Raw genomic sequence first — 143,581 nt, 5'->3', positions numbered from 1 at the left:
CTCTGACGTGCCATACACACTTGGGGTGTGTCTACATTGCAATTTGACGCCCGTGGCTGGCCCGTACCAGCTGACTTGGAGGCTCCGGCTGCAGTGTAGACATTCAGGTTCGGGCTGGGGCCCGGGCTCTAGGACCCTGTGAGGTGGACGGGTCCCAGAGCTGCCTGAGCCCAGAAGTCTACACTGCAATTAAACAGTCTGCAGCCAGAGCCCCGTGAGCCCGTCAGCTGCTGCAGGTTTTTCATTGCAGCGTAGACATAGCCTGTGAGGCCACTGTTAACCCTTTGCTATGGAAATCCCCTCCTGCTTTGTTATTCTGAACCAGCTGGCGGAAGTGGATCCCAGGGCAATGCTTTTCCTTGGTGCAGAACCCTCCCCACCGAGCTCTTTTAACTCAAGCAACTGGCTTTGCTCTGGCCAATGGCACAGTCCTTCTCGCCTGCCCCTGCACAAACCAACCCACCGTTGTTGGGTGACTGGCTTTAAAATGAGTGGGAGGGGCCCTAGGGGGATTTCAAAGGAGAGAAAACACACGTTCACTCGCGACTGCCCCTGCTCTGCACTGTCTGTGACCAGGGGTCTTCACTAGGATGTGAAAAAAATGTTTCAGAAATGCTCCCGGCGGCCCAGCCAGCCACGCACGGGGCTTTGGCAGGCACAGCCTGGCACACAGCTGGCAGCAGAAGGGAGCACTGAGCAGCTGCAGTGTGTGTCTTGCCGGGTCTAGTGCTGGTGAAAGGTGGCAGCTGGGCCGTGGTGGTGAATGGAGTCCTCTGTTTATCTGCAGGGAAGCAGTAGGGCAAGGTTCCCATGCACCCTGCCATGCTAGCAGCCTCAGCCCTGACTGGGGTGGGGAGACTTCTTTTAAGGGACCCAGGAAGAGGTCAGTTTCCATGGCCAAGTCAGGGTGTGTATCTCCCCCTTGGTGGGCAGTGCCCACAGAGAGAGGAAATGTTGCTCTACCCACACCAGGAGAATTTCTCTCTGGGTTGGTCTGACAGTGTCTTCCCAGTTATCCCGAGAAAACCATCAGACATGTTTGAAGGAGCAGTGCTGGGAGACCTCAGCAAACCCTTGCGTTCCAGGTCATGGAGGCTGTGCTCTTTCTGGTACCCATTCCCTGAACGGAGTCAGGAAAATCCCTCCAAAAAAGAATGTGATTCTCTGACTTTGCAAGTTGTGGGGGCAGAGAATATACACTTGGACCCAGGGCTTTGCCAATGCTTGAGGTTGGGTGAGAAGCCGAGGGGATACCTGGAATTAGTGTATGGGTCTCATATGAGCACAAATGTCCTGTTGTACTTCAGAGACTGCTTCAACTTGCCAGGCAGCCTGTATTGCTTTCTGTAGTGTCTGGCAGGAGGCAGGATTGTAAGTTAACATTTCTGATGCTTCGGAATAGCCTCAGCTTCCCACGAGGAGAAACTCACGTCTATTTGAAAAACTGCAACAAGGAACTTTTTTTCTCTAGATTGTTCAATAGCTGTTAATGTCCCAATAGTTACTCTGGGTGACCCAGGGCAGTGGTTCTCAACCAGGGGTACACGTACCCCTGGGGGTACACAGAGGTCTTCCAGGGGGTACATCCACTCATCTAGAGATTTGCCTAGATTTGCAACAGGCTACAGAAAAAGCACTAGCGAAGTCAGTGCAAACTAAAATTTCACACAGACACTGACTTGTTTTATACTGCTTTATATGCTATACACTGAAATGTAAGTACAATGTTTATATTCCAACTGATTTATTTTATAATTATGGTAAAAATGAGAAAGTCAGCAATTTTTCGGTAACAGTGTGGCTGTGAGACTTGTGTGTTTTTATGTCTGATTTTGTAAGCAAGTAGTTTTTAAGTGAGGTGAAACTTGGGGGACAAATCAAACTCCTGAAAGGGGTACAGTAGTCTGGACAGGTTGAGAAACACTGACCCAGGCTACCCTCTGGTTCCCCTGTGTATGAAGCCCTATACTGGTGAACTGGACAGAAGCAAGGAACAGTTTAAATACCACCTGAGTAGTGGGTGGATGACTGTGGAGTAGCATTGCCAGGTTGAAGGCAGGTGGAGGTGCCTCGTGACAAGCCTGGGCTGCTGTGAGAAGTAAACTTCCTTGCATTAGACCTGCATGTTGTATATTGCACAGCAGTTGTGAAATCACACAGGAAAGTAACTGCCTATGGCTGGGAATGGAAGGCGCAGAGGCACTTTGAGAGCAAGTCCTACTGTTCATAGCAGAGCAGTTAGAGGAGGGAAGCTTGGAGTATGTATTGTGACGACAGGCCATAGTTTGTGTTTACTTAGGAAGGTCAAAGTGTATTTTTCCTGAATGAACTAATGGAACGGGATGAAATGCAGCCACCCGGGTAATGCTGCAGTAAATGTTTAGAGTGTTTTTTGGAACAGCTTGATTTGTGCTGTGAAAAACGCAGGGTTTGCTACTGATTAATCAGCAGGGCCCGTGCTTGATTTTTCTGAAACCGTGAAGACCTGTGGCAGTCCCATGGCTGCTCAGCCGCAGTCAAACCAGGCACTGGCAAAGCCTGCCTAGGTGCTTGACTAACCCATTTCTTTACTGGCACCCAGTCATTACAGAGAACTTGAAGACCATTCGGTCTGTTGCTTAAAATACTGTTGATGGTGTTAAAAACTTAGTTCTTTTCCCCGTCCTTAACTGCACTCGTGGTGTTAACAAATATTTGTGATGGAAAGTTCTGGAGTTGTTGAAGAATTGCTACAAAACCCTTTCAGTAGCTAAACGTTCTCTGCAAAATAGATACCAAAAGTGGGGGACCTTGGCCTGCACTGCTCAGAATAAGTGATTCCTGAGCTCAGCTGAATTAATTAGGGCTGCAATAGTAATATTATTATGCTCGCTCGCTATTCCACTATTGTTACGATTGTCTTTAAACCCAATGTCTACAACATCCGAAGGAAGATATTCTCTGTCCCTAGTGCCTACCAGGTACTGAGGTTTGGATGAGGGATAATTTCCAGAGATGTAACCCAGACAAGACTGAGGTAATGATTGGAGGTTATGGAAGTACCCCAGAGAACTGTTGGAGTTTATTCATCTCCCTGAATTGGGGGGGGACATGTCCAGTGTTTGCCCCTCCCAAGTTGTTACTGTCTGAAGGTCCTGTTGCCTCCCAGATACATTTTGAGACTTGTCGGTTAACCAGTTTGTAATCCATTCAGTGTGTGCCATGTCAATTTTGTACTGTTCTAGTTTTTTAATCAAGGTACCAAGTCAAATGCCTTATAGAACTCTAAGTATGTTACGTCACACCTTTCTCAGCCAACCTTGTAATCGCCTCAAAAAAAGATATTGGGTTCATTTGACACAGTCCACAAACCCATGCTGATGGGCATTAATTACATTACCCCCCTTTCATTCTTTGTTTAATCAAGTCCCATATCAGCTACTCCATTATCTTCTCTGGGATCAATGTCAGCCTGACAGACTTACAATTCCCTGGGCTGTCCCAATTCTTTTTTTTTTTTTTTAATTTGGCACAACATTAGCTTTCTTTGAGTTTTTCTGGAACGTACCATTATAGCCTTCTTTCGTGATTGTGGAAATATGGCTTTGGGGGAATCTAGTAAAGTGTTCTTAAACAATTCCTAATGATCAATAACATTTTTATGTTTAAATACTTTTTACCAACTGTTGCCTCGTGTGTGATGGTGGAGTCACTTGAGGAGGCAGCGGTAGTCTCGGGTTTAACTGAGGATGGCATCTTTAATCTCTTTTGGGGGCTTCCCAGGAGTCCTACAGTGAAGTGCAGGCTGCTTAGGGGATGAGGTAATTACCTTTGGGTGCCACTCTTGTCTAATAGTGACCCCATTGCCTGATATATTGGCAAACACCGCTACTTACGCAACTGAGGCCATGTCTACACTACAAATTTTGGTCAATGCAAATTATATCGCTGTAAAGCTGCCGCGGTTAGTCTATTGGTCGTGTGCATGCATACTTGGCTGCTTGTGTCAACGCTCTGCATCCTTCTCAGGAGTTCTTGTGTCGATGCAAAGTGCAATGCACCGCCGGTAGGTAGGTCAGTGTGCAGCTCACCATCATATGGCGCACACTGGCTTGTGGGAAATTTTCACAGTGCATGGTGGGGCAGAAATGAGTCATGCAAGAGTGACTGGGAGCATGGGGTCAAGTTCCATCATGCAACTTTCTCCAGTTCATAATGCCCAGTACCGGGTTTACAATGGCGCCGGGCCCACACTCAGAAGGGACCCTGGTGCCCGGACCGTGGCCCTGTCCCCCCAGTCCGCCTGCGCCCGGCCCCAAGGCCCAACTGCCATTCACTCCTCTCTGCCCCCTAACTTCCTGCTCGCTCCTCTCCAACCCCCCTCATGCAAGTGATGGTCAGAGCCTCAGGGGACGAGGCTGGGTGGAGGCTTGGGGTGGAGCGAGGGGCGGGGCCATGGTTTGGGCGCCAGGGCCCACAAAAGATTAATCCAGCCCTGATAATGCCATCTATATCCCATAAATTTTCACTTTTTTTTTTTTTAATCCCACAAGCATGCACGTTGCTGTCCGCCATCTCTGACAGAAGCATGGCACCCACAGCTCCGCACTATTGTCTTGAACATTGCAAACACAGGGTGAACAATCCGTCGGTATTTGCAGAGTCAGAGCGGCGGGGGGCATGACTGTTTCTTTGAGGACAGTTTGATGAGGGGCATAGCGAAAATCAAGGCACAGTTGTTGGTGCCGTTCACGGAGGAGATGCAGATGGCGGAGTGCCATTTCTGGGCCCAAAAAATGAGCACATCATAATGCAGGTTTGGGATGACTAGCAGCAGCTGCAGAACTTTCAAATGTGAAGGCCACATTCCTGAATCTGGTTGCCGAGGTTGCCCCCGCCCTCCGGTGAAGAGAAAACCAGAATGTGAGCTGCACTGACAGTGGAGAAGCGAGTGATGATCACACTGTCGAAACTTGCGACACCAGATTGCTTCCGATCACGGGCAGTCATTTGGAGTTGGACAATCCACAGTGGGGGACAGTTGTCATGCTAGTGTGTAGGGCCATTAATCATCTCCTGCTATGCAGGGCTGTGACTCTGGGCAATGTGCTTCGCAGCAGTGGGGTTCCCGAACTGCGTTGGGGCGAAGATGGCATGCACAGGCCTATTATGGCATCAGCCCATCAGATAGAAAGGGCTGTCTTTCTGCGGTTAAGCAAGTGTTCGTGGATCACCAGGAATGCTTCACTGATGTCCGTGTGGGCTGGTCAGGAAAGGTCCATAGCACTTGCATCTTTTGAGAACACAGGTCTTTTCAGAAAGCTGCACGCAGGGGGTTACCACTGGCGATATTGAAATGCCAGTAGTGATGCTAAGGGACCCCGCCTACCCTTTCAGGAGCGGATTGCAGAGTATCTTTGACAGTTTCATCAAGCTCTCGCAGGAGGAGACAAAGAACATCCCTCTGTACATAAACTGCTCTCCACCTAAACCAACAGGGGAATGAAAAGCAGGTAACTCTACCTCTTTTGGTGTACCGCAACTTCTCATACAAGTAAAACAATGAAAAGTCCGTATTTGTGTCCGGCTCACTTGGGATTGGGCTGAGTGTCACCTTTACTGAGAAACATGTAAGGAAAAAGGCCTGCACATGCTTACCCAGGATTCCTTCCCCTTTATGGGGCTGGTGGGACTGACTAGACCGGTGGAGTTTTGACAAGATCCTGGCATGGCTGGTCCTCTCCCCCTGCGTCCTCGCTGTTCATGGCAGAGTTCTGTGTCTTGGGCTTCTCAGAGGTCTCCATGGCGGTCTGCAGGGCGCTGGAGGGGTCTCTGCCAAATATGGCACGCAGCTCGCTGTGAAAGAGGCGGGTCTGTGGCTCAGCATCAAATTGATTGATGGCTTCTCTGGCTTTGTGGTATGTGTGGTGCGGTTCCTTTGATTTCATGTAGCACTGCTGTCAGACCCCTTCACCTGCATCCCCTGTGCAATCTGTTCATAGGTGTCCACATTTCTATGGCTGGTGTGTAGCTGTCCCTGCACAGCCTCTTCTCCCCACTGATCCAGGAGATCCAATATTTCCTGCGCACTCCAGGTGGGAGTGCACCTAGTGCATGGAGTTAGACTGGCTGGTCGGGCCATTGCACACAACACAGGGGAGCTGGGAGATGTGCTTGTCAAGCTGGGGGCAATCAAGAAAAGGCATTTCAAAAATATGCAGGAGTTTTAAAGAGGGGTAAGGCTTCCAGTCTCCATAACACCTGGGCAGTAGAGTTCGCAGTTGTGGCCAGAGTGGTCATTGTTGGGCATTGTGGGACAGTTGCTGGAGGACTGTTAGGGTGGACATAGGTCACTCGGTGTCTACACTCGTACTGTGTCTATCTCAGTAGGTTGACCATGGCCCCATGCTGTTGGAGGAGGTGGGGTGCTTACATTGGCCAGAGACAAATTTGAATGTATTTGTACAAATAGGCCTGGTCTATACTATGAGATTAGGTCAACGGAAGTTGCCTAAGTGCCATCAGTTGTGCCTGAAGGTACTAAAGAAAACCAGGCTGTGGCTGGATTAAAACCAGGCCTTGCAACTGTAAGATCCTTGGCTGCCGGGTCCTTGTGTCCTCTTGGCTCTGCACAGCGCTGAACTCAACAATCTTAATAGCTGACCCTAGGGAGAGAAGCCGCAGGAATGGATGGAAATTGCCAGGGCTGTATTTACTTTTCTCTGATCTTTCTGTGCCTCGCCCCCTCTCAGGAAGTGGCCACAGATAAGGGCCATGGGGACTGTCAGCTTTGAGCGTGTGAGCATGCATGTGGGTGTGTGCACATGCACATGTAAGTGTTACCTGTTCAGGTATCCATAGCCCCATCTCCATAGTATCTGGGCACCTCCCAAGTATTTAAAGACCGAAATGGTAATAACAACCTCTCCGTTCATTCCCAGCCTGACTGAGAATCAACTTGAATAGATTTCTGTGTGTGTGTGTGTGTGTGTGTGTGTGAGTGAGGTGAGTTGGTGTGTTGTGTGTTCATGCATGTGTGAAAGTGTTATTGGTCTGGGTGTGGGGAGGGGTTTGCAGTTGGGTCTCTGTGTGTTGGGGTTAGGGGGTGTGTGTGTGGTGGTGGTGTGTGTCTGGCTTTGTTCTGTGGGTGGTTGGTGGCTCAGTGTGTGAGAGAGTGAGTGCTTGATTGTGTGTCTCTGTGTGGTGTATGTGGATTGTGCGGTGTGTGTTTTGTGGAGGGGTTGCTGTGTGTGTGTGTGTGTGTTTCGTGTGTATACGAAAGAAGGGGGTTGATCTGTGAGCGTGAGGGGGAGCTGGAGGGGGTGGTATTTGGGAGAGAAGTGTTGTGTGGTGTTGCTATGGGGGGAGTTGGTACTGGTGTTGGGGGGCAGTTGGAGTTGATATCAGCTGGTGTATTTGGGGGGTTGTGTGTGTGTGTGTGTGTGTGTGTGTGTGTGTGTGTGTGTGTGTGTGTGTGTGTGTGTGTGTGGAGTTGTTGCAAAGACCTCCTGGTGGTGAAGAGAAGCTGCATTGCTGAGAGTCGCCTGGTGAGGCGAGGTCTCAGCCCTGGGGGCGTGGGTGCCGTAGTCTAGGGCTGGGTCCTGTGGTACATCTCCCTCCTGCACTCACCACCCTCCCCTGCTGGGTGACTGGTCCCAGTGGAGCACAGCTGCTGGGGCAGTGGTGGTCGTGGGGAGAGGTGAGATCTCTCAGGGAGCCAGCGCCAAGCCCATGGGGGCTTTGGATATCAGTGCAGAGAACGTGAACTGGGCTCTGTTCAGTGGGAAGCCAGTGCAGAGAGCAGAGCCCCATGCTGAGCTAACAGGCTGCTGCGTTGCGTTCTGCCTGGAGGTTTCCAGGGTGGGGGGCTTCATTGCTTGCTATAAGGCGTTGTTGGAATTGAGCCTGGAGGCCCCAGATGCATGGATCCACGTGACAGGCCTGCGCCAATGGGATGGGTCCGTTTTGGGCATTGTGGCCATTTGTGCATCCAGTGGCAGTGAAGGCTGAGGGCTGACCACTCTCAGGGCAGGTGCATGCTATAGAGTACCGTAGACAGGGCAAGTTCTTCCCAGCGTTTCCTGTTTCCCACCAGCCAGCCCCACAGCCTTGTTTGGCTCAGTCGTAGGCACACGCCCTTCATCCAGGGGCTGCGACATTGAAGGGTCATTGTCTGATTCCCTTAGCGCCGGAAGCCGGGGGCTGTTCTGATCTGGCCCATTTGTGTGCACGTTTGTACATTCCAAGGGTTTTCCTAAACTGTTCTTTATCGATAGCTGGTTTTGAAAGCTCTTCCCCACCTCCCAGTCAGCTAGACAATTATCTGAATGGCCTCCATTTTATCTGGTGAAAGACGGATTTTAAAAGCAGTTGAGCACTTCAGGCCTTTATGTCCTTCATTTCATCCTCTTCTGGCATTATCAGCTGGGCCAGAGGAGCTGCTCCTCCGGCCCAGCTGTGAACTCGGGTCTAGGTTGGACTTGGCGCTGGTGCATTAGCAATACTCCTGGGGGCATTCTGCGCCAAATAAATACAAATTCTGCACATCATATTTTAAAAAATTCTGCAAAATTTATTTGTCAAATAATACTACAAAATCACGAGAATTTGTGTGAGCTCTGGCACTGTGGCCCTACCCACATTTCCCCAAAGCTTTCATTAGAAATGCAGAGACCTTGGCTACGTCTTCACTACCCTGAATCGGCGGGTAGAAATCGATCTCTCGGGGATCGAATTATCGCGACAATCGATCCCCGAATCGACGCTTGTACTCCACCAGCGCAGGTAGGAGTAAGCGCCGTCGACGGGGAAGCCGCGGAGGTCGATTTGCCGCCGTCCTCACAGCGGGGTAAGTCGGCTCGGATACGCTATTCGCGTAGCTGAATTTGCGTATCTTAAATCGACCCCCCCGCCCCCCATAGTGAAGACGTAGCCCTTGACTAGTCTGGTCCCTAGAGTAGTGTGGAGCTGGCAGACTGAAGAGCCCTGAAATGCTGGGAATTTCAGAGTTTCACAATGGATTTAATTCCAGAGGAAGCCAAGGTGTCCGAGAGCTCAGTGTCAGTCCTTGTGGGGAGCTGATGGGCTCTATTGCTGCTGTTCACGTGCTTCTGGACCTCACTAGTGACTGCACCACACAGCAGTGGAGCCGGCTGGGGCACTGCTTGTGGGATGGGCCTTGAAGTGAGATGCTGCCACACACTGAAAGCTGAGAGCTATGGCGACGGGAGTCTGGGAAAGGGAGAGACAGTCACAGAAGGCAAATACATCTCCTCATACCCCTGCCTCCATGTCAGTGTAACTGACTCCAGCTCTGGCTGACATCCCGCCTGCAGCTCTGCACGTTTGTTCTTACAGAGTCTCTACATCACTTCCTAAAATGATGGACGTTTGCACAGAAACTGGAGCCCTTGAAAGCTGTACATAACCCTAACATGAAGATCCAGCCAGGTCCCGGCAAGCTGTCCTGTTGTCTGGGGTTAGGTGGGAGGAGAAATGGCTCTTAGTCGTGTAACCCCATTGGGGAGAAGAGCAATTGGGGTTTAACAAAACCACTGAAAATTGTGCAGGCCACCAAATTCCCCAGAGACAGCTCTGCTTTCGTGCTTTCCTAGAAGCTTCCTTTAACAAGCTGATTTCTCAAGCTAATTGCTTGCAGATGAGATCATAGTGTGTTTTGTAGGGAAAGAATCTACACTCAGGCTCGTGAGCCAGAAAGATTTAATATACAAATCACATGGCTGGTGTCCTCATGTTTGCAGTGTTGCTGTAGCCATGTTGGTCCCAGGATATTAGACAGAGAAGGTGGGTGAGGTAATAGTTTTTATTGGAACAATTTGTATTGGTGAAAGAGACCAACTTTTGAGCTACACAGAGCTGTTCCTCCAATCATGGAAAGGTAGGAACATCACAGCTAAATATAAGGTGGAACAGATTGTTTAGCAACAGTGGCTCTCAAACTTTTGTACTGGTGACCCCTTTCACATAGCAAGTCTCTGAGTGTGACCCCCCCCTTATAAATTAAAAACACTTTCAAATATATTTAACACCATTATAAATGCTGGAGGCAAAGTGGGGTTTGGGGTGGAGGCTGACAGCTTGCGACCCCCCATGTAATAACCTCGTGACCCCCTGAGGGGTCTCGACCCCCAGTTTGAGAACCCCGGTTTAGCACACATTGTTAGGGACCATTCAAGGTGAAGTGGCCAGTTAAGACCTCTGCAGTCAGCACAAAAATGGAGAGTGTTGTAATAAACCATAAATCCAGTATCTTTATTAAGACCATGACTTTTAGTGTCTAGCAAAGTTATGAATTTAAGCTCCTGGAGTCATCTTTTGCAAGTGTTGTGCAGGTTTCCTTTGAGGAGAAGTACTGAGAGGTCAGATATGGAGTGATCATTTTGTGAAATGTGTTCTCCCTCAGGTGGTAAGATGTTTTTGTCTTTTATAATTTTTCTGTGTGAGTTCATTCGAGAGCATAGTGATTGTCTGGTTTCATCCACATAGTTGATATTGGGGCAATTAGTGGATTGGATAAGGCAGAGGCGGGTAAACTTTTTGGCCTGAGGGTTTCGTAAATTGTATGAAGGGCCGGTTAAGGGAGAGGGTCATGCCCCGGCCCCCACCTCCTATCTGCCTGCCCCCCGGGACTCCTGCCCCTTCCAACCCCTCCCCATTCCCTGACGGCCCCTCTGGGACCTCTGCCCCATCCACACACCCCCGCTCCCTGTCCCCTGACTGCCCCCAGAACCTCTGTCCCTGACTGCCCCCTGCCGCCCCATCCAACCTCCCCCTCCTTCCTGACTGCCCCCCCGGGACCCCTGCCCCCATTCAACCCCCCGTTCCTCCCTCGACCACCCTGACCCCTATCCACACCCCCGCCCCCTGACCACCAACCCGAACTCCCCTGCCCTCCATCTAACCCCCCATGCTCCCTGCCCCCTTACCGCGCTGCTTGGAGCACCGGTGGCTGGCGGTGCTGGAGCTGGGCCACGCCACCACTGCCGCCACCACGTAGCGCAGGAGCTCACAGCCCCGCTTGCGCCGGCAGCGGAGCGAATGAGCTGAGGCTGCGGGGGAGGGGCCGGGGGCTAGCCTCCCGGGCCAGGAGCTTGGGGGCTGGGCAGGACGGTCCCGCGGGCCGTAGTTTGCCCACCTCTGGGATAAGGTATCCCACTGGATGAGGCATGTTGTGATTGGCTGCCTCATTCAACTCAAGAAGTTGAAAGGTGTGTAGAGAACAAGACAGGTGACTAGAGGGAGAAAAAAAATGGTTGGTTGTGGTTGAATGCTACTAGGATACTGTACCTGCAACAGGCTTCCTGCATGATGGTGGAGCGGTGACTTTAACCCAGATGTTTGAAGGTGCCATTAACTGTTTTCCTTCTATTTTGAGTGCCAAAATTGAGACAACTGGGGCCTCCCTTTCAGACACGCTGAGCACCGGTAACTGCAACTGAAGTCAGAGGCAGAGCGGTGGCTTCTCAGATTCACTAGCAGCCAGGCAGCGTGATCTGGAGGGACGAACACAGGGTTGGGAGTCAGGAGATTCTGAGCATTCAATTGGCTCTGCTGTTTAGCTTCAGGTAAATACCTTTGTATTCTTTGAGTAGATGCAGACGTGTGTGTGTGTGTGTGTGTGTGTGTGTGTGTGTGCCCAGCGTGCCGGAGCCGGAGAACCCTCAGAGGAGCAGTTCTCATGCCTTGTGGATGTGGCCCCTTCCCTGGCTATATGAGGTGGTGCTGCCCCGACCCCTCTCACTTCCTTCTCACCACCGATGCCTGGAGTCAGTCCTCTGTGTGCTTGTATTCTCACCACCTTGCATTTAGTCTTAGTCAGTTTTATTGTATATAGCTAGATAGGGTTAGTTAGTAGTTGTAGTTAGCATTAGTTGCTATGTAGCATTCCTAGTGATGCCTTCACTGGGGTTTAAACATTGCCCTTCTTGTGGAGGGGCGATCCCCGACAGCGACCCCCACATGCAGTGCTTGCTCTCTCTTGGTGAGACCCACTTTAAAGAGCACCGAAGAGGCGAAGAAGACGTTCTCTGTTGTCAGCACTGAGGAAGAGGTCTCATAAGACCAATCGAGACCACTCCAGGTCTCGGGCGAGTCCTCGACCTCTCCCAGGAAAAGCGTTGATTGGCATGGGACCGGCTCTGGGATGCGGGATGGCACGGGTACCTCTGACCCTTCCCCTGTACTAAGTGTAGCGAGGTCAGAAACCCCTTACTGTTGACTCCAGTTCCAGCCTCAGGGCATCCATTGAATCTGGTACCGACGAGGGCGATGCTGTTACTGACTATCCAATATGTCGAAGTACCAGGCTACGGCGGACCTGCTCTGTCTTTCGGTTCCATCCTTACCACTGGCTCTGGACTTTCTGAGGCTCGTGCCTTGAACAGCCCCTCCACTGGAGCATGCTGCTGAATCTTGTCCCTCAGCACCGCACCCCGACACTCCCTTCCCAGCAGTTGAGATGGAGCCGGTGCCAGAATTAGTATGTGGGATCTCTGTACCAGGACCCTCCTTGGCCCCACTACAATTGATGCCGCAGATGCTTCCATGGCGGCTTTCACCACCCTCAATGTTGGCGCACTCAGGTGCTCTGGTACCGCTGTTTGCACTGGGGCCAGCACTGTTTGTGTCACCGGCATGTTTGGTACCAACGGTATCACCTTGATCAGGAGCATTGATTCCTGCCTCGTTCTGGGTGATGGACGAATTGGATCACATGTTGGCTTCCTCGGAAATTACTCCGCCCATGTCTCCAAGGTATCGGGGTTCTTCTGCTTTCGAGTTGGGGTCATCGTCCTCCTGCTCCACGTCACCGGATGAGCTACAAGGGCCACCAATGGACCAGTATGGCTCCCAGGGTTGTCATGTGCCCCTTGGCTAGGACAGAGGTCTCTGGCCCAGTGCCTACTGGCCACCAATGTCCTACCCATATCAATGGCCTCCTTGGACTCAGCGGGACACTCCTCGCTCATGGAGATTCCACTCTCGTCCCGTTCAAAGGCAAGATCACCCACCAGATCGACCTGGGTGGCTGCGGATCAGCCACAAGCCAAGGCATCGGCGGTTTTTCTTCTTTGGCTCAGCCAAGAGCCACGTCATCATCTTCGGACAATGCCGTGCTGCGTGGTTCATCCTCCCTTCCATTCAAGAGAACTGTAAGGCCTACCTGAACCATTTACGCCATGTAGCTGCATCTCTCGGCATCCAGGCAGAGTTTTTCCAGGAGAACACCCACAGGCTGATGGACATTCTACAGCCCCACCATTCCAGGGAGAGTGGCTCTCCCAATTAATGATGCGCTCCTCAAGCCGGCAAGAGTTCTCTGGAGTACACTGGCCTCGGTACTGCCGGTGGCTAAGTGCATGGAGAAGTGCTACTTCGTTCCTCTGCAGGGATTAGAAGAGTTCTATTCCCATCCAATCTCTGATTCCATGGTTGTAACGACAGTGAACGACGGGGCCCAGCAGGGTAGGTTCAAGTCCAACCCCAAGGACAGAGACTCTAAGAGGTTAGACCACCTGGGCAGAAAGTTCTGTAACTCATTGTCCCTACAGATAAAGATTGCGAGTCAACAAGCTTTGCTGTCCAAGTATGATTTTCTGAATTGGTCAGCCAGGTCCAAATCCGTGGACAAGTTGCCCGAGGCCTTGTGTGAGGCATTTCGGTCGTTTGTCACAGACGGCTGCTTGGTGGCCAAAACATCCCTGCAGTCCACCCTTGATGCTGCAGACACCTTGGCCAGGCCGAGGGCCTCTGCGGTTACTCTGAGGAAGCTTCCGGACTGCAAAACTCTGGAATTGCTTTGGATGTCCAACAAACCAATGAGGACTTGCCCTTTGATGGCTGGACCTTGTTCTCAGACAAGACCAATGACACTTTGCATTCCTTAAGGATTCCAGGGCTATCCTGAGGTCCTTGGGGGAGTACACGCCGTCCATGCAGAGACACCACAATGGGGATCAGCAACAGTATCGCCCGCAGCACTCCTTTGTGCAGCCCTTCCCCCCCAAAGCAGCGGGACTGTCCCAGAAAGAGGGATGGATCTCATAAGAGGAAGCAGTCAGGCTTGGGGTTTGGCCAGTCCACACACCCTCCCGGCACCTACTAAGTGCCCATATTAACTCCTTGGTCCAGAACACTGTTCCAGTTGTTGCTCTGCCCTCTTTGTACCCCCATCCCTTTGGGGACAGGCTGGCCGGTTTTTATAATGCTTGGGGCTTGATTACCTAAGATAGCTGGGTCCTAGACACTATCAGATCAGGCTATGCCATCCAGTTCCTCTCCACGCCCCCTCCCCATCCTTCAGGGACCCCACTCATGAGACACTGCTCATTGACCAGGTCAGCTCTCCGCTGACGTTGGGAATGGTGGAGGAAGTTCTGCTGAAACACGGGCCCATGATTTCTACTCCTGGTACTTCCTGATACCAAAACCCCAGGGAGGGATGAGACCCATTCTCAACCTTTGCTCTCCAGGGGCGGGTTACCGTGTGGGCCCATGGGGCCCTGGCCAATTGGGGGATCCCGCACGATCACTGGAACTCCCTCCCTGTCCCCTGGTCCTCCTCTCCTTCCCCATGGGGCGTGCGTCCAGCCTGGCCAGGGGGCAGGGCCTCAGGGGGATTAAGACAGAGGAGCAGGGCATCCACGCAGGAGCTTTAGGGTGAGCATATTCCCACCTCCCTCCCAAAGCTGCCCCCCAACCCCTCTCCTTCCCCTCTCCTTCCCGCGCAGAGGTGCCCCCCCCCCGAGCCCCTCTCCATCCAGCATGGAGCTGCCCCCTCAGCCTCTCTCCTTCCCCTCTCCATCCCTCCCACATGGAGCTGCTCCCCCCAGCCCCTCTCCCTCCCGCGCGCAGCTGCTCCCCTCCCCTGAGTCCCTCTTCTTTTTCTTTATTAAACCCGTTGCAATAAGACAGGCAGTTCGAACTCATTTAAAACAATAAAAGCAGTAAAATAAAGTGCAGCACCTGTACACGGTTCCTTTGTTGTCTTCAATAAATAACTGGTTTTCCCCCAGAGCTATTTTTTTTAAAAAGACTTTTCTAGCCAGTCCAGTACATTATATGTTATCTAGGCTTTTCTCTGCTCCCTTCTCATCCTCACTCAGATTCCTTCCTTCCCTATTTGAATGGGCCTTCTAGACAGCCAAAATTCCCCCGCTCTTTTAAATATATATAACCAGTGCTCCTTTGATCCCTGTATTTGTAATCAGACCTTCCCTTCTAGGGCCCCCCCCCCCAAGCCTCTTTTTGGCAAAACTGGGCATTTGTCCCATTTGCTTTTGCCAACTGATGATAGACAAATGCCCAATTTTGCCAAAAAAGTCGGGACGTCTGGGGCAGGGCTTAAAAAGGGGACTATCCTGGCCAAAACAGGATGTATAGTCACCCTAGACTGTAATAAGAGCCACCCAGGGAGCCCGGGCAGCTGTGGGGAGCCCTGGACCCTCCACCTGCCCTGGGTGAGGAGCCGGGGTGCCCGAGAGCAGCCCCCGGCCTGTGTCCCTACCCCCCAGGGCGCGCTGTCCAGGACAGGGGGAGGGTCCAGGGCTCCCCACAAGGCTCCCTGGGCAGCTCTTACCACAGCTGGCTTCTGGCCAGGCCAGGAGGCAGGGCCATGGGGGGAAGGGGAGGAGCAGGGGGAGGGGCCCCGTGGTGTGTGTGTGTGTGTGGGCAATGTTCTGTGTGCCCATGACCCCAATAAATCTTAATCCACCTCTGTGTCTGCCTCAACAAATGTATCAAATACATGAGGTTCTGCATGGCCACTCTATCCGCTATCCTCCCCATGCTGTCTCAGAAGGACTGGTTCGCTGCTCTGGACCTTCAGGATGCCTACTTTCATGTGTGGTTCTACTGAGCCACAGGAAGTTTCTTCATTTCGTTGTAGGAGAATGCCACTTTCAGTACCCAGTTCTCTCATTTGGCCTCTCTTCTGCCCCCTGAGTTTTCACCATGGCTGTGGTTATCTCAGGAGGAAAGGAATCCACATTTTCCTGTACCTCGATGATTGGTTACTGAGGGGGCGCCTCCAGAGAGGAAGTCCTTGCCCACATCAATACCATGTTGCGTTTGCTTGACTGTCTGGGACTCATTTTAAACACCAGAAAGTCAGCCTTGGTTCCAACTCAAAAAATTGAGTTCACTGGGGCCCTGTTAGTTTCCACAAGGTCAAGAGAGTTCTTCCCAATCAACCACTTCCAGGCAATTCAACAGCTCTGCCTTGGTCTATAATTTCAGCCCTTCCCAACCGTCCGGGTGTGTCTGAGCCTGTTTGGACATGTCCGCTTGTACACAGGTGGTCCTGTTCACCAGGCCGCACCTTTGCCCTCTTCAGATGTGGCTCAGGATGGTCTAATGCCCTGCCCTACATTCCCTGAACAGATTGGTTCGCCTTTCTCCACTAGTCCTACGACTGGTCTACACGTGCTGGAGGATCAACCCTGCGGCGATCGATGCATTGGCGGTCTAGTGAAGACCCGCTTAATCGATAGCTCTCCCGTCGACTCCTGTACTTCACCGGCTCGAGAAGAGTCAGGAGAATTTGGTGCGTCTGGCTGGTTTCAGGGAGAGTACATATTTTTGTTAGCAGCTCAGTCATTTCACGCTTGAGCTTGCTTGGATGAAGCCCAGCTAGGCTTGACGGCTTTTGTTTTTTATGAATAATATTGCTCCCAAGGGCCCCTTTGTGCTAGGTACTGTATATACACATAGGAAGCCATGGTCCTTGTCCCAGAGAGTTTGCAAAGTGTCCGCTGACACGTACAGCTTGCTTTTTGCCTCAGGTTTCAAGTGTGGAGCTTTGTAAGTCTTGGCCCTCTCCGAACTAACACTGCTACCTCACAGAACATACCAGCAAGTAATTAAACTGGGCGGAGCTGCTTCCAAGATTTGGAAGCGTGGGCTTGTCCGAGGCTCAAGCAGCAAGTCTCTGGGAGGTTCTTTGGAAGGGCTCCCAGTGTGGATGACGCCTGCTTGACCTGGTTTGACTTCCCTTCTTGGAGCTTGGGTACTTTGCCCAATCCTGGCTGCAGGAATGCACAGCTCCAGTTGTTCTGTACCCAGAGCCTGAAATGGTGCTGCCCAGAGTTTCAGCCAGTGAAGAGATTTCAGTAAGATGATGCAGCAATAGGATTGCACTGTGTCGGCAGGCTATAGATTGGAGAGGCGGGGAAGGGGAGAGGACGGAGGGAGGGAGGGGCAGGCAAAGCAAACAATTTTGTTCTTCCCCAGGATCTCCCGGCTGGAATTTGAAAGGCCGCAGAATAGGGCGGGGCATCTTCCCCAACCAGATGGATTGATAGAGTGAAAACAGCCAGTCCCCTTGGATCTCTCATGTGAATATGCCACACCCATCGGCAGCAGAGGGCTGCTGAGGTCAGACGGCTGATACAGAGGCGTAGCCCGTGCCTCACACTGAACTTGTAGTTTTTCCTTTTCCTTGGAGGAGAATGTGGCCCAATCTTGTTGAATATCTCATTTGGAAATGGCCTTGGGGTTCAGTGAGGAGGCCAGGTCAGTGGCCAAACCAGCTAAGTTAAGTGCCACCATGCATCTGTATTGTGGCTGCTCAGTGACTGGCACATGGGTCGGCCAGGCTGCAGACCTGTTTTCTTCTAAAAGCTCTGCTGGGATGGACTTTCTGCAATGCCTAGTTATTTCCTCAGACAAAACTGGGTATTGCAACATTCCCTACAATGGCTGGGAGACCTCCCTGCTTAGCAAGGGCGACGACTGAAGTGCAAATGTGGACAGAAGCCAGCTGAGGACGCAGCTTAAACCCATATGGGGGGAGGGAGAGCTCAGTGGTTCGAGCATTGGCCTGCTAAACCCAGGGTTGTGAGTTCAATCCTTGAGGGGGCCACTTAGGGATCTGGGGCAAAAATCTGTCTGGGGATTAGTCCTGCTCTGAGCAGGGGGTTGGACAAGATGACCTCCTGAGGTCCCTTTCAACCTTGATATTCTATGATGTCATAGGCCTCCATAACCAAGGATTGACTTACTCCTTGGCAAGCTGGACCTCAATTCAGTGGTGAGGTCCCTGCATTTTGCAATGCTCTGATGTAGCAGAGGGGAAATTTTGAAATGGTGCCCGAGCTTCATTTAAATTAAAAAGCAGAGAGCTCTAATGAATGAACTATGATACCAACTAACCCAGTCAGTCCAGTCGCCCCTGTGCTGATTGTTGTGATTTTTCAGTTCACATTCGTGTCGCCACGTTTCCAGTTTTCAGTATGCCTCTGAGTGTTGTATGAACACAGAACTGCGTCAGATACAGTAACGTATCGGGGGAAGAGGTGGGTTTTCTGCTGGACGGTTAAAATCTCTTTCCCATCGTGCAGAAAGGCCTGTTTGGGCAGGATACCAAACAGCCAGCTGCATTCCACAATCCAGCAGGGATTCCCAAGAGCAGCGCCAGAGCCTCCACTTGCCTCGTTGTTTCCACGGCGGGGTCAGGACAGAGAGCTGAAGGGTTGTCTTGCTTGCATGGGCTGCTTGCTGGATATTTGAAGGCTCTGTTTCTTCTCAGGGAGTTGCAGCAATGTCACAGTTATTGTCCTCAGCCTCTCATGGACCTAAGTGCTGACTGCGCGTTTTCCATCTCAAAGCCAGGGTCCCCAGGGCTGTGTTTTGGAGGCTTCTCTGGCAGTTGCTGTACAAAAGCTCTTGTGGTGCTCTCCACTCGCGCTGGGACTCAGCTAGAGGCAGATCTGGCTGCTGGCTGCATTTCCTAGCCCCCTGCATTGGTCACTCGTCGTCGTTTCAGAAGTCTGCCCTTTCTCGTCTCCCAGAGTGCTGGGCGGTGCGTGTACCTCTGCAATGGGCTGAGCCGAACGCCTGTCCTTTCACAGTCCTCTCCTGCCTCGTGGGCTGCTTCAGCGTTGTACCCATCTTCCCGTGGCTCTCGGACACAGGCTCTAGTAAGAGAGGCTGAGTAGCTTTCGTTGGAACCAGATTTGGGCTGGGAGTGTCGAGCTGAAGTGATGCACAGCTACCCCGCTGGCACCCTTGGGAGTCCACAGGTCGCATTGAGGGGTAGAAGACGGAGCCTGAGGTCATACAAACAATTCAGACTTGCTGAAATGTCGGCTTCTATCTGTCTGCTCTTCATTCCCCTGCACTCTCTGCTCCAGCATGCGCTGACTTGGCACATTGTCAGATTCTATTCACAAGCTGCCGTGTGAAACAGACGCAGAGAGTGCCAGCAACCGGTGTGATAGCAGGGCTCCTCCTCCAGGTCTGCGCTGCGACTCCCACCCATCAGCGTATCTGCTGCTGGCTGCACTCGTGCCGAGAGACCATCCTGCTGAGGGTCATTCACACAAGGCAGCATTGTCACTGAATCAAGCCCTGCGGCCGCAGTGTGAACCCTGGGCATGGACAAACACACTCCAAGTGCAGGCCTATGAGGGTTAAAACATAGGCTCTCTCTGCCTGGCTTCAGAGCGGTCACTACTTCAGCAGCAAATTCGTTGCATGAAGCTGGCCTCTTGTGTATCCCCTCCTGCTGGGAACTGCATTTCCCTGGGGACATCCCATTGCAGAGAGGGAATGCATCCTGTAACCCTGACCTGGGGCAATAAGCATGCAGCATATGGGCTCACTGTTTTACAACCAACTGAGCCAGTTTAACAAAGCGCTGCTAAGTGCTGGTTGACTGTAAGAGGACTGCAGAGGCATGAGACTCCTGCTCCTACCCCAGCTCTGTCTAAAGTAGAGCAAAAGGACTCGGAAAGCTGCATGGGCGAGTTTGGAAAAGTCCTCTGCAGCATACGTGCTAGAGAGCTCTGCAGGCCATATGTCTCAGCGGTAGTTTCAGTCTCTCTCTCTCTCTCTCTCTCTCTGGGGTCCTAGGCTGGGTCACATGTCACTGTAGTACTGGCGTGTTCCCCACAAGTAAATATGATGACAACCATCTCTCTCCCTTCCCTGCCCCCAGGGGACAGGCTTAGATGCTCTGGCTTTTTCCTATAAATCCAGAAGTATGAGAATGAGGGTCTGGTGTGGGAAGGCTGCGCTGAGAGGTGGGGTTTGTATTTAGCTCTCAATGCAGCCAGATTGGCGATCTCTCCTGTATCTGCTGGCAGTGAGCATTCTGGGCTTAGTCTGGCTCCTGTCATGGTTCTGTTTCCTGGGTTCACAAGCCCCCTGTAACATGCTGCTGGGGTACCCAGAGCTGGGACTGTTGTGCTACCCCTGTGCCGCAGCAAGAGGGAACTTTGCTGGCAGTTAGACTGTGTGTCAGCTCCCTGCCACACTAGCCTGTCTGCCTCCCCAGCAAACTCCTCTAGGCCCTCCTGGCCCAGATCTCACCTAGCAGGTAACAGCCAGTTAACTCCTGTTTCTCTGCAGGGCACAGCCCGTACCACGGTGCAGTCACAGAAGATAGGAGCTTCGCTGCTCTGTTAGTCACTGCGCCACAGCTTATTAATGTACCTGGGTAAATACACCCTTCCCCTCAAGCCCAGCACTGACCTGGTTCATAGTAAAAGTGAAACAAGTTTATTAACCAAAGAGCCTGGTCAGGTGATACCAAGGAAAAGGGATAAAGGCAGAGACGGTTACAAGCACATACAAGTGACAATGCGCATCTCAATGTCTAAACCGTACCCCAGCAAGATCCAGTCTCTGTTCAGGATGGTTTCTGTCACCCCAGCCTCCTTTCCAGCTTTCCACAGGCCAGCCTGGCCAGGCCCCAACACAGCGATCGGATCGCTTGGTTTCTTTGTCTCCTGAGGTGAAAGATAAAAACGGAGTCTCCTGTGTCTCACTGGGGTGCAGGAGCCGTGTTAATTGTGTCTCTCGAGTTCAGTTGAGGATAATCCCCACTGGTTTAGCACCATGGCTTTGTGTCCTGCTAATCTGTAGATCGAGGGAAACCCACATTCCTTCGTCTAGGACAGACTCCTGTTTGTCTCCTTTACCTGGGCTCGGCTGTCTGGGGTCTTAAACATGCTCTAATAGCACATACCGAGGGAATTCATAATGCTGTATATAAGGTTAACACATGCTTTTTATAATGATATTAATAACCAGTGTGTCATTAGCTTTCGTATGATGCCTCACAAGGCAATTTTGTACAAATATTATTGCAGTAGTGTGTAGGGCAGGGATCGGCAACCTTTGGCACGCGGCTCTCCAGAGTAAGCACCCTGGCTAGCCGGGCCAGTTTGTTTATCTGCCGCGTCTGCAGGTTCAGCCGATCACGGCTCCCACTGGCCGCGGTTCGCCGCTCCAGGCCAATGGGGGCGGCGGGAAGCAGCGTTGGCCGAGGGATGTGCTGGCCGCTGCTTCCCGCCACCCCCATTGGCCTGGAGCGGCGAACCGCAGCCAGTGGGAGCCGTGATCAGCCGAACCTGCGGATGCGGCAGATAAAGAAACGGGCCTGGCCAGCCAGGGTGCTTACTCTGGAGAGCTGCGTGCCAAAGGTTGCCGATCCCTGGTGTAGGGTGTGAGTCCAGTGTGCCTAGGGTCCTCCCCTCCCCTGATGACTGTCATTGTCCCAGTGGAACTGGGCTGTAATGGGAGGTCATGCAGCGAGGGAGGGAGAGTTAGATTTCGGAGGTAGCTAGGGCTCGTGCTGATAAAGGCTCTGAGAATTGGCACAGTGATCTCAAACTCAACACCGTAACAGAGGGCGGGATCATTTCTTTATCGCACTTGGCAAGAGGGTAACTTTCTGAGCAGACAGTTAGCCAGGCCTTTCCACTAAGCTCTCTGGAGACCTGCTTTAGTTTTGTAATATTGTTGGATGCAATAGTGCCCCCATGATACTGTGCAAAGGCGACGATTCTCATACCGAGCCCAGAAGGAGGGGACTCTTTGTTGCTCTTGGATCACTGTCTGTCCGGGATCTGCAGCTGGGCAGTGAGTAGTGGCAGTATGCTTGGGGGACCAAATCAGGACTAGGGGAGAACATACGTTGACTTCCTATACCTAGTGGTGTTGCCTGCACAAAGGTAGTGTAGTTCTTGGAGCTGGAATCCACAAATGCAAAGCATATGGGAAACAGAGATGCTGTAGGAAGCTAAAACCCACTGGATACTGGACTTGTGGTGTCCCGTTTTTGATTATCATTCTGTTTTTTACCAAATTAACATGGCACACATTAAATGGATTAAACACTGGCTAAGTGACAGGGCTCAAAATGTAATTGCAGATGGGGAATCATTATCGAGTGGGTGTGGGGTCCTGCAGGGATCGGTTCTTGACTCTACGCTATTTAACATTTCTGTGAATGACCTTGAAACCAAAATCATCACTGTTAGTTTGCAGACGACACAAATTGGGGGAGTGGTAAATAATGAAAAGGACAGGTCACTGATTCAGAGTAATCTGGATCTCTTGTTTAAACTGGGAACAAGCTAACAATATGTGTTTTAGTACAGCTAAATATAAATATTTACCTCTGGGAACAAAGAATGCAGGCCAAACTTCTACTGGGAAGCAGTGCCTGAAAAAGATTTGAAGATTTTCAGAGGAACATGAACTCCCAATGTGACGCTGTGACCAAAAGGACTAATGTGATCCTGGGATGTATAAAGAGGGGAATCTTGAGTAGGAGCAGAGAGGTTATTTTACCTCTGTATTTGGCACTGGTGTGACCACTGCTGGAATAAATGTGTCCAGTTCTGGTGCCCACAATTGAAGAAGGATGTTGATAAATTGGAGAGAGTTCAGAGAAGAGTCACAGGAATGATGAAAGGATTAGAAAACCTGCCTTATGGTGATGCACTCAAAGAACTCAATCTATTTAGCTTAAGAAAGAGGCGGTTAAGGGCTGAGTTGATTACAGTTCGTAAGTACCTACACGGGGGGAAAAATATTTCATAATTGGCTCTTCCATCTAGCAAAGAAAGGTCTAACACAAGCCAGAGGCTGGAAGGTGAAGCTAGACCAATGCAGACTGGAAATCAGGCAATTTTTAAATCAAGACTGGATGGTTTTCTAAAAGCTCTGCTCTAAAATTGTTTGGGGGCAGTTCTCTGGCCTGTGTTATACAGGAGGTCAGACTCCATGAGCACAATGGTCCTATAAGGCCTTGAAAGCTCCCTCGGCTGGCCACTCACCAGGATGCTGTGTTTAGGTCCCACTGCGCTAGAACTGTGCGCTCTAGGCTTGCTTCCCTGGATCTCCGTAGGATTGGCCTCTCCAGCACCCTTCCTGGGTATAGACTCTCTCTGTTAGCCCTGCATGGAAATGGAGTGCTACAGTCCAGCTGCCCTTGGCCCCCAGAATTAGTGCTGACCCCCAGGCTTCACGGTGGCTAATGCACACCCATCCCAGAGCTCCACCTTCTGGGCCCTCTGGTTTTACCATTCACCTCTTCAGGGACACATGATAGCGAAGCCAATGGGAACGCAGGCTTTGTAAGGGTCTCTAAGCACAATTACTTTCTACTTATAAAGCACAACAAATATACAGATCTAGACAAAAATAATGAAAGCCTGCCTCAGTTTCCTCACCACTTTGGAGTGTTCTCTGGGCTTAAGGCAGAGTCCAGGATCCCCCTTCCCCATGCACACGGCTCTGTCTTCAAACCTGGAATCTCAGCCTTTGTCCTCTGGGTCATCTAGCTTCTAGCTTCCGTCTTCCCCAATTGGTCTTGCATTTAAACAAGACCCCTCTGCTATGAAAGCGTGCCCTTCCCCCCCAAGTTCCTGTGTGTCTGTGACTCCCCTGAGTCTACACATCCTACCATCAATACCTTGTTCCTTTGTTCTCCTTCTGGGGAAATTGTCCTGCTCCAAACCCCAGCCCTGCAGACAAACTTGGTCAAACTGATTTTGCACTTTGGGCAACAGCCTTAGCATTGTCATTAAGGTTAGTGACTCTCCAGTGTTAGTCCAGTGTCACCAACCTTTGGAATTTTAGTCCAAGATGGTGGTATAAGTACAGCTGGAAGGCAAAGAACAGCCTTACAATCAAAATGGGAGTTTGCAGCTTGATAAAGACATATACAGAGAGTTCATAATCTTAAAAACAACAAGGAGTCTGGTGGCACCTTAAAGACTAACAAATTTATTTGGGCATAAGCTTTCGTGGGTAAAAAACCCACTTCTTCAGATGCATGGAGTGAAAGTTACAGATGCAGGCATTATATACTGACACATGGAGAGAAGGGAGTTACCTCACAAGTGGAGAACCAGTGTTGACAGGGCCAATTCAATCAGGGTGGATGTAGTCCACTCCCAATAAGAGATGAGGAGGTGTCAATTCCAGGAGAGGCAAAGCTGCTTTTGTAATGAGCCAGCCACTCCCAGTCCCTATTCAAGCCCAAATTAATGGTGTTAAATTTGCAAATGAATTTTAGTTCTGTACTCCCTGATTCATAATCTTCGGCATTTGCACAGGTACATAATCAGGGAGCACTTCGGTGGGCTTGTGTATGCAAATATTTGATTTACATTGCATGTATTGTATTTGTGTGCATATGTTCAATGCATACAAGTAGTTGTGCACTCAACTGAAAATGAGGGGGCTGGCTATTTTGTGGGATAATACAAGCCAAGCCTGTACCTAAAAAGAGATCCCATCTTTAGTGCCCTTAGCAACATGATCTCAGTGTGACATACCGGGGCACAATCCAGACAGGTGAGTAGCTGTGTCACCCCTGCCCTGCGGTGCCCTTTACGGTGCCTTCTTTGCTGGAGGCTGTTTGTGAGCTACAGCAGCAAGTCACAACCAGCCAAGTCTGCATGTGCTGCAGCCAGCCAGCCAGCCTCACCTTGGGTCCTACCAGCCTTAAAGATTACCGCAGGGTGACCCCAACACACTCCCAGTCCCAGATTTCCCCCAGAAACGTGTGTCCTGTACTGCTCAGCCCTCTCCTTGACCATACAGATATATTAAGTCTGTATTCCTTTAAGGGAATAATATGCTATCTTATTATTTTAAATAGTTATCCAGACACTTTGGTGTGGTCTACATACACTACAGATCTATATCGGTATAAGTACATCGCTCAGGGATGTGAAACATCCATACCCCTGAGCAACGCAGTTATACCAACATAATCCCCCGTGTAGACAGTGCTATGTTCGCAGGAGAACTTCCCCCACCGACATAGCTGCTGCCTCCAGGGGAGGTGGATTAACTCTCTCCTGTCAGTTTAGAGCATCTTCATTAAAGCACTACAGCGGTGATGCAGCATTTTAAGTGTAGACCTGCCCTTCAACTTAAACACACTGGAGTTGATAAAACAATGAAACAAGTTTCTTAACTACAAAGAGAGAGCTTTTAAGTGAGTATAAGTCATGCAGCATAAAAGTCAGAAATGATTACAAGAAAAATAAAGATAAAACATTTACTAGTGCCTAACTTAACAATCTATATTAGATTCACGCAAAGTTTCTCACCATGTGCTTCCAGCAGTTTTACTGACCATACTTTTGATCAGGATCCCTCCCAACAGCTTCTTCCTTTTGTCTTTTGATGTGCAGAGAATGCAGTTGGCAGGGAGAGAGAGATGGTTCTCTTTGGGTGTTTGCCCCTTCTTTTTATAGTCCTGTCCTCCCTATGAGAAGCATTTCCAGCTGTGAGTAAGGTGACAAGCAGTCTGTGTGGAAGGAAACTCCATGCTGTTTCTTTGCTAAGATGTAGATTTTGGCCCTGGTCCCCTTTCCTGCCAAAGAATGATACCTGTTGATACCTGGCTGAGGTGTCAGTTTTTCCTTTGATCTGGAAAACATACTTTTAGTCAGGATCTCAGTTTATGTTTATAACATCACATATAACGCTGCTACGTGCGTTTTGCCATGATATTCTTGATCAGCAAATTATGAGTTTTTAAATGATACTTCACAAGACATACCTGGTACAAACATTATTACAGTAGTGTGTAGGGTGTGAACACAGGTATATTCTATCACACAGTATTTTAAAATCTGCTAAGGCCATTGTGGACTGGAAGCAGATCTGGATAGATAATTACTTACAAACAAACAACCTTACAAGATTGCATAAGTTGCAGAATCAAACACTCAAAATTTAGGAAATGCCAGAATTATGGTTGCCCATGCAAACTTAATTTGCTCCCTTGTGTGTATGCGTTATTACGATACAGTCTTTAATACACGATTACATACTGTTTTATGTTATACATACTGTTTTAGACAGTCTTTAATGCATGACTACATAGTACCTCTGCCTCAGTCAATGCACAGGATGGACGCTGCTCACTGAATGGATCGCTATTCAATATTTGTTTTAGTCTCATCTTTCAGTTTGTGGCCTCAAGTTATATTTACTGCAAACCACCTACGCTTTGCACTGAACGCATAATTATTAATTTCCTCAGGGGATTTACTAGGATGCTCGTCCCCTTAGTAAGGACAGTAAAAGGCACTTCTCCGATCACAGGGTGAGCCCACAGACTCCACTCTGCCCCCAAATTTTAAATTCCTATTCCAAAGCACAGAGGCATTAGTGTTTTTCAGATAAACAATTGTAAGAATTTGTAAACATTGGCAAAAAAATTATTTTTCACTAATCTCATTCTTGGAAATGGCTGAACTATTTTTGCTGACAAAAATCCAATCAGTCCGAGAGGGATGTCCAGCCTGGGAAATGTTCGTATAAATTTGTAAAGTTTGGCAAAGTTATAAGCACCTAAAATTGGGGCTTAAAAGTGTTGGGCAACCTTAACTATGGGCAACACTGCTAGCTCTGCCTAGAATACTCCTAAAAATAACTTCAACAGCTGAATAATCCAGTGCAGACTTCTTGATTGGGCAACTCCAATCAGCACTCCCAGGAGATGCATACGTTGAGCCATTACATCCGTGTTCGAGTCTGTATATGGGACTTAGATGGCCTGTTAATGAACCTTCGTGTGTTAATTGGCCCTGTCAACATTTCTGAAACCAAGTATGTTAATTAGTTTCAGAAAATATAAGAATGCCACCCAATGAGAGCTGGGCTGAGGTCAGGGAGACTGCTCTGTCTCCATTTGGAACCAGCCCCTGCTGCATTACTGCTGTCTGAGAAGAACCATACGGGGATTGTTGACATAATTTCTAGTCTTCCGAGGAGGTGATTTTACTGATCACATGAGCTGCTAGAAGGTCATTAGGAGGTCTCCCAAATACACAATTCAAAGAACCATGATGATAGATCAGAAATATGTCCCCTCGGAGTTGCAACACTGTGACTGAGGTTCTTTGGTTGTAATAATTTTGAGTGGGATTTGTTACAATATCTGCTTGGTCCAGTTCCACCAAGGAAAGATACTCCCTGCTTTCTTTCACCCACTGAAATTGGTTAGTCAGTGTTTGATAGGAAACACATTACATTTAACAAAGGCATCTTGCAGAGAAAACACCCCTGCGTTAATCAGGAAGGTACACCTCTACCTCGATATAACGCGACCCGATAGAACACGAATTCGGATATAACACGGTAAAGCAGCGCTCGGGGGGGCGGGGCTGCGCACTCCGGTGGATCAAAGCAAGTTCGCTATAATGCAGTTTCACCTATAACGCGGTAAGATTTTTTTGGCTCCCAAGGACAGCGTTATATTGAGGTAGAGGTGTAATGCTGTGTGTAGTTTGAGGTTGTGCCATTTTCTAGGTGTGCTTTTCCATCAGTACAATTCAGGGGTTTGCTCCTGCAAGATGGGATCATTACCCAGGGTGGCAATGGGAGCTGCTCCATGCCCTTGGCAAGTTGGATTCATACGCTTTTTTTGCAGCAGTTAGGGCAATATTTACTGGCACAGTCACAGACAGGAAATACAGAAACTCCTCACTTAAAGGCGTCCCGGTTAACGTTTCGTTGTTGCGTTGCTGATCAATTAGGGAACATGCTCGTTTAAAGTTGTGCAATGCTCCCTTCTAACGTCGTTTGGCAGCCGCCTGCTTTGTCCACTGCTTGCAGGAAGAGCAGCCCCTTGCAGCTAGCTGGTGGGGGCTTGGAACCAGGGTGGACTGGCAGCCCCCTATCAGCTCCCCGCTCCTCTAAGTTCCCTATGCGGCAGCTGCCTGCAGTTCAGCTGTGTCCCTCCCCTCCCCTCCCGCCATGTGCTGCTCCTGCCCTCTGCCTTGGAGCTGCTCCCCGAGACTCCTGCTTGCTGTGCCGGGGGGGAGGGAAGGAAGAGGGGGGCTAATGTCAGGGTGTCTCCCTCCCCCCTGCTCCTGCACCCCGCTTACCCCATCTTCCACAGAGCAGGGCTCAGGGCAGAGGGAGCTTGCAGCAGCTGCGATCTCAGCAAGCTGATCTAATTAACAAGGCAGTGTACTTAAGGGAAATGTGCATATCTCCCTCCATTCCTGCTGCCTTGCAGAGTGAGAGAGTTAACCCTTGAGGGCTCAGCCAATTGCTAGTTCATCATTTAGCAGTAAGGGAAATATCCCACCCTCTGACTCCTCCACCTCAACCAAGCTTCACAATCATCAGCACTGTGTACTGGTATTAAATTGTTTGTTTAAAACTTATACTGTGTGTGTGTGTGTGTGTGTGTGTATATATATATATATATAATTGTCTTTTGTCTGGTGAAAAAAATTGCCCTGGAACCTAACCCCCCTCCCCATTTACATTAATTCTTATGGGGAAATTGGATTCACTTAACATAGTTTCGCTTAAAGTCGCATTTTTCAGGAACAGAACTACAACTTTAAGCGAGGAGTTACTGTAGTCAAGACAACATGCTCCAACATCATTGGTGAAGCCATAGGCACAGTGCCACCTGGCACCGTTATCCTCTCATATTGTTATAATTGTTGGGTTTCTCTTGAGCTAGGATAAGCCCTTGTCCTCATGGGCGGTGTGTGACTGCTCCATTTGGGGAGGCTGTGTGCACCTGGACCATGGCCCCACCCCTGCTCTGCCTTCTCCCCTGGAAGCCCCACCCACACTCCACCCCTGGCCCCACTCAGCCCCCTCTCCAATGCCCTGCTGCATGCGCCTCTTCGCCCCAGCCCCCGCCCCCCCGCCGGCCGGCTGCTCACCGCTCACGCGTGTCTCTTCACCCCCTCCCGTGAGGCTCCCAGGCAGGCGGAGTGGGGCCGGAAAGAGGCAGAGCCTCAGGGGAAGAGGATGAGCGGGAGCAGGGCCTCCGGGTGGAGCGCGGGTGGGGCCACGGCTGAGCTACCCATCCTTTCAGTGGCAGCGCGCGCCAAACAGGCCGGCTTAGCCTCCCCTGGCCTCTTAGACCGGCTGCCTATGCTTGTCCTATTAGACTGGCAGAATTCGCATATAAAGTCCATTTTGAATGGTTGCGGTAAGAAAGGCCATGCTGGGTCTAAATTCCGTTAGAGCTGCATTACACACACACTAGCTGTTTTCACATTTGAGACCTAGTATAGCTCATGGGAATCCCCAACGGTCGTGGCCCGCCACATTTGTGCAGGTATTCAGCATTTACGAAGGGTCCTTATTCCGATCGCCAATCAGCATGCCCCCTGCTTGCCACCCATGGGCTGAAGGCTGAGAACAGGTCAGTTAGGGCAGGGGTTCTCAAACTGGGGGTGGGGACCCCTCAGGGGGTCGCGTGGTTATTACATGGGGGGTCCCGAGCTGTCAGCCTCCACCCCAAACCCTGCTTTGCCTCCAGCATTTATAATGGTGTTAAATATATAAAAAGTGTTTTTAGTTTATGAGGGGGGTCGCACTCAGAGACTTGCTGTGTGAAAGGGGTCACCAGGACAAAAGTTTGAGAACCACTGAGTTAGGGCTTTTCTTGTGGCCACGGCCTCCTGCGTGATGATTGCGGGCTGGGGGAAAGCAGCAGTCCCTCCCTTGGGGCCACCAGCAGTGTTTGAGCCTCGCCCCCTCTGAGACCCAAACACCGGAGGAGCAAGCAGCTACTGAGTTCCCCACCTTCCCGGGGGCGGGGGGTGGAGTCAGGCTTCAGCCCTGGGGTGGCAGGCGGCAGGCTGCAGCTGCAGGGCTTCAGTCTCCGTCTCCAGGCTCTGGGATCTGTCTCCGGGCTCTGTCCCCCAGATGCACAGCGGTGGGCTCCAGCTCCAGCTCCAACCCCTGGCCAGCTCCCCACCCCCCTGTCGCCCCGGCCTCTGCTGCCTCCTCCAGACCCCCTTCATTCTCCCCCTATGACCCCTGGCCCTGCTGCCTCTCTACCCACCTCACTATTCAGGGCTTAATTTGTACCCTGACATGCCAGGGCTGAGTAAGTCTGCTGTGAAAAGTGATATTTGTATGTTTGTTAATATCACTTTTCACAGCAGACTAAGGCTATGTCTACACTAGCACTTCTGTCGGTCGCGGTGTGAATAAAACACCCCCGAGTGACAAAAATGTCACATTCAGAAGCACTGGTGTGGACAGCGGTATGTTAGTGGGAGACGCTCTCCTGCCGACATAGCTACTACCGCTCATTGGGGGTGTGTGTGTAATTATGCCAGTTAGGAACTTTTTCTCCCAATTATGGGAGAGCTTCTCCCACCGGCATAAAGCTGCTCTACGGGAGACTTGACAGTGGTAAGGTCTGTACTGTAGACGTAGCCTTAGTAGCTAGCCAGGAGGCTGTGAAATGTGATATTAACATACACGTGTCACTTTTCACAGCAGCAGACTTACTAGCCAGCGAGTCTAAAAAAAAAAAGCAGAAGAAAAAACAACGAAAAAGACAAGAACGTGCAAAGCACCTTATTTGTGTTTCTAATCTGTTTAGGTCCAGTAAAGAATGGAAACAACTGTACATTTATTTTTATTATTGCCAAAAAACCCTACATAAATAAATTACAATGATTTGGACATGTATATGTGCAGATTTATTCGTTTTTTTGAACGTTAATTAAGTATTTTAGGAAAAATTGTCAAAGCGGCCACGACCTAGAGTTGGTGGCTGCACTCTGAGACCACCAAAAATGTGTTATGAGAACCCCTGCATTACAGCACGCCTTTAAAAAGCAAGAGGGGGAAAAAATCAATCCCAGTGCTGTCTGTGCTACATATTTCCACACAGATGCATGGCTAGGCCTGTGAGTTAAACAAGACGCTGCCAGTCGGTTCTGTGTTGCAATGCTAGAGTGCAGACTGGCTTGGCTTCTCCCTGGGACTACATGGGCCCTGTTTCCTGAGCAGGAGAGCTGCTATATGTTGTGGTTTTACTACATTGTATTCAAAGTTTGGCCTGTCTCCAGGCAGAGGCCGGGCCTCATGCCAGCCGAGCAGCCCTTAGGGAAGGCATTGGAGCAAGGAGTGGGGCCGATAGAGTGGGGGAGAGCAGAGGAATCCAAGAGGACAGATTTGCCTAGAAAACAGCTTTGTTTCCATCTGGTCTGTCTGAAGTTGCCATGGGAACAGCAGTGACAAAGGCAGGGTGTAGGGAGGAGCTCCTCAAGTTTGAACATATCGTGTTCTGGCGGAAAGCTGCAGCCCAGCTGGCTAAATGGAGTTAGAAATATTCAGAGTTCAGTGGTTCCCTCTGGTGAATAGATCCTGAGCTGGGCAGGTAGGGCCTTTTCCAGTTACTTGGCTCTGGAGTGTCAGTTAACTAGCTCGCTCTCCCTCTCTTCCCACCCCTCCTTGCCGCTTGACCCTTTGCGCTGCGTGTTTCGGTTGGTAGCTAAAATGCAGATGGCTCATATTTCACAATAAAGCTGTAACCGCCGGTCACATTTTTTGGAAGAAAGAGCTATTTTCACCAGCTTGTAACTCTGGGTGGTGAAAGTTTTCCTTATTGTGCTGGGGCATCCAGCTGGGCCCAAAGCACAATTCTCTCATGCTGGCACATGAGGATTTGGAGCTGCATGGAGCTGGGGCCCACTGGATTTGCACAGTCTCTTGCTTAGTGGAAACGTGAGGCTGGATGGCCCACATTCAGTGGGACATGCTTGTGCCTCAGCTATACTTAGACCTAGAATTTCCTGTGCCTTGTGGCAGATGAGGCACCCCATTTCCCCCCACAGCTGTCTATCCAGAGCAAGATGTTTGACTTCATTGTAAGCTGTTCCCATGATGGCAGCATTCTTTTCAATCATCCCGCAATAGGTCCTCTACGCCTTCTCTGCCTTCCAAGGGGAATCCAATCTAAGGTATGCTTCTGCCATGGGGTAGTCTGATGACATGGCCAAACCACTGTCGCTGTCTCTGTCCAATTATTGAGTCCACAGTCTGCTGCTCCATGTGATTGGTGCAGCACTTCCACATTGGTTACATGATCTCGCCAATGAATTCCCAAGATTCTTCTTAAACAACGCTGGCAGAATGCATGTAGCTTCCTGTTGTGCGTTTCCACGATCAGCCATATTTCGGAGGCATGCAGTAGTGCTGGAAGGATAATAGCGTTGTGCAATCTCATTTTAGTGTGTAGATCGGGGTAGGCAACCTATGGCACACGTGCTGAAGGCGGCACATGAGCTGATTTTCAGTGGCACTCACGCTGCCCGGGTCCGGGGGGCTCTGCATTTTAATTTAATTTTAAATGAAGCTTCTTAAACATTTAAAAAACCTTATTTACTTTAGTTACAACAATAGTTTAGTTATATATTATAGACTTATAGAAAGAGATCTTCTAAAAACATTAAAATGTATGACTGGCGTACGAAACCTTAAATTAGAGTGAATAAATGAAGACTCGGCACACCACTTCTGAAAGGTTGCTGACCGCTGGTGTAGATGTATCTTCTTACTCTTCCAGATGTTTGACAAATAGGACAATGATCTACTGGCTTTACCAATTCTGGCCTTCACTTCCTTAGTGAGCTGGCCATTAGCAGATATTGTACTTCCAAGATAGACAAAGTCATAAACTCTTCCGTACTCTTCTCCATCAATCACACCTCTGTCAGTGTTGACATTATTCTCTCCTGTTTCATAGATTCATAGATTCTAAGACTGGAAGGGACCTCGAGAGGTCATCGAGTCCAGTCCCCTGCCCTTATGGCAGGACCAAATACTGTCTAGACCATCCCTGATAGACATTTATCTAACCTACTCTTAAATATCTCCAGAGATGGAGATTCCACAACCTCCTTAGGCAATTTATTCCAGTGTTTAACCACCCTGACAGTTAGGAACTTTTTCCTAATGTCCAACCTAAACCTCCCTTGCTGCAGTTTAAGCCCATTGCTTCTTGTTCTATCCTTAGAGACTAAGGTGAACAAGTTTTCTCCCTCCTCCTTATGACACCCTTTTAGATACCTGAAAACTGCTATCATGTCCCCTCTGTCTTCTCTTTTCCAAACTAAACAAAACCAATTCTTTCAGCCTTCCTTCATAGGTCATGTTCTCAAGACCTTTAATCATTCTTGTTGCTCTTCTCTGGACCCTCTCCAATTTCTCCACATCTTTCTTGAAATGCGGTGCCCAGAACTGGACACAATACTCCAGTTGAGGCCTAACCTGCGCAGAGTAGAGCGGAAGAATGACTTCTCATGTCTTGCTCACAACACACCTGTTAATACATCCCAGAATCACATTTGCTTTTTTTACAACAGCATCACACTGTTGACTCATATTTAGCTTGTGGTCCACTATAACCCCTAGATCCCTTTCTGCCGTACTCCTTCCTAGACAGACTCTTCCCATTCTGTATGTGTGAAACTGATTTTTCCTTCCTAAGTGGAGCACTTTGCATTTGTCTTTGTTAAACTTCATCCTATTTACCTCAGACCATTTCTCCAATTTGTCCAGATCATTTTGAATTATGACCCTGTCCTCCAAAGCAGTTGCAATCCCTCCCAGTTTGGTATCATCTGCAAACTTAATAAGCGTACTTTCTATGCCAATATCTAAGTCGTTAATGAAGATATTGAACAGAGCCGGTCCCAAAACAGACCCCTGTGGAACCCCACTTGTTATGCCTTTCCAGCAGGATTGGGAACCAATAATAACAACTCTCTGAGTACGGTTATCTAGCCAGTTATGCACCCACCTTATAGTAGCCCCATCTAAGTTGTATTTGCCTAGTTTATCGATAAGAATATCATGCGAGACCGTATCAAATGCCTTACTAAAGTCTAGGTATACCACATCCACAGCTTCTCCCTTATCCACAAGACTCGTTATCCTATCAAAGAAAGCTATCAGATTGGTTTGACATGATTTGTTCTTTACAAATCCATGCTGGCTATTCCCTATCCCCTTACCACCTTCCAAGTGTTTGCAGATGATTTCCTTAATTACTTGCTCCATTATCTTCCCTGGCACAGAAGTTAAACTAACTGGTCTGTAGTTTCCTGGGTTGTTTTTATTTCCCTTTTTATAGATGGGCACTATATTTGCCCTTTTCCAGTCTTCTGGAATCTCTCCCGTCTCCCATGATTTTCCAAAGATAATAGCTAGAGGCTCCTCTATTAGCTCCTTGAGTATTCTAGGATGCATTTCATCAGGCCCTGGTGACTTGCAGGCATCTAATTTTTCTAAGTGATTTTTAACTTGTTCTTTTTTAATTTTATCTGCTAAACCTACCCCCTTCCCATTAGCATTCACTATGTTAGGCATTCCTTCAGACTTCTCGGTGAAGACCGAAACAAAGAAGACATTAGGCATCTCTGCCATTTCCAAGTTTCCTGTTACTGTTTCTCCCTCTTCACTGAGCAGTGGGCCTACCCTGTCTTTGGTCTTCCTCTTGCTTCTAATGTATTGATAAAAAGTCTTCTTGTTTCCCTTTATTCCTGTAGCTAGTTTGAGCTCATTTTGTGCCTTTGCTTTTCTAATCTTGCCCCTGCATTCCTGTGTTGTTTGCTTATATTCATCCTTTGTAATCTGTCCTAGTTTCCATTTTTATATGACTCCTTTTTATTTTTTAGATCATGCAAGACCTCATGGTTAAACCAAGGTGGTCTTTTGCCACATTTTCTATCTTTCCTAACCAGCGGAATAGCTTGCTTTTGGGCCCTTAATAGTGTCCCTTTGAAAAACTGCCAACTCTCCTCAGTTGTTTTTCCCCTCAGTCTTGATTCCCATGGGACCTTACCTATCAGCTCTCTGAGCTTACCAAAATCCACCTTCCTGAAATCCATTGTCTCTATTTTGCTGTTCTCCCTTCTACCTTTCCTTAGAATTTCAAACTCTGATTTCATGATCACTTTCACCCAAGCTGCCTTCTACTTTCAAATTCTCAATGAGTTCCTCCCTATTTCTTAAAATCAAGTCTAGAACAGCTTCCCCCCAGTAGCTTTTTCAACCTTCTGAAATAAAAAGTTGTCTGCAATGCAGTCCAAGAATTTGTTGGATAGTCTGTGCCCTGCTGTGTTATTTTCCTAACATATATTTGGATAGTTGAAGTCCCCCATCACCACCAAATCTTGGGCTTTGGATGATTTTGTTAGTTGTTTAAAAAAAGCCTAATCCACCTCTTCCATCTGGTTAGGTGGCCTGTAGTAGACTCCTAGCATGACATCACCTTTGTTTTTTACCCCTTTTAGCCTAACCCAGAGACTCTCAACACTTCCGTCTCCACCTCAGTCCAAGTGTGTACATTTTTAATATATAAGGCAACACCTCCTCCCTTTTTCCCCTGTCTATCCTTCCTGAGCAAGCTGTACCCATCCACACCAACATTCCAATCGTGTATTATCCCACCAAGTTTCAGTGATGCCAACAATGTCATAGTTGTATTTATTTATTAGCACTTCCAGTTCTTCCTGCTTATTACCCATACTTGGTCTTGGCCTTCTGTATACTGATACTGGCCAACCAGCAAATCCAGCCGAGATGATGATGATGGACAATCAAAGCCACAAGGAAGTTCTTAATCTGAAACAGGGTGTCTTCACAGCTAATGTTAAGGCATGAATTGGGTGTTGGAATGTTAGATCACTTTGGAGCCTAGATTATTGGAGAAGTGAAAATCTTTAGTCTAAGCATATTTGAACTGAGAGAGATGAGATGGATTGGATGAGGCAAATTATCGCCGGAAGGGGGACAAGGCAAATTATCGTTATTATTGAGCAAGGAAGCTGCTAAAGCCCTGAAGGAACAGGAACCGGTACATTCAAGAATACTGACTTCTCGCTTTGTGATGAACCCTGCAGAAATCATGGTTCTTTAGTGTTATTCGCCAACAGAGGATAATGATGGACAGGTCAAAACTGTTTCAAAGATTTCAGAATGTCCTTGGCAAGATTGGTAAATATAATATTGTTATCCTCTTGGGAGATCTAAATGCAGAGGTTGGTGATAATACTGGACATGAGCACATTATGGGCATACATGACATCCCAGGACAGACTGACAATGGAGAACATTTTATGGAACTCTGCAGCCTAATTTTTTGCATTGCGGGGTACACTATTTCCACACAAGGAAAGACAGACTGCCATGGAGATCAAATGATAGCTTCACTCAGAAACCACTTGATCATGTTGCCATTAGTTGGCCATTAGAAGATCACTGTTAGATGTAAGAGAGTATATGAATGCTGATGTCAGAAGTGACTACAATCTTGTTATTGGGACAATCTAAACTAAAGAAGGTAACACTACTCTAGGTGGAGGGTATGTACGAGACTAGAAAGTCAGTAGATCCAGCAGTGAATCGCCTTTGAGGAAGTAACTGAGGCTATAAACCAACTGAACAGTGGTAAAGCACCAGGCTATGATAGGATAGATGCTGAAATGTTAAAAGCTGGAGAGGAAGTGATGGTGAATTACATGAGCAGGTTGCACAGAATGGTTTGGGAAAAGGAGATCTGTCCTAAAGACTAGAGATTGTGTCATCTGTAAAATCCCTATAAACGGGGACCAACTTATTTGTGATAACTGGAGAGGGGTGACGCTCCTGTCTGTGTCTGTAACAAGTGTGATGTGTTATCACTTTGAATAGTATGAAAACTGCTGTTGAGAAAGTACGCAGGCAAGAACAGGTTGGATTTCGATCTGGTAGGTTATGGTCAGCCCAGAAATTCACCTTGAGAAGGCTTAGAATAACCAGCAGAACAGAAGAACAGGAGTACTTTTGAGTGGCCAGAGAGGTTGAAGTGTTCTCCTACTGGTTTTTGAGTTTTATGATTCCTGATGTCAGATTTGTGTCTGTTTATTCTTTTGCGTAGAGACTGTCCAGTAACAGACCTGAAGGTGGCAATTTTGCAACAGAAAGACTTCAAAAACAGACTCCAACGAGAAACTGCTGAGCTTGAATTGATTTGCAAATTAGATACCATTAACTCTGGCTTGAATAGAGACTGGGAATGGCTGAGTCATTACACTACTTGAATCTATTTCCTTATGATAACTATCCTTAACCTCTTGTCAACTGTCTGTAATTGACCATCTTGATTATCACTACAAAAGTTTTTTTCCTGCTGATAATAGGTCATCTTAATTAATTAGCCTCTTAGAGCTGGTATGGTATCTTCTCTGTATGTTCCATTCTATGCATCTGATGAAGTGGGCTGTAGCCCACGAAAACTTATGCTCAAATAAATTTGTTAGTCTCTAAGGTGCCACAAGTACTCCTGTTCTTTTTACGGATACAAACTAACATGGCTGCTACTCTGAAAGCAGAACAGAAGATAATTTTTTATTTTCTTGGTTTTCTGAAAGTATTCAGTAGTGTCCACAGAGAAGCTACTGGAAGATCCTCAGCTATGGATATGCCCCAAATACCCAAACGGTACAGCAACTAAGTTTCCAATCAATTGTGCTTGTCTTGGATGGTTCTGGAGAATTTCTAGGCCAGAAGTGAGTGTGATGTGTGAGAAATGGAGCTTGAGAAGAATCATTTGCACAGACAGTGTGGAGGAGCAGGAGAAATAGTCCCTCTCTCCAAACTGGCCTTGGAAAGTGAAGGCTGGTCCCCTCTGTGTGTTTGTGCATGTATCCTGCCTCTGCCCATTCACCACTTTTACCAGGAGATTCATACATCTATCTACTGTGCCTACTCACCTGCCTCCCCTTCACCTCAAGACGTTCCTAGTGCACCCCTCAAGTTGGTGTCTAGACACCAACCCTGCCTAGGGATCAAATTCATCAGTATAAAAATCAGAGGTGTAAGTGTGCAGAAAATTGTCATTAACAACACATTTTGTTAACCTAAACAATAGTTTTTGCCAGTAGCAACCCCTATTGTTAAGGTTATGACAGTTTCCCTTGTTAATCATGTTTTCATATGCTCTGAACTTTCTAAAATATTCCTGTTTTGCATTGAAATTCTCCAGGCCTCATCTTTGCTCAAAAGTTATTTATTTTTTATTAGGTTTCGGCTTGGCAAGCCAGTCAATTGACCACCTATTGTTTGACCTCCGTCAAATATTGTCATATATTCTAGCAAGCATGCCCTGTTTTGATTTGCATCATGATGCCATCTGTTAGCAAGCTTACTTAAATGTCTTGATCAGTCACTTTACCACATGTTAATGCCACCTCTTGGGAACAAGGTGAATTAATTGAAAGTTGAGCCTCTAAATCAGCTGGAATCTTCTAGAAAGAACACTGTATGTATGTATATCTTTATTAGTATATCAGGCCATCAGTGTACACGGCGGTTTGCAAAGCACATTAAACAAGTTCAAAGACACGGTCCTTGACATGTAGAGCTTACAAGCTAAACTGACTAGACAAACATACAAAAATTACCTCAGAAGAGAGGGAGGGAGGGAGAGGAGGATTCCCAGTCATTAAACCTCCTCCCCCGGCACAAAGAGACTAGATGCACATCTATGAGGCTGCTTGCAAAATTGGCTGCCGCATTTAAAAATGCTTTTTTTTTCTTTTATAGTTGCTAGGTGATTGTTTTATGTCTGTGTAATTTCATTTTTCTTTTCTTTTTGTAATTGTTCGGTTTTGACTAACATTCCCATGTAAATGCTAACCTAGCATCACTAACAGAGGTAGGAATAATTATTCTTTCATTTTTTAGAATTTAATTTCATTGGGTTTCACATTTTTCTGAGTAAAGTAACTCCATGAAGTAGCTTGTGTTTTATAAATTAGCCATAAGTATCTACGGCTAAGTCTATTGGAAACCAGAAAGTCTTTTGTTACTGTTCTAATAAGTTCGTGCTTTAAAATATTGGGCTATTTTTGACATTATTTGACAATATGTGACTGATAATTGATCATTTATTTTTGGACCCGTTAATGCCCAGCCCTAACTGGGAGTGTGCAACATTTCACCAGGAGCCAGGGCACCCTGAGCAGTGAGTGGCAGCCCAGGCTCTCTGCCCTGAGTATGTACCCGAGGGATCTGGATGGGTTTGTACTCAGGGCAGCTAGCCCATGTCGCTGCTGCTGCTGGCCATGCTACTGCAGCTACACAACTATTTTTAGTCGCTAGTCCGAGTCGAGCTAGCACAAGCTGGAATCACACCCCCAGCTTCAAGTGTAGCTGAAATCTCAGACACACACCGTTCAGTCTCTTAGCAAATCAACCCTATTCAATCACAGTCAGCAATTCCTACAGCCGATCCTTTAGAAAAAAAATCCAGTCTTGATTTAAAAATTGCCAGTGATAGAGAATCCACTACGTCCCTTGGTAAGTTGTTCCGATGGTTAATTATGTTCAGTGTTAAAAATATATGCCTCATTTCTACCCAGAAACCTGGGAAAACTAAATACCACCCATTGGGGTGCCTCTAGGAGCCAGTACTTCCCCACTCTCAAACACTGAGGCTATGTCTACACTCCAACGTAGTGCAGACACTTCCTATACTGTAGTGTAGACACTTCCTGGAGTGGGTTTTTCCATCAAAGTAGTTAATCCACCTCTCTAAGAAGTGGTAGATAGGTCTTCAGAAGAATTCTTCCATTGACTTAAGTATCAGAGGGGTAGCCGTGTTAGTCTGAATCTGTAAAAAGCAACAGAGGGTCCTGTGGCACCTTTAAGACTAACAATACTTCTGTTAGTCTTAAAGGTGCCACGGGACCCTCTGTTGCTTTTTCCATTGACTTAGCTGCACCTATAGTGGAGGCTAGGTTGAGATAAGTACGTCACTTGGGATGCAAACTTTTTCATAGCCCAGAGCAATGTAGTAAGGTTGATCTAATTTTTAGGTGTAGACTAGGCCTCTGGCTGTGTATAACAAAGAAAACTTTTATTAGGGGGAGTGGGAACACAGCATTAATTTGGGAAAACACCACAACAGTGATTCGAAAGTACGCAAACAATAAGTAAAACGCCGCACCCTCAATATCTTGGGCAGTGTCCTTTGCCTCAGCTTGCAGTGTGAAAGCACAATAGACAAGTGTCCCTTCAGTACACCACCTCCTGTTTCTCTCTGGTGCACCCCACTCATGGTTTGTTGTCCGAGGTCAGTGAAGTCCCAGAGTGCAAGGGTGCATTCAGGCAGGTTCACCTCCAGCCCCTGGGAGGAGGGTGGGGAGTGGGAGGGAGGGAGTGATACCTCCACTGCTGCCACTTGCCACCGTTGATTTTACTGGTGCTCTGCTGCATCCTCTGGTCCGGTCTGGTCCTACAGTGTCATAACCACCTAGCTCAGCTATTAACCGTCGTAGCTCACAGGGCACCGCTGCTGCGTCTCTCACCACACTGCCGTTATCCACGATGCCATGATCCGAGGTGCCACCACCTCGCCAGGTTCTCAGTCATTTCAGCTATAGTGATTTCTCTGGGTCTTAAACACTTCATCGCTGCCTCCGCTTCATTGTTTTCACCACAGCGCTGTCCACACCACCAGGGCTAAGGCTGAGCCCCCTAGACCTACTGATCACCAAGAAGAGACAAGACACTCAGTTGAAGCCACTGATCTGTCTTTAAACACTGGAGAGGGAGGGTCAAAGGGTATCTAGGTCTCTTACATAGCATCCTCAGTGCAGAGGAGGAACCCCTTCCCCGCCCCCTCTGACTTTCTCTTGAATTGCTGCCCCCACGTTTAGCGAGTGAGGTTATGTTATGGTGACCGCTCAACTAGGGCATATCAATTCTATCCTGCTGCCCTTTAGTCAAGCAGTAAGGATAACAAAATTTCGTTACCCCTGCATCCAAGACTTAAGTGCATTTTAATCCGAAACTTGGCAAAGCAGATGTGTCTGTTGGTCACCTGGGCGAAATAGATGTGTCTATGCAAATAAAGTCTGCTCATGAGGTCGTTTCCTCCAGTTCATCAATATATGGCAGCAGAAAGCTCATTCAGACCACTTGCTTACATTAGCAGATCAAGATAACTTGCATCCAAGAGTATTAAAAGAGCCAGCTGAAGAACTGGTGGGACCATTAATTTTGATTTTCGATAAGTCTTGGAGCACGGGGGAAGTTCCAGTAGAAGAAAGCTCATATTGTGCCAATTTTTAAAAAAGGTAAATGGGATGACTGGAATAATTGGATAGATTAAAAATTGGCTGATTGATACGTCTCAAAATTGAATTGTAAACATGGATTCATTATTGAGTGGGAGTGGTTCCATGGGGGTCCTTATGCTATTTAACATTTTTATCAGTGACCTGGAAGAAAACATAAACTCATCACTGATGAAGTTTGAAGATGACCCAAAAATTGGGGGAATGGTAAATAATGAATACAGACCAATCTGGATCACTTGGTAAACTGATCACAAGCAAACAATATGTGTTTTAATATGGCTAGATGAAAATGTTTTACCTTTAGGAATAAAGAGTGTAGCCCACACTTGTAGGATGAGGGACTCTGTCCTGGGAAGCAGTGATTCTGAAAAAGATTTGGGGATTGTGGTGGATAATCAGCTGAACATGAGCTAAGAGTGCGATGCTGTGGCCAAAAGAGCTCGCGCAATGCTGGGATGCATAAGCGGGGGACTCAAGTTGGAGTAGAGCAGTGGTTCCCAAACTTGTTCCGCCGCTTGTGCAGGGAAAGCCCCTGGCGGGCCGGGCCGGTTTGTGTACCTGCCGCGTCCGCAGGTTCAGCTGATCGCGGCTCCCAGTGGCCGCGGTTCACTGCTCCGGGTCAACGGGAGCTGCTGGAAGCGGCAGCCAGTACGTCCCTCGGCCCGCGCCGCTTCCCGCCGCCCCCATTGGCCTGGAGCAGCGAACCGCGGCCACTGGGAGCCGCGATCGGCCGAACCTGCGGACGCGGCAGGTAGACAAACCGGCCCGGCCCGCCAGGGGCTTTCCCTGCACAGGCGGCGGAACAAGTTTTGGAACCACTGGAGTAGAGAGATTATTTTGCCTCTGTATTTTGCACTGGTGTGTCCACTGCTTGAATGCTGTGTCCAGTTCTAGTGTTTTTATGTGTGATTTTAAGATAATAAATCTTCATATAATAAAACTGTGGTTAGTTGTGATGTTATGATATGTGGAGATGCCACTGATTTATGACAAGACTGAGTGATAGCTATGCAGATCATGAGGGTAGGCTACAAGTTATTTTGTTTTTATCATAGTGTATAATTTACGGGTGTAGATTTTGTTTTGGATAAATTCTGTACTTTTGTAGCTGTAATCTCAGACACATACTGTTCAGCCCCTGAACAAATCAACTTTATTCAATCACAGCCAGCAATTCCTATGGCAGATCCTTTTGAAAAAATCCAATCTTGATTTAAAAATTGCCAGTGGTAGAGAATACACTACATTCCTCAGTAAGTTGTTCCAATGATTAATTACTTTCAGTGTTAAAAATATATATGCCTTGTTTCCACCCAGAAACCAGGGGAAACTAAATAATCATGTTTGCATAGTATTATGTACTGGGACTTTGTAAACAAAGACAAGCACTGTACACTCTGCCTTGCTAAGCCCCTCTGTTATGTAGACTTGTTCTGGCGATGAAGAATTTTAGACAGTTATCACAGAGGTGCCTTTGCTATGTGTCATGAACTCTTATGACCCAAACCCTCACTCCTCAGAACTGATGCCCTGGGAAGCCTGAATGTCTCTCAGTGATATTAACTGTTCTTTACTTTTTGTTCCATGGCTATGTTGCTGTTGCCCTAGACAATAGTCTCATTTACTACATAATGTGAATTCTGATGAATTTACATGCTATGGAGTTTTTAATCCAAAGGGTTTCAAAATACAGGAGAGGCCCCCAGTCTGAAAAGTTGGAAAACAGCATTTGTTGATACACTGTCACATAACAGGTACTTAACTTTTCAGCCAAGAGTATATTCTACAGTACAAACATGCTAAGGATAATCATCTCACATACAGTTAAAAATTATTCAAGACAGAACAGAACTAGAAGACTACACTGGGTCATTTAAAAGGAAAATCCTAGTGCAACCTTAGCTCTGGAGCAGACTATATTAAACTTAGTGCTAGCCTGGAGCATTGAACTCCCGTCATGGACTAGCATTGTTTGGGAAAATGTGCTTTTGATTTAAGCAAGAGATTTGGATGCTGTATGCTGAGCAATCACAGGGATAGTTTCCCTCAGTCTCCAGCTGTTCACTGAGTCTTATGCATTCACGCATCACTAGTTACAGTAAGTGTGTTTGCCGGTTCAGGGAACTTTCAGGACCTAATTCTCTGCTGCCTAGTACATTTTGAGGCTACCTTAGCAGCCCCATGAATAATTGCTCTTTCCTCTTCTTTCACAAGTGCCTTTATGTCACAGAGGGATCTCTGGTCAGACAGGGGTGCTTCCAAGATCAGAAAATCATCATCATGCATTTAGTAAGGCTTTTGGTACTGTCTCACATGAACTTCTCATAAGCAAACTAGTGAATATAGCCTAGACGAACCTACTATAAAGTGGGTGCACAACTGGTTGGAAAACCATACTCAGAGAGTAGTTGTCTCTGAGTCAAGCTGGAAGGGCATATTGGGGGAGGGGGTTCTACAGGGAACTTTTCTGGATCTGCTTCTAAGCAATATCTCCATAAATGGTTTGGATAATGACGGAGAGAGTACACGTATACAATTTTTGACGATACCAGGCTGAGAGGGGTTACAAGCGGTTTGGAGGACAGGATTAAAATTCCAAATGATCTTGGCAAACTGGAGAAATGGTCTGAAATAAATAGGATGAAATTATATAAGGAGAAGTACAAATTACTACGCATAGGAGGGAATAATCAACTGCACAAGTACAAAACGAGAAGTGTCTGCCTGGGAAGGAGCACTGAAGAAAAGGATCTGGGGGTTATAATGGATCACAAACTAAATACGAGTCAATTGTGAAACACGGTTGCAAAAAAAACCCCGAACATCTTTCTGGAATGTATTACCCAGGAGTGTTGTAAGTAAGACATAAGAATTAATTCTTCCACTCCACTCAGCACTGGTACGGCCTCAACTGGAGTATTGTGTCCAGTTCTGGGCACCAGACTTTGGAAAAGATGTGGACAAATTGGAGAAAGTCCAGAGGAGAGCAACAAAAATGATTAAAGGTCTAGAAAACATGACCAATGAGGGAAGATTGAAAAAAACTGTTTTTTTTAGTGTGGAGAAAGGACTGAGGGGAGACATAACAACAGTCTACAAGTACATAAAAGGTAGTTATAAAGAGGAGGGTGATAAATTGTTCTCCATGTCCACTGAAGACAGGACAAGAAGCAATGGGCCTAAACTGCAGTAAGGGAAATTTAGGTTAGACATTAGGAAAAGCTTCATAACTGTCAGGGTGGTTAAGCACTGGAATAAATTGCCTAGAGAGGTTGTGGAATCTGTGTCATTGGATGTTTTTAAGAAAAGGTTAGACAAACACCTGTCAGGGTGTCCTGCCTCAGTGCTGGGGACAGGAGTAGATGTCCTACATTTCTATGATTCTATGACAGATGTTTCTTTGATAGCCTGAGATTTGTTGACTAACTGGAAAGGGATCCGGAAAGAGCGACAAGAATGATTCAGGGTCTGGAAATCTTGCCTTACAGTAAGGGACTTGAGAAACTCAATGTATTTAGTTTATCCAAGATAAGGTTAAGAGGTGACTTGATCATGGTCTGTAAGTATCTATATATGTATGTTGGGAAATATGTTGGGAAAATAACACAGCAGGGCACAGACTATCCAACAAATTCTTGGACTGCATTGCAGACAACTTTTTATTTCAGAAGGTTGAAAAAGCTACTAGGGGGGAAGCTGTTCTAGACTTGATTTTAACAAATAGGGAGGAACTCGTTGAGAATTTGAAAGTAGAAGGCAGCTTGGGTGAAAGTGATCATGAAATCATAGAGTTTGCAATTCTAAGGAAGGGTAGAAGGGAGAACAGCAAAATAGAGACAATGGATTTCAGGAAGGCGGATTTTGGTAAGCTCAGAGAGCTGATAGGTAAGGTCCCAGGGGAATCAAGACTGAGGGGAAAAACAACTGAGGAGAGTTGGCAGTTTTTCAAAGGGACACTATTAAGGGCCCAAAAGCAAGCTATTCCGCTGGTTAGGAAAGATAGAAAATGTGGCAAAAGACCACCTTGGCTTAACCACGAGATCTTGCATGATCTAAAAAATAAAAAGGAGTCATACAAAAAATGGAAACTAGGACAGATTACAAAGGATGAATATAGGCAAACAACACAGGAATGCAGGGGCAAGATTAGAAAGGCAAAGGCACAAAATGAGCTCAAACTAGCTACGGGAATAAAGGGGAACAAGAAGACTTTTTATCAATACATTAGAAGCAAGAGGAAGACCAAAGACAGGGTAGGCCCACTGCTTAGTGAAGAGGGAGAAACAGTAACAGGAAACTTGGAAATGGCAGAGATGCTTAATGACTTCTTTGTTTCGGTCTTCACCGAGAAGTCTGAAGGAATGCCTAACATAGTGAATGCTAATGGGAAGGGGGTAGGTTTAGCAGATAAAATAAAAAAAGAACAAGTTAAAAATCACTTAGAAAAGTTAGATGCCTGCAAGTCACCAGGGCCTGATGAAATGCATCCTAGAATATTCAAGGAGCTAATAGAGGAGGTATCTGAGCCTCTAGCTATTATCTTTGGAAAATCATGGGAGACGGGAGAGATTCCAGAAGACTGGAAAAGGGCAAATATAGTGCCCATCTATAAAAAGGGAAATAAAAACAACCCAGGAAACTACAGACCAGTTAGTTTAACTTCTGTGCCAGGGAAGATAATGGAGCAAGTAATTAAGGAAATCATCTGCAAACACTTGGAAGGTGGTAAGGTGATAGAGAACAGCCAGCATGGATTTGTAAAGAACAAATCATGTCAAACCAATCTGATAGCTTTCTTTGATAGGATAACGAGTCTTGTGGATAAGGGAGAAGCTGTGGATGTGGTATACCTGGACTTTAGTAAGGCATTTGATACAGTCTCGCATGATATTCTTATCGACAAACTAGGCAAATACAATTTAGATGGGGCTACCATAAGGTGGGTGCATAAGGTGGATTCACATTCATGAATCTATGAATCTATGAATCTACATGGGGAGGAGATTTCTGGTTGTAACAGGCTTTTCCATCTAACCGTACTCAGAGAGTTGTTATTAATGGTTCCCAATCCTGCTGGAAAGGCATAACGAGTGGGGTTCCGCAGGGGTCTGTTTTGGGACCGGCTCTGTTCAATATCTTCATTAACGACTTAGATATTGGCATAGAAAATACGCTTATTAAGTTTGCGGATGATACCAAACTGGGAGGGATTGCAACTGCTTTGGAGGACAGGGTCATAATTCAAAATGATCTGGACAAATTGGAGAAATGGTCTGAGTTAAACAGGATGAAGTTTAACAAAGACAAATGCAAAGTGCTCCACTTAGGAAGAAAAAATCAGTTTCACACATACAGAATGGGAAGAGACTGTCTAGGAAGGAGTACGGCAGAAAGGGATCTAGGGGTTATAGTGGACCACAAGCTAAATATGCGTCAACAGTGTGATGCTGTTGCAAAAAAAGCAAACATGATTCTGGGATGTATTAACAGGTGTGTTGTGAGCAAGACACGAGAAGTCATTCTTCCGCTCTACTCTGCTCTGGTTAGGCCTCAGCTGGAGTATTGTGTCCAGTTCTGGGCACCGCATTTCAAGAAAGATGTGGAGAAATTGGAGAGGGTCCAGAGAAGAGCAACAAGAATGATTAAAGGTCTTGAGAACATGACCTATGAAGGAAGGCTGAAAGAATTGGTTTTGTTTAGTTTGGAAAAGAGAAGACATGATAGCAGTTTTCAGGTATCTAAAAGGGTGTCATAAGGAGGAGGGAGAAAACTTGTTCACCTTAGCCTCTGAGGATAGAACAAGAAGCAATGGGCTTAAACTGCAGCAAGGGAGGTCTAGGTTGGACATTAGGAAAAAGTTCCTAACTGTCAGGGTGGTTAAACACTGGAATAAATTGCCTAGGGAGGTTGTGGAATCTCCATCTCTGGAGATATTTAAGAGTAGGTTAGATAAATGTCTATCAGGGATGGTCTAGACAGTATTTGGTCCTGCCATGCAGGCAGGGGACTGGACTCGATGACCTCTCGAGGTCCCTTCCAGTCCTAGAATCTATGAATCTATGAATCTACATGGGGAGGAGATTTCTGGTTGTAACAGGCTTTTCCATCTAGCAGCCAAAGCCAGAATAAGAGCCAATGACTGGAAGATGAAGGTAGACAAACTCAGACTGGAAGGGTATGTCTACACTACCCGCCGGATCGTCGGGTAGTGATCGATCTATCGGGGATTGATTTATCATGTCTAGTGTAGACACGATAAAATCGATCCCCGAGCCCTCTCCCGTCGACTCCGGTACGCCACCACCGCGAGAGGCGCAAGTGGAGTCGACGGGAGCAGCAGCGGTCGACTCAGCGCCGTGAAGCCGCCGCGGTAAGTAGACCTAAATACGTCGACTTCAGCTACGCTATTCTCGTAGCTGACGTTGCGTATCTTAGGTCGATCCCCGCCCCCAGTGTATACCAGAGCGAAGTAAACTGCCAATGTTTAGCAAGGAGGGTTATTAACATTTGGAACAACTTACCTAGGAGTGTGCTGGATTCTCCATCAACTGGAGTCTTTAAGTCAAGACTATATGTATCTTTCTAAACAATACGCTCTAGCTCACCCCAAGTTACTGGGCTGGATGCAGGAATCCCTGGGTAAGCTTCTCTGGCCTGTGTTATGCAGGTCGGACTAGTCCCTTCCAGCCTCAACATCCATGAAAGTATGAACCTATAATGATAAATACTGAAATATACCAGAGAAACAGGGGCAGCAGCTCTGACTGTACAAATCTAAAATAAAAGCTAATGATAGGCAGCATCTTTCCCACCCAGGCAGCTCCAGCCAGTGTGCTCATCACAATACACCATGTTCACCTTGCCCAGGGGCAGAGAGCAGGGGCTCCAGGGTGTGTGCGTGTGTGTGTGTGTGTGTGTGTGCAGTGGTGCTGGAACACTTTTAATAGTGGGGGTGCTGAAAGCCAGCCCCCTAACCCCTGTCTGCCACCTCCTCCCTTGAGCTGGGGCCGGGAGCAGGGCTGTGTCTCCGGGACGGGGGGACCTAGACAGGGGCAAGGGGGCCAAGGCTGGGGCCACAGCTGGGGGTGGGCATGGGGCCAGGAGCAGAGGCGCGAGCCGACAATCGGGACCCCAGGCGGGCCAGCAGCCGGGACCCCACGTAAAACCTGGGGGTGCTGCAGCACCCCCTGCACCCTTAGTTCCCGCACCTTTGTGTATGTGCATGTTTGCTGCCATGATGCCCCCGGGGGGACGATGGTGCGGGTGCAGCTCCCATCTCCGCAGGTGCAGCTCCACATGCAGGACAAGCCATGACGGGGAGCAGATAAACTCTAGAGCCCCTTGGCCACAGGCCACAGCACTAGGGTAATAGATGGGAAGACACCCAGCATCCCATCTCCAGAAAGGTGCCACCGCCTGTGGCTTGTTGCTCACTTGGGGGTGGGGCGATGTAGAGAGCTGGGATCAGCACAGTGCCTGTTAATCTGGGACAGCCCTGCAGCTAGCCCCACACCCACCAGTCCCCGCCGGAGCTATGGCTGCCTATGTGCTTCTCCGAGTTGCCTGTAGAACTGCATCCTGGAACACAGCATTGCTCTTTATATCCTCAAGATGCCTACAGGTCCTGCGGGTGCATGGGTCCTGTTTGGGACACACAAGCCATTGGACACAGAGAACCCATCCGAAAATAGTTACCCCAGTACATCCCTGAATGTGCCGTGCTCATTTACATATGCTAATGAGTAATTACCATATATTGTAATACTAGTAGTTTGAGCTGCTCAAGGTCATTACTCAAATGAAGTCGTTTGGAGTGTATATGTGTGTTCCCTCACTGAAGGGCAGGGGCCCCTTGGTGCCATCCGTGCCAGCATGCTCTGCTCCCCCAGGAATCTCCATTCCAGCCCAGAGCCAATGCTGCATTTAGCCCGAACTCACTCCCCAGCCTCGTCCTGGCAGCAGCTAAAACCGAGGCGCGTTAATAGCTGTAGGCAGAGTCCCGCACATCTGAACGGCAGGGGCTTCTGTTCTGTAGGCAAGAGGATACTGGCGAGGTATGGTGTGGCCAAGGGCTTTCCTCCCTAGGTCCTGTGTCCAGGGTTGAGGAGCAACTGGTTGTTCCTTGATCTTCCTCCTGATCTGAATTTCTCATGCAGCCTCTTTCACTGTCTCCAGGAGGCTGCCCGGCCCCACAGGCACTGGAGCTCTCCCAGTATGCCAGCGTTACCACCACAGGCTCATCTCTCTGAAAAGGCTCAGTGCATGTTCAGTGGGACGCCGGTCGCAGGCACCAACGGGGTAGGCGGGGTCAGGCCTGCTGTATAGGCAGGGTTTGTGCAGCGATAATTATGGCAGTTAGGGGTGGGAGTTTTTACTGAAATAGCCAGTGCTCACCTTGTGGGGACACCATTAGACCAGTATAAAGGTGCATTATAGCCACAGAGCTTATTCCCCTTCCTGCCCAGGAATAACTAGACCAGTATAAAGCACCGTCATACCAGTATAAGTGCATCCCCGCTGGCGGGGGTGTATCACTGTGGAATAGCTAAAGTGGCACCGCTTTGTGTGTAGGGCGGGGCTAAGAGTAAGGTTAAGATTTTGTCACGGTTATTTTTAGTAAAAGTCACCAACGGGTCACGGGCAATAAACAAAAATTCACAGAAGCCGTGACCCGTCGGTGACTTTTACTAAAAATAACTGTGACGAAATGGATAGAGGGGTGGTCCAGCTCCCACCGCTGCTGCGGCTCTGGGGTCCCCCAGGGGCTTGTGGCGGCTCAGAGATCTGGGGTTCCACTGCCAACCCCAGGGGCTGGGAGCTTCGGGGTCCCCCGGCTGCAGCTCAGCGCTCTGGGGCCAGGGGCTGGGAGCTGCGGGGTCCCCTGGCTGCAGCTCGGAGCTCTGGGGCTGGGAGCTGCGTGGGCCGCAGTCATAGAGGTCTCTGGAAGTCATGGATTCCATGATTTCTGTGACATAATCTTAGCCTTAGCTAAGAGTAAACATGCTCCTTCCCCCTCTCTGGATGGTGCTAAGATCATTGTGTCCGCTGCATAAGAAATACATATCCTGAGTTCTAGCTGTCTCCTTGTGGTGTACCTGCCTCCCTAGCAGTGAGTGAGTCATCAGCGTGCCAGCAGGCAAAAGGGGCTTGGAGAATCCCCTCTCCCTTTTTATGTGCAATGGACTGAAATGAGCTAGAATACGCTGCTGCTCTTGCTGTGTGCCTGCCACACCAGTGTCTGCAGCACTTCTTGTGCAGACATTCCTAACAGAATGGGGGTGAGAACAGAGTGGTCCCCTCTTCACAGCATCCCGTCCTTCCTGCGAGGAACTCTGCCACGTTGATGGGCTGTGCCTGTGGATGTCTTGCTCTTCTGTTGGCTCCTCGCAGAGTGCCAGGATGTTGTGTCCAGCTGCATCCCGGCTATAGGCCATGTTGCTCTTTCTGAAAATCCTGAGCCCAAATCCCACCCCAGAGGGTTCTGCTCCGTGCCTTATCAGCACCCCTGCAACTCCACAGCCCTCTGAAAATGACTATCAAATTCAATGTGCCTCTCTTGGCCCTTCAAAAACCCTGCCTGGTTGGCTTTATTACTGTTCCTGCTCTGCTCTGCCTTGCTTGACACCCTGTCGCTGTCCCAGAACGTATCTCTGTGATCTCATTGTCCCTGCTCCAATTCTTCTGTCATTTCGGTCCCTATCACTGACTTCCCAAAGGGCTGTGTGTCTGGCCTGAGTGAGCCGTAGCAGTTATCAGCTTTCCTCAGCGCCTGATAATCCCCAGCCCTTGTCTCTTTTCTGTGCTGGCAGCCTGGTTCGTGTTGGTAAGGGTGGAGCCCTGATCGTAGGGTGCGTGTGCACCTCGCTCAGCCACAAGGCAAGATGTCCTTTCAGTGTGTTGCTCAGTGAAGCCAGTAAAAAGACTTCCATTGGCTTTGGATCAGGCTGTCTTTTAGCTGAGGCTTGAGCTCCAGAAACAGTTTTCTCGGTTGTTCTGTTATAATTCTTCTTCCAGACAATAATAGTGCAATGATGCTTGCTTGGTGGAAGTGCAGTAACTGGCTTGCAGATAGACAGATCTAAAGTGTGGTCCTGGGCACGTTTGCTGGAATAGTGGCCCGTTCTTGCAGCACATCCCTGCTGTGCAGAATCCCACTGTTTATTATTGATCACTCTACAAAGGCAACCCTGTGGGAAGACAGCTGTATTCCAGTCTGTCCTGTGCATCTTCAGCAAACTGCCAGCTATGTTTCAAAGGCAGAATCGTGGTCAAAAGCAATGATGTCAAACAGGAAGAAAGAGACAGGAGTTTTACCATAAAACAAGAATTAGAATCAGAAAAATCCTTGTTTGACTTGTAAGCTGAGCAAAACTGACTTGAAAGTGGAGCTGGGTAGAACATTTTCAACAAATTGTGTTTTCATTGCAATATGCTGTTTCATCGAAGCCAAAATGTTTAGGCCGGGAAGTATTCTGAGTTCCAGGGCTCTCTGGCCACTTCTGATGAGACAGAGTGTGACTGATTGGCCACCTTTCTGTTTCATGAGAACGTTTGAGAGGTTTAGTTTTCATTCTGATGCAGAACGTAAACCCGTTCTGAAACCTTGACAGTTGTCATGAAACAGGCGTGTCGTCCTCCAGCCCACTCGACCTCTAAGTAACGGAGAGGGGGTTTACATAGTTGGCCAGTCAGCCATTCACAGAGCCATTTCCCTGACTAGAACCATGCCAGGCAGAACTGTACACCCCATAATCAAAGAGAGAAGCCAATTCCTTCTGCCTGTATAGTGAGAGCCCAGGCTGTGCACTGCCACCAGCAGGTGGATTACAGCCCCAGAACATCCTGACATTAGGGCATTGTGCACCCAGAGCAGGACTCCCACTCTAGGGTGACCAGACGTCCCGATAAAATTGGGACCGTCCCGATATTTAGGCGTTTGTCCCACATCCCGACCGATGTTAGGTCGGGACGCAATTTGTCCCGATATTTCACGGTACTCTGCTTTTTCTTTTGGCTCCGCCGGCAAACATCCCCTCCCCCTCATGTGTCCCGATATTTTCTTCCTCTTATCTGGTCATCCTATCCCACTCTCAGGGAACCGTTTGGAAATGAGCAAGTTCAAACAGTAGCATCTCTTTCATCGTGGATCCCCAAAGCTCCCGAACATTCCAGCCCTCCACAATGGAGCTCTGCAGAGAGGATGGGACGTAGGAGGGGCCCAAAACTCCACCTATTTCGTGCAGATCCAGTTAGAAATGTTAGCAGCAGTTCCCTCCTGCTCCCACTGTAGGGAGTGTTATGGAATGCGGGGTCACATGCTCCACTGGGGACAGTAGTGGTCTTTGCCTGTACCTGAGGGAAGAGGCGGGCTTGTTTCTCTGACTTGGTGTCTGCTCTATAGGTTGGAGAAAGCTGCTCTCTCCTCCACTTCTCAGTGGGTGTGTTTACACAGCTGACTCAGGCTTGCGGGGCTCCAGTTGTGGGGCTGTTTCACTGCTGTGTAGACTTCCGGGCTCGGGCTGGAACTCAGGCTGGAGGCTCCTGCGGGGCGGGAGGATCCCAGAGCTTGGGCTGCAGCCCGGAAGTCTACACAGCAATGAAACAGCCCTGCAGCTGGCTGGCATGGGCCAGCCGCGGGATTTTCTTTGCTGTGTAGACATACCCAGTGAGTGAAATATTTTTCAGGACGGAGATTTTTTTCTGCTCGCATAATGATTGTAACAGAGTTTTATTCTGATGCAGCCAGCTGTTAGCAATTAGCAACTTGATCCACCCAGCCCAGCAAACAGGGATAACGCTTTCCTGCCTCTCTCAGGCTTTGCTATTGCCTGGGGGTTTGGTGCCCATGTGGGCCTTGCGCTCCAGGTATGGCATTTCTCTGTGGGTAGATGTGTGACAGCAGGGTTAGAATAAAGTCATAACAAATACAGCCGGGAGTTCTGGACTCAGTGGAAAAGCTCTACACGAAAAAGCTCTCGTGTGCCTTCCACAGCAGAAAGAAAGCAGGAGAGAGAGAAAACCACTGCGAAACCTATCCAGCAACATCATCCAACCCATACTACCATCCGGGAGTGAAGTCTCGGGCCCAGCTTTCACAGTGACTTTCACTGTCTGAGATCAGACCCCAAGAGAAACCCCCCTCCTCCAGTGCTGCAGAGAAGTGCACTGTATGTACAGGGACTCCAGTCCCCGCAGCTGCCAGGTCAATGCCCCTTGCCAGTCAACAGGCAGGAAAGGATAACCAGCTTCTGGGGCCACCTCAGGCAAAGCCGCAAACGTTGCCTCTCCCACAAAGCACGTAAGGATCAGAAATTAAACACCTCGCTCCTGCAGCTCATCATGGCAGCACCCTCCGTGGCCCACCCAGAACTCTCAGGTGCCCACCGGCTAGACCAGTACCTGGTACCCCAAAACACAAACCAGCAGGCAGAACAGACCGACCAGCACAAAGCCCAGAACTTCTCCACTCGCAGAGATCTCCTCAGTGACTGCTAACGCTGAGGCAGCCTCGCCCCGGATACAGGCTCAGCAAGCGTCCACTAGGGGAACTGGGGCACTAGGCTGAACTCAGCCAGAAGAGCAGAGGGGCTTGTGGCAGAGAGAGACGCTTTCTAGGCAGTGCCCCAAAGCCAAAGGGGTGAGAGGAGCGTCCTCAAACGCTCAGAAATCGCATCTCAGCACAGAGTGCTGCAGGAGAAGGGAGAGGCAGCAGAGATGCTCTGGCACTCTGGAGCTGCCTGCTAAGTGCCAGGGAGCCGGCGTAACACGCACACACTTCCCTGTGCTGACACGCTCCCTTGTGTCCCAGCATGATCTCACGCTCTGGTGGGGAGAGACTGATACCCATGGTACCAGCCCTCCGAGAGGGGATGCTGAGTGGGGGAGCTGCTGCTCCTCATGCTGCCCATGCACAGTGACCAAAGAACCAATTGCTCCAGAACCTGATGAGGATGCCCTGGTTTCACCCTCCAGTGCCCTCAAATGGCCTGCCTGCCCCCACTTCCCTGCTGCTTCTGATGTCTAGGCCCCAGCCCTGGAAGTGCCCCAGCCCCTACTCCCATGTCTTCTCATGGCTCCAACGTGTTGCTTCCCCGATCCCTCCTCCCCACCTCCTCACTCATGGCCCTGGCCCCATGAGCTCTTGCCTTGATACCCTGCTGCCCCTTTGCAACACCTGGGCAGGCTGTGTGCCGTCCAGCCAACCTGCCTCCGGACTGCACCCAAAGAATAACTCAACGTGCTCATGCTCCACACCTCCTGCTTCCTCCAGACACCAAGGCTGGACCTACCGCCTCCATGGAGGGCGAGGGTTTTGCTGGCAGAACTCAAACGCCACCCTGGCTTCTCCATGCAGCCGTGCACATGGGGTCCCCGAGCCCGGGCTCCAGCCTGAGCCTGAATGTCTATGCAGCAATTAAACAGCCCCTGAGTCAGCTGACATGGGCCAGCTGCAGATGTTTAATTGCAATGTAGACGCGCCCTCTCTGTTCCCGGCTCCTGCCAGCCCCACAACACAACAGAGTACAGCACAACGCAAGGCCGTGGGGACTGAGCCCAGGAGCTGCTCTGAGCAGGAATTGGCAACGTGGTGGCAAAGACACTGTAGCTTGCTGCCATGGGAACTGGGGAGGAGGGGGGACTACAGTGGTGCAGAAAATGGGTTATGAATTTTCCACTGTAGACCTGGCCAGGGTTAGTCACCCACCTTGGGAGGAACAATGGTCTAGCCAGCGGATTAGCCACACACCTGAAGCAGGAGGCATGTCCATACCTACTTGCTCTGGACAAGTCAGTTAGCCTCTCTGTGCCCCAGTTGCCCTGTTGGTGAAGGGGGCTGCGTCTGCACACCTAGTCTGTAAAGGCCTGAGAGGCCTACGTATGAGAAGTGCAAAGTTACAGCCCCATTGTGTAGTCAGGAAAGTGTGAGGCACAGAATGGCTGAGTGATTTCCTCAGCGGCACGGTGCACTAGCACTGGCCTTTTCACATCGATGATCCCTTCTTTAAAGCCCAAAATGTTCATGGTTCCATTATATTTACTGTCAAAGTAAGAGTAAAAATATATCAGTAGTACCCAGGGCCTCGCCTAGAGACGTGATGGGTGCGCATGTGTTTCGGGAGGTTGACAGAGAATATTTGACTCTTAATAGGAAAGGTGTGCAGGGAGTGGGGGAGCCAGATTTTCTTTGCTTTAGATTGTAATACATTTCAGTGATGCCCCTGGCAGCCTTCTGTGACCCTCTCCTGCACTGATCTAGTGCATTAGGGTTAGGAATCAGAAGACCTGGGTCCTGCATTTGTGACTCAGATACTGAGAAGCCCCTGTGAACAAATCACTGTAAACATAAAATATTCTCACTTCATACTCGCTTTCCTTGGGACAGTGCACATCAGCATGGCTAATTTATGGGCCTGTCACCCATGAAACAGATTTTGCCTGATGCAAGTGAATGGTAGCGACTGCAGCTTTATCAGGCGTGTGCTCCTGGGACCGCTGCAGATAAATGTTGCCGATGACACAGCAATTGGAGTGGTAAATAATGTGGAGGGCAGGTCGATCTGTATTGCTTGTGTAGCCCTTCTCCACCCCGTTACCTCCTTTAGCGCTAACCTCCTCGTGAGTTTGGATGGCCAGGCCTTGGATCCCGCCTGCAGCTCAACAAGGTGTAACCTCCTGATTTTCTTTCCATGTTAATTTATTTGGTGTGCCTCCACCCCTCTTGGTCCTTCCTGGCCCAGTCACCAGGGCCGCTCGGGTATCCCCCACTTATGTGCCAGAGTTGGAGACTCCCAAGAAATAACACAACCACACACAATGTATTCAGCACAGAATTATATTAAACAGGAAGTAACTGTAATAGTAAAACACTACTGTCAGGGTCACTGATGCCCCCACAGATAATACCTGTGAATTTTCCCCATCACCTGACCGGATACAGAAAACATCAAAATCTGTGTCCCGTTGGTACATGTGGTTTGTAGGGGCCCTGGATGACCTGTGATAATATCTTCTGCAATAGCAATTAGCACCTTGGCTGATTGGGTTCAGTACAGCCCCAAAGACTCTCACATGGGATAAGGTAGTAAGTCCCTCCACAGATTTAATAGGCAGCAGGTAAGAAAATCCCCAAACCCTTACCACTGGCTTGAGGAGTCTCCCAAACAGTTCCCTGACCCTCTAAAAGATGGAGCCCTCGCAGCTCTGTGAGTGCTCCTCAGGTTCAGAGGTGGCTCTGGACACCTCCGATCGCTGCTGACAGGCATCCTCTTCATGCAGTCCCAGGAGTTCTGCTCACCACAAAGGGGTGCAGGTTACTAAACTCGACAGATCCTAACGTTAGTCTCTTACCATAGCGCTTAGACACACGCCCAGCAGGCGGCAGCCCTGGCCCAGCAGCCAGAGCGGTGGTGCCATGTCATGACTGATTTCTCTAGGGAACTGGAGAACTAACTCAGCCTGGCCTGGGAGTCACCTCGAGGAGGGAAAGGACCAAGCTGAGAGGTGTTGCAGGCAGAGGCTCTTTTTCAGGGGGACCCTGCATGTACCCTGGGACTCACCAGCTCACCCACAGCCAGCCATGCCCTTTCAGTGGCTGGCTTCAGACTGGCTTCTCTCCTCTCCAGTGCTCCCCGGAGGTGGGCAGCTCACTTCCTATGGGTCAGGGCTGCTCTTCTCCCAGGCTTTCACTTGTCAGTCACTTGGCTCTGCCCCCCTCCTTACTCTCAGAGGCTGCCCCTCCTCTGAGCAGGGGGCTGGTAGCCATGCTGGCTCCTGGGCATCCTCCCCCAGCTGACAGGTCCCCTGTCGCTCTGGTCTAAATAGTGTCTCTCCTCTCTCCCGCAGGGTGGCCCAGCAGACTCTGAGTCTGCCCTTGGCTTCCCCCGAACTACCAGCATACGGAGACCCAGGGACCTAGGTAAGCGCCTGGCAGGCTACACTTTGCTAACTGGACATGCATCGAAGCATTTAAATGTCAGAAAACACCACATTTGAGGCTCAGTGCATGACCCTAAAGCTGCCACACACCGTTTCTCCTGATACAAAATAATATTGCTCATTATCTCCTGTAATCTCAGATATGTGGGGTAGCATCTGGGAATGTACATATCTTTACACTCTGTTTGTTGGGCCAATAATGGCCCCATGTATCTTTATTGACACAGGATTTTGATGTGATCAGGCTCATCTTTCAGAGGGATGTATTTGATCAGTTCTGTATTTGATCAACCAGTGCCCTCCAGTCACATTGGCATTGGGCAGGACAGCATCCTTAGCTAAAGGAAGGCACGGAGCACATACCAGCATTATTGCCTCTTGGGTTTCCTTTGCCTCCCCCTGCTCTGTGCCTGGTCTGACAGGGTCAGCTGAAACTGCAGTCACCAGCCTCCCTAAGGGGGCAGGGAGGAGGCAGAGCCATGTCTCCCTGCTGGCCCACAGAGCAGGTGGGCGTGCACCATCCTCCAGGGCCCCCATGCGAGGAAGGGTCAGCAATGGCCACGTGTTTGCAGTCGGACGAGTGCAGTCGGCAGCGCTGTGTTTACTAAAGGGCTCCTTCTGGAATGGGATTGTCGAACTCTCTCTCTGTTATACTTCCTCTGTGGGACGTGTAAGTATTGCCAGGGCCCTCTGGCTGGCAGTTCAGTGTTTCATTTCTGTGTCTCTCTGTATGGAACGTGAGCTTTCAGAGGTTCCTTTGCAAAGTGCAGCACTTAAAAGTCAGGGCAGAACAAGCACCGGTTCCTGTCTGCATTGCCATGTGGCTTCAGTCACATGGTCACCCATGCCTCCGAACCCTACCCAGGGCCCTGGCTGAATGGGATGCAGTGAACCCGGCAGCTGTCTTTTGTTATCATTGTATCATCTTTCCCCATACAGCCTGAGTGCTGTAACTAGCGGGGCAGGGTTCTGCATCAGAAATACCACATGATCCTGTAATGAATGCCTGAGTCATAATGCATGTGCACAAGGGGCAGAGGTTGAGGTTAGGCTGGTGAATGTGACTCGAACTTTTGAGTGCTGCACTGTATAATCTTACTGTTCTTTTAAGGTAGCTTTCTGTGGCATTTCCTAGTTTAAAAAAACCCCAACAGCTAGGAAGCAATGACACTTTTTCTTACGGAACGGTTTGCTGGGTGGCATTCCTGCAGGATATGCTCAGCAAGACAAGAGCTCTCACAGAACCCTTGCACACTGAGTGCTGTTTTGCGTGCCTTGAATGAGGCAGGGGTCTGCCCTATTTCAGATATGTCTCCAGAGAGAAACATCACAGGGCACAAATGGAGCACTGTCAGATTGTTAGTAAAAAACTGGCAATCATTAGGATCTGTGTGCGTGTGAAAAGCATGCATTTTAACCGTTCCGCACTGTCTCGCTGGCCCAGTTTGCACTGCTACCCCAAATTGCTGTTGGGCGAGGGCAGCAGGGTTTTAGGAAGGACGGAACGGACGCACTCGAAAACAGCCACATGCTTTTGTTCCACTGTAAAGAAACTGACCATTAGGTGCAGAATAGACCCGGGGAACGCTCTCCCAGAGGGTACGAGTCTGAGAAGGTTACGAGCAAGGGGGAAAGGCCTGTTCCAAGAGAAATGCAGAGGCAGCCGGAGTGATAGGGCTTTGCCCAGCTCAGTTACACAAGTCACTCGGTAGCTGCTGGTGGCAGGGAGAGCGGATGGTGCTAGCTATGAGGCTTTACATGCCCAACTAGTCACTAAATCCCTTGCTGCTGCTCGCTGCCCACAGTCACTCCTAGCACAGCCCTGACGCCGGTGCCTGATCCTGCATTCTGCTCAGCACCATCTGTCTGGAGCGCAGGGCCCACAAAGCAAGGCGCTTGTGGCCGAGTGCAATCATTCTGCCCCCAGGTGTCCTCACCCCAGAAGTGCGGAGATCCGGGAAGGGTTTGCGGAGGCATGCTTTGAAAGTGACCCTGTGTGCTTTGCCGTAAGGAGGTGTCTGGGCAGCTTTGCGATCGCTGTGTTTTAAAGGAGGGGAGCGAATAAACAGGGGCAGAAGTGACTTTGCATTGGAGCTCTTAACGTATGACCGGCCAGGGTTTATCTGAAAGTGATACTGGTGTGCTGCTGTCAGGGCCGGCTCTAGGTTTTTTGCCGCCCCAAGCAAAAAAATTTTGGCTGCCCCCCACCCCAGCCTTGGGCTCTCCCTCCCCAACCCTCTGCCGCCCCAGCCCTGGGCTCCTTCCCCCAAACGTGACGACCTTGTTCACCACAGCAATCCCTGTTTACACTTGCAGTGGGGATCAAACCGTTTCTCCTATTTTTATTTCACTTTAGTATAAATCTCAGCCCCCCCCCCATCCCCCGCAACCCCATCTTTAGTGCTCCAAATGCACATGAGGTCTAACCCTCAAACCTTGTACCCGGAAAGGGATGGGGATCTAGTAAAGAGGGTTCAGGCAGAGGAGCGGGTGTGGGGGTGCTTGGGGGCTCTACACTGGCAGAGAAGCGGGGTGTGATGTACTCGCGGAGGAGGGTGGAGGAGGAGAGGGGGTATCAGGAGGGTTGCGGGAGAAGAGGTGAAGGGGGAGGTGTGGGAGGAGAGGCTGGGGGAGGATACAAGGGGAGAGGTGTGGGTGAAGGGAGAGTACAAGGGGAAGGGGTTCGGTGAAGGAGCGATGGGGGGGAGGTACAACTGAAGAGGCTGCAAGTGGGATGGGGGGTGCAAGGGCTGAGAGGGGCAGGCGCTGACAGCTGCTTCCCCAGCCCCGTGCAGGCAGAGCCGAGAGGACGGACACTGACCCTCCCAGGTGCCTGAGCTGCGGGGGTCCCCCAGCGGGGCAGTATCTCCTGTTGCCCCGCTCAGAGCCGGGCTCTGCCTCTCCCCGCCCCTGGCGCTGTGGGGGCCCAGGGCAGGCAGCGTGGGGCTGAGGCGGGGGAGGTGCGCGGTGGGCTGGGTCCGTGGGCAGGAGGGGGCAGTTCCCTGGCAGCTTGGGCTGCCCAGCCACTCGCCCTGTCAGCGCTAGCCGGGATCCGCGCCCTCTGCCCAGCCCGGCGGCGCCCTGCACAGCCCCCTCGGGTGGGGAAACGCCGCCCTGGAGAGACTCAGAGCAGAGCATCAGCGGCAGCAGGACCCCTCCCCCCTCCCTGCATCCCGGGCCCCACTTCCCTCCCTCCCCGGCCCCTCACACACAGGCTGGACTGCCGCTGGAGAGCCAGAGCATCATCCCCCGGAGCTGAGCCCCTCTCGCCGCCGCAGCCGGGCTCAGCTCCGGGGGATGACGCTCCGGCTCTCCAGCCGCAGGGCAGCCTGAACTGCAGTTCAGCCTGTGCGACTCAGGCTGCCATGAGCGCCATCTAGCTACTGAAGCCAGAACTGCAGCGTCAGTTCCAGCGCAGCCTGAAAGCCTCAGCTGACAGGGAACATCTTGGTTCAGCGCCGGCTCCCGGCTTTTTGCGCCCCAAGCAAAAAAAAAAAGGGGGGGGGAGGGGAGTGGGCTGGAGCGCCGCCCCTTGGAAAGTGCCGCCCCAAGCACATGCTTGGAGCGCTGGTGCCTAGAGCCGGCCCTGGCCGCTGTGCACAATACGCAGGGCCGCTCTGCTGGGAGACAGTGAACTTCCCACAGCATTGAATAGCTCCAGAGTCAACACTAGCAGCCGTGTGCAGGGTGTTGTGGCTCATTGCGCCATGGCACAGTGCTGAGCGTCTGCAGCTCCACAAGGGTCCCTGACTAGAGGACTTTGATCTCCCCTCTTTTGCTTTGTCTTTCAGAAATGTAGATGGCAGCTGCTGGCTGTGAAGGACTCACGCCCGACTGACCCGGTGCAGCGCCTCCCACTGCCCACCATGATCCTCTGCATGCTGCTGCTGGCTGCCCTGCCTGAGCCATCCAGTGCCGAAGTCAACCCCGGTAGGGAGCCACCAAGCGTGGGGAGGACCCTAATCTCCTGCCTTGTGTGTTTTCATTTCCCCCCTTATTTTCCATCTTACACTGGACCCATTTGTATGAAGTTACAAACATGGTGCCAGGCGCCCAGCCTTCCCAGAGTGCAGGTGGGAATCCCAGCTCCACACTGGTGCATGGACGTATTCCCGTCCTGCCCTCCAGGTGGGTCTGCAACCAGTGAGGCTGTCTCAGCACTGGCAATCCTGCTACCACCAGGAGCCACATGGGCATGGGATGAGTAATGACAGGCAAGTGTCAGGCCGGCTCTGGGGTCCTGGGCTCACTTCAGGCAGTAAATTGCCAGATACAGGCAGGCGGGAGAGCGAGAGAGCTGCAGCCAGGAGGAGTGGAGTCTGGAGGGGCTGATGCAGGAGGAGAGGTTGGGCTCAGCTTGGCTCAGTGCTTGGTCCAGTCCCAGGGCAGAGGGACACAGGCCTTTGGATAGCGAAGGGGGACGGGGTCCTATGGGGCAGGTCATAGGCTGTAAGTGAGAGGGGTGGGACATGGTGCAGAAAGGGGAAAGTGTTAGTTGAAGGTCAGAGAAAGTCCCGGTGATGAGGTGTGTTGGTCTGTGGGATTGTCTGTAACCAGCCCCAGCGTGACACTGGGCCATGTCTTGGCCAAACCCCCGGGCACGTACGAGGGGGCAGGTCTGGCCTGGAGGGGCCTGATGGACTCTCTGCCTCTAACATTATTTCTTTGGAGCCCCCAGCGAGTGTCCTATTCTGTCCCTGCTTTGGTCCCTCTCCACTCCTCTGAGCCCCAGCGCAGCCCCAGCTCCGGGGCCGTGCTGGCCTGTAGCCAGGGCCAGAGTAAAGCAACCTGGGGCCCATGACACACCTTGACATGAGGCCCCATGTGGTGGCCCCACCCCCAACTTGGAGTGGGGTAGCAGTTGGGCTCCCCTCCTGCCTCAGAAGCAGCATTTGGAAACCTGTTCCCCCTGGAGAGGCAGGAACAGCAGTGGGTGTGGGAGGCAATACTTACCCAGGATGAAGGGTCACACCCAGAGCCCTCTGCTGGGTGGGGTTAACACCCTATTGAGGTGCACAGGGCAGCTGCCCCCCTCAGGGCTAATCACAGGACTCCAGGAGCTGGCACCCTATGCACAGGGTTATAGTCCTGATAAGCTGAATCTGTCTCTGCCTGCTGTTAGAATCTTTGGCTACTTACCGCTGCATGCACACACAGCTCTGCTAGTGCCCCTCAATCCAACCTGAAGCTCCTCTGCTCTCCCAGCCCTGGGCTTTCCCCCACCCCCCAGCTCTGCCAGTGCCCCCCAGTCCTGACACAGAGCCCCCCACTAGTCAGGTCCTGTGCTCTACCACACATACAGCTCTGCTGATCACCCTCACTTGTAATTTGCAGACCCCCTGATAGCCCAGTCCAGACATTGGCAAGTCAAATGTTGATTCTATTGTGTAGGATGTTTGCCAGACAATTATTGTTGTAGGGATGGTCTAGATAATACTTAGTCCTGCCATGAGTGCAGGGAACTGGACTAGATGACCTCTTGAGGTCCCTTCCAGTCCTACAATTCTGTGGTTCATCTATGGGCAGTGAAGTCATAAATGTCCCCGAAATAATAGCTGTCTTTGAGTGAATAGCTTCCCAAACTGAACTGGGGCCATCAATGGCACATGTGCTCATTGTCTGCCCCCACCCCTCAGATGTACACGATTCTATAAACTGGAAAGGATATTTATTATGCTGACCATAGTCAACCCTAGAAGGAGGTTCATGAACACCAACGTGGGATGCAATGGCAGAATGCAAGATGGCAGAGTATTCTGGAGTGCCGTCATTTTCGAATTGGACAGACTGGGACTTTATGTCCACTTAACAATGGGGATATCAGCGGGGTGTCTTTGCCCAGTGTTATTTTGGGAGATCCACCCTATCGTCTACTCCCCTGGCTCATGAAGCCATGATGTAAGAGCATGTGGCAGAAGGTGTAATTACACCTTGAGCGGGAACAAGATGGTGCCTTTGGCCAACTGAAGGCAAGATGGAGCTGCTTACCAAGCTGTTTGGGTGCCAGTGCGTATAATGTCATCCATTCCAGTGGCGTACGGGGCACTGTGTGACGTGCGTAGGGAGTGCTTTCGCCAGGACTGGGGCGATGACGGCGCTAGCCCGGCACAAGCAGCCAGACAGTGCAGCTAGGTCCAGGAGAGACAGGACAGTACGGGATGCCTTGGGTGGCCACATCATGGGTTTGCGGGGAGAGGGTTTGTGAGCACAATGGTGGACTATATCCGTTTGTTTATGAGTGCATCAAAAAATCATACATGATGCAAGATACATAGCTACTGGGTTTTGCTGGCTTGGTGCAGTTGCATGAATTGTACATCTGAGACCTCATTAAAATTGCCACCTTTGAGTAGCTGTTTCCTCTTAATGTTTTCAAAGTATACCTGCACAGGATTGCAGTACAAAAGCTGTAGTACAACTTTCCAACACAGGCTGGCCATCTACCACAAACTAAAGCCCAAATGCAAAACCACAAAACAAACCCACAAACCAAAATTGTCTTGCGCTTCAAATTAAAAGTCTGGTACTGATGTTTAACCTGCTCCTGTTCCCCCTCCAGCAATATGCCGATACCCTTTGGGGATGCATGAAGGGACCATCCGAGACGAAGACATTACGGCCTCCAGTCAGTGGTATGACTCCACAGGACCCCAGTATGCGCGGTGAGTTAATCCCTTGCGAAAGCAATCCAATCGTACTCTAGAATATATAAAATTGGACTGAAAATCTTTTAGCCTAAGATGAAATCCTCTTTCCCTAATGTCAGCCTTATTAAAACTCACCGCCTACCTAGGTGACCATATTCCATACTGTATTTGCATAAAGATAGAGCATAGACAGGTGACCAAAGGACTTGTGATATTCTGGTGGACACAGGCAATGCCTCTGGCAGCCTGTGTTTCAGGTGGGCTATTGCAGACAATTTGGTTGAAACTGTGAACCACACAAAGTCACTCATGCAGCTGGGACTTTTAGCATCATCAATCAATGGGGAACATTCACAATTTGTAGCACAGGAGTCCTACCGCTTCTTTGTCTGTTTCTGGATGGCCAGGTAAGCAGCAGTGACCAAGAGAGCTTTCATTCATCTTTGCTTGGCAAGTAGATGGTCACGGTTCCTTTAGAAGAACTTTTCACTGTTATCCAGGCCCCCCAGGAAGGGTGGCTGCTTACTTAGCAGTGTCTTGCGTTCAGAGCGTATTGCATCTGCATTCCATATGCAGCAGTTCCTGCAATGCAGATTTGGGTTATTCCTGCTAAAGCGTCTGTGTTCCGAGCCCTGTCTACCTTAGTGACCACCTTTCTCTCTGCTCCAGCCTGGCAGTTGAGACCAGAGGGAGTTATTGTATGCAGTGTAATTATAGCTGTGTTGATCCCAGAACGTTAGAGAGAAAGGTGGGTGATGGAATAGCTTTCATTGGACTTTATGTTCAATTAAGGTTGTTCTAATCCCATTTTTTTTAAAACCAGCAGAGTGCCTTAAAACCTGGGAAATATACAGTTAAGGAATTGTCAAATCAATTCCTTTCTCTGTCAAGAAATATTTCAATCTTTTTCCATTACCATATTTCCATTTTTCATCATTACCCTTCTTGTAAAAAGACTAACTGATGACTTACTTCCAACCTTACCCATGAATTATTGCTGTTGGTCTGTGGATAATTGTGACAGTCTGTACCCCTATGTTCACCCCTTGTGAGGTATCATTTGAAAACTCAGTCTCCAATGGGGTGGCTGGAGACAGTCAAAGAAGGGCTCCAGTTTGTTGTTTTCTGTTTGCTTATTTCGGGTGAGGGAAATAAAAACAGTAAAGCATAAAAATGAGCGGCAGTGGCACAACTGCAAAGTTAGAGCTGGCCAGATTGGAGGCAGCAGAAAAAGAGAGAGAACACCGGTACCAGATGTGGCAGGCAGAAATGAGTCCGAAAGAAACAGCTGCTGTGCTGGAAGCTGAAAAGCCAAAAGAAGAAAGAGAAGAAGCCACCCATAGAAGAGCCATGGAGCTAAAGGAAAGGATGGTGAAGCCCATAAATGAGCCAGGGAGCTAAGGGACAAAGAGGCTGAGGAGAAAGAGAGAAAATACAATCTGGAACTCTTAGAAAAACATGGAAAGATCCCATAGTCACTGACATCTCCCTCCACTGAAGGAATCCACAGCTGGGACCAGCTGTGTCCTGCTTACAAAGAGAGCAGATTGCATTGAAGAGTACTTCACCACTTTTGAAAAGCTATAAGATTCCTGAGGACAAGAAAGTCCCCACACTGATTGCAAAACTGTCTGGTAAAGCTTTGAATGTATTTAATGAAATGCCAATTCGGGAAGCTTTAATATCTTCTAAATTTGAGGAAACTGTTAGACAAAGGTTCCAAATTACTCCTGAAGTGTATAGGGTGACATTTAGAGATCTTAAAAGGAGTGCTGGCATGAGTCATAGTAAATATGTTTATAAGATGTGTGACCTAATAAGAAAATGGATAAAAGGAAAAGGGGCTGAGGATTATGACCGATTGCTTGATCTCATTGCTCAAGAACATTTCTTGAGTATGTGCACTGATGATGTAAAAAATTGCTTGTGGTTTAAATCTGTAAAATCTGTAGCAGAGATGGCTACGCTGGCTGATGCCTTTGTGTAAGCCCAGATGTCCCTTGAGCGCAAGCCACAGAAGGAGGGGTACCAACCCAGTCTAAAGAGGGATCCTGTTTTACCCCTGGGAAAAAGGAGAGTGGTTAGGAGCCTAAGTACTCAGTCCTCCAGAATCATTCCTCTCCTGGTAATCCTCATCAGAGATGGCCTGTGAAAGGGGAGGGCCCAAGAAGGTGTTACCAGTGTCTCTCTACTGAGCACCTGAAAAATCAGTGCCCTAAGCTGAAAGAAATTTAGCCCCAGCCAATCCATGTCAATGCAACTGTCATCAGCACAGAAGCCCCAGAGGCACCTACGGTTTGCTTGATGAGTTTTGTGGGCACTGGCCCTGCAAAGCCAAATATGGAATTTGTCATGGTTGTCAAGATCAATAACAGAGAGCGCATAGAGTGGAGAGACTCTGGAGTACAGATTTCTCTGGTTCCATGGAGTGTGATCCAAGAGAGCAACATGTTACCTGGCCTAATGGCAGAGCTTATGGTAGCGGGAGGATCTAGGATTCCTGTACTTTTAGCGAAAGTGCACGTGGAGTGGAAGGTGTAGAAGGTGATTTGATTGTAGGGGTGGTGGACAATATTCCCGTTGAAATGATGGTTGGGAATGATATTTGGCATATGTCTAAGGATATTAATGTAGTAACCCGCAGCAAAAGGAAATATTGTGCTGGGATCACAGAGGAGAGTAATAACGTCCCAGAAACTGTGACGGGAGATAGAGAAGGTCTCTGACTCCTCTGCAGTAGAAGGGTCCAGGGTGACTCCAGATGTGACAGCTGGTATAATATTATTTGTATTGTGGGCAGCAGCAAGGTTAGGATATTCATAGATTCTTGGACAGGAAGGGACCTCGAGAGGTCATCGAGTCCAGTCCCCTGCCCTCATGGCAGGACCAACTACTGTCTAGACCATCCCTGTTGAGTCGTGCCTCTCTAGTGTCTTTAGCAAAAGGAATGATTAAGGACAGGAGCACCAAAATACTGGAATGGTTGATACGGGAATTAATTAATAAAGAATTAAAGGAAGATAATATAATTTATGCCAATCAACATGAGTTTATGGAAAATAGAGGCTGTCAAACTAACTGGATATCTTTTTTGAAGAGACGACAAGTTGGGTTAATAAAGATAACAGTGTTGATGTGAGGCATTTGACCTGGTACCACACAACATTTTGATTAAAGAACTAGAACAATCCAACATTAATATGGAACACATTAAATCAATTTAAAAACTGGCTAACTAACAGGTTTCACAATGTACTTATAAACAGGAAAACATCATCAAACAGGTGTGTTTCTAATGAGGTCCCACAGGGATCACTTCTCGCTATCCTCCATTTCTTCTCATGTATATTCTATGCTACTTTTATGATTTTTATCAATGACCTGAAAGAAAAGATAAAATCATTACTGATCATGTTTGCAGATTTTTTTTTTTTTTTTTTTTTTAAATGGAGATATCCCATCTCCTAGAACTGGAAGGGACCTTGAAAGGTCATCGAGTCCAGCCCCCTGCCTTCACTAGCAGGACCAAGTACTGATTTTGCCCCAGATCCCCAAGTGGCCCCCTCAAGGATTGAACTCACAACCCTGGGTTTAGCAGGCCAATGCTCAAACCACTGAGCTATCCCTCCCCCCCATGATGATACAAAGCTTGGGGGGGAGGGGATTGCTAAATAACAAAGAGTACAGGTCACTAATGCACAGCCGTTTGGATCGCTTGGTAAGCTGGGCCCAAGCAAACAATATACATTTGAATACAACAAAATGCAAATGTATGCAGCTAGGAACCAAGGATGTCGGCCATACTGATACGATGCAGGACTCCATCCTGGGAAGCAGTGACTCTGAAAAAGATTTGGGGATCGTGGTGGATAATCAGCTGAACATGAGCTGCCAGTGCAACGCTGTGGCCAAAAGGACTAATGTGATCCTTGAAGGCATAAATAGGAGACTAAATTCCAGCTGGAGCAGAGAGGTTATTTTAGCTCTTTGTTGGCAGTGGTGCAACTTCTACTGGAATCCCGTGTCCTGTTCTGGTGTCCACAATTCAAGAAGGATGTTGATAAATTGGAGCGGCTTCAGAGAAGAGCCATGAGAATAATTAAAGGACTAGAAAACGTGCCTCATAGTGATAGACTCAAGGAGATTAATCTATTTCATTGAAGAAAGAGAAGGTTAAGGGGTGACTTGATCACAGTTTGTAAGTGTTGGGAGCAAAAGCATATTTAGGCCTGACACAAGCTTGCTGTGATTCAACAGTTTTGTAGCTCAGCATAAGTAGTGTTGTGGGCATGTGTAAAAAATTGCAGCATAATCCTGGTGGGTTGGGTTTTTTTGAGCGGGGGGTGGAGGAGAGGATAAAGTAACCCTAAAGCTACAAGAAACTGGTGTGAGTGAGGATAAAACCTGCACTGACATACCCTGAGATGATGGCAAGAGTTGTTAGTGGTTCAAAGTGGTTTTCAGCACTAGATATCTATAATGGGTTTTGAAGTCTGCCTGTACAGTAACTCCTCGCGTAACGTTGTAGCTCTGTTGCTGAAAAATGTGACTTTAAGCGAAACAATGTTAAACAAATCCAATTTCCCCATAAGAATTAATGGAAATAGGGGGGGTTAGGTCCCAGGGAAATTATTTTCACCGGACAAAAGACTATATAAACACACAGTATAAGTTTTAAACAAACAATTTAATACTGTACACAGCGATGATGATTGTGAAGCTTGGTTGAGGTTGTGGAGTCAGGGTGGGATATTTCCCAGGGAATGCCTTACTGCTAAAGTAAGGCTGAGTCCTCAAGGGTTAACACGTTGTTAATGTAGCCTCACACTCTACAAGGCAGCACAAATGGAGGGAGAGGAGACAGGATGGCAGACAGAGACACACACCGTGTGTGTGTGAGAGAGAGATGCACATTGCCCCTTTAAGTACGCTGATCCCACTCTAAGTATATTGCCTTTTTAAGTAGATCGGCAAGTTGAGACAGCAGCTGCTACCAGCAAACTCCCTCCGTCCTGAGCCCTGTCGTGTCCCCCCCGCTCTGTGGAGATGGCCCGATGGGGTAAGCGGGGGGGGGGGGGCAGGAGCAGGGGAGTGGGGACACCCTGACATTAGCCCCCCACTCCCCCTCTCTTGCACAGAAAGCAGGAGGCTCCAGGGAGCAGCTCCAAGGCAGAGGGCAGGAACAGCACGTGGCAGTGTGGGGAGGGACAGCTCAACTGCCCAGCAATTGATAGCCTGCTGGGCAGCTGCCGCACAGGGAACTTAGGGAGGGGAGAGCTGATAGGGGGGCTGCCAGTCCACCCTGGTTCCAAGCCCCCACCAGCTAGTTCCAACGGGCTGCTCTTCCTGCAAGCAGTGGACAAAGCAGGCGGCTGCCAAACAACGTTATAAGGGGCACTGCACAACTTTAAATGAGCATGTTCTCTAATTGATCAGCAATGTAACAACGAAACAACGTTAACTGGGACGACTTTAAGTGAGGAGTTACTGTACATGGGATTCATGGTATAAATTTGCCTTTACTTTTGAGAAAGAGCAAGTTTGCCTGGCCAGTGCTTCCACGGGGATTCCATAATAGCCCAGCCATTTTCCATACCCACATGAAACAGGCAGCTGAAGGTCTGGCCTAGGCTGATCATGTTGTACGGGATGTGGATGACATTATTATTCACACCAGCAGCAGGGAGAACTGCTTGCTGGCCCTGAGGGAAGTACTTACACGTTTACTGGAGGCTGGTTTAAAGGTTATTCCCACTAAATTCCAACTGGTGCAGCAAAAGGGTATGTTTTTGGGTGTCACACTGGAGGCAGGAGATAGATCCCTAGAGCAGGATAAGGTTAGGGTGATACTATCCTTACCCACCCCTATTGCCATGACAGGATTTTGCAGAGAATTCATCCCAGACTATGTGGAGCTGGCTGCCCCATTGCAGGACCTGTTGTGCAAATCCCGGGAGTGGTCCTGGACACACACACTCTCTCTCTGTCTCGCGTGCACAATGAATGCCCTTAAAGATCAGTTAGCAAGAGCCCTGGTCTTGGCAGTCCCATCTTCCGATCAGGACTTTAAGTTGTGCCCTGTGGGCAAGCACAGGGTTTTGGTGGCAGCTCTTACCCAGGAACACCCTGGGAAGGACAGACCTACTACATATGCCTCTCAGCGATTGCAGGGCCCTGAACGGCACTACAGTGAGTGTGAAGAGAGCCTTGTGCGCACATTGAGCTCTTCAGAAGTGTTGTTATACTGTGGGTGGTAGGAGACTCCAGCTGTCACATTATACAGGAGTCACCTGCCAGCTAATGAGGGTAGTTCTGGGACTGAGCCGATGATCTCCAGAGCTCACAACATGCATGTTTACAGCTTGTGCCAGCTTTGAGGCAGAGCGGTCACAGATTCACCTCCTCGGTGTATTGGGCACGGGGGGGGGGACGGACGGACACAACACTCACACTCACCAGTGGATTACAACAAGCAAAATGTGCAACTGGTGAGTCTCACCACAATTTACAGATTATCCCCCCCCCCCTCCGCCCCCCCAGTATAAAACTTGTTGCAAGGGTATGTCTCCGCTGCAAGCAAAGGTGTGAGCGTAGCACAGGTAGACGTACTAGGGTTAGCTTTAATCTAGCTAGCATGGGTAACAATAGCTGTATAGATGTTAGCAACAGGGCTAGCAACCAGAGTTTGTACCCAGGATCCCTGGAGGGCTTGTACTCTGATTACTAGCCTGTGCTACCACATCAGCACAGCTGTTGTTCTCTGGGCTAGCTAGACAAAAGCTAACAGGGGTCTGCCTACCACGACATCTTCACTTTGCAGCACAGACATACCCTAAGAGTTCCTCACCAGAGCCCTGTCATCCCCCCACAAGGGTCAGCAGCACAGTTTGACCATTCAGCCTTCTCATTGGTAGCTTAGGGCCTTACCATTTGAACCACAGGAACAGATGTTGGCCCCGTTCTAGACCAGCCGTTGGAGGAAGAGTTGACACACACTTTCCCTGTGGGTAACACAGCTGTTTACTAGTCAGCATGAGCAGAAGGGGGATCAGGGACCCTGGATTCTGTCCTTCACTCTGGGAGAGGAGTGTGGTTTTTTAGTGGTTACAGATAGGGTAACCAAAACTGGCTTAGCCGTTCTGAAAAGCGGTGTGGTGGGGTGGATAAGAATGGGTGTTGTCATATTAGAGAGCTGGGTCTGTGGGGACCTCACATTAGCTCTCTATTAACTCATTTATCAAATGAAAAGGGTGGGGAATGTTCAGCAGGTCTCCCCTGACTGCTTTCTAGGTTGGTGGTCCTGGCTGTAGTGAAAAATAAGGCAGTGAGGTTCACAGGAATTTAAACACCGCTTAGAAGAGGGGAGGTTTCAACTCCTGTTCTCCTCTTTCCCAGCTCAGAGAACTGTCGCCTTGGCTGCACAGGTATTCGGTGAGTCTATGTTGGGTTCTCATGCTGTGTCAGGTTCAATCGTCAAGGCTGTCAGGTTCAGCTTGGCACCCAAACGTTCAGTTATGCTTATGAAATGCTGTCTAGACAAACTCTCCCAATGTATAACTGATAATCAGCACGAGGAGCAACAATGTGGCCAAAGGACAGGGCCTGTCCCAAGGTGCTTGAGATTTCTTTACAAAAGGGGGACAAAGAAAAGTGAGACGATACAGTGAAAAATTGCCACTTCAATTCATTTTTATTAAACATAAGCAATTCAGGGCTCACATTTGATATTCTGCACTTTGGGGGGGTTTTTTACATACGATTTTTACAAAATAAAGGTTTAATGCTCCTCTCAAACTGAAGTCCGCCACGCACCCTGAGCTATTGCTGCTCCACAAGTCAAGGGGAGATGCGGGGATAAAACCCACTTATCGGGGGTGGGGTGTCAGTTACTGTAACCAAATGTCATCCTAGGCATGTCGACTTCTGAAGCGACTGAGGCAGACCCATCCACCTGTGCGGTCCTCATTCACTACACAGCCCTGAGCACCATCCAGCCTTTCTATTGGGCATTTCCTAACTTTGGAGGTTTTGACTCTGCAGCCGTATGGCATGTGTTCGTATATAGGCCTGTTTGTTAGCCTGAGGGAGAATTTTGGGTTTGACTTTTTGATATTCTTATATCCTTACTAATGTGTGAACAAAGAACAAAGACATTGTGTGTTGCTTCTGCCCACAAAGCAGATGGGGTGAAAAGAGATGATGAGATAAGATGATTTAGTTGGTGTTGGTCCTGCTTTGAGCAGGGGATTGGACTAGATCCTCCTCTTCCAACCCTAATCTTCATGATTCTATGAACTAAAGCAGTGCTTCTCAAAGCCGGTCCACTGCTTGTTCAGGGAAAGCCCCTGGCGGGCCAGGTCTGTTTGTTTACCCACTGCGTCTGCAGGTTCGGCTGATCGCAGCTCCCACTGGCCGCGGTTCGCCACTCCAGGCCAATGAGGGCTGCAGGAAGGGCGGCCAGCACATCCCTCGACCCGCGCCACTTCCCGCAGCCCCCATTGGCCTGGAGCAGTGAACCGCGGCCAGTGGGAGCCGCGATTGGCTGAACCTGCGGACGCGGCAGGTAAACAAACCGGCCTGGACCGCCAGGGGCTTTCCCTGAACAAGCGGCAGCCCAACTTTGAGAAGCACTGAACTAAAGTGTTTTGGATATCATGGGAGTGTATGAGCACACACTGGAAGGCTGCCTAGCGCCTCTCTCAAGCCAAGGTCAAGCGATCAGTTAGGAGGGGCAAGGGGGGATGGGAGGGAGGCATAAGAAACACTAAAAGTCAAAGAAAAGCCTGGCCTTGGCCAGACATGACCTGACTCCTTACCCCTCCCATGGGATACAAAAGAGGTGGGACAAAGACCCCAGACTCACAACCCTCCAAAACGGAACATGACGGTAAGTTGTAAGGGGTGTGACTAGGGGCGTGCACTGCAGGTATATTTGGGCCTGCTAAGAAGGAGGAGGTGGGAGTGGGGAACGGGGACATAGGCAAGGCTCTGCAGCATCAGAGCTGGGAAGGGGGACACTGGGAAACAGACTCTGCTGGTGCGTAGCGCTATAGATATGTTTGCTTGGAACTAACCCCAATAAACATCGCATTGTCTGCACTTCGGACTTCTGGTCTTCTGCTTTCTGTCTGCATGACAAGAACCAGGGGAGGGGGTGAAGGGAAAGCCCTCTAGCAGATGCTTTTACCATAGGTTTGTTGTTTGTTTTTGTATCATAGCAGATATCTATATATACAGTGCAATTTACAGATGAAAAGCTGACATGATGTCTTCGGTCTCTTCTACACAGGCACTTAAAGCATTGTCAACCCCCATGCTGCTGAACGGAGGCTGGGGGTGCCAAATATGGCAGTGTAAACAAGGCGTACTAGCAATAAGTCATGCCAAAGCGACTATGTCAGCCTTTGGGGCACTTGTTCATCTCTTGCCTCACAATGCTGCAGAAGCCCTGGAGTGGCTTATGGATGGACTGAAGAAGTCACCGTGTCTGTGCCAAAGAACACAGGCTAGGATAGTGCCCCTTCATGCTGCAGATCCTTCCTTGGGAGGGAGGAGTGCCTGGAAGACTAGATCCTTGGGAGTAAGGCCTTTTAGGTGTGCATCTCTCACCCCATCAGGTTGCAGAGGGAAGAAGGGGATGGAGCGTGGTGCCCAGCAGGCCTGTTGCAGCCGGAAGATGTGCAGTTCCTCCAAATCGATCTCCACAAACTCTTTTTCATCACGCTGATTGGGACGCAGGGACGGCATGCCCGTGCCACAGGCAAAGAGTTCGCCCGTGCCTACCGCATCGATTACAGCCGCAGTGGGGAGCGCTGGATCTCCTGGAAAGATCGGCAGGGCAGGCAGGTGGGTGCAGAGGGGGGGTTTACAGAGCTCCTATCCTCTCAACACAGCCTCTGGGCTTTCCATAGCAGTTGTAAAAGCCACATGGACTTTGAATTCCAGGAGATACAGTCCCCCTTTACCTTTGCCTGCTGCCTGTCGCTAGAGCATCTCACCTCTGTGTTAATGCTAAACCTTGCCAAGGGCTCTGCCGCTGGGCCTGACTCCCCAGTCTACTAGGATATGCAGCACAATTCTCTGTAACTGAGCCCCAAGCACCAGCCATTCTCCTCACCTGAGTCACCTGGCTAACCCCCAGACCCCACATGCCTGGATGCTCAGCTAAGATATGTTGAAATCCAGGTCTGGCACCATGTGCCCACCACCTTCCCACTAGCCAGGGGTGTTTCCTCTCCTCGCCTAAACTACAAACTGCAGAGCCATCTTTTCTGCTGCCTTGAGTGCAGCAGGCCTCCACCCAGAGCACCCTTCTCTGAGGAGGGGAGGGCATACAGAATGGGGGTGGATTGGATATCGGTTGGGTAGGATAGGGGGTATGCTGGATGCCTGTCTTTAAAAGAAGGCTAAGTTGGTTATACTCAGGACAATTGCCCCTCTCAGAGCTATCGTCTCAGACTCTCTTCAGACTCAGGCAGACGGTGCTACATTAGTTACACCCAGGTCATGTCTTCAAGATTTTTTTTCAACACCCGTGAGAACAAGTGACTGTTTTTTTCTCTTAATGTAGCTGGGATTCAGACATAATCACATGACTCCCAGATCCTGGACCTGGTAGGCCCAGACCTTAATCCAGCTCTGGGTGGAATGCTAACTATTGCAGTGACATTCTCCATCGCTGGAAATGCTCAGCAGGTCATAATGAGCTGCTTTATCTGACACTAGAACACAGTGAACATTGATTGCCATCTTTTGATTCTCTTGTTAATGAATGACATACATCCTGGATAACAAAAGGTTCCTGCTGGTGTATCACCAGCCATCACAAGTCTCTTGCTGCTCCGTCATGTTGTCAGATTGTTATTATCAATAATCATTATTTTTTTAAATTTATCATGTATTATAGCACGAACAGCCTCTAATGTGAGGGAAAAGGGGATGTCAGCTGGTGAGGCAGAGGGTTCAGGACCCCATCATGCCAACCATTCTGGGCCAAAATCATCCTTTGTTTAAGTCTATTCACTTCACTGGATTTACACCAGAATTGAATTTCTCCCACTGTCTCCAAACTGCAGAGCCCAGCTTCTCCCAAGCCCGCTGCCCTGCCCAGAGCAGTGAGGGGCTGTGTGATTGTGCTGCCCTAGCCCCCCCCCCGCCCTGCACACAGCAGGGAGGGGCTCTGCGAGTGTTGGAGTCAGACAGTTGTGCTTTGTTTTGCCAGCTTCTTTTTTCCAGGCTCATTCTCTCCAGCTGCATTTAAGGCCATGAGTGTGTGTCCTGCTGTGTTTGCAGCTGGTCACTTAAGTCATCCTCTGTTTCCAGGTGATTCAAGGCAACATTGATACATACGATGTGGTCCTGAAAGATCTTCGGCCCCCAATCATTGCCCGTTATATCCGGGTGATCCCTGTAACGGAGCTGCCCATGACTGTCTGCATGAGGGTGGAGCTCTATGGCTGCATCTGGTTTGGTAAGGACCCGTTTTCATATTCCTTCTACAGGGGCTACCCAGGGTCCCTTGGCTGCCTGTCCCCAGCACTGTGATGAGGACACACTGGCTGCCCCACTCTTGCAGTGAGTGCCAGGCCCTTACAGCTTCCTGTTGACCAATGTTTGCTCAGATCAAGAAGGAAGAGGAAACCCTGTGGACAGAGAAAATGAGAAGCGGCTGCTGACGTGTTTTCTCAGCTCTGTGGCCTTCTTTTCTAGATGGTTTGGCGTCCTACAGCATCCCTGAGGGAGGGACGATAGCGGCCCCTGGCTCTCCCATCATTTACCTGAATGACTCAACCTACGATGGCTTCCAGGAGCGCAGGTGGGACTGGCGGCCCTGGTCTCTCTCTGGCACTGTGCATCTTGTCTCCTCTTTGTCCCTGAGCCTATCGCTATACTTTTAGTCCCAGAATCCTTCTGGAATCGGCCACTTTGCTAGTTGAGGGATGTGGTTGTTTTAATTCCTCTGGTGATGTGTTGGGCAGATACTGTCCCTAAAGGGCATGCAGGCCTGTAGTGCATCAGACCCATGCCCTTCTGGCTGGTGAAAGTAAGCGGGAAAGTACTGGGTCCATTGCTGGAGACGGCGGGATGAAGGGGGTCTGCATACACCCGTTGTTATATGGCCAGCTATTGTCCAGGTTTTTGCCTTCCCCTTTTGGTTAAAAGGATGGAGAGAGTTGTAGAGACACAGCTGTCACAGGACTCGTCTGCGTCAGAGCCCTGTGACCCTTGTCAGGCTGGGTACAAACCAGGGTTTGACTCCGAGGCTGCACTTATTGCGTTGGTCAGTGATCTCCTAGTGATGGACATTGATCAGGTCTCCCTGCTTGTACTATTAGATATGTCAGCTGCTTTTGTTATTGTCGATCACTAACGTTGCTAACCCATCTGCTGCTCCATGGGGGAGTGGAGGAAACTGCTGTGAGTGGCTTTCTGCCAGGGAGGTTCCAGAGATCGGGGCATGGTTGAGGCTCAGTCCAGGCAAGACAGAGGTAATGCTAACTACAGCAACTTCTAGGACTGAGGTTGTCTAACCACCATTGGCACCTCAAGGTTACAACTTGGGGGTCTGGCTAGACCTGCACTGGCATTGAGGAGATCAGGTGGTAGCAGTGGACAGTAGGTGGCAGCTCTGTGGTCCAGTGTGAGAGGGTACACCCACCCTTCACAAAGAAGGCCTCTGCATATGGCAGCCTCATTGTCCCTTTGCCTCAAGTGTCTCTTCTACAGCTTTTCCCACTCCCCTTGTATCAGGGGCAGCAGTCTCAAACCGTCTGTGAGTCTCTCACACTCCCATTCTATCAGGGGCAATCTCCTGCACAGTCTTTCAGACTCCCTTTGTATCAGGGTGACCATCATTGCCCGCATTCTCCGCCAACTGTGATGGGGTGCTCCACTCACTGCTAGGATGGCGCCTCCTCCTGGTAACGCTGGGGAATAGCGCGTGAGGTCAGCGCCCCTTCCATGCCATCTCTCCGGGTCAGCCCCCTTTGCATGCCGTCTCTCCGCCTCTCTCTCTGGGTCTGCAGCCCTTCTCTCACAGCACGAGACCTCCAGCCAGGTCACTCTATGCATTTTCCCCTTCCAGGGTATCAAAGTCTTTCAAAGTCTCTCTGCACACGAGCAGTCTCAGTCACTGCCCCATGGTGCCATTTCCTCAGTGGCTGGGGAACCCAGGCCCGCCCTCTACTCCAGATTCCAGCTCAGGGACCCTCTAGCTAGCAGTCAAGGTTTGTTCCCGTCTAGACTTTACTGCCTTTCCCTGAGCCCTACCCTACCTTCCCCACTGGGTTTGCTAGCCCCAAAGCACCTCCCTTCTCCCAGGGAGCGACTGCAGTTTCCCAGCCACCCCTCTGCTTCCAATTCCCTGTCTTTATAGTCCCAGCCCAGCTCATTTCTCCGCAGCTGGGCTGTCTGACTCAGTCATGGGATTACTTAGCCACCTGATTCCCCTCAGCTGTGGCTTGTGGGGTTAATTAGCCCCCTTCTCGGTCTTCATTAACCCTTTCTGGGCAAGTGTGTGGTAAACAGCCCATCCGTTTGCTTTAAGATATTTACTTTGGATATTTTTACCCTCTGATGTTGACAATTTCTGCTTTAATGGTTACAAAGCTTTAATTTTTTGAATCTCAACATCTACTATCATTAAATAATTATTGTCTGATCCCCCATAATTTCCTGCAACTATAAATATTTAAATAGATAAAAAAATTAAAATGCTTAAAAATAAACATTGATATTATCTATCAGAATTATAAAAAAAAATCTGCCAAGCGTAGTTATAACCATTGATTTTAACTTTCCAGTCATGTGAATCTTTCCACCGGGTTTCAGTAATACCAACCAACTAGATCGAATTTATGCTCATAAACAAGCAATTCCAACTCATCTGGTTTGTTACCCAGGCTCCCAGCAGTGGTGTGTAGGCAGTTCATGTCTTCTCTTCATGTCTGTGTGCTTCTTGATTAATGTTGTTCTCAAAATCTCCATTTTGAGCTAAGTCCTCATGTCTTCCCTCTGTTCATCCTCCCCATTTGCTATTACTATAACGCCCTCCTGACTACGCAAGCTAGCCTGTCCTGCGGAGATTGGTTCCCCTTCTGCTGAGATTGAGGCCATCCACACTGTACAGCCCCCTCTTCCTGTAGAAGGAGGACCAGTGTTACTCTACCTTACCCTACACCACTTCACAGCCTGCGGTTCACTTCCAGAATCTTCTGCCTTCCTTTGCTCAGGGGACAGGAACAGCCTCTGAGAAGATGGTTTGGACATTCTTCTTCTTCAGTACCCTTCCCAGTTCCCTGCAGTTATCTATAATCTATGATGCAGTGTCATTAGTGCCAATATGCACCATCACCAGAAGACCCTTGACTTCAGAAGCTCATCCAATCTGAGAGTGACCTCTCGTGTGAGTAAAATCGACCCAGGGTAAGTATGGGTGGCAGAATCGAGCCCTACAACCTAGTCACCCATTAGCATGATCTGTAGCATTCATATTTACTACATTTAGAATGAGAAACAATTATCCAGTGACTTCAGCAGTGAAGACTGGCAAATAAAAAGAGTCAGACACCTTGATGTAGAATTATATTATCTTGCCCCTGCTTACCTTCCAGAAGTTTCTAGATTCCAGTAATACAGCCCCTTTCCACACCCCAACAGTTCTCAATTCTCAAGTTTTATGCCCTGGAAAATGGGTTGAGAGCAGGTTTAATACAAGAAAGCCAAGCCAGTAGCAGATCCCTCACAAGAGCTTAATACTGCCGAACAAAGCTAAGCAGAGAGTGAGAAAGAGTTGCTTGCAGCCTTGTATGCAATGAGAAAGTTTCATTAGTTTACTTTCAGCAATAACAGTCCTAATTCAGACCGATCACAAGCCTTTGGAGGCACCTTTTAGGAAGCCATCCATTAGCACACTTTTGGAGAATGTTTCTGCAGCTCCAGAAGCACAACCTCGCAGTACAATACACCCACACAGGCTGAAGGTCCTGGTGGAGACGACGTTCACAGTAATGGTCGAATCCCCTCCAGAAAAGGGAGACTCATTTGCAGAGGAGAGATGGATATATGCTGTCAGGCTGGGAGGCCTGCTATCACAGCAGCCGTTCAAGAAGTCACTAAAGGAGATTCACAGCTCCAAGTAGTAATGACAGTAATGACGTGGCCAAGAGAAAAGAAGGATGATGTTCCTGGCTTATGAAGGAGCAGGACTTCTCTTTGGTAGAGGAATGGTAGTCATTCCTGAGTGCCAGAAAAAGAAATTCTCAATTACATCTCTCTCTCTCTATCTATGGGTTTTATATCACTGCCCATCATCATAGTATCCGAGGGATAATAGTAAAGTCCATAATGGATTTCATGAGGTGAACCCAAGACCAGAGCAATGGCTTGGCATGATCTGTGATACTGGGATTATCATAGAAGGATGTTCATTATGTGAAAAGAGTAGCCACCGTGATCCAGGAGAGCTGTTATGTTTCCATGCTGTCCATGAAGGAGAATTCCCACTCTGGCAGAGTCACTTTTACCAGCATGCTTCAGAACATAAAATTGGCCACACTGTGTCAGATCAATGATCCATCTAGCCTAGTGTCCTGTCTTCCTACAGTGGTCAGTGCCAGATTCCTCAGAGGGAATGAACAGGGCAATTAACAAGTGATACATCCCCTGTCCTCCACTCCCGGTTTCTGGCAAACAGAGGCTAGGGAAACCCAGAGCATAGGGTTGCATCCCTGACCATCTTGGTTAATAGCCATTGATGGACCTATCCTCCATGAACTTATCTAGTTCTTTAGTGAACCCTGTGATAGTTTTGGCCTTCGCAACATCCTCTGGCAACAAGTTCCACAGGTTGACTGTCTGTTGTGTGAAGAAGTATTTCCTTATGTTTGTTTTAAACCTGCTGCCTATTAATTTCATTGAGTGACCCCCCTGGCTCTTGTGTTATGTGAAGGAGTAAATAACATTTCCGTATTCACTTTCTCCACACAAGTCACAGTTTTACAGATCTCTATTATATCCCCTCTTAGTCATCTCTTTTCCAAGCTGAAAAGTCCCACTCTTTTTAATCTCTCCTCATATGGAAGATGTCCCATACCCTTAATCATTTTTGTTGCCATTCTCTGTACGTATTCTAATTCTAATATATCTTTTTTGAGACGGGCAACCAAAACTGGGAGTACCCTGGGTTAATATAGTGACATTATGATATTTTCGATCTTATTATCTATCCCTTTCCTAATGGTTCCTAACACTCTGTTAGCTTTTTAGACTGCTGCTGCACATTGTGCGGATGTTTTCAGAGAACTATCCACAATGTCTCCATGATCTCTTTCTTGAGTGTATAGTTGGGATTATGTTTTCCAATGTGCATTAGTTTGCATTTATCAATACTGAACTTCATCTATTATTTTGTTGCCCAGTCACTCCGTTTAGTGAGATCCCTTTGTAACTCTTCACATTCTGCTTTGTACTTAACTATCTTAAGTAATTTTGTATTGTCTGAAATTTTGCCACCTCACTGTTTACCCCTTTTTCCAAATCATTTATGAATATGGTGAACGGCATTGGTCCTAGTACAGACCCCCTGTCTCTCCATTCTGAAAACTGACCATTTATACCTATCCTTTGTTTTCTGTTTTTTAACCAGTTACTGATCCATGAGAGGACCTTCCCTCTTATCCCATGTCTGCTTACTTTGCTTAAGAGCCTTTGGTGAGGGCCCTTGTCAAAGGCTTTCTGAATGTCCAGGTACATTATATCCACTGGATCACCTTTGTCCACCTGTTTGTTGACCCCCTCAAAGAATTCTGATAGATTGGTGAGGTCTGATTGCCCTTCACAAAAGCCATGTTGACTCTTCCCCAACAAATCAGGTTAATCTCTGTGTCTGATAATTCTGTTCTTTACTGTAATTTCAACCAATATGCCTGGTACTGAAGTTAGGTTTATCGGCCTGTAATTGCCAGAATTGCCTCTGGAGCCTTTTTAAAAAATTGGCGTCACATTACCTGTCCTCCAGTCATCTGGTACAGAAGCTGATTTAAATGATAGGTTACATGCCACAGTTAGTAGTTCTGCAATTTCATATTTGAGTTCCTTCAGAACTGTTGGGTGAATCCCATCTGGACCTGGTGACTTATTACTGTTTAATTTATCAATTTGTTCCAAAAACTCCTCTATTGACACCTCAATCTGGAACAGTTCCTCAGATTGGTCACCTAAAAATAATGGCTCAAGTGTGGGAATCTCCCTCACATCCTCTGCAGTGAAGACTCATGCAAAGAATTAATTTAGCTTCTCTGCAATGGCCTTATCGTCCTTGAATGTTCCTTTCTCACCTTGATTGTCCAGTGGCCCCACTGACTGTTTCGCAGGCTTTCTGCTTCTGATGTACTTAGACATTTTATTGCTGTTAGTTTTTGAGTCTTTGGCTAGTTGCTCTTCAAATTCTTTTGTGGCCTGCTTAATTATAATTTTACACTTTACTTGCCAGAATTTATGCCCCGTTCTATTTTCCTCAGTAGGATTTAACTTCCAGTTTTTAAAGGATGCCTTTTTGCCTCTAACCGTTTCTTTTACTTTGTTGTTTAGCCATAGTGGCACTTTTTTGGTCCTCTTACTTTTTTTTTTAAATTTGGGGTATACATTTTATTTGAGCATCTATTATGCTTTTAAAAAGTTTCCATGCAGCTTGCAGGCATTTCACTTTTTGGACTGTACCTTTTAATTTCCGTTTAACTAGCTTCCTCATTTTTGTGTAGTTCCCCTTTCTGAAATTAAATGCTACACTGTTTGGATTCTTTGGTGTTTCCCTCAACAAGGATGTTAAATTTAATTGTTATGGTCACTTTACCAAGCAGTTCAGCTTGGATCAGATCAGATCCTGTGCTTCACTTAGGGCTAAATCAGGAATTGCCTCTCCTCTTGTGGATTCCAGGACTAGGTGCTCCAAGAAGCAGTCATTGATGGTGTCAATAAATTTTGTCTCTGCATCCCATCCTGGGGTGATATGTAGTCAGTCAATATGGGGATAGTTGAAATTCTCCATTATTAATTGAGTTTTCTATTTTGTATAGCATGTCTAATCTCCTGGAGCATTTCACAATTACCATCACCATCCTGGTCAAGTGATCGCTAGTATATCTCTGCTGTTATATGCTTATTATTCAAGCATGGAATTTCTATCTCTAGAGATTCTATACATCTTTACAGTTTGATTAATTTAAGATTTTTATTCTCTTTGACTGTATGCTTTCTTTCACATATAGTGTAACTCCCCCACCAGGGAGACCTACTCTGTCATTCCTATGTATTTTGTACCCTAGTATTACCATGTCCCATTGATTATCATTGTTCCACCAGGTTTCTGTGATATACTCATTTAATATCAGATACTCAAGTTCACCCATCTTAGTATTTAGACTTCTAGCATTTGTATCCAAGCACTTATGAAATTTGTCAGTTGTCTGCCATTATGTGATGTAATTGAATGGGATTCTTTTTCATTTGACTTTTTCTCTTCAGTTCCTACCTGAACTTTATCAACTTCCATCCTTCCCTCCTTACTAGGATATAGAGAATCTTCCCATTATAAGACCCTGTTTTCAGTTTGTTCTAACTTTGCCAAACTTGAACAGTTCTGGCTGAAATTTTCTATGCTGGGTGTCTGTTTCAGGCTGATTTTTTTTTTTTTTTTTTTTTTGTTAAGTTTCAGCAAAAACTCTTCAGCTGCTTCCAAGAATAAAATTAAGGAAAAATATGTTGTTTTGCACATGTTAAAAACGTCTTACAACCGTTTCATTGAGAAGTTCTAGAGCTTCCATACTGTACAGCAGGGACATGAGATTTTGCCACCGGGTCACCCTCATGCCAGCAAAATGCCTTTTGCGGACTGTACCTGTGAAAACCTGCTGAAATTTGGATAAGATAAAAGGCTCTGAAAAAAATCTCAGTTCGCATGTGCTGAACAGAGAGTTGTTAAAGTCTGACAGTTTAGTTATTCAAAGAGAAAGGATAAGAATGAGTCAGTAGCTTGGTGGTTAGGGAACTCCTCAGGGGGCTAGGGGGAGTTAACACAAGTTCAAGTCCCTGCGCCAATGAATATTTAATTATTTATACAAAGTGGAACAGCTTCGACAGGTGAAAAAGCCCCACCTCAGGATAGCCTGGCAGTTAGGATACTCGCATGGGAGGGGGGAACGTAGGGGTTCAAATCCCTGCTCCAGAGCAATCATTCAGATCTGGGTCCACACATCGCAAGTAAGTGCCCCATCAACTGGACTGTAAGGTGGGTCCCGCCCCCTCCTTCATGTCAAAGTCACAAATGGTTTTGGGTTGACGGCAAGTGCATTTTTCAGCAAATAAACTATTAGTCTGAAAAATTGCCATGGAGGTTGCTGATCCCCTTCCACGCACAGGTGAGTTCCATGCACAGATCAAGGAGACACAATCAGGCCCATACGGAAACTCTGTTAAGGGTTTCCAGGACATTAGAATAGTCTGCAGGAGCAAAATGTCTGAAGTATGTTATCCTCACTCCATAGGGGCTCTTCCATCTAAGAGGTTAACTCAGGTGTCCTGGAAAGTCCTGCCCAAATCCAAAGCCACCGTCTCTCAGGAGAATCAGAGTTTGGGTGTGTTGCTGTCTACAGGCTGGATTTGGAGGTCCCTTGCTCAGGTGCAAGAGACTCCCCTTTCGCACATCTGCACAAGGGTCTCCATGGTAACTGCCCTTGCCCAATCTGCATGGTGGCACACAGGGACCGTGCTCTCCCAGGGGAGGGGAGCAGGCAGGGTCCACACAAGCCCCTGGAGGTGAGGAGCAGCCTTCCTGTGATAGTCTCCCCAGCGCTGCCCCTCGGCAGGCAGCTCCACACGGCCCCCTCCACAGCTCAGTGGCAAAAATCCCAGGGTTGAGCCCCACCTATTTGGTGGAACTGAAATGTCCCTTTTTAGAGTCTCCATTTTCTTTCTCAGGAGTTGTCCGTGGCTGTGTTTTGCTCTCATTGGCAAATGGTTCAGATCAGCACACAAACTGCTGGCCGTATCCAGTGCAGGGCTTGGCCCTGCCTAAACCACTCAGCAAGAGAAAACTGCCTATGTATGTTCCTGAGCTGCTTGTGTTCTGATCCACAAAGGGGCGTGACAGACTCTGGAAAGGCTCTGAGCCCAGTGATATCTTCTCCAATCTCTGCTTTTGCACTGGCCGCTTGGCTACAGCTTCTCATGCAGGAGTAGAGAAAAGGCTTCTCACTGTCCCTCAAAACAGAAGAAGCTGCCTTGGGTCAAGGAGTGGCTGGGAACATTCAGGAGATAGTCGGGACTGAAACTAGGTACTCGTCTCTTCAGGGTGTTGTAGGTATAATGAAATCAATCCTTTCTCAGTACCAAGAGAGGAATAGAGGTCAAACCCGGAAGAGTCTATGATTCTGTTTCAGAGTAGCAGCTGTGTTAGTCTGTATCCGCAAAAAGAACAGGAGTACTTGTGGCACCTTAGAGACTAATTCATTTATTTGAGCATAAGCTTTCGTGGGCTACAGCCCACTTCATCAGATGCATAGAATGGAACATATAGTAAGAAGATATATATACATACAGAGAAAACGAAAAGGTGGAAGTTGCCCTACCAACTCTAAGAGGCTAATTAATTAAGATGATCTATTATCAGCAGGAGAAAAAAAACTTTTGTAGTGATAATCAAGATGGCCCATTCCAGACAGTTGACAAGAAGGTGTGAAGATACTTTAAGTACTTACTATATGTTCCATTCTATGCATCTGATGAAGTGGGCTGTAGCCCACGAAAGCTTATGCTCAAATAAATTTGTTAGTCTCTAAGGTGCCACAAGTACTCCTGTTCTTTTTGTGATTCTGTTCTCTCTCTTCTCTGGTGCTCTGCCTAACCATGAGCCGTTTCTTGCTAGGCATTTGTATGGAGGTCTGGGCCAGCTAACAGATGGCGTACTGGGACTGGACGATTTCACACAGAGTCATCAGTACCGTGTGTGGCCAGGGTATGACTATGTCGGCTGGAAGAATGAGAGCTTCAGCACAGGTTCTGTCGACATGGAGTTTCAGTTTGACCGGCAGAGGAACTTCACCTCTATGAAGGTACTGCAGTCTTTCCCCTCTCCCCAGATCTTGGCTTTGTCAGTGTGGGACACAGGATGCCAGATTCTCCTCAGCATTCTGGTTCTGGGCTGATACCTCCACGCAGGTTCTGTTCAATGTTTATTTCAATACGAAGTTGCATTGGCTCTGGCTCTGTTTGTTTGTGGCCTTTAGTGTATCGTAATGAATTACTTTATGGGCAGAAATATTTGTAGAAACAGCTCATTTGAAGTGAATTTTAGAGAATATTTTGAACTTGCAAATGCAAGTTTTCTCACTGGAAATGTGATTCTAAAAGCCACTCTCACTCAGTGAAGGTACAGAAACATACCAAGTAATACACCAGACATCCTTAGATACAGACAGGAGAAAAAGGAAGCCTTAGAACAAACTGTGAAATTAAAGAGAAACAAGTTGCCAGGACAGACATTGTTGCCAGGACATTGTACCACCAGGAATTCGGAAAGAACTTAGAACTTAAGAACAAAGCCGCCTAGCTGCTAAAAAATGTATGCAATCGCTCATTAAAATCAGATACTACAGCACAGAACTGTATGATAACAAATGTACCTACACTTAGAAAAGGTGCTGGGATCATGCAGGATGTATACACCAATGAGCCTTACTTCAGTGTCTGGAAAATTGGCTGAAACAATAATTAAAGACAGAGATATAGAGTGTCTAGATGACCATGACATGACAGGGGAAATACAGCTCCGGTTAAGGAGAGACATGCCTCTCCTGTCTCCTATGGTACCTGGAGAGTGCCAGTAAAATACTTGATAAAGAAGAAGCAGTTTATTTGTGTTTTCAAATAGCTGTTGGCAAAGTCCCGTACAAGTTGTCATTTGTGAAAGGTGAGAGGTCAAGTTCTGTCATGAGTTCAAAACTGGCTAAGAGGTAGAAAACAAACAGTAAGATTAATAAAGATGAGATCAATTAACAGAATCTGGTCCTAGAGTCAGTGTTGTTTAGTATATTAATTAATCATGTAGAAAAGGGGTGAGCAGTCAGATGGGAAAATTTACGTAAATCAAGACTAGGGGAGACTGAAAGGAACTTCAGTGGGACCTGAGCACATTAGGTGAATGGGCATCACAATGATGGGTGACATTCAGTGCTGACGAACGCCAAGTAATGCACATTGGGAGGAATGATTTGTGTTGGGATCTACGTTTCCTATAACATTTTAGGAGAAAGTTCTGGGCATAGCTGTAGACATTGCAGTGAAAACACCTGCTTAGTGTGCAGTGGCACTAGAGAGAAAACTGTGAGGATACCTGGGACAGGAAATAATAATATATAATTTATATAATGTCATTATATAAATTGGTATGATGTCCTTCCCTGGAAAACTCATCAGTACTGGTCACCCTGTCTTGGAAAGATACAGCAGAAAGGAAGGGTCCAGTGACAGGTGAGGAGAATGGTTAGAAGCCGGTAGAGGCATGAGGGGAGATGGATTAAATTGGACGGAAAAAGAGTGATGTTCTCTCAGACTCTGCCCACAGACCAAGCTCCCCTAGTTCACTTGCCAAAACAAGACTCCACTCACAGTAGCGCTTTGCAATCTGATTGTCCCTTCTCTTTCTCCCATGCTTTCAATGACAGTGAAAGAGCTACACTGTCGTCAGGTAATTTCAGTGAATGATCTTTGGCAATAACTAGAGGAAGAGTACATCTCTCCCAGAGCCATCATTTCAGACTCATTCGTTCACAAGTTAAAGGGCATTTTCACAACCATTTACATTTTTTTAAATGAAAGCAGAGATTCCTGAGCACAAGAAAAGTACAGTTAGGCCTTGGCTACACTGGCAATTCACAGCGCTGCACTTGCTGCGCTCAGGGGTGTGAAAAAACACCCCCCCTGAGCGCAGCGAGTGCAGCGCTGTAAAGCGCCAGTGTAATCAGCGCCTGCAGCGCTGCACGCTCCCTCGCAGCGCTGCAAGCTATTCCCCTCGGAGAGGTGGAGTACTTGCAGCGCTGCGAGACAGCTCTCGCAGCGCTGGCGGCGCGACTACACTCGCGCTTCACAGCGCTGCCACGGTAGCACTGTGAATCTGCGAGTGTAGCCAAGGCCTTAGACCAACTGCCCTGGGAAAAGTACAGTTAAACCAACTACCACAAACTGGCCAGCTCAACCCCTGGGGAGAGGTTGAAAAGATTTGGAGTGTTTAAATAGAGGAGGGGTTAAAATAGAGGTATAGAAACTAAGGAATGGTATAGAGAAGATAAATCATCTGCCTTGACACACCCTTGCTCACGATAAAAGGAGACATTCATGAAAACTGAAAGTAGAGACTTTAAAACCGATGAAAGGAAATGGTTCGTTACGCAATGCATAACTGACCTGTCCAATTCACAGGTTCATAGATTTTAAAGCCAGAAGGGACCATTAGGCCCATCTAACCTGACCTCCTGCTTAACACAGGACAGAGAATCCGCAGCTAGTGATTGCTGCATCCAACGCAACGACTGGTGGTTGAGTGAGAGCGTGGCTTTTAGAATGAGAAATCCAGTTTTGGTTTAAAGTCTTCAAGTGACAGAGAATCCACTGCATCTTTAAGTAAATTGTTCCAGTGGTTAATTACCCTCACTGTTAAAAACTTCCATGTTATCTCTAGCCTGAATTTATCTAGCTTCAGCTTCCAGCCATGCCTTTGTCTGCTCCGTTAAAGAGCCCTCATTATCAGAAATTTTCTCATGTATGTACATCATGATCATAGAATATCAGGGTTGGAAGGGACCTCATGAGGTCATCTAGTCCAACCCCCTGCACAAAGCAGGGCCAATCCCCAGACATTTTTTTGCCCCAGATCCCTAAATGGCCCCCTCAAGGATTGAGCTCACAACCCTGGGTTTAGCAGGCCAATGCTCAAACCACTGAGCTCTCCCCCGTTGTAATCTTCTCTTCGTTACACTAACTCGAACGAGCCTCTCACGTCTCTTGCTGTAAGGCAGGTTTTCCAAAGGTTGAATCATTCTTGTAGCTCTTTTCTGAATCCTTTCCAATTTTTCAACATCTCTTTTGAAGTATCCACACCCAAAGTGGACAGTGTTCAGGTAATGGTCTCAGGATTGCTGTATACAACAGTAATACCACGTCCCTACTTTTATGTGATATTCCTCTGCTTTATACATACAAGACTCCCATTCGCCCATTTTTCCACACCCTCACACTGGGAGATCCTGTTCAGTTGGTTTCCAGCACGACACCTAAAGTTTATCGTCACTGCTTGCCAGGATCCAGTCCCCAATCTAGTAAATGTGACCTACATTCTTGTATGATCTGGCATTTGGCTGTACAGCAGAATCTCAGAGTTACGGACACCTCGGGAATGGAGGTTGTTTGTAACTCTGAAATATTCATAATTCTGAACAGTGTCTTCAGCTGCTACCTGTAAGTGGCTGCTCTGCACGTGGGGGTGGGGACAGGCAGCTGGTTCTAGCCCCCTGGCTGCAAGGGTGATGAGTGAGGCACCCTGGGGCACCGCAGCATCAGTGGGTGCGTGGTGCCGGCTGTGGCCCTTTAAAACTGAGCTGCTCCTCCAGAGCGCAGCGGGCTGGCAGCAGCTCACACCCCAGGCCAGGCTCTGGCCACAGGAGCAGCAGCTCCCACCCCAGCAGCTGCTTTACACTCTACTTGTACGTATCCTACCCCTGGCGGGTCCCTGCTTTTGGCTGGAGACACTTGCGATCACCATGCTCTGTTCTGCCCCGGGGTCGCTGCTAAGGGTAGGCAGGGAGCTGATTTCCCTGGCCAGGGCTTCAGATTGCCCTTCACGTCAGTCGGTCTCATCCCTCGCTTGGAGAAGGAGGCTGTCTCACCCCTGCTCTCAGGGGTGTGTCTGTATACACCTGATTCAGGCGGCAGACACCCTCCCGTCCCTGTCAGCCTCCCCATTTGCATGTTGGCCACACAATCCCTTGCAGGTCTGGTGCTAATTGAGGGGGCCTGCTTCGCCCCTTCTGCTTTTAAAGCCATAATGTTATTCCCCACAAGCAAAGAATATGGAATATCGGACAACATACCTACAACCAGCGCCCTGACCTTTCCTGGGTCTGTATTGAAATCCATGCTGTAGGTAGAGTGAAGGCTTTTACCCAGGAACTTTAACCCAGATTTTATACCCTGTGAGCATTTGATGGGCTTTCATGACATGGGGCTTAACTATCATTTTAGCAGTCACAGTATCTCTCCATCCAGTGAATGTCCCCCCATTAACTACCACCTTCTGCTCCCCCTGGCGATCTGATGGATCTGCCCCCAGCAGGGTGCAGCAGGACATGTGCACAGTGGTATGGGATGTGAATGGCTCAGCGTGGACATTAGATACCATCTCCCTCCAGAGGTTCAGTCAGTCAGGGCAAGTCTACATGATTAAGTACTTTGGACTTCAGGGAAAGCCAGAGATGTTAATTGGCCACTTCGGTGTAGTTCACACCCAATTAAGACCCTTGGAGCTCCCTGGAGCCCGAAGTATTTGACCATGTGTACACAGCCCTTGCAAGCTGAGGTTGTGCTAAATTCTCCTGTTTTTTTAGACTATATAGAGTGACCTCAGTTTCCACTGGCAGTGTACACAGGACTCCAGGGGGCTCTGAGGGTGTTAATGGGCTGTGAATTACAGCTACTTGGCCAATTAACACCCTTGGCATTCCCTGGAGTTGGAAGTATTTGAGCTGTGTCAGAGACCAGGACATGGGTGGTCATTCCTAGTGGTTAGTGCAGGAGTCAGAAGCCAGGAATAGGAGCTGAGGGTCAGAGCCGGGTTACTTGGAGTGAGGCAAGGCTGAGCCCAAGGCAGGAGCTGGGCTGGGAACAAGCAGGTGCAGGAACCAACACAGCTCTGGGTAAATGCTTTGAGGTTGGATGTAGTGTACCGGTTCCCAAGATTGCCTGTCCGTACTGTAGCCTTCCTAGTCCACCAGGTACTAGGGCCCTCCCCCAACTCATCTAGAGTTGAGGATTCACTGGACCAATACTCTTGTCCGCAGACTGTTATGGGTGGCAGTGGGGGGTTGGAGGGTTTGGATATGGGTTCTCGGTGTAAGGCTTTAAAAGTGATATGTGAAAGAAGGGGTATATCTTCAAGGACTTGGATCTGTTACCTGAAGGCCACCAGGTTTACCTGATCTATAAACGTGAAGAGGCCTAGATATTGGGAGTCTAGTTTGGCGGATGGGCAGCTCGATTTAAGTTCTGGTCAGAGATCTGCACATTGTCCCCTATGGCCAGACTGGGCGGGCAGCCTCATGGTCTTCTTCCGTGTTTATAGGATTCTTTGACAGACTGCAAGTGTTTCTTGAGTTCCTATGCACCCAGTGTAGGTGGGAGGCTAAATCTGCAGCATCCGGTACTAGGGACCTCATGGGTAAATCTGGATTGAAGTAGGGGTGAAAGCCATAGTTAGCAAAGAATGGGCTGTGAGTCAAGGTGGGGATTACATTGTTATATGCAAATTCAGCAGAGCCCAGTGTGTGTGTGTGGGGGGGAACACAGTCATCCTGGTGGTAACTCAGAAAGCAGCGAAGATACTGCTCCATGATTTGATTGACCCTCTCTGTTTGCCCATTAGTCCATTGGATGAGGTGAGGGACTCGATGGCAAGTAGTCTGAGAAATTCCCACCAGAATTGGGTCCTTGATCCAATATAATACCTGTCGATAACCTGTGGTAGTGGAAAACATTTTCCATGCAGAGCTGAGCTGTCTCCCATGCAGTAGGAACAGTTCAGCGTGGAATGAAGTGCTCCATCTTTGTTAGGAGGTTGATGGCCACCAGGATTACCAACTGTCCCTGGGAGCATGGCAGTTCTACAATGAAGTCCATAGCTGTGGAAGTGTGAGCAGAGGCTGGAGGAGACTTAAGGGTTTTGATCGTGGGTTCTTGGTACAGGTGAAGAGGCTGCAGGACCTTATATAATCTTTGATGTAAGCTCATAGGCCTGGCCATCAGAAGGTCCTTGAGACCAGATTCCGGGTCTTGAATTGGATAAAATAGCCTGCAAGCAGCAAATTGCGCCATAGTTTCAATACCTGAAGGCTAGATTGTTCCTCCATAGGATATCAGGGTTGGAAGTAACCTCAGGAGGTCATCTAGTCCAACCCCCTGTTCAAAGCAGGACCAATCCCCAGACAGATTTTTGCCCCAGATCCTTAAATGGCCTCCTCAAGGATTGAACTCACAACCCTGGGTTTAGCAGGCCAATGCTCAAACCACTGAGCTATCCCTCCCACAGGACATAAATACAACCCTTACAATAGAGAAGGCTTTTCTCTAATCTGAAACCAGAGTCAGGTTGGATACACACATCATTCAGGGTCATTGGGGAGCAGGGAGTGGATGGAGGATGTCAGACTGTTGTTGATTGTCCCATTGACAAAGTTGGATACTTTGAGCACGGTGGCAGAGTTCTCTTCACCAGATTTGAGAGATTCATTTTTGTGGGACAGGGCATCTGCCTGCCCGTTTCTCATACCTAGGTGATAAGTTACCAAGCTAGTGAAGAAGAGAGACCAGCAGACCTAGCACTGGTTAAGGTGTCTAGCAGTTTGTAGATATTCCAGGTTCTTGTGATCCGTCAGGACTTGGACCAGGAATTGGGCTTCTTCTAGGAGTGGCGCTACTCCTCGAAAGCCACCTTGATAATTGCTCTTTGTCACAAATATCATAATTTTTTCCCCACTGGGGTTAGCTTCCAAGAATAAAAGGGTGGAGTTGGTTGCTGGAGCCCACATATTGAGACAGTACTGCACCTATGGCAAAATTAAAGGCATTGGCTTCCATCTTAAATGGTTTAGTGGGTGAAGCAGGATGGATGCTGAAGTGAATGCCTCTTCAGTCAATCAAAATCTGAGGGAGCATCCATGGACCAAACAAACGTGGCCCCCTTTTACAGGAGTGGCTTTATGAGTGCAGCCAGGCGAGAGAATCCTTTAATAAAACACCTGTAGAAACTGCCGAACCCTAGGAATTGCTGCACCCTATGGATGTCCTTGGGTGTGGTCCAGTCGGATACTGCTTCTACCTTACACGGGTCCATGGTGAATCCTTCAGGCAAGATGATATAGCCCAAGAATTCCACTCTGTCCCTACCAACCTCGCATTTCTCAAGCTTTGCATAGAGGTGGTTTTGGCAGAATCTCTCCAAGACTGCGCACCTGATGATTGTGGAGGGCCTGACTTTCTGAGAAAATAAGGATGTCATCCAGGTAAATGATGACAAATTGGTCCAGCGTGCCCCTAAGGATGTCATTTATAAAATGCAGGATTTATGAAATTGCGGGGGGGCTTCACAACCCAAACAGCATGAGCAAATGCTCAAAGAGGCCGTACCTGGTCCAGAAGGTGGTCTTCCGTTTATCTCCTTCCCGGATCCCCACCAGGTTATAAGCTCTGTGAATGTTCAACTTTGTGAAGACCTTGTCAGAGCAAAGTCTTTCGAACAGCTCATTAATAAGTGGTAAGGGGTACCAATTTCGGATTGTAATCTTGTTCAGAGCTTGGTAGTCCAAACAAGGCCAGAGGGAGCCATCTCTGCCACAGAGAAGATCCAGGCTCCTGCTAGAAACATGGAAGGGCAAATGAACCCATTCTGAAGGTTTTCTTCAAGGTAACTCTGGGTTCAGAGAGAGTAAATGCGCCTGAAGGGAACCTCTGCCCCTGGCTGGAGGTTGATGGAGCAGTTGTAGCAGTGATGTGGTGGGAGAGTGTTGGCTTTCTTTTTGTTGAACAGGAGTCCCTAAAGCTGTTGGAGAAGTTCAGTGGGTTGCCGGGGTTGCTTTTGAATCCTTTCTTTGTGTCTCTGAATTCTTTGGAGGACTGAGTAAACCTCGAAGGGTTGCTGGTCCCCGGTTGGCTCTAGGGAAACAGGATTGTCAGCAAAATGGGGAGTCAAAGCGTATTGTGACTGACCACCAGCAGATGCGTGAATCATGGGCGACAAGCCAGGGATGCCAAGGACAACTAATGAATGCAGTGCATGAATTGGCCCAAAATGGAGGATTTCTTGGTGGCTTCAAAAGCTGGTTTCCTCAAAGGGAGCCATCTGGTGGGTGACCAGTCCCAATGAAAGGAGTGACCCATCTGTGGACTCCTCTAAGTTGGGGGAGACCTTGCTCTGGATGGGGAGCTTGTGTGCTTAGGCGAACTCCAGATCCATGAAATTGCCAGAGGTGTTCAAGTCTACCAGTGCCTCTACGATGGTGTCAGGCATCTCAAGGGGCTGCAGCCAGAGAGAGAGTTGGAGATGTGTTGGATGCTGATTGGCCATCACCAGGGTAGCAGCAGACAAGCGTGGGTGTGGACTGCTGGGGAGGGGAGAAGGGTGCCCCGAACCCCCCCCCTTCTGGGGCTGAGGCTAGCAGGAGCAGGGAGGACCTTTTTTTTTCTGTGGCATTCGGTCAGGCTGTCATTGATCTTGAAGCACAGATTAACTAACACATCCAGGCCGAATGGGGACTCCACCCGCGCCAGTTCATCTTTAATATCGTCACGTAGGCCGAGCCAGAAAAAACAACACTGGGTGGCCTCTTTCCACTCGGTGTGTCAGGGATCAGGGCCTGCAGCAAAGCTAGTCTCCGGGCAGCTTCCTCAGTACAGCTGGCCTGCAGCAGGCTACCTGATTGGCTACAGAGGCCAGCAGCAGCAACTGGCCAGCTTCTCAACACTCTTACCCAGCACTGTGCCTGCTCCTGAGTTACCTTATTCCAGCTGCTCCTGCCTTGAACCTCTCCTTGCTTGATACCCTGCTCACTCCAGTTCCTGCCCTCTGGCTTCTGACAACAGACTCCAGCTCAACCCTTAGCTCTGGTATTCAGTTCCTGCCTTCCAGTTTGACCCTTGGCTTTGGCTCCTGACTATGACTCTAGCCGTTAGGCCTGCGCTGCGCTCCGCTCCGACCACTGAGCTAAACCGCCCCATCCCGGTCAGCTGACAGATTGCGAGCCCTTAATATTGGGGCCAGGGGCTCTTGGTGCTAACATGGATGCTACTAAAACGCCAGCGGAACTGGTGGACTCCATCCAGAACCTGGAAGTGCAAATAACTGCCCGGCAATCACAGAACGTGGCCCTACAAGTGCAGGTTGCTCTGCTGGGTCCTCCTACTCTGCCCCTCCCAGAGCCGAGGAGTCTGCTGCCCAACAAATTGGTTGGAGATCGGGACAAGTTTTGGGGGGAGAGTTTCCTGAACCAATGTGAGCTCCTGTTCCTTCTACACCCCCGATCATTCCCCACAGTCCAGGCCCGTGTGGGGCTCATCTTAAGTTTGTTGACTGGAGAGGGCTTCCCCACTCCTGGAACAGTCCAGCCCCCTCTTGCAATGATTAGAGGAATTCATTCAAGCTACATCCATCATCTTCGGTGATGCCAACTGTATGGGGACCTCCAAGGCAACCCTTCAGGCCTTACAGCAGGTAGGCCAGCCCATAGCCAAGTTCGCTGCTGAATTTCACCGTTTGGCTTCTGACACCAGGTGGAATGAGGCAACACAGTGCTGCTATTTCCGCTTGGAGTTAAACGAGGTGATACAGGATGAGCTTCCGTGGGTGGAGCCTCCATCCAGTTTGGACAATCTGATTGGCTTGTGTATCAGAACGGATGATCACCTCATGGAGTGGTGTCGTGAGCATACAATTATTATTATTTTTTTTCCCAGAAGCCACCATTCCCTGTGCCCCTGACATCCCAGACACAGCTCACCAGGCTCGCCCGCACCTCTCCAACTTGGAGAAGAACCAACATCAGGCTTTAGGCTTGTGCTTATATTGTGAGGACCCTGGCCATCTTGCCTTGATGTGTCCAGCAAAGTCTTGGGTGGAGCGGGGGCCAGGAAATGCCAGGTCCCCAGCCCTTAGGAGGTGTTCCGAGCCAAGCTGGTCGTCTTCCGCCTCCGGCGGTTCCCAGCATCCATGGGCCACAGCCAATGCAGTAGGATTCCCAAGTAAATTTCCGATGCAGCTCTGAATACCTCTATTAATTTGACTGTCGGTAAGCTCCGAGATCCCTCTAGAGGCCCAGGTCGACTCGGGGGCCTCAGGTAACTTTATGAACTTAAGCCATGCTGTTCCCACCATACACGTCTGGTCCATCCAGATCTGGTTGAGACTATTGATGGGTCTCTTCTCTCCTCAGGATCTGTAACGCGGGGTGTGACTGCAGGCATAGCAGAAATTGGAGTCAACGCTGATTTAGGAACCACAAAATTTGTCACCGTTGCCACTGAACTTGTCAGGCAGGGGGAGCTTGGGCTCATGGGAAGTAGGGGCTAGAGCTGAAGGCAGCGTGGCTTGAGCTTTCAGGTCTGTAGGGCTCCCACGATGTCCGACAAAGATATTGGCCTTTCTTGGATCCATGCTCACCGTATCAGCTGTAGTTCCCTTATTTTTTGTGCTTTTATGGCTGCTCAAACTGTCAGAGATCAGGATGGGGGAAGTCATGCATACTGGTTGGAGCAGGAGTCAGTAGCCAGGAATTGGAGCCCAAGGTCAGAGCCGGAGTCAGAAGTCCGGAGTTGGAGCTGAGGGTCAGAGCTGGAGTTAGATGTCAGAGCCGGAGTCAGAAGTCCAGAATAGGAGCTGAGGGTCATAGCCAGGTTACCTGGAATGAGGCAAGGCAGGGGCAAAGCTGGGGCCAAGGCAGGAGTCGGGCTGGGTCTGAGGCAGGAGTGGGGTTGGAACAAGCCTGGAACAAACAGGCGCAGGAACCGACGCAGCTGTGGGCGAATGCTTTGAGCAGTCACCACACTGCCATGGCTGCTGGGCTTAAGAGCTGGTCTGCTGACTGTTCCCACCAGTCAGGGACTGTAGCCAATGAGGCAGCCTACTACAGGCCAGCTGCACTCGTTAGGTTGCCTGGAGACTGGCTCTGCTGCCCCTTCCAGCACTGCACTGGCCTCAGTGGGTGGGTTGGGCGATTCTGGGCAGAGTGACCCCACTGGCCGCATATGGCGCACTGCATTTCCCCACCCGTCCCAGGGCTTCTCAGAGGTGGTTTCTCTGCTCCTGGGTGTGGGTCTCGGCTTGGGCCTGATCCCTGTCCTCTGATCCCATTCCATCTCTGTTAGGTTTTCTGTCAAACCCAGGTCGACTATCTGCGTACCGATCTGCCCATTTCCCAGCTGTGGCTACATCTCTGGGATTTTGGTCTCTCAACCAGGTTTTTAGGTCAGGGTGGCAGAGTTATAGAATTGTTCTAAACCCAATAATTCACAGGGCTCATCGACCATGGTAACCCCCCCAACCAAGTCCCCATTTTCTTACATAATCCCTAAATTGGGTTGAAACCTCAACGTAGGTCATGTCCCCTGTTTTTCTGAACTCCCCGAAACCTTCTCCTGTACTCTTCAGGGGTTAGTTTAAAGTTTTGCAACAAAGTTTGTTTACATCACTTATAATCTTTATAGTCCTCCCTGTCCATCGAGTGAAAATGTCCAAAGCCTTTGTCCCTGACTGTCTGTCGTGGAGCCAGATACCATACCAGGTCCTCCTGCCCCAAACTTCTTCAATTCACACTCCATTTCAGAAGCATTTAGAAACACACCCATGTCACTGCCTTCCCTGAAGCTAGGAAGTAAATTGGAATCTTTGCCACCCACCAGAACAGGTACATGGTGCCTGGCTTCACCGGCTGGACTAGAATTCTGCTGGTGCCGTCTCCATCTCGAGCTGATAATGCCACTCCTTGTCCTTCTCCCTCTCTTCGTGCTGGCTCTGATCCTCCTTCTCTCTCTCCTCGTGCTGGCTCTGATCCTCCTTCTCCCTCTCTTCGTGCTGGCTCTGATCCTCCTTCTCTCTCTCCTCGTGCTGACACTGTTTTCCCGTTTGTTTGCTCTTGCTCCCAGTTTGCTCATTCTTGCTCTTGGTCTGCGTGCTGCCGCACTTCTAGACTTAGCCGGTCCCTGTCCAGCTGTATCCTCGATTGGTGCGTCTGTGGACCAGTTGCATTCAGGCTGGATGAAATATGGCTGCTGCTTCTGTCAGCCTCTTCCCTGCTTCCCTCCAGGGCATTGGTGTGATGCTTCGCGGGGGTAGCCAGCATTGTGAGGCACCTTGCTGCCACCTGCCCTTAGTGTGAGGAAGCTTTATCTGTGCCTGCTGGGGTCAGCTCCCCAATTCCACTGGCCATGGCCAACACATGCACCCCCCTCGCAGGCCCCGCTGTTACTCTGCAGGTTAGCAATTGGCACCCTCAAGACCTCCAAGCGTCTCTGTGGAGAATCCAGCCCCTTGTCCAGTGGACACTTGCAGTAGTCACAGATCACTGCTTCCCAAGAAACAGCGCAGCACTGGCATGGTGAGGCCCCACCTGGGGAGCATAGAAGCTGCTGTGATACAAACCATCACCTTCATCTCCATTTGCGAATGTGTCTGGGTACAACCGAATTTCCAGTTTTCTCCAGAATTCAGGATGCAGCCCCCAGAAGCCAGAGGTCTTCTCCTCTAGTTCTTGGTCCCAGATGCTGCAGAATACATGGTGCCTTTCCTCTCTACTGTGATTATATGCATTTAGGCAGGGGTGGCGAGTTATAGGGGCCCGTGGTGCCCGTGCTCCAGGAATATTCAGGGCCCGGGGGCCCGGCTCCACCAATATTCAGGGCTGGGTCTCGCCCCCGGCCCTGCCTGCCGCCCCTGCGCGCCTCCCCGGGAGCATCTCCCGGCCCCGCCTGCCACTCCCGGGCGATTTAAAAGGGCCCAGGGGCCCCCAGCCACCGCCGCCACCACCGGTAGCACAGCAAGGCTAAGGCGGCTTCCTGCCCGGCCTCGCTCCGCGCCACTCCCGAAGTGGGCGGCACGTCCCTGCGGCCCCGGGATTTTAGGTTTATACAGTGCATTGGTTGCATGTCTGAGACCTGGTCCTTGTGTCAACGTGGGGAGTCAGAGGAGAGAACTCAGTCTGCTTGGTCCTTTTTCCTCTTGCCAGGTGCATTGCAACAATATGTTTTCTAAGGGGGTGAAGATCTTCCAGAAGGTGGAATGTCTGTTCAAACCACGGCTGATTGCAGAGTGGGAGGCTGAACCTGTCGGCGTTTCCACCATCTTGGATGACAAAAACCCCAGTGCGAGGTTTGTGACCATCCCCCTGAATCAGCGGGTGGGCAAAGCCGTCCTTTGCCGTTTCTACTTCGCTGACACCTGGATGATGATCAGTGAGATTTCCTTCCAGTCTGGTAAGTCTCCTTCCAAGAGCGATAGGGGATTGTGGGGAGCAGGAGGCAGACAGGGGGAGCCTGAACAGGGATTGAGGCTGGCAGAGGCAGGGTTGATGGAAGATACACAGGGATCAAGAGCTGGGGAGCAGGACCGTCAGTGGGAGGAAGGGGGCAGTGAGGGAGAGGCGTGGGGGGCAGTGAGGGAGCAAGTATGGGGGCAGTGAGGGAGCAGGTGTGGGAGCAGTCAGGGAGCAGGTGTGGGAGCAGTCAGGGAGAGGAGCAGGGGGGCAATCGGGGAGCAAGCGCAGGGCAGGAAGTCGGGGAGCAGGAGCACTGAAGGTTGAATTTTCAGCTTGTGACTACCACACATTTTGGGGGGCAGAAGCTCAGAAGCCAAAGCAAAGAACACTAGTTTTTTGGTTTTGGTTTTATTACAAACTCTCCTGATTTTCCAGCGAGTCTCCCGCTGTTCTGGGTTCTGTGTCAGGGCTTTTGAATTACAAACAAGGATTAGTTATGACCCCCAAAGCTTCATGCTGCAACGAGGCAGCCTGCTGCACCTATCTCCTCTGCTCTAGTCTGGCCTTTGCCTGGCACTGGGGCCAGTCCTTCAAAGCCAGGCCCACGCCAGCAGTCCATGAGTCAGTGAGTGAGGTTTGCTCTCCTGAGCGAGGGTGTGCAGGTGGGGCCCTTACACAGTGATGCTGCACGGATAAATAATGGAAGTGACCAACCCCGGGGTTCCTGGCAGATCCCGGGGATCACAGAGACTGCTGGCAGAGGCAGCGGCAGGGAGTATGCGACAGACTGACACCTGCTCTTACCTTCCCCAGACATGGAGAATGTAAATCCTATTGTGGTTACTCTAGCCACAAGCACAGCAGAGCTGCTGGATGCAGAGACCAACGCGACTGAGGCGGCATGGGGTAAGGACTTGACCATAGTCTACAACACAGACACTCCAGACTGTACTGGCGGATGGAAGGCCCTGCTCTGTCACAAGAGGGGTCCCTCCCTCCTTGCAAAGTGCTTCCTGCAGCACTGTACACGCCCCAGCGTCACCCCTCCACATCTAGCACTAAGTGCTTTATGCTACGCTCAGTAATCCAGGGCTGTCTCTGCCCCCGCCACAGTGCCAGACATAGGATATGGCAGGCCACCAGGGGCAGGAGACCCAAGCGCACATGTGCAGCCAATGAAACCTCAAAACCTACCCACTGAAATTGAGTAGGTTCATTTTCCACCCTACTATGAGTTACAGTAGCCCAGAGCCACCATTTCCAAAGGCAAGAACAGCATGTGGCTCCCGAAGCCGCTAGCACCAAGTTATTTGTGAAGTTCCAGGAAAAGAGACTTTCTGATTAAACCAGTGTGAAAACAGATTAGCTTTGTTTGCCCCGGTTCTCTTCTGCACCAGACTGTTAGCCTGTGAGGGCCACCCCTACATCTTGTGACTCCAGTTCCTTTTCATTTTCTTCCTCTGTACAGAAACCACTTCTTTTATAACCAGCACCTGGATAGGGGAGAAAGCAGATGACTCCAGTACCTCCATCCTGGTTGGCTGCCTTGTGGCTATTATCCTTCTGCTCCTGATCATTATAATCATCATTCTGTGGAAGCAGTATGTCCAGAAGAGACTGGAGAAGGTAACGTGACGGTGCTGCTGTACATGGGAGTCTGGAGCTGTGCTGACCCTGGAAGTACTGGGGAGTCCCTGGGATGTCCCCAGTGGACAGGATGCCATGGTGTCATGGAGCTCCCACTCCCTGCTCCCCACCATCACATCCTGGGCTCCTCAGCATGGAGCAGGCCCCAGTCAGGATGCTGCTGTACTAGGGAGCGACTGCTGCCCTTGCAGCCAGCTCACTGCCTGACCGCTCCCAATAGCTCAGCAACTTGTTCTCTCTTCCGAAGGCCCCACGGCGAATCCTGGAGGAGGACGCCATGGTTCGTCTCTCCTTCTACAGCTACACCATCGTCAGCAACCAGAACCAGATCCACCAGTCTAATCCCACCTACGAACGGGTCTTCCCACTGGACCTGGAATATCACCAGCCTGCCACGCTGCTCCAGAAGCTACCCGAACTCTCCCAAAGCGCCGAGGATTCAGGTAAAAGTGGCCGGTGTCTGGGAGTCAGCAGTGTCTGGAGGGTTCTTCATTTGGTTTATTTCCTTCAACTTCACTGGTTTCATCCAGGGCCCTGGCAGTCTGTTCTGACCACTGCACCGCACTCTCCTCCCAGAGCCAGGGACAGAACCCAGGAGTCTTGATATTCAGCAATCCACTGCTCTGTAGCAATTAGCTCACAAGTCACTGGCAACGTGTATGTTATAGCCCCCTCTGGTGGCTGTTCTACATAGAGGATAACTTCCCATTACTTAGTATCTCATAGCATTTAAAGCCGAAAGGGACCATCTAGTCTGGCCTCCTCTGTATCACAGGCCATTACATTTCACACAAGTACCCCCCTGATTTCAGTTAAATTAAAGCATTTCAGTCCTCAGGAGACTACACTGTTGTGTGTCACTGGCAGAGAACAAGACAGAATGAGGTGCCACCAATGCCTGAGGCCCCTGCAATGGCAGGGAATTGAATAGGTTGGGCACGTCCAAATGATCCCTGCAGATAATCCACGCCCCCTGCTGCAAGGAAGGTGAACAGCTGCCAGCTTTAGCTCACACCTGTCTAAGGTCTGTGCTGTGGATCTAATTTACTCCTAGAGGTCAGTACAACTCCACATGAAAGAATTTCTGTTTTTCCAGGGGGATTTTGTAAGAAATTACTTAATATTAAAAATGTGTTAAAAGAATGTTAAGATTGCAAAGTGAAGCACTCAAAAGTTAGGAAATGCCAGAATTAAGGTTGCCCGTGCAAACTTAATTTGGTTCCCTCTTGCGTAGGCATTATGATAGTCTTTAATTACAAATGACTGGAGGATAGCTAATGTGATACCAATTTTTTTTAAAGTTTCCAGAGGGGATCTTGGCAATTACAGGCTGGTAAGCCTAACTTCAGTACCAGGCAAATTAGTTGAAACAATAGTAAAGAACAGAATTATCAGACACATAGATGAACATGATTTGTTGGCGAAGAGTTCACACGATTTTTGTATGGGGAAATCATGCATCATCAGTCTATTAGAATTCTTTGAGGGTCAAAAAATATGTGCACGGGGTGATCCAGTGGACATAGTGTACTTAGACTTTCAGAAAGCCTTTGATGGGTCCCTCACCAAAGGCTCTTAAGCAAATTAAGCTGTCATGGGATAAAAGGGAAGGTCCTCTCTTGGATCAATAACTGGCTAAAAGACAGGAAGCAAAGGGTAGGAATAAATGGTCAGTTTTCAGTTTTCAGAATGGAAAGAGGTAAATAGTGCTGTCCCCCAGGGGTCTGTATTGGACCAGTGCTATTCAACATATTCATAAATGATCTGGAAAATGTAGTGAACAGTGAGGTGGCAAAGTTTGCAGATGATACAAAATGACTCAAGATAGTTAAGTCCAAAGCAGACTGTGAAGAGTTACAAAGGGATCTCACAAAACTGGGAGACTGGGCAACAAAATGGCAGATGAAACTCAATGTTGATAAATGCAAAGTAATGCACATTGGAAAACATAATCCCAACTATACATACAAAATGATGGGCTCTAACTTAGCTGTCACCACTCAAGAAAGAGATATTGAAGTAATTGTGGATAGTTTTCTGAAAACATCTGCTAAATATACAGTGGCCATGAAAAAAGCTAACAAAATGTTGGGAACCATTAGGAAAGGGATAGATAATAAGACAGAAAAAATCATAATGCAACTATATAAACCCATGGTACGCCCACACCTTGAATACTGTGTGCAATTCTGGTTGACCCATCTCAAAAAAGATATATTAGAATTGGAAAAGGTACAGAGAAGGACAACAACAATGATTAGGGCTACGGAACAGATTCCCTATGAGGAGAGATTAAAAAGACAGGGACTTTTCCGCTTGGAAAAGAGATGATTAAGGGGGGATATGATAGAGGTCTATAAAATCATGACTGGTGTGGAGAAGGTTAATAAGGAAATGTGAAGGTGTAAATAACATTAACACAGGAATGAAGGGTCGCCCAATTAAATTAATAGGCAGCAGGCTTAATAACAAACAAAAGGAAGTATTTCTTCACACAATGTGCCACCACTCTGTGGAACTCATTGCCAGAGGATGTTGTGAAGGCCAAAACTATAACTGGGTTCAAAAAAGAGTTTGATAAGTTCATGGATGATAGGTCCCTCAATGGCTTTTAGCCAAGATGATCAGGGATACAGCCCCATGCCCTTGGTGACCCTAAGCCTCTGACTGCCAGATGCTGGGGGATTGGATGGCGGGGGATGGACCACTTGATAATTACCTGTTCTGTTCATTCCCTCTGGGGCACCTGGCATTGGCCACTGTCGGAAGTCAGGATACTGGGCTCGATGGACCATTGGTCTGACACTGTATGGCCGTTCTTATGTTCTTACATGTTCACATACTACCTTTTCCCCAGGACCCCTGCCTCAATCAGTGCACTGGAAGGATGATGAATGAGAAGGGGCTGTATAGCATATGAGGCTGTTGTCCATATTATTCCTGCCTCATTCACAGCAGAAGCTGGAAGGAATGTCATGAAGAAAGTCAGGGGCTTCAAGCTATAGGTGTCTCAAGTTGGGCCTCCAGTCATTGAAGCACCCAAAAGGACTGGACATCTTTGTAAAATTTGGCCTAAATCTCTCTGGGCCTCAGTCCCCATCTGTAAAATGGGGTTACAATCACTTTCCTATCTCTCAGGTGAGCTGTGAAGATCAAGTCATTAATGTCTGTGAGGTTCATATGCTACAGTGATGAGCATCACAGCAACTCCCAGGAGGACATGAATTCTTCCCTATTCAGTGTAGCAGTAAATAAGGCAAAAGGCAGTGGATTGAATATTCAGGACAAAAGGAGGCTACCTCATTCCCTGAACACCATCCATCCTGTGCACTTAATGAGGCAGAAGCCACCTGGTAAGAACAGTATGTGTTACTGTAACTCAAGGCTGTATGGCAAAGGTGTCCAACCTGCAGCCCGGGGGATCTTGTGGTCCTCAGGGCTCTTGGCTGTGGCCTTGAGAGTAACTGCGTTAAGATGAACGTTTGTATTTGATTACATGTTGCTCGGGGGTGGGGGGGAGCAAAGCAGCCCCTGTTCCTGGAAGAGGAGGGGAGCAGGTAGTGAGAGAGCAGAGGGCTGGAGCCGCGTCATGGTGCATGGGAAGGGAGGGGAGGGAGAATCTTTGAATCTTTCCAGCAGACCGTTCTGGCAGTTGGGCTGGATTGACACTGCTGGGTTTGTATTAGCAATGAGGGTGCCAGGAAGCCACAGTACCTTGTGCCTAGAACCCAGCCTGTTCACCCCAAGCCAGCTGGACGTGTCCCGTTCACTGAGAAGCAGCAAAGAGGATGCCAGGGGAACTGACAGGCATGTGAGGAGGCTGTGAAAGTTGTGAACTGTATTAAAGGTGAGCCCAATGGACTGTTTGATGTGAAGAAATGGGCATTCGGCATCGACAGCTGCTCCTGGCGTTCATGTGGGGATGTTCTCAATCACGTGCTGGAGCTCAGAGAAGAGGCAAAGGTTTTCCTGGCTGACCACTTAATGAATGAGTGTTTGACTTTGCCACCTGATCAGCATTCTTTTAACATAGCGGGGTTTGTATGAAACATAATAGTAGTAGTAGTAAATTAGGTTTATACCAAAATAATAAAAAAGGGACCTATGCGGGCTCTATGTCCCCTGCCATAAATTACTGACCCAAATGAGATCACCCGGCTGATTTCTCTCCGAGACCCCGCTCTGCAGCAGCCCATGTAAACAGAAATGTCCCACAGCGTGCCTGTCAAGGCTGTATCCCCACTTTGAACTTTAGGGTACAAATGTAGGGGCCTGCATGAAAACTGCTAAGCTTATCTACCAGCTTAGCTCTGGTCCGCTGCCACCATCTTAAGAATTCCCTCCCTGGGAAGCCTTGAGAAACCTTTCACCAATTCCCTGGTGAATACAGATCCAAACTGCTTGGATCTTAAACAAGGAGAAATTGACCCTTCCCCCCTCCTTCCTTTCACCAACTCCTGGTGAATACAGATCCAAACCCCCTTTGGATCTTAAAACAAGGAGAAATCAATCAGGTTCTTAAAAAGAAGGCTTTTAATTAAAGCAAAAGGTAAAAATCATCTCTGCAAAATCAGTATGGAAAATAATTTTACAGGGTAATCAAACTTAAAGAGCTCAGAGGAATCCCCTCTGTCTTAGGTTCAAAGTATAGCAAACAAGATAAGCACTTTGGTAAAAGGTACATTTACAAGTTGAGAAAACAAAGTAAATCTAAGACGCCTTGCCTGGCTTTTACTTACAATTTTGAAATAAGAGAGACTTGTTTAGAAAGATGGGGAGAACCTGGATTGATGTCTGGTCCCTCTCAGTCCCAAGAGCGAACAACCCCTTAAACAAAGGACACACACAAAAGCCTTTCCCCCCCCAAGATTTGAAAGTATCTTGTCCCCTCATTGGTCCTCTGGGTCAGGTGTCAGCCAGGTTACCCGAGCTTCTTAACCCTTTACAGGTAAAAGGATTTTGGAGTCTCTGACCAGGAGGGATTTTAGTACTGTACACAGAGAGCTGTTACCCTTCCTTTTATAGTTATGACACGCCCCCCAAATTACAGATAGTGTTGGACGTTTGGTTCCACACTGGCTGTGATTCCTTTCCTGGAGCTCTAGGAGAAAACAGAGTTAATAAGACACACGTACCTTTAGACATACTACTGATTATATAAAAACTAACAATATGTTTTATTCCAAAAACAATTGTTAACCAGTTAACTCTGGGAAACTTTCCCGGGAGAGTGCATCAGCCACTTTGTTAGAAGCTCCCGAAATGTGTTGTATTTCAAAATCAAAATCTTGGAGAGCTAAACTCCACCGAAGAAGTTTTTTGTTATTTCCCTTGGCGGTATGAAGCCACTGTAGCGCAGCATGGTCTGTTTGTAGTTGGAAACGCCGTCCCCAAACATATGGGCGTAGCTTTTCTAGCGCGTACACAATGGCGTAGCATTCCTTTTCGCTGATTGACCAGTGGCTTTCCCTCTCAGACAGTTTCTTGCTGAGAAACACGACAGGATGGAATTCTTGATCTGGTCCTTCCTGCATTAAAACTGCTCCCACGCCTCGCTCGGAAGCATCTGTGGTTACTAGGAACGGTTTGTCAAAGTCTGGGGCCCTTAGCACAGGGTCAGACATGAGTGTTGCCTTAAGCTGGTTAAAGGCCTTTTGACACTTATCAGTCCACTGAACTGTATTTGGCTGTTTCTTTCTGGTTAGGTTTGTTAGCGGGGCGGCGATTTGGCTGTAGTGTGGTACAAATCGCCTATAATATCCGGCCAAGCCTAAGAAGGATTGGACCTGTTTCTTTGACTTTGGAACCGGCCACTTTTGGATAGCATCCACTTTGGCCTGTAGGGGATTTATAGTTCCTTGACCCACCTGGTGCCCCAGGTACGTCACTTTGTTTTGGCCTATTTGACACTTTTTAGCCTTAACAGTTAGTCCTGCCTGCCGGATGCGCTCGAAGACTTTTTTCAGGTGCTCCAGGTGTTCTGTCCATGAATCAGAAAAAATGGCCACATCATCGAGGTAGGCAACTGCAGATTCTCCCAATCCTGCTAGGAGACCATCTACAAGTCTTTGGAAGGTGGCGGGTGCATTTCGCAACCCGAAAGGGAGTACATTGAATTCATACACCCCTGCCTGGGTGACGAAGGCTGACCTTTCCTTAGCGGGTTCATCTAGTGGTACTTGCCAGTACCCTTTGGTTAAGTCTAAAGTAGAGATGAATTGGGCATGTCCCAATTTTTCCAATAGCTTATCTGTGCGTGGCATTGGATAGTTGTCAGGACGAGTTACAGCATTTAGCTTACGGTAGTCCACGCAAAAGCGTATTTCCCCATCTGGTTTGGGAACTAGAACCACTGGAGATGCCCATGCACTGGTAGAGGGGCGGATTATACCCATCTGTAGCATGTCCTGGATCTCCCTTTGTATAGCCGCTTGGGCATGAGGTGACTCCCGGTAGGGTGGAGTTCTAATTGGGTGAGCATTACCTGTGTCAATGGAGTGGTATGCCCGTTCGGTCCGCCCTGGAGTGGCTGAGAAAATCGGTGCAAAGCTTGTGCACAGCTCCTTTATCTGCTGTCGCTGCAGACGTCCTAGGGTTGTGGAGAGGTTTACCTCTTCCACGCCACCATTCCTTTTTCCTTCATAGTAGACACCTGCAGGCCACTCCGCGTCATCAGTTTCCTGGGCTGTAAACTGGCAAACGTTTAATTCTCTAGAATAAAAGGGCTTAAGAGAATTAACATGGTATACCTTAGGCTTTATGTTGGAGGTGGGGGAGGCTATGAGATAGTTAACAGCTCCTAGGCGCTCCTGGACCGTGAATGGTCCTTCCCACGACGCTTCCATTTTATGGGCCTGGAGTGCCTTTAAGACCATGACTTGGTCTCCTACTTTGAAGGACCGTTCTCTGGAATGTTTATCATACCAGGCCTTTTGCTCTTCCTGAGCATCCTTTAGGTTTTCTTTAGCAAGGGCTAAAGAGTGTCGGAGGGTGTTTTGTAGGTTGCTTACAAAGTCTAGAATGTTAGTTCCTGGAGAAGGCGTAAACCCCTCCCATTGCTGCTTCACCAACTGTAATGGCCCCTTAACCTCGCGGCCATACACAAGTTCAAATGGTGAAAACCCTAAACTGGGATGTGGTACAGCCCTGTAGGCAAAAAGCAACTGCTGCAACACTAGGTCCCAATCATTGGAGTGTTCATTTACGAATTTACGTATCATGGCCCCCAAAGTTCCATTAAACCTCTCCACCAGACCATTGGTTTGATGGTGATGAGGGGTGGCAACCAAGTGATTCACCCCATGAGCTTTCCACAGGTTTTTCATGTTCCCTGCCAGGAAATTAGTTCCCGAATCTGTAAGTATGTCGGAGGGCCACCCTACCCTGGCAAAAATGTCTGCTAATGCCTGGCACACACTTTTAGTCTTGGTGTTGCTTAAGGGTACAGCTTCCGGCCATCGGGTAGCAAAATCCATGAAAGTCAGTACGTACTGCTTTCCTCTGGGTGTCTTCTTTGGGAAAGGACCCAGAATATCCACAGCTACTCGCTGAAATGGGACCTCAATTATGGGTAGTGGCTGGAGAGGGGCTTTAACCTGGTCTTGGGGCTTTCCCACTCGTTGGCACACCTCACAAGACCGGACATAATTAGCAACGTCCTTGCCCATTCCCTCCCAGTGGAAGGACTTCCCCAACCGGTCTTTGGTTCTGTTCACCCCAGAATGGCCACTGGGATGATCATGGGCTAAGCTCAAGAGTTTTACCCGATACTTAGTGGGAACTACCAGCTGTCTTTGAGGATGCCAGTCTTCTTGGTGCCCACCAGAAAGAGTCTCCTTGTATAAAAGTCCTTTTTCTACAACAAACCGGGATCGGTTAGAAGAGCTGAGAGGCGGTGGGGTGCTCCGTGCCGCTGCCCAGGCTTTTTGAAGGCTGTCATCTGCTTCCTGCTCGGCCTGGAACTGTTCCCTTGATGCTGGAGACATCAGTTCCTCCTTGGACTGTGGACTGGGGCTTGGTCCCTCTGGAAGCGATGCAGGTGCTGGGGCTTTTTCCATTGACTGTGAACCGCTGTCCGCTGGTGCACTATGTGGTATTTCAGGCTCTGGCTGAGCCCCTTGGGTAGGGTTATCTGCTGCTTCCGCCAGTTTAGGCTCGCTGGTGCCCTCTGGCATTGGAGTTGTAGACGGGGTTGCAAGCGCTGGACTCAGTGCTGGCAATGGTTCTGGTGCTGGTTGCGTTGCCAGTTCCGGTTCTGGGACTGGCTTTGGCTGGGTCTCTGGGATTGGATCCACTACGGCTGTTGCAGTCGTTGGCAGGGGATCCGGTTCCACCTCCTGTGTTTGGGTCTCCGGTAACACAGACGGGGTCCTGGTGGACGGCTCAGGAACAGGGATGGGGGTGAAAGCTTGCTTAGCCTGGCTGCGGGTGACTATTCCCACCCTCTTGGCTAGCTTCACATGGTTAGCCAAGTCTTCCCCCAGTAGCATGGGAATGGGATAATTGTCATAGACTGCAAAAGTCCACATTCCTGACCAGCCCTTGTACTGGACATGCAACTTGGCTGTAGGCAAGGTTACAGACTGTGACACGAAGGGTTGAATTGTCACTGTAGCCTCCGGGTTGATGAGTTTGGGGTCCACTAGGGATTGGTGGATAGTTGACACTTGTGCCCCAGTGTCCCTCCAAGCGATAACCTTCTTTCCGCCCACTCTCAAGGTTTCCCTTCGCTCCGAGGGTATGAGAGAGGCATCTGGGTCTGGGGTTCTTTGGTGTGATTGGGGTGTAATGAACTGTAATCGGTTGGGGTTCTTGGGGCAGTGAGCCTTTATATGCCCCAGTTCATTACATTTAAAACATCGCCCTGCTAAGGTATCACCGGGGCGATGTTGGTTGATGGAGACTGGTGTGGTGGGGTGAGAAGGCGTCTGGGGTTTCCCTTGGGATGTGGGTGGGGCCTTGGGTTGTCCCCGGTGATAAGGTTTTGTTTCGGCTTGCCCCTTCTGATATTCACTCCAACTGCTACTAGCTTTTTTCTTTTCTGTCACCTCCACCCATTTGGCTCCAATCTCCCCCGCCTCGGTTACAGTTTTGGGCTTCCCATCTAGGATGTACCTTTCTATTTCCTCAGGAACACCCTCTAAAAACTGCTCCATTTTTACTAGGGAAAGCAGATGTTCCAGAGATTTAACATTTGCTCCTGATACCCAGGCATCACAATTTTTGTCAATGTGGTAGGCATGTCGGGTAAATGACACATCAGGTTTCCACCTTAGGGCTCTGAACCGCCGACGGGCATGCTCAGGTGTTAGCCCCATTCTGATTCTGGCCTTGTTTTTAAAAAGTTCATAACTGTTCATGTGTTCCTTAGGCATTTCAGCCGCCACTTCTGCTAAGGGTCCACTGAGCTGCGGCCTCAGCTCTACCATGTACTGGGTTGGAGGGATGTCGTATCCAAGGCAGGCCCTTTCAAAATTTTCTAAGAAGGCCTCAGTATCATCGCCTGCCTTGTAGGTGGGGAATTTCCTGGGATGGGAAGTGGTACTTGGAGAGGAATTGTTAGGATGGTCTGATGCATCCTGCTTAGCACTTGCTGCTTCCAGTTCATGCTTCCTTTCTTTTTCTCTCGCCTCCTCTTTGGCTTTTTCCAGCTCCATCTCTCTCTTGTGGGCCTCCTCTTTGGCTTTCTCCTCTCTTTCATGGGCCTCCTGTTTGGCTTTTTCTTCTCTTTCATGGGCCTCCTGTTTGGCTTTTTCCTCGAGTTTTTTAATTTGAAGTAGTCTCTGATGTTTTTTCTCATTTTCTTCTGCTTCTAGTCTGGCCAGTTCTAGTTTGCTAGCTGCTTCACTGGTAGTCATTTTCCTGCTTTCCTGTGCTGGGCCACACCCCTCTGCAGTTGACTGAAACTGGGATGTATTTAGCTCAGGCTCCTGCTGAGTGCTGCTGAGTTAACAGAGAGTTTCTAACTAGCTACTTCCGAGGATGTAAAAAGAAAAAAAACACAATTCAGCTTGTAAATTATCTTTACCAGTTGTTTGCTCATTAATTGAACCCTTCTCTTAACAAAGGACCTTGTTAAAAAAACTTAACACCTCTGCCTTCAGGCAAGGAGAGATAAGATATGCATCTACCTTCAGCTCTGCTCTCCAAGCAGCTAGAAGGGAAAAAAAATCTCTTACTGGCTTTGGGGTTTAAAACGATCCCACCGCTGTGCCACCATGTCAAGGCTGTATCCCCACTTTGAACTTTAGGGTACAAATGTAGGGGCCTGCATGAAAACTGCTAAGCTTATCTACCAGCTTAGCTCTGGTCCGCTGCCACCATCTTAAGAATTCCCTCCCTGGGAAGCCTTGAGAAACCTTTCACCAATTCCCTGGTGAATACAGATCCAAACTGCTTGGATCTTAAACAAGGAGAAATTGACCCTTCCCCCCTCCTTCCTTTCACCAACTCCTGGTGAATACAGATCCAAACCCCCTTTGGATCTTAAAACAAGGAGAAATCAATCAGGTTCTTAAAAAGAAGGCTTTTAATTAAAGCAAAAGGTAAAAATCATCTCTGCAAAATCAGTATGGAAAATAATTTTACAGGGTAATCAAACTTAAAGAGCTCAGAGGAATCCCCTCTGTCTTAGGTTCAAAGTATAGCAAACAAGATAAGCACTTTGGTAAAAGGTACATTTACAAGTTGAGAAAACAAAGTAAATCTAAGACGCCTTGCCTGGCTTTTACTTACAATTTTGAAATAAGAGAGACTTGTTTAGAAAGATGGGGAGAACCTGGATTGATGTCTGGTCCCTCTCAGTCCCAAGAGCGAACAACCCCTTAAACAAAGGACACACACAAAAGCCTTTCCCCCCCCAAGATTTGAAAGTATCTTGTCCCCTCATTGGTCCTCTGGGTCAGGTGTCAGCCAGGTTACCCGAGCTTCTTAACCCTTTACAGGTAAAAGGATTTTGGAGTTTCTGACCAGGAGGGATTTTAGTACTGTACACAGAGAGCTGTTACCCTTCCTTTTATAGTTATGACACCCCGCTCTGCAGCAGCCCATGTAAACAGAAATGTCCCACAGCGTGCCCAGAAGGTCAATAGACCTGGGCTATTTCAGTCTAGGGGGAAGCCTGTTCCAGAGCTGAGAGCCCCTCACTGAGGATGCTGTGCCGCCAGCCCCCATCTCTTTTAAATGGAGGGGGAGCAGCTCGAGTGCCCCCACGTATCGCAGCTGTGACAGGCTGGCACGAGGGGAGGTGGTCCCTCAAGTAGCCAGGTCCCAGCCCAGTTAGGGATTTGTAGATCAAAAGCAGTGGCTTAAATTCAATCCAGAAGCCAATAGGGAGCCAGTGCAGACCATGGAGCTCCTGCTGGGGACTTGTGCTGTTCCTGAGAAACACCATTTACTAGGCATTCTGCACCAGAGCAAGTTCCTGTTCTGAGCTTGGATCGCAGTGATCCGACCTTGAGATGGGGAAAGGTGGAGGAGCTCCAGGCTGCTTCCCCACTACAGCCTTCCCGAAAGTCGTTACCTAGCAACACTGAGATGCCCTGTGTCATGTGCGGGGCTGTGTAGGTGAGAGTTTGGTCTCCGGTTGAGGCATGAGTGGGTTGATGGTCATTTAACACAATCAGGACACTCCACAAACATTTGTTCAGGAAAACAGATGTTTGCGGTTTACCAGGGGCGGATCCTAGTTACAACAGGAGCAAAATCTCCATGCAGGCCCGAGCAGCAGCACTGGGGCTGAGATGAGCCGCCCGCGGTTCCTATGCAGGATCAGGCCTGGCAGCAGTCTGGCTGCCGTGACTTGGAGAAGGCAGGCGTGCTTGACTAACCATGTCTTTGGTTTTCCCCCAGCGTGCAGCGGTGACTACGCTGAGCCCGACCTCACCAAGTCCACCCCGCACCAGGGCTTCCAGAACAACGTGCCTCACTACGCGGAGACCGACATTGTCAGCCTGCAGGGCGTGACGGGCAATAACATGTACGCAGTGCCTGCCCTCACCGTCGATTCGCTCACCAAGAAGGACATCTCCGTGGGCGAGTTCCCCCGGCAGCAGCTGCGACTCAAGGAGAAGCTGGGAGAAGGGCAGTTCGGAGAGGTACAGGCGTCTTTCCGCCCCCTTGGCAGCAGAATGGAGGCACATGCCCCAGTACAATGGCCCTGGCACAGCCGGCCTGCTCAGCTCCCTGCCTGCAGTGTCCATGCTGCCCCACCTTCTGTAGCCTGGGTGCTACAGCAGAGCTCACATCCCTGCAGCTGGTTTTCTGGGGGGGGTCTGCACATTCCCTCCTGGCCCCTGCGCTGAGCCAGACTGAGAGACCCTAACCTCTCTGCATTCTCCCTCCCCTGGTTTGTGTCAGGAACCTTGGGCAGCCTGGCCTTAGCTCCCAGGAGTTTGCTGACTGTCCCCCTAGCCATACTCTCCCATAGCGCCCCTTGCCCTGTCCACAGCAATCCTCTGCATGCTCTCACTTCTCCTTCCCTTTCCCTGCCTCCTTCCCTCCTCATTCTCACACTATCACCATCTCCTCAACCCTCCCATCCTCCCCCCTCCACTGCTTCCGCCAGCTCTACCTTCTCCTGTTGCCACCCTTCCCAACCCCCGCTTGCCCCCACAAATCCAAAACTCACCTCCGCTGTCTCCTCAGTCTTTAATGAGGCTAATGAGGAGCTTAGGGATAATGGGAGGATGACAAATGGGAATGAGGATATGGAGGTAGATATTATCACATCCAAGGTAGAAGCCAAACTCAAACAGCTTAATGGGACGAAATCAGGGGGCCCAGATAATCTTCATCCAAGAATATTAAAGGAACTGGCACATGAAATTGCAAGCCCATTAGCAAGAATTTTTAATGAATCTGTAAACTCAGGGGTTGTACCGTATGACTGGAGAATTGCTAACATAGTTCCTAGCTTTAAGAAAGGGGAAAAATGTGATTTGGGCAACTACAGGCCTGTCAGTTTGACATCTGTAGTATGCAAGGTCTTGGAAAAAATTTTGAAGGAAAAAGTAGTCAAGGACATTGAGGTCAATGGTAATTGGGACAAAATAGAACATGGTTTTACAAAAGGTAGATCGTGCCAAACCAACCTGATCTCCTTTGAGAAGGTAACAATTTTTTTAGACAAAGGAAATGCAGTGGATCTAATTTACCTCGATTTCAGTAAGGCATTTGATACAGTTCCACATGGGGAATTATTAGCTATTAGTATGCTAAATGTATACATCAAGGAACAAAGAACATAGGCCATACTTACATGATGGGGGACTCTCTCCTGGGAAGCCGGGACTGTGAAAAAGTTTTGGGGGTTGACATCATGGTGGATAATCAGCTGAACGTGAGCTCCCAGTACGACTTTGACCAAAAGGGCTACTGTGATTGATCCTTGAATGCATAAACAATCTACAGGTACAGTCCAGAACTCCATTGTCTTCGCCAATAGACAGGATTCCCTCCTGCTGATTTATTTCTTCCTGTAAATTCCCTCAGTGAAGATTTCACAATCCCTTCACTAGCATTCGGCTCAGACTGCAAATGAGCATCCATTGTGAACTGTACACTACTCAATTTACATAGAGACAGACTGCTAGATGAACATCTTGTGACTGAAAGCAAATTGTTTAGCAATTTCTGGTGATTGGCCCCAACTCACAGACCTTCAGAACAAAATGTTCAGTGTAGATACAGAACTCCTCACATATTATCCGTACACACGGCTCGCAAGGACTACGGAGACCAGTATAACAATAGAGACCACACATGATGCCCTTTGGCAAAATAGTACATAGAGACCAGGCCCAGGGAATCCATGTACTGTAACCCTTATGCATCTCTGTGTCCTCTGCCAGTGGACACCTAGAGGTCCCCAGGTCACACCTGGCTTCACACATAGAGATGCAGGCTATGCTGGAGGACTGCTGGCTATCTATGGCTTGCAAAATGGACCCTTAGAGAGACAAGGTGGGTGAGGTAATATCTTTTATTGGACCAACTTCTTTTGGAAGCTTCTCTCTCTCACCAAGAGAAGTTGGTGCAATAAAAGACATTACACCTCACCCACCTTGTCTCTAATATCCTGGGACTGACACGGCTACAACTACACTGCATACAAAAATGGATCCTGGTCCTTTGTGGCTAGTCAGGGGAGATTTTGGAGTTCATCAGAGATGGAACTTATTAGTGTCACACCGGGAGGACCTTGTTCGAGAAGCCATTATCTTATGTTAATCACCTCGCCAATTACCACAGTGATTCAAATCTTCGCTTATTTCAGCATTTGCAGAAGGTGATGGTGAAGCAATGGATTTTCTGGATCACTCCAAATGGATTTCAGGATTGGGTGTGAAATCGAGTCTCTTTGGCCAGTGAATGCCTTTTATTGCAGCAGCAGTGAAGTGCTTCTGTGACTGTCTTGGACATTTGCTACAACGATCCGTAGAGCTGGATGAGTTCTGCAAGAAAAGTGCTCATAAATTAATATTAGAATCTGAAATGACCACCTTTGTGCCCTTTGTTGCTATTAATGAGCATTCACACACTTGGGCTTGGATTTGCAAGAATGTTTGGGGCATAGCTGTACTTTACTCAATCCCTGTTTTCAATGCAGACGAGGGTATTGCTATTAGTTATTTCTTCATTTCAAGTTTCAGCTATTCGGTTCAGGAGTAGAAACCATACCATGCGACATAGGTAGATGAGCAATCAAATATCATGAATACTCAATAGTTGAAGTGAACAGTTAACAAATAACCCATAGGATGAAAGTAGCTCACGTAAGCTCTTCAACGAACACTTACAAATAACAAATCTGTTCACAGAATCCAGGGGCAGTTTTTCAACTTTTTCTGATCAGAAACAAAAAAAGACTAAACTCACTGAATAATTTACTTTCAAGAGGTAATTCAATCAATTCTAACCATAATGCTTATCCATAACGTGATGTGTTTTTTTCCTCTTCTTCTCTGACTTTACCACATGTTCATGGCTGACCCTGCACTCCCTATTCCAGGTGCACCTGTGTGAAGCAGATGGCCTGTTGGAATTTTTGGGACTCTCGTCTACGGAACTCACCAACCAACCGGTTCTAGTGGCAGTGAAAATGCTAAGATCCAATGTCAACAAAACAGCCAGGTAACCACATGACACTATGCAACAGCTGTAATCTGAATATGAAGCCTGATTCTGCTCTGAGATTAGTTTTACACAGGTTACCTTCACTGACTTCAGTGGAGCTACTCCAGATTTACACTTGTGTAAGTGAGAGGCGAGTCAGCCCTTGGTGTGTGCATATATGAGCAGTTAGTGCATGAGTGGGTATTTGAACAGAGATAATGGAAGTCAGTGGGATGTCAGTTTTATCCTGGCTGCTGAGTGGAGCTCATGAGCAGAGAGCTAGAGTCCATACTTGATGGACGGGTGTGATTAATAATGATCTATTTTATGATATCACTCCCCCTATCCAGCAGGGCACTAGTGGGCTTATCCACTAATGCTGTGCACACAGAAATAGGTGAACAAGTCCAGTTCATCCAGGAAAGGGTCACGAAGACACCGAGGGGGAGGAGTCCTTTGAAAAGGATGCGATCGTGTGAGTTATAAGGAATGACATGAAAACTACACGGTTGGCCAGTTTCACAGAAGGCTGGACATTTATGTAGAGAATGGGAACATCCACAGTGACATTACACTGGATAAAAACTCTCAAGAGTTTATATGGGCATAAGCCAACTTCCAGCTCTTGGGGATTAGGAGGAAACGCTTCCAGAGAGCAGGTTCCCATCATGGCCAGCACTTGGGTTTCTTACCCTTTCCTGTGGTACTAGCCACTGTCAGTGACAGAATACTAGACTGCTGGCCCCATGGGCTGATCCAGTTCCTAGGAGAAACCATAGAAATACAGACATGTTGATAGAAAAATAACCTGATCATATACTACAGTGATGGATGCAGGATGGAGAGATGGATAGAAACTTTCACTTCCTGCATGGTGCTATTATGTCATCCTTTATCCCTGAGACTTTGACATCACCACATCTGGAACAGCCTCTGCCCCTTCTCCCCCACCATTCCCTTCTACCTTCAGAAACCCCTCTTGGGGCCTGGCCCAGCCATAGTCTCCCTCCCTGCAGAGCCTGTGTGGCTAAGCCCTGCACTCTGGGGTTGTTTCTGTGCTGCAGCTGTAGGTGCAAAGGGGATTTCAAGAGGGTGCACTCTGGTTACAAAGCAGAATAAAGGGAAATCAGTGGGAGAATACTTCAGGGAGAAAAAGCCAGGCAACTCTTTTGGGAGACTTTAGAAAAACTCCCATTCCTAGTGTTCAGAGCCTCTCTATCTCCCCTTCGCTCCTCCCAGATTCCTCAAGCAAAGGAAAAGAGGACAGTGTTCAAGGAATCAGACTTATGTCTTTCTCTTTTTAAGAAATGATTTCCTAAAGGAGATCAAGATCATGTCCCGGCTGAAGGACCCAAATATCATCCGACTGCTGGGTGTGTGTGTGCGTGATGACCCGCTGTGCATGATAACAGAGTATATGGAGAACGGAGACCTCAACCAGTTCCTGTCACAGCGGGAGATCTGCAGTAAATTCGCCATTTCGAACAACATTCCATGCGTCAGGTAAGAGGAGAAGTCGTGGGTTCTAATGCAACAGTTTCAGTGCCCTGAACTTAAAGTATATTAATATTAAAAACAATCTGAATTGTGAACCAGTTAAGGATGCTACATTTGTAACATACCACGAGTACTGTACGCCACAGGCCATGCACCACAACGTTACTTTTGCCTGCCACAGGATTCCAGCTTCTGTCAGCCCCTTTACCAAGCCACTCTCTCCTCACACAGCAAACTACTCCAACGCTTCCCCGGGGTACCCAAGGTTGTGATGCTGCTTGCTACCACCTGTCTGTGCCACCGTGTGTCAGCCTCCTGACTCCCCCAGCCTCTGGCAACACCCGCGCTACCTGCCAGGCCTCTGCCAGCCTCGCTCTCTCTGTCCAGGTTAGCAACAGGCAGACACCAACCCCCACCTCCTCCGAGTGTTCCTCTGGAGTGCCCAGCCGCTGTTCCACTGAACACTCACAGAACTCTCCGGGCTAGTCTACACTTAAACCCTCCAACATAGCGCTGTCTACACCAGGGCTTAGGTCAGTATAACGATGTCGCTCGGGGATGTGGATGTTTCACACCCCTGAGCCACGCAGTTACACCGATACAAGTCTGTCGTGTAGACCAGAGCTCAGAGTCTCTACTCCCAAAGGAGGAGCACACACCAAGGTCCTAGTGTCACCTCAGGATCACTACTCTGCTTAACACAGAACACTTCGCTATAGTTATAGTGAAAACAAGGGGAAGTCTGTTATCAAACAGAGATTCAAATGACAGTAAGTAAGAACACTGGAAACAAATGGTAACAAACTCATAACCTGCTTTCTGGAGCCTAAACTGAACTCACAAGACATTCCCCTGTCTCCTACAGGTATGCATCCGAAGAAGTGGGTTGTAGCCCACGAAAGCTTATGCTCTAATAAATTTGTTAGTCTCTAAGGTGCCACAAGTACTCCTGTTATTTTTGCGGATACAGACTAACACGGCTGCTACTCTGAAACCTCCTACAGGTAGCTTACCCCAAGTCATTGCCCCAGCATTTTCAGCCAGGAGGGCCGAGGCCTTCCTTTCCTAAGATCAAGCCTGCTGGCAGCTTGTCTTGCCAGACAGAGGGATGAAATCATCCCCTCTCCACTTATTTTTTGCAGTTACAGAATATGGTCCCTTACCACAGGAGGTCCCCTCTAAAGAGATTTGCCTCGGGGTTTCTTTGTCTTTGTAAATCCGCAGGCCTGCACCTGGCCCAGGCAGCAAACATAGCCAGTCTCCAGGTATGGCCATTGTTTTTTATACTAACTGAGTTGGCACAAAGGCATACAATACACAATGGTCTGCTCGAGAAATAAGTGTTTGCTACCCCCTTCCTGCCTAGAATCACCTTCTAGTGACCTGTCTTAACTTACATGCTTTAAAAACACAATTTTCAGTAAACATCCACAAACTCCTTATGTGTTATCTGCACAGACATTTCACAATGGTTACGATGACGTGTGTGACACAGACGTTCAGTAGAGACCTTACATGACCCCTTCTGGTGAACTCAGATGATTCTTTAAGCCTATATGCCTCTGTGCCCTCTGCCAGTTGGCACCAGTTGGTTTCTGGGGTCCAACTATATCATTTAATATCCACAGCTGTGGACAGTACTGGTAGCAGTGATAAAGTGGATGCCTGTGGGTGGACAGCTAGAGGGTATGTAGTGGTAGGTGGCTTTATCCCCTTGCATTTGTGTGTTTGTGCCAAGTATGTTGTGGGTGTGACAACCCAAACTGCTTCACGTACAGTTTTGTGTATTCATTTCCTGTTTTTTATAAATGTTTAAGTGAGGGGAGTTGAGGAGCATGTGGGGGTTTTGGGGCAAACTAGGGAGGATGGCTTCCAGAGGGTGCGTACAGACCTAGTGCCGGGACTGAGAGAGAAGATTTCATATGCCCGCTTGAGAGAAAAGAGTTAATTCAGCAGCAGCTGCACTTCTCCAGCAGATAAAACCTTCTCTCTCTGGAGCAACTCATAAAAACTCTCTCCATTGAAGGATAACATTTGATTGAAAAGTATAGCCACTGATGGAGAAGTTTTTATCTCAGAGAGAGGATTTTATCCTGTGGAGAAATGTTGTGTATATGGTGGAGGAATTTTGTGTGTACAATGAAGAAAATTTTATCCAACAAAGAGTTTATATTTTGGTTACCCGTTAGCATATAAACTTTCAATTTGGACACATAATGGTTGAAAAAAGACTCTAAAGACTTTTAAATGGCCAATTGCACCAGATCCGCTACAGATTAATCTATTAATTTTTGTGTAGAAACATTTTTCCTAAACAAACTGTCCAAAAAGCTCACTGGACCATTAATGTCGATATTCAATAAATCTTGGAACACTGGGGAAGTTCCAGAAGACTGCTGGAAGAAAGCGAATGTTCTGCCAACCTGACATTGATCCTCGGCAAAATAATGGAACAGCTGATATGGGATTCGATTGATAAAGAATTACTGGAGGATAATATAATTAATGCCAATCAAGATGGGTTTATGGAAAATCGATCCTGTCAAGCTAACTTGATAGCTTTTTATTTTATGAGATCACAAGTTTGGTTGATAGTGCAATCATGGACTTCTGTGAGGCATTTCACTAGCAGCTGCATGATATTTTGGTTAAAAAACTAAACAATACAAAATGAACACGGCACACTTCAGATGGATTAAAAACTGGAGACAGATCAGGGCTGACTGAATGACAGGGGAATCTGAAGGCGCGAACGTCACTATCTTGGCTGCCACCCCCACCGTCTCCTGAGTCCCTCATGATCCACTGTAACACCGTTGGGCCTTCAGAGTCCAGATCCTGAGCAAAGTCCTGACCAGCATGGGCCAGAGAGAGGGTCCCAGGTGACATCACAACCTCCACCGGCTTCAGTTCAATCCCAAACTATCTGGGATGTGAGACGTTGTCAAACGCTGCTGCCACCCGCACACCCTTCTGTGTGTTCTTTTCCTTCTCCACCATATTTCTTCTCTTTCCTATCCATCTCCTTTGGCCTTCTGTCTAATAAGAGTCTGGCTTAGCCAGCCAAGACTGCATATTTTGCAACACTGCTGTGAGCCTGTGAGCAAAAAAGCAGATAAAAGCAATGCCCTGAGCTGCCCGATGCTGGTACTAGTTTGCCAGGTCTCAGAGTGGCTGATCAGACCAGGTGCTGTGCCTCGATTTCTCCAGCAGGGAAGTTGCAACTAAGAGTTCTCACCCGAGACAGAAGCTGCATTTTCCATCTTGGCTGTTCTTTTCTCCCCCAATTTTGTGTGTGTTTGTCTTGGTTTGTCTTTTAGAAAACAGGATCGGACTTCAACAGCAGCAACAATAACAGCTCCAGTCCAGCTCACCTAACTTCTTCCCTTTCCCCCCAAAAGAACAGCTATTACCATGTGTAGTACCACCTAAAAACCTGTCACTTGGAGGTGTTTTCCTTCTAAAACTCTCTTCAGCTAAAGGTAAAGGGAACAAGGGATAGTGTTAAAAAGAAAGCCTTATACAATACTGTACATTTCAAATGCTTTAACTGTTTTTCCTTCTTTTCTGTCTCTTTAATAAAAGGTTAAGATGCTCAGTGGTGTTCTTTGCCTTGGGACTAGATGGCTGAGGTCTCTGTATACCAAACCTTGGTTACAACTGTTTAATATTGGACCCTTTGACTCTTTGGGCCAATTTATTCCATCAAAGTGAATAGTGTTACTTCAGCTTCCATAGCGATGACCCCTCTGACCCCTTAGCTGCGTGGTTCCTCGCCCTCACCTCATCACTTAACAAGCAGCACTGGTTGGGCTCTCCCACTCACCAGAAGAGCCATTCGGTTGACCTGGTCTTCCCCAAGCCCTGCTTTCTGTGAGCTCACCATGAGTTCTGAGGTCCCCCATCCCCTGGTCTCTTTCAGCAGCTCCCCCTCATGCTGTCACTCGATCCTTCTGGGTGTGTCTAGGGTTCAAATTCAGGCTAAAGCCTAACCCCTCCCCTTCCGTCTTCACACAGATTGTGCTAACCCAGGGCTCGGACCCAGAGTCCCACGGGGGTTGAAGGGTCCGAGCCTGAGTCAAGCCGAGACCCAGGGTTCAAGCCCTATTGCTTTGCAGTGTAAACGCAGCCTGTCAAGGTTCGTTCCCCACTCTGAACTTTAGGGTACAGATGTGGGGACCTGCATGAAAACTTCTAAGCTTAACTACCAGTTTAGATCTGGTTTTGCTGCCACCATCCCAAGTGCTAACTCCCTTCCCTGGGTAGCCTTGAGAGACTCCTCCACCAATTCCTGGGTGAACACCGATCCAAAATCCCTTGGATCTTAAAACAAGGAGGAATTAATTATTCCCCCCTCTGCCCTTTCCCCCCACCAATTCCTGGTGAGTCCAGATCCAATCCCCTTGGATCTTAAAACAAGGAAAAATCAATCAGGTTCTTAAAAAGAAGGCTTTTAATTAAAGAAAAAGGTAAAAATAATCTCTGTAAAATTAGGATGGAAAATAACTTTACAGGGTAATCACATTCAAAGAGCCCAGAGGAACCCCCTCTAGCCTTAGTTTCAAAGTTACAACAAAAGAGGGATAAACCTCCCTCTAGCAAAGGGAACATTCACAAGTTGAGAAAACAAAGATAAACTAGTACGCCTTGCCTGGCTGTTACTTACAAGTTTGAAATATGAGAGACTTGTTCAGAAGATTTGGAGAGCATGGATTGATGTCTGGTCCCTCTTAGTCCCAAAAGCGAACAACCCCCAAAACAAAGAGCACAAACAAAAGCCTTCCCCCCACCAAGATTTGAAAGTATCTTGTCCCCTTATTGGTCCTTTGGGTCAGGTGTCAGCCAGGTTACCTGAGCTTCTTAACCCTTTACAGGTAAAAGGATTTTGGTGTCTCTGGCCAGGAGGGATTTTATAGTATTGTACACAGGAGGGCTGTTACCCTTCCCTTTATAGTTAGGACACAGCCCCACTGGACTTGTGCTCTGGGAGTCTGCCAAAAGTATCCCACAATCCCATGGGCTGATCCTCTGGACAGTCATGTTCTTCCACACTGCACCACGAACAAAGGGCTAGAGGGTGCTAAGAAGTCTGGGATTTGGGTGGTTGGATTCGGGCCCACATAATGCAGTGTAGATGCTGGAGCCCTAGGTTGGGACCCAGGGTTCACCAATTCCTAACCTGGAGTCACAAATGGGTGTAGATGCTCAAGCCCTTGGTTAACAATCCCAGGGACTGATAACTCGAGTTCTGCTAACCCTGGGCTTACATTGCAGTGTAGACATACCCTCTTTGACTTTCACTCCATCAATGCTGATAATTTCTCTGCTGCTCTCTGCTCCCTGCATTCTCTTCCCTTTCTTCCCTGTGATTGTTGATTCTCTTGAATCCTTTGCCAGCCCCAGCCCTAGCTCACCCCCAAAATCCTCTGTTCCTCCTCTCATGCAGCAGAACATCTCTAATATCCTCTGACCATGCCAGAAACTTGTTCCTTAGTTCTGCCATCGTCCTATGCCAAGCAACTCTACTTTTCCACCCTGATCAAATTCCACGTGTGCAATCCCACTGACTTTTCACCTCCTTTGAATCAATCCTCAAACCCTCCCTCCCCCACTTCTCCTCCTGTACCTAAGTTCTTGAAAGAGAACATTGACAAAATAAGACACAGCCTTCCCTTACCCTTCTACAGCTTTGCCTCCTTCTCTCTTGTCATAGACACAGGAGTTTCTCATCTGCTCTCCTCTAACCCCACCACCTACCCCAATGTCCCCATCCCATCTCCTGATCTCCCTCACACCCGCTTGCCACTCCACCGCATCTCCCTTCTCCCTTTCATCTCTTAGCTCATTGAACACTCTGTTTACAATCGCTGTCTGAAGTTCCTCTCCTCCAATTCCACCCTAGACCCTCTCCAGTCCATCTTCTGCACCTGGCACTCCACTGAAACCACGCTCACCAAAGTCACTAATGACCTCTTTCTAGCCAAGCTCAGAACCAGTGCTCCATCTTCATCCTCTTCGACCTGTCAGCTGCCTTTGGCACCATCAGCCATGCTCTTGTTCTTGAAATCTTCTCCTTCCCTTGGCTTCTGTGACTCTGTCCTCTTTTGATTCTCCTCCTTCCTCTCTAATCGTTCCTCCAGCGTGCCCTTGGGAGGATCCTCTTTGTGCCCCCTGCAACTTTCGGTGGGGGTTCCACAGGGCTCTGTCCTGGGTTCCCTTCCCTTGTCCCTCTCCACCTTATCTCTGGGTAATCTCTGCTCCAGACTTGCCTTCTTCTGTCTAAACTGAAATCTCAGCCTGTCTCTTGGACAGCTCCTTGTGTAAGTCTAGCTGCCATTGCATGGTAAATATGGCTAAAACAGAGCTCCTAACCTTTCCCCCAAACCCTTCCTGCTACCTCCTTCTCAGTCACTGTAGACAGCACCACTATGCTGTCGCTCAGGCCCATAAACGGGGTGTCATCTTTGACTCGGCCCTCCCTTTAGGTCCTCGTGTCCAGCTATGTCTAAATTTTGCCCTTCTTCATCCATACCATCTAAGATCCAGCCCTTCCTATCCATCCACACAGCTCAAATGTTCATCCAGGCTCTCATCTCACATCTGGATGACTGCCACATCCTTCTCTGTGACCTTGACAAATGCAATCTTGCCCCACTCTGAGCCATTCAGAATGTTGCTGCAAAGATCATTTTCCTACCCATTGCTTTGCCCTTGTCACCCCTTCTCTGTTTTGCATCACTCCACTGCCTGCCCAGTGCCTCAGATGTAAGCTGCCTGGCTTTGCTTTCAGGGCTCTCTGTGACCTATCCCCACCCAGCTTCATGGCCTATAGTAGTAATATATGGAGATATACCTATCTCCTAGAACTGGAAGGGACCCTGAAGGGTCATCAAGTCCAACCCTTTGCCTTCACTAGGCAGGACCAAGTACTGATTTTGCTGCAGATCCCTAAGTGGCCCCACTCAAGGACTGCACTCACAACCCTGGGTTTAGCAGGCCAATGCTCAAACCACTGAGCTATCCCTCCCTCCCCTAATTGTATCCCCACCTACCAATCATCTCTCATTTGCTATTGAGAGGTCAACTCCCCGCTCTACTCCGGCCAATGCCAGCCTTCACTGCCCACTTGTTAAATCTCCAAACAGGCCCCTGTGTGCTTTCTCCCATGCTTCTCCTCAGTCGTGGGAGGAACTCCCTGTAAACATCCACCCCCTGCCTAATTATACACATTCAAACCCCTCCTCAAAATTCTCCTTTGAAGTGATGCTGACAACAAACTTGACAATGGTTAGGCTTCTGGTGTGCTGAGACCACGGCCCATCCTGCTGATCAACGCTGTCTCCTTGTTTCTTTGTAGGCCCCCGTCTGTCTGTCTGTTGTCTTTTGTCTTATATTCAGATTGCAAACTCTTTGGGGCAGGAAGCATCTCGTTGTTCTGTGTTTGTACAGCACCTTGCACAACGGATCCTTGTCCATGGCTAGGTTCCTGTGACGGGGCACTATTAGTAGCACCCCGGTCACTGATATTGCTGCAGCATGAAGAAGGCTGCAAGCTCAGCTATGAGCAATTAAACATTTTCTGTTGGGGGATTATGAGCACCTGGGTGGCAATGATGTAATTGAGAGGACATAAGTGAAAGGAGCAGGAAGCCAGGAAAACAGAAGGAAAGCTCAGAGGGTGATACTGGGCTGAGAAGTAAAGGCTGTGGGGAAACCTCCACTTGCTGTAACCCTGCCGTACACTGTTATACTTGGCAAGGAAGGAATAAATACGCACATGGTGCAACCGTAACAACCTAGTGTGTGTTGGTGCCATGAGCCCACACACATTGGCCAGGCAGTGCAGTACCATGGGTAGTGGAGAGCTCCTTGGTGCTGTGGTAACACAAATAATAAGTTGTGGCTGCTTCTGAAAATTCTGAACCAAGGTACTTGCCTCTCTTCCCAGGGAAGCTTGTAGCAGAGCCAGTGATAGGACCCTTCTTTCCTGGGTCCTACCCCACTGCCTTAACCACAAGACTGTATTTTCTCCTTCTGAAGGCACCTGCCTCATTCACTCATCTTCTCAGTTCTGACCTGTTTGAGACAGGGTCCGCTGGCAAAACCCACATGTGATCATGTCATTAAAGACATAATACATGTGCACAAGGAGGCAGGATTAAGGGAATGAAAAATAACAAACCGTATTTCCAGAGACATGGTAATGGTGGCGATCAGGACGTCCTGCCCTTTCTCAGCCCTGCAAGAACACAAGCTCTTCCCCAAGAAATAACAATGTGCCGTTTAGGGCCAGATTTACAGGCACTAGCCTCTGTCTGTGACTGCCAGTCAGGTGACTTAGATACCTAAGCCCCACCCAGCACCCATAAATCAGGGACTTGTGTGACGTGGGGCCAGATTTCCCCATAGCTTGGAGCCAAATTTCCAAGGGATCAGCACACACTATTATCAAAATGGCTGAGGACCCAGTGCCGAGCACCCTTGGAAATCTGTCTGCGTCTTTTGGTGACTAAATGGGAGCTGAGTGCTTTGGAAAATCTGGCCCACCATTGTGAAATCCCTGATTTATGGGCTCTCAATATCTCAGGGTACGTCTACACTGCAGCTGGGAGAGAGTCCAGGGAGCCAGAGTCACACTAGCGGGGCTCCAGCTAGTGTGCTAAAATAGCAGTGTGGACATTGCGGCTTGGGCCCCCCGGCCCCCCTGGATCCGTGCTCCGGTGGCTAGCCCACGCGTCCACCTGCCCAGCCATGTCCACACTGCTATTCTCAGCGCACGCGTTTAAGGCCCGCTAGCGCAAACGTTTCTAGCCGGGCAGAGAGGCTGGCTCCCAGCTGCAATGTAGACGTACCCAAAGGGTCTAACTTGCAGGTGCGAGCTGGCTGCTCCTGGCCAGCCACCTCACAACATGGCTCCCACGTCAGGGAAGACAGTTAGTTCGTTGTAAATGTACAGTCTAGACTGACAGGGATAGTGGGGAATGAGGGAGGGAAGTGACTCCACTTTGCTTATTGCAACACACAGCATGCAAGGTTCCCACCGCAGGAAGAGTCGAGAGAAAAGCGACTGCAAGGAAACTCTCCTTTGATTTTCGGTTGTTTATTTTAAATGCAGCTATTCCAACCTACTGTTCATGGCCACCCAGATCGCCTCTGGAATGAAGTATTTAGCCTCCCTGAACTTCGTGCACAGAGACCTGGCCACCCGCAACTGCCTGGTTGGGAACAGCTATACCATCAAGATTGCAGATTTTGGAATGAGCCGGAATCTGTACAGCGGGGATTATTACCGTATCCAGGGCAGAGCTGTGCTGCCTATACGCTGGATGGCCTGGGAAAGTATCCTCCTGGTAAGGGCTGCTCACAGCGTGCTTTCTCTCTTCCTTTTGTGTATGCCCCTCTGTGTGTGTGTGTGTGGACACACTTCGTACAGGAAACTGAGTAACAGCACAAGTCTCCTTTTCTATCCTTATTGTCTCCTTTACTAATCGATAGGATCTTGGCAGCTGGCTGCACCGCTTATCTTGTATCCCCTTTGGTAATTGGATGCACCCTATATGCCACGCATCCCATATGCTGTGTGCAGCCTTTGACTCTCCACCATGCAGACTGCAGTGGCGCTGTTCCATCAAACTGCGCTGACTCCAGCTCTTCCTCCAGAGAAGGAAGGCAACCACATGGTTACAGCACAGGACTGAATGTCTGAACGCTGGGTTTTTATTCCTGAATGCTACAGATTCCCTGCTTGGATCTGAGCAAGTCACCTCTCTGTGCCTCCGTTTACCAATTGCCAAAATGTGGAGGGAAGGAGAGAGATCTTTTCCCTCTTCCTCAACTCAATAGCATAAACTGGATTTTAAGTATTTAAACTGTGACAAATTTCTTACCTTCTGTGTGCCAGAGTGGCTGGTGCCTCAGTTTCCCCTGGCTGGTAAGTCTGTTTTGCTAAACCAAACACTCCACCTATTCTGGAGTAACCAAAGTCCAGAGTAAACCCAAGTTCCAACTGGAGTACTTTCTTCAGCCCTTTGCCATCTTCCTCTGGCTGCGGAAGAAAGGATTTAAATAAATAAATGGAGATATCCTATCTCCTAGAACTGGAAGGGACCTTGAAAGGTCATCGAGTCCAGCCCCCTGCCTTCACTAGCAGGACCAAGTACTGATTTTGCCCCAGGTCTCTAAGTGGCCCCCTCAAGGATTGAACTCACAACCCTGGGTTTAGCAGGCCAATGCTCAAACCACTGAGCTCTCCCTCCCCCTTTGAACAGGGGGCTTGCCCCTCTCGGGTGAGTGTTCTGACTCCTGAGCTAGGGGATGTTCTGGGGTAGTGAGCCCTCCGTCTCTCCTGTCGAAGCTCTTCCCCTGTGGCTAAATAACTAAAGAGTCACTGAATCAGGACCTGGGTCTCCCACCTCCCACGTGAATGCCCCAACCACCAGTCTACAGAGTCATTCTCCCATGCTCTCTCTCGGATCCAATGACTCTTTCATTGTTTAATCCACAGCGCAACAGCTTCACTAGGAGAGACTGCAGGCGCCCCCTGTCAGACGATCCCAGAGCTGCGTGGTTAGAGCACTAATCGGAGTGGCGGGAGGCTCCTGTTCAGTCTTTTCTCCCCTTCAGGCGGGGGAGGGGGGAAGCTGAACCCGGGTCTCCGACATCCCAGGGAGTGAGCTAGGGTTACCATACGTCCGGTTTTTCCCGGACATGTCCGGTTTTTTGGTAATCAAACCCCCGTCCGGGGGGAACTGCCAAAAAGCCGAACATGTCCGGGAAAAATACTCCCAGCTTCTGGCATCCCTGGCTTACCTTAGAGCGGGCGCCGGGGGCTGCTGTGCTCCCTGACTCCTGGGCTCTGTAAGAGCTGAGCTGCCCGAGCGCTACCGGCTTCGGGCAGCCCCCATGTCTCCGGACCCTGCGCCGCCGGCCGGGCACTTCCGCTCCAGGGGCGCAGGGTCCGGAGGCATGGGGGCTGCCTGAAGCCGGTAGCACTCGGGCAGCTCGGCTCTTACAGAGCTGAGGAGTCAGGGAGCAGCAGCTGCCGCCGGAGCCTGGGAGGGGAAGTGCCCGGCCAGGGGTGCAGGGTCCGGAGGTCTGGGGGCTGCCCGAAGCCGGTAGCGCTCGGGCAGCTGTTTCATGGCTGGGAGGGAGGAGGGGGAATGCGGGCGCTCAGGGGAGGGGGCGGAGTTGGGGCGGGGAAAGGGCGGAGTTGGGGCGGGGCCGGTAGGGGAAGGGGCGGAGTTGGGGTGGGGGCGGGGCCAGGGCCCCGTGGAGTGTCCTCTTTTTTTAATTTTTAAATATGGTAACCCTAAGTGAGCGAATGACTGAGCTAGAAGCTAGAAGGTGGGCCCCACCAGCACTGCCTCCTCCAGTCGCCGTGTGTGGCACGAGGCAGGCACCTATGGGTATGTCTGTGCTGCAAAAAAAAACCCGCGGCAGCGAGTCTCAACGCCTGAGTCAGCTGACTCGGGCAGCGGAGCTAAGAATAGCAGTGTAGACGTTCCCGGCCGGGCTGGAGCCTGGGCTCAGAAACCCGGCATGGGGGTGGGTTTCAGAGCTCAGAGATAGGCACTTCCCTGCTGCCTGGAGTTAGGTGCCTATATCCCTGAGGGGGGGATGCTTAAAACACACCCCTCTCCTCGGCATCTCCCATTGGCTAGGCAGCTCCCCACCTAGCGCGCTGGTTTTTGTGAATCGAATTCCAAGGGGCCGATCTCTCCCCATTCATTGTACAGGAGCCCAGCCTTTGTGAATCACAGGGTTGTTCCTGGGATTTGCTCAGCATCACGGCGCCTGACGCCCTTTGTGGAGGTGCCGAGCTGCCTCTTTAGGCACTCGAATACCTTTGAAAATCTGGCCCTGGAGTTAATTGCTAGGTAGGCAGAGCTGCCAGCAATATTGTCACACGGTACCAAAACGGTGGCAAGACTCATAGGGACGGGAGTTAGAGGCAAAAAAGCCCTGCAGGACGCCATGCACCCAGTCAGCCTGGCCAGCCTGGTACCCACAGGACGGCCTTTACTGATTTGCCTAGTCTAGTTTTCAAGGTCCCAAGCAACATGGCTCCCACCTCTTCCCCTCAGGAGCCAGCTCTGCAGCCTGATGCGTTTCACTCTCAGGATATTCCCCTCAGACTCAGCCTGATTTTCATTGTCTAACTAAGCTGTCCAATCCTGCAGTTACCCCGCACGTCCCTTAGTGCCCAATACAGTTATCACCCCAAGATACAGGCCCACACATTTTGTAGGTAAACATTTTCATGTCTAGGTTCCTTTGTGTTATTTCTGTCCTCAGGGATGTTTCCAACTCGAAAAAATGTAGAGTCTGTGAACCATGCCGTTTAATCCCCTCTTGCAGATTATGAATGGAGGTGTCACACAGAACTGGCCCATTTTCTTTCTTTGTGGCACCTAATCTCCATCCAGGATAACCTGAGTCCTTGCCAAGCCCCCAGCAACTCATCCCCCCCCCCGCAATGTATTAGTGTCACGCCGCCTTGCAGTCGCTTTATTAGCTGGTTAATGCCGAGACCCAACCACCGAGAATGGACCACATGCTGCTCAGAGCAAAGAGCCACACTCCAGTGCTGTTGGGGAGAGCACAGCAGCTCACCCCTGAGATTGCTGCCGCTGGTGACACAAACACCATCTCTCAGAGAGAGGCAGAAACACCCTGAATTTCTCTCCAACTTGCTTCCCGAACCAGGGACCCTTCCCCAAGCTGCAACCCTTTAGGGTTTGCCAGCGAAGACACCCATCCGCCCTGCAGCCTGGCTCTGTTGCTGCAGTCCCTCCCTCCCCCCTGCACGTGGGTAAGAGGCGAGTGGGTCGTACTGTGTATGAGACTCTTTCTCCGGAAGGTCTGCATGGAACGCAGCTTCCTCAAAATCCTACTGCCGAGGTTGCATGTTTCTTACCCCACAACACTCTTCGCCTCCTTGCAGTCAATATCCAGGATACCTACCACCCCAGCTTTAAAAGTACGGTACACCCTTGCTGTAATGAACCCCTGGGGAGCCGAGCCATTTGTTCATTATAGCCAGGGATTCGTTATAGCGAAAGAGCCCTGCTTGGGGGAAGGGGGGTGGCTGACACCTTGAGCCCCACAACGGGAGCTGAGAGCTCCTCTGGCCCATGTCCGCAGCTGACAGCTCTCTGCCCCGGAGGAGCACTCAGCCCCCAGCCGCTTCACAGCCCCAGGGCTGGAGGAGCTCCCAGCCCCCCACAGACCCAGGTCCAGAGGATCTCTTAGCCCCCCACTGCAGCCCCAGGGCCAGAGGAGCTCTCAGCCCCCCACCGCACTAGGGCCGGAGGAGCTCTCAGCCCCCCACCGCACTAGGGCCGGAGGAGCTCTCAGCCCCCCACAGACCCAGTGCTGGAGGAGCTCTCAGCCCCCCACAGCCCCAGGGCCAGAGGAGCTCTCAGCCCCCCACCACACTAGGGCCGGAGGAGCTCTCAGCCCCCCACAGACCCGGGGCCGGAGGAGCTCTTAGCTCCCCACCGCACTAGGGCCGGAGGAGCTCTCAGCTCCCCACAGACCCAGGGCCGGAGGAGCTCAGCCCCCCACCGACCCAGGGCCGGAGTAGCTCTCAGCCCCCCACAGACCCAGGGCCAGAGGAGCTCTCAGCCCCCCACCGACCCAGGGCCGGAGCAGCTCTCAGCCCCCACCCCAGCGGCAGGGCTCAAGGTGGGATCCAGGGACCAGGTTCGCTGTAGCCCAAGGCTCGTAATCATGAAGGGCGTTCTAGCGAGGACGTGCCGTGCCATTGTGACTGCTCAGAGAAGGAGCCAGTGAGTCTCCAGTTTGGCCCCCCCACCTCCCCGCTGGGTTTCTGCTTCCTGTCGTATGGGCAGACGGTGGATTGAAACGGTCGACTCTTCCCACCAGTTGTGTCCCAGGTCGATAGGCTGGGCACAAAGTAGCCCCGTGCGTGTGGCAGCAGCCGACCCGCTCTTCTCTCCACAGGGCAAGTTCACCACAGCCAGCGACGTCTGGGCGTTCGGGGTCACGCTCTGGGAGATGTTCACACTGTGCAAGGAGCAGCCCTACAGCCTCCTCTCGGACGAGCAGGTCATCGAGAACACAGGGGAGTTCTTCCGGAGCCAGGGCAGGCAGGTGAGGCAGCTCAGGCACCCTCCTCCCCCTTCGCTCTCCCGAATCTTGATTAGCAGCTCCCTTTTCCTGGCCTTCTCACAGCCCTGGCATCCTCTGCCTTCCATCCCTGACCTCTCCAGCAGCTGCCCTGCCTCCCTTCCCCCTTCACCTCAGAGACCCTCGGCGCGTAGCCTCTTCCCCTCCTCTTGCACCCCACTGGATCCCCTGTGTCCTGCCTCCCTTTTCTACACGTGCTGCTCTCCCTGAGTCCCTTCGTCACCTCCTCCTGACCCAGTCCACGCTCCACACTCCTGCCGTCTCTGATGCAGCCATTCACTCACTGTCAGCCTTGACTTTCTTGGTGTCTCCTCCGCATCTCTCCAGTGGGAACAGCTCCTCCCCTCTGGCCGGGCCTTTTCTGTGACCCTGGCCCTCCACGGTCTCCACTTGCCTTCCTCGTGCTCACCCTGCAGGAGGCTGTTCCTGTGCCCTCTCGGCCACCTGTGTTCCCCCGAGACGGCAGCTGAAGGCAAAATCCTTTGGGATCCTTCTCTGACTCTGCTCTTTATTCCATGGAACTCTGTCCCTTTTCTTGGGAGCCACGTGACTGCTGTCTTGTCATTCATAGGTGCCAGGCCTCTGCATGGTCCACCCCAAAGGAGGGACTCATGTGGGAAAGTGCTGTTCATCATCACACTCCTGGCCTTAGACTCCAATCTGTGAACCAGTGTTGCAGAGAGGAGGAGAAGGAGGAGGCTGAGAAGAGGCCCTTCGATTTGGCCAGGGGGGTCATTAGAGACCAGCCTGAGAGCAGAGTCAGTGGAGTTCAGAGGGCAGGAGCCAGGCTGGAAGGGATCAGGTCAGAGCTAGAGGAGAGGAGTTCGGTGCATGTTGGTTGCAGACGCGCTCAGCAAGTTTTGAAATGAAGGGAGAGACAGCAGGAGTTGAGGGACGGTTTACTGAGGGTCGGGGGGACCCACACTGGCTTACATTAGGAGGGAAAAGGACCGGGGGGTCATGACAGATTGAGAAGGAGGAGGAGACTGGAAGGAGCCTGGGGGCAATGGAAGTAGGCAACAGGCAGGGACAGGACTGCTGAAGCGGCAGGGAGGAGGTGAAACACCTCAAGATCCACAACAGGGGAGAAGGGGAAGAAGGCGTTCGAGGAGAAGGGGGCTTTGTCCATTTTCTATCTGAAAAAGTCAGGCAGATCCTGTACAGAGAGGGGTGGAAGAGGGTTTCAGGAGGAAGTTGAAGGTGGTGAAGAAGTAATGGGGTGTACGTGGGATTCAGTGAAAGAGGAAAACTAGGAGACAAGAAGTCTGTAGAGGAGGAACTCAGCATGGTCATGGGACTCCTTGCAGGGCCACCCAGGAGCATAAGAGCCAGAGCAGGGGGTGAACCAGTCAGCGGGTCAGACTCTATGGTGTCAGAGGGGGGTGCGGGAGCCGTCAGGGCAGGAGGAAGCAGAGTGGAGGGAGCATGCTGAGGAGAAGGCTGAGATTGGCAGAGGAGACATGGATGTCAGCAGCCCAGAGGCTATGGAGGGCCAGGAGGCTGTGAGCAATGCTGATGGGATTGAGTGAGGGCTGGAGAGGGACTTCTGATAGAGAGAGATCAGAGCGGGAGCAGTGTTGGCTGAAGACAAGGTTGAGGGAGAGGCTCACTTGGTGAGTGGGAGAGCTGTTTACAGGAGTAGGTGAGCCCGAGGATGTGGGTGGCTGGGTTAGACAGGCAAATGGAAGTTGCCACCAGTGACAGTTCTCTGGTCGGTCCGAGTATGGCACATAAACTCCTTGGGGGGAGGCTCTGTGTCTTTTCTAGTGTATATGGCAAAGAGGACACCAAAGGCACTCAGCAGACAGGCATAGCAACAAGGGATGGGCGAACACTGCTACAAACATCGGGAAATATGCCCTCCAATTCTGGAATGAATTCATGGCAACAGAGCTCAGCCACCCCGCTTTTTGGTTTGCTTCCCGCACTCATTCCAGGGATAGGTTTCAATTGCAGGAACAGGGTTGTGGAATATGATTTTCAAAGTCACATGTACCAGGATTCGTGGAAATCAAATTTTGAATGTCCACATACAAGTATGATCCCTGAAAGGGCTTGTTCAGCCGGTCATTCAACTATCACCTGCCTTATGTGACTAATCACTGCAACGAGCAAATAGTATATCAACATATGCCTGGAGAATGAATTGAGATCAATTCACCAATCAAGATGTAGAATAATTTGGAACATTAAATCCATTTCAGGACATCCCTCTCTGCCCAGAGATGTACCTGGAGCTGAAAGGGCGGCTACATTTGTTGCATACAATATTTGTTATGAATAGTTTGCTGAGCTGTAATCATGCTCATTCATGATTAATAACTGGCCAATCAAGCAGAACAGCCCACGGCTTTCTTCATTCTTCCAAACGGACAAAATGTTTCCTAACTGGAGCCAATCAGACACTCAGGAACAATTCACCATGAAGAAAGGATAGAGAAGAGGAAGAAAAATAATTGTGGCCCATCCCCTAGCTTTCAGGGGGCCCCAGAATGTGCACTGGCCTCATTGCCACGTCTAAGGGTGTCAGGCACTATCTCACTACACACCCATCAGGGTAGTGTCGGAGATGTGACCCAGATCTCAGTTTTGGAGCTGTGTAAAATACCTTTAGAGCTACTGCTTTTAAAGGTCAGGGGAAAAGCCCTTTGAACAGTGCCCCGTGGAGCTACTCATCAGTTGGATGGATTCCTGTGAACAGCACCTCCAAAATCTGCTGCCATGCAGGGTAAAACCGTTTGAACAAACCCCCAGGGGCGACTGCATTCCCTCACTGTTCTGCTTTCAGACCAAGATACTTGCTCCAAGTTGGGTTTTGAGGTGTAAAATCTAATCCTTGGTTTGATTGGTTCACAATGGCTCAGTGAGAGAGAAGGTGGAAGGTACCAGTTCAACAGCCCTGAAGCTTGAAGTTCCCTGTTTCTTTCTAGAACAGTTGGAGCAGCAGGGTAAGCCTCACACACACACTCCGTACCAATGTGCCTTGACCTGGAGATTGTTTTATCTAGTGATGACACAGAGTTGTGTTATCACAGCTCACACAGGCCTTGGCTTCTCTGCTGAGACTGCCAGCAAAGGGCCAGCTGCTGGCAGGGTGCACAAATTCTTGCTGTGATTCTAGGTGCCCCAGATCCTAGCCAGCACCCCTCCTTACCACCCACTAGGGCTGCTGTGAGGAGACGCCACGCCTCCATTGCTCTGAATGCCTGGGGGTGTTTCAAGCTTCCCTGGGTCTCAGCAGGCTGCAGCATTGTTTCCTCCTTTGGCCTGTCTGGCACATTTCCTGGGCACTGACTGCTCAGCCCACCTGCCCTAGGCTGCCCCTCGGCTGCCCCAGTTACTTAACCCGCTCCCTGAACTCCACCCAAATGGCGTAAGGCTTCTGGTTACAGTTTCTCTCTCTCAGGGGCCTACAGCAGTTGTGAAGTGGTGAGCACACGCCCCACACTTTGCATGGGGTCGAACACATTTATGCTCTTTACTTAATCATGTAACGCACAGGAGAGCACATATGAAACAAAGCAATAAACATCTGAACCCACCGTCTCTTCACTGGGTCAACCTTCCCTGGTGAGTCCTTGGGGATCCATCTGTGTCAAGGAAGAATCCCTTACCCAGCTTGATCTTCCTCTCTCCTGCACCATGCCTCTGTCCTCCCCCTCCTCCTTTCTCTCCCCCCCCCCATGGGTTTTTCTTTCCTTCTACTCATGGTAAACTTGGACAGCTCCTACCTTCCCCCTCTCCCTTCAGAGTAGTCAGCTAAACTGTTTTTTCTAAGGATTCAGCTGCTTTTTTAGCATAACCTTTGTGACGTGTACGTACTATTGTTAACCTTAAGTATTTCCCATTGTCCCTCCGGAGAGTACCTGCTACAGAACCCCTCAGAAATGGTGGATCCGGATACATAGAGGCAATCATGATACAGCAGTTTTTCATATTATCGTAAGCTGTACAGACATAGCCCCAATTCATCTAGGGTGACCAGATGTCCCAATAAAATCGGGACTGTCCTGATTTTGAGGAGTTTGTCCCGTGTCCCGACCGAAGTACGGTCGGGACACCATTTGTCCCGATATTTTGTTACGAGTGTTTTTGTTTTTTTTTCTTTATACTCACCTGTCCGGGTCTTCGGTGGCAATTCGGCGGAGGGTCCTTCAGTCGCTGACGGTCTTTGGCGGCATTTCGGCGGCGAGTGCTTCTGTCTTTGGCGGGCAAGGTTTATTACATGCCGCCGAAGACTGTCAGCGACTGATGGACCCTCCGCCGAATTGCCACCGAAGACCCGGACGGGTGAGTGTAACAATTAAAAAGGTGCCTCCCTCCCTCCCCCCCGCCCCCGCGGCGGTCCCGATATTTTCCACTTAGCATCTGGTCACCCTAAATTCATCACACTGGGAAATGGATTGTCAGCTATAGCTGGTTGAAGAATTTTTGACAGAGTTTTCGTTTGGAAAATGCAGCTTTGTTGAAATCAAAACATTTCATGGGAACCTGTCGGTGTCAACTACATTTTAGACAGAAAGGTGTCAAAACAAATGGTTTTGACTTTCTCGTTTTGTTCATATGTTGAAGTGTTTTATTTCGGTAAGGTAAAAACAATCCATTTTGACTTTATCATTGCAACTTTTCTATTACTAAAATGAAACGTTTTTATCTTAGCAAAACAAAACAATTCTCCATTATCAGATGAATTGACATTTTTCAGAATTTTCATTTCATGGGAAATATGGAAATTTTGACTTTTTGTTTCGATTTGGAACAAATTTTGAAATGTTGGAATTTCTCACTGGATGAAGATCCCAGTTTCTGATCACAGCTCTGTTATCAACTGAGCTAACAGAACACCCACGTAGCTAATGTGTATGCATGTATCAGTTTCCTCCCTGAGGGGCTGACAGTGAAACTTTACCTGCCCACACGAAGTCACCCCAATAAGTGTTAAGATAATGCATGGCTGTTCATTGCCTTGTAAAACCTAGAGAAATGGCAGCCGTCCCTTGTTATTAATTGGGTAATTAATAACACTGAAGTAGTTGTATTTTTCCTGCTTGCAGATCTATCTGTCCCAAACACCTCTGTGTCCAAACTCTGTGTTTGACCTGATGTTAAAGTGTTGGAGCCGAGATATAAAGGATCGTCCCACTTTTGATATGATTCACCACTTTCTGGTAGAACAAATGGACTGTAACATTTGACCTGAGTGGAAAAGAGACAAATTGCTGAGAACAGGATGACTTCGGTGGTGTCTCTTTTTGCCTGTCTCTCCCAAACAGATGGGCAGGCAGCCCTCACTACACTCCCTTAGACTGTAATCTCTTTTAAATTGAGATGTCCATGGCAGCTGCTCGTCTTATTGGCCATGGTCTGACATACATGACCAGAGGAAACCTATCTTATTGGTAGAAGAATCATCTCCTGTTCTGCATAATTTCCTGGGAATACTGTGAGGGGGGTTTCTTTGGCACCCCACGGCTACAGACACCTGTGGACAAAAAAACTGGAGAAGACTTTACAAGGGACTCCCAGCTCTCCCCGAAGAGACAAGAAGAGAAGGCTAACAGCTCAGGAGCTAGGATTGGAAGAAAGGATGTGGAGAAATAAAGACTCCAGTCTTCTAAAGATATAGAAGCTCTGTGCACGTTAGCAAGCAATTCAGTATGTCCTTGCTAAAGAAAATATATATAATGTAACTAACTATAAATGAATAGAAATAGGCAGTGGTTAAGGGGACTTGAGAACCAGACAGAGTTAGATTTAGCAACCCTTTGGAGGTAATATGATCAGGGACTGCAGATGATGTGGATAGAAGAATCCAAGTCCATGTCCGTTTATTCCTGTGGTTGTTCAGCACTGCTTTTGTTATATATGTGCCTTTTTCCCACACTGGATTTTTATCTTTAAAAAATGAATGTCAAAGGTCATAGGAAGGTTGCTGTAGTAGAGGATCTTTCTTTGACCTGCAAATAAAGGTTGGGGTAGAGGTTTGTATTGGAAAATAGCTGATACTGTACTACTGTCTCTATGTAGATTTATTATCCTTATGAACTTGTAGCCAGAATGGACTGATGTGCAATGAATCCTGTATAAATACCCATTAATATGAGCTGTCTAGGTCAATGCTGTTATGTGGTGGGAGGGAGCTCACATTTGGTGAGACTGCATGGGTGAAAGCAGAATGGCTGCGTCATTTGTCAGAGTTCAGTGCATGCCTGAGCACAAGGGAGAGAGCACCTACCACTCCAGCTTCTGCCCATCTGTCCTGGGTGACTTCTTGTCAACTTGTCGGACATTCCTGCTGTGGCAGGGCCCGTTCTACCACACAGGCAAACGTGTGCTGCCTGCCTGGCCCTGTCGGGAGGTTTCCTTCTGGCAAGGAGGGGCTGACACACCAGATGAGAATGTTATTGCTAATCATGCTGGGCTTGCTTTTCACACCCTATGCCTCCTACTTAAAAAATATCTAGTCATTGAACTGCGAGTAATTTCTTATTTTGATTATGTCACAGAATGCTCTTTCCCAAGGTTTTATAGGAGGCAGAGAATTCAGAGCCTATGCCGCAGCCTACTTTTTCCATTGCTGATTTATCAGGTGTCTGGGTGGACGTCCCACAGTACCCTTATTGCATAACAAAGTGCTATTAGGACCAAACGAAAAATCTCCTAAAATGGAGAAGGTGAAAATTTAGCATTTCCTTCTCCAGGCTTTTTAAACTCTTCTAACACACCTAATTCAGAGCAGGAATTAGTCTTAACCTTTCCTGAGTCACAAACATATTCTATCCACTGCCAGAGCATGGGCTGATGTGAAGAGCTCTGTGTGTATTGAGGGGGAGACCATTAGGGAGAAAGAAAGTGCATTTAGCTACGATAAGAGAATAATTAGGAGTGTGTGTGTGCAAGAAGAAAATCCTGGTGCAAAATTGGCTCGAAACTGTCCTGTGATGCATCAGTAAATTTCTGCTGTTTGCTTCCTCAGAGATCAACTATACTGAAGTCTTTAACAATGTTAACCAGTTAGATCTCATATGCAAATGACTGCATCCTGATTGGCTCTTCAGAAGCTAACAGTTTTTCTTGCTTCAGCCAATCAGTTCAGTTATGCAATTATATGCTTCCTGACTGGCTAATAGGAAGCAAATAATAGTTTGATTCTGGCTCTCTGCCATCATCTTCACAGCCATAGGAGAGAGCTGCAGATACTTCTGATTTAAAACATTTGGAATATGTAAGCATACGTAAACTGACTTCTTGTGTTTGTTAATGTCAGGATTTAGTTTCCCTCAATTTAAATATTGATTCATACAACATTTGTCTCTCATATCAATAAATCGTGATGGTAAACTCAACAGAAGTGAATTTCTCCTTATTATCTGAGTGTCTGCACAGAGGACATATGTCTAGATCAACATGCTGTAGCCTTGTTACATACATGGCAGTTTGTGACCTTAGAATGAATATCCATTGGTCATTTCATGAAATGGACACAGGAAGGAATTTCTAAGCATAATTTGAGAAGAAAGGCCTGCATCATCCATGCAGAATTGATAAAGGCTGAAGGAGAAGTGGAAGCATCGCTGCAGTGGTTCTCCTGGTGCCCTGGGACACCTCCCCTTAAATGTCTCACTTCTTTCAGTTCGTATTTTTGTCCTTATTATATTAGCTCAAAACATTCAGGTTTGAGGAAACACAACAGGTACTTTTACAACCAAGTTCTCAGTTTTTAATTATAGACAGACGTAAACAGCCTTAATTAATTTTTTTTTTTTTTAATTAATGGAGATATCCCATCTCCTAGAACTGGAAGGGACCTTGAAAGGTCATCGAGTCCAGTCCCCTGCCTTCACTAGCAGGACCAAGTACTGATTTTGCCCCAGATCCCCAAATGGCCCCCTCAAGGATTGAACTCACAACCCTGGGTTTAGCAGGCCAATGCTCAAACCACTGAGCTATCCCTCCCCCCCAGATGCTTCCCTTGCCCTGTCAGCACAGATGGCCCTAACTCAAATGGAACTGGTATGGTTCCACTGTGCAGGGACGAGGACTTGGCTAACCATGCAGGCTGTCTGTGACGGGGTGGGCTAGGCCCGGAGGCCCCTTACTGGAGGCCTCAGTGTCCTGCCACACCTGTACCAGGAAAGGAGCAGTAGAGAAGTCCTCCAAGCAGCTTAGAGTGGCTGCAGGGGAAGCAGCCAATCAGGGCGCAGGAGGGCCATATAAAAGGAGTTGGAGCGCTAGAGCCAGTCAGTTCCTTGCTGGATCTGGGGGAGCACAGATAGAGCTCCTGACTAGCTAAAGGGAACTGCAGCACCATGGACAGCTCAGTGCTGGCAGGGATTGGGGCAGAAAGGAAGTAGCTCCTGGGTCTGAACTTAGATGAGCCCTGGGATAAGGATGAAGCTTTGGTAAAGACTGGGGCCATGCAGAAGTGGCCCAGGGAACTGAAAGCAGTGTAGTTAAAGGGACATGGTGGCATATAGCTACTATTCTTAGGATCCCTGCACTGGGACCCAGAGTAGTGGGTGGGCCTGGGCTCTTCCCCCCCCCCCCCCACCCAATAGCCCAGTGGGGAACTGGCCTACAGTCAGATAGCAAGAAACCCCCAGAAGGGGAAGTGAACTATTTAGTGGCCGAGCAGGGGTGAGAGTAGGCCAAGAGGGTGAAACCATTGCCTCCAGGGAGGAAGCCCTGGGGGTACAGTCTGATATTGCAGGCACACGTGAGAGGTGGGTGCCATGCTGTTACATTTAGTACCAGAAGTGGGATCCTTTGGACCGACCCCTGATCAACAAGGGGTACACGGCCATGGAAGAGGGGATCCGCCTGTTGGTGGCAGGCCAGCAGCAGCAGGGGACCCAGGCCCTACTGATGCAATTAGTGGAGAACCTGCAATGGCAACAGGAGGTCCAGTTTGTAGCGCAACAATGGTGACAGGAGATCCACTCCAGCCAGCAGGAGTGGGTACAGAGGCGGTCGGATCACACCACACCCAAGAACCGAGTCGGTGATGGATCTGCTGGTTGGTTGGCTCCGGGCCTGGCAAAACTCAGATCAGACAATGACCCCTAGGCCTTCCTTCAGACCTTTGAGCAGGTGGCAAAGCAGTAGACTGGAAAGAGTCGACTTGGGCAGCCCACATAGCACCGTTCCTGATGGGTGAGGCACAGGCCGCTTACTGGGCGGTAAGCGATGAGCAGGCAAGTTCCTACCCAGTGGGGAAGGCAGCCATTTTGGATTGGCTAGGGCTGACATCGGAGACGTACAGGCACAAGTTCCGGACAGCGTCATTCCTGCAAGGGGAGCAGCCACGGATTCCGGCGCAGAAGTTGCGGGACCTGGCGATGCGCTGACTTGGTCCAGAGACCAGCTTGGTGGAGAAGCTCCTGGATCAGGTGGTCCTAGAGCAATTCGTGACGGTCTTACCAGGAGGGACACAGCTGGGTAAGGAGTTTACAGCCGGCCTCAGCGGGGGAAGCAATCGAGTGAGCTGAGGCCTACTTTGCGGTTGAAGGAGAGGAACGGCCCAAGCTGTATGGTAAACTGAGAGGGGTGCACCAGGGGGTGGCCCAGGGAAGCTCGCAAGGGGGAAAGCCCCAAGGCTTCTAGACTCAAAGGGTGCATTGCAATTGCGAGGAGTCCGGGGAGCCCTGCAGCCTATGGGAAGTACTAGTGCAAAGGAGCTAGGAGACCCGGTAGTCTGCTACAGGTGGGGCCAGCCTGGCTATATTAAAAGGAACTGCCCAGTAATGGAATGTGACTATTTTAAACTGTTAGAGTGGGACCAATGAGTGGGGGGTCTACCCCAAAGGTCATAGACTACAGTAACTTCTCACTTAAAGTCGTCCCGGTTAACGTTGTTTCGTTGTTACGTTGCTGATCAATTAGGGAACATGCTCGTTTAAAGTTGCGCAATGCTCCCTTCTAACGTCGTTTGGCAGCCGCCTGCTTTGTCCACTGCTTGCAGGAAGAGCAGCCCGTTGCAGCTAGCTGGTGGGGGCTTGGAACCAGGGTGGACCGGCAGCCCCTCCATCAGCTCCCCACTCCCCTAAGTTCCCTGTGCGGCAGCCGCCCAGCAGGCTAGCAATTGCAGCTGTCCCTCCCCCCACTGCCGTGTGCTGCTCCTGCCCTCTGCCTTGGAGCTGCTCCCTGAGCCTCCTGCTTGCTGTGCGGGGGGGGGGGGGGAAGGGAAGGGGGCTAATGTCAGGGTGTCCCCCTCCCCCCTGCTCCTACACCCCGCTTACCCCTTCTCCATATAGAGCAGGGAGGGGACACAGACGGAGAGAGACAGAGAGAGCCTGGGGCAGCAGCTGCTGTCTCAACTTCCTGATCCAAGACAATGCAGTTAAGAGTGGGTCAGCTTACTTAAAGGGGCAGTGTGCGTTTCTCTCTCTCTCCCACACACAAGGTGTGTGTCTGTCTCTGTCTGCTATGCTGTCTCCCCTCCCTCCATTCCTGCTGCCTTGTAGAGTGTGAGGCTACATTAACAACAATGTGTTAACCCTTGAGGACTCAGCCGAGTGCTGGTTCATCATTTAGCACAGGGGTTCTCAAACTGGGGGTCGAGACCCCTCAGGGGGTCATGAGGTTATTACATGGGGGGTCGTGAGCTGTCAGCCTCCACCCCAAACCCTGCTTTGCCTCCAGCATTTATAATGGTGTTAAATATATAAAAAAGTATTTTTAATTTATATGGGGGGGTCGCACTCAGAGGCTTGCTATGTGAAAGGGGTCACCAGTACAAAAGTTAGAACCACTGATTTAGCAGCAAGACATTCTCTGGGAAATATCCCACCCTTTTCCACCCTCTAACTTCACCACTTCAACCAAGCTTCACAATCATCATAGCTGTGAACAGTATTAAATTGTTTGTTTAAAATGTATACTGTGTGTATGTCTATATAATATATAGTTTTTTGTCTGGTGAAAAAATTTTCCCTGGAACCTAACCCCCCCGCCCCATTTACATTAATTCTTATGGGGAAATTGGATTCGCTTAACATCGTTTCGCTTAAAGTTGCATTTTTCAGGAACAGAACTACAACATTAAGTGAGGAATTACTGTATCAGGGTTGGAAGGGACGTCAGGAGGTCATCTAGTCCAACCCCCTACTCAAAGCAGGACCAATCCCCAACTAAATCAAATCAGCGTGGCCCCACCATGGGTAGTGACAGTCAAGCTGAGAGGAATGGTAGTTAAGGGTCTGGTAGACTCAAGGTGTAGGTACACCTTGGTTTGGGAGGACCAGGTGAAGGCAACTAGCCTGGACTGACACCTCCCAGTACGTGTCTCCTATGTACATGGGGAGACCCAAGTCTATCCCACAGCAGAATTTGAACTGGAGGTACAGGGCCTGTGAGCTAGATTCCAGGTCAGCGTGGTCAAGGACCTGGTGTGGCCCGTAATCTTGGGGAGAGACTGGGTGGGTTACTCAGCCCTCATGTGGGAAAGACCTGACAGTGATCCAGGACTCAGAGGGTCTAGGCCCAGATGGGAAAGAAAGCAGAGGGGCTGGGAGCCAGGGTAAGGAGACCCCGGAAAAGAGCCCAGAGGTGAGACCATGATGCCCAAGATGTGAGGGACCTGCTGAGGAAGTGCCAACAAGACTTGGATGAGTCCAACATATCCCCAGGGAAAGTCATTGGCCAGCTGGTCTGAGTAGAGCAAGAGTTGGCCTGGGTACAGGTGGAAGCCGAGGGGCAGAGGGAACAATGCTTGGCTTTGCTGGAAGCATTGGCCCATTCCCAGAGGGAGAAGACTCCAAGAGCACAGCAGGAGACCTCAGAGACCTGGGCCTAGCAGGGTCCTATGGGAACCCAGACGGAGCTCCATGTGCAGCAGGGTACTGTGGGAACTCCAGCTGAAATACCTGGTGTGCTATTTCCATTATCTTGGCAGGGTGTTCCATTCAAATGAGTTGACCCCCACCCAGACAGCCCTAATGGCTCCATGTCGCAGATACCTTGTCTGATCTCCCATGCATCTGGGAGAAAAATCAATTCTTCCTCCCACACCCCACCCCACCCCATCCCCCAAGGGATAGCCATGCCAAGTGGATAGGTACAGAGTCATACAGATTTTTGTAATATTTTATTAGCTCATTACCACATTCATCACAGTAACCAGAGCAGGAATGACCAGAGGGGTGGAGGGAACCATAGAGATAGGTGGACATTTCCACCCTATCATAGAGCCAGAACTTCCCCATAACAACACTACCACCACCACCACCAAAGGCAGCTTTGTCTGAACCCTCACAACACTGTCCAAGTAAAGAGAGATTACAAACAAACAAGACTGACTGGGTAGGGATGGCACGTCCTCGTCAAGCTCTGTCTCCTTTAGTGGAGCAGCTGGCATGTCTCTCATTAACTCACGAGGGTCTTGGCAAGCTGGGTGTGACTCTTGCAGGGCTCAGCGGGTTTGGCTTGGGTAGCAGAGCTGATCGCTTTTCTGAGTGTAACATCCTCAAGTGCAGGCCGCGTCCATTCAGTGTTCTGTGCTCATGATGGGACAGTCTTTCAAAATGCAGCATAAAATGGACACTTGCTGTGCTCCCCTGAACTTACCGCTACCGCCTTGGCCTGCTCGTAGACCACCTTCCAGCCCTTGATTTCATCCTGGCTCTGGTCACTGGTGCATGCAATTATCTGTTCGGTGAGTGGTTCTGAAATTCCATTATATACCTTCTGTGTTTGATTTCAGAAGCCAGGGCTCTGAACTGCTGATGCCTTGGCCCAAAAAGCAGTCAGAGTTTTGCTGTCTGTCGCTGACAGCCCCTGGGATCCCTGGTTGATAGGCACTATAGATCCAGACTGTGATGACCAATGTTCAGATGGCTCTGGAAGTGGTTCTCCAAAAGCAGTGAGTGTCATGGAAGCATCTGGCAACTGGATTCCTGTGATGGAATTTGACTCACCACCACGGTGCCTCCTGCTGGCCATCCTGGGAATTAGTTTGGGGTTGCCAGTGCGCCCTCCTCAGTTGGTGTCTCGCCCATTGTCACTCCTGTCTCCGTGTCCAGGATGTGCATCACACCCCGGACCGCGTCATCCTCCTCTGGACACAGCCCTCCAGCTATGCCCCACTCAGTTCTCTCCCCCATTCCGGGGGACCGACAGCCCTCAGTCCTGCCACTCGCCTCAGTGGCAA

At 49.1% G+C, this 143,581-nt stretch overlaps 1 protein-coding gene across 1 annotated transcript; it reads left to right on the top strand.

The window, feature by feature from the left end:
• Positions 1 to 60,964: 60,964 nt before the first annotated feature.
• On the top strand, positions 60,965 to 135,629 carry LOC135891249 (discoidin domain-containing receptor 2-like). The gene is made up of 16 exons (XM_065418766.1): positions 60,965 to 61,028; positions 63,658 to 63,760; positions 73,363 to 73,591; positions 75,068 to 75,215; positions 75,455 to 75,560; positions 84,666 to 84,852; positions 97,777 to 98,023; positions 98,839 to 98,931; positions 99,494 to 99,651; positions 99,920 to 100,115; positions 111,523 to 111,767; positions 114,683 to 114,804; positions 116,092 to 116,289; positions 125,399 to 125,633; positions 130,249 to 130,398; positions 135,489 to 135,629. Exons 1-16 carry the CDS (start codon positions 60,965 to 60,967, stop codon positions 135,627 to 135,629), a joined length of 2,622 nt encoding a protein of 873 aa, XP_065274838.1.
• Positions 135,630 to 143,581: the final 7,952 nt, after the last annotated feature.

The sequence above is a fragment of the Emys orbicularis genome, chromosome 18, assembly GCF_028017835.1.
Source record: "Emys orbicularis isolate rEmyOrb1 chromosome 18, rEmyOrb1.hap1, whole genome shotgun sequence".
NCBI classification, from domain to species: domain Eukaryota; kingdom Metazoa; phylum Chordata; order Testudines; family Emydidae; genus Emys; species Emys orbicularis.
Note: the sequence above shows the minus strand (reverse complement) of the source record. Positions and strands in the feature narration are given on the sequence as shown.

Bases quoted from the DNA above. Each gene is read 5' to 3' on its own strand.
- LOC135891249 (XM_065418766.1), top strand. From the start codon at position 60,965: ATGATCCTCTGCATGCTGCTGCTGGCTGCCCTGCCTGAGCCATCCAGT. The intron at 75,561-84,665 runs GTGGGACTGGCG...GTTTCTTGCTAG, and splicing joins GATGGCTTCCAGGAGCGCAG to GCATTTGTATGGAGGTCTGG. The intron at 116,290-125,398 runs GTAAGAGGAGAA...TTTTAAATGCAG, and splicing joins AACAACATTCCATGCGTCAG to CTATTCCAACCTACTGTTCA.